The sequence below is a fragment of the Cricetulus griseus genome, chromosome 4, assembly GCF_003668045.3.
Source record: "Cricetulus griseus strain 17A/GY chromosome 4, alternate assembly CriGri-PICRH-1.0, whole genome shotgun sequence".
Taxonomy (NCBI): Eukaryota; Metazoa; Chordata; class Mammalia; order Rodentia; family Cricetidae; genus Cricetulus; species Cricetulus griseus.
In genome coordinates, this window is record NC_048597.1 from 28,589,948 (window position 1) to 28,734,126 (window position 144,179).

Here is a 144,179-nt window from a genome sequence, read left to right on the forward strand (position 1 = left end):
AACAAACTTGTTTAGGGGGATGAAAGCATGTGGTTGTTATCGCTCATTAAAAAATAGCGTCCAGCATTTAAGAAACTATCTGTCCTTGGACAAGGGGCTTTCAGATCAGGCTCATTTTTGTCTCATGGATGTCTTAGGCATAGTAATTAAAACTTAAAATGGAACTTTTGCTCTTACAATATGAAACCAGAGAAATTTAATCACATATCACTATTGTTTGAAAACACTTTTGGAAGACACTGTTAGGTCTCAAAAACCCAGGACAAATGGCTTACGTGCCTATTAACATATCAAAGGAGACAGTAGCCAGCTCTCCCAGCATCTCTCAGTACCTTTGACTCCTCCCAGCACTTTGCTTCCCACCCCCATACCCTAAGTCCCTCTCTGGGTCTGGGCCTTCTGCTCCCTCTTCTCCAGGCAGATTCCTATATAACTCAGCCATTTTTGCTATGGCAGCCTCTATCTAGCCCAGGCCGCTTCTCTTGGTCAGCACCTCTTCTTTTTCTTGCTCACCCTATCACTTTCTCCTCTCATGGTCCAGCATAGTCTGCCTGCCATGTTTAGCCTGCAGGCTTCCCTCGGCCTGCTTTCTCCCTTATCTCTACAATAAAAATCTTCTCCATACTTTCAGGATCATCACGGCCTCTTCCTTTTATGCCATCCCCTTGTTCAGATGCATGCCACAAAGAAGAGACCAGCGCAAGCAGCAGCATTTGCTGATTTATATTAGAAACAATATCAAAAAGGGGGGCACAGTGAAAAGTTGTCATAGTGACAATAAGGATCCTGAGGTAGATGAATCACAATGTCAGCCTGGCTAGAAAAGGGATGGAAATGAAAGAGGGCCAGGATAAGGATCTCCTTTGAAGTTGCTCACTTGGTGTGAGCCTGGATTGTCCTAGAATCACAACCTGAACCCAGAATTTGAATGCAGATATTTTAATGTGTCGATGCTTCCAAGAACATGTGCAGAGGTATGCAGAAGTGAGGCGTGTGGAGAGCAGACTCAGGGCTCGTTAGTAAGTCCATTAGTCACTATCAAAATACCTCCCATCACCAACTTAGAGGGTGGCAGTCTATTTGAACTCTCCGATTGCTTTGCGCTTACGGAGGCAGGGCATCACAAACGCAACACATCTGCTCATTTAATGGCAGCTGAGAAGCACAGACAGAGAGGAGTCTAGGTGAAAGATAAAACTGTTATGAAAAGAACATGCCTTCTGTGACCTACTTCCTCCATCTTGGCCCCACCTCCTCCTAAGTATGCCATCACATCATAAATCTCTCAGTAACATAATCCACTGATTAGGTCATGGCCATCACAGTCCAGTTGTCACTCAGTAATTGAATCAACCAACCGGCATGAAGATTTCAACACAAGAGGCTTTTGGGGGCAAGGCATATCAAGCTGTAACTATGAGCAAGTTATCACTTGGGACTAGGGGACTAAGTCTCCCGGGGGCCCTTTGGGAGATACAGAGCATGCCTCAGGTTTGTTTAAGGCAGGGGCAATAATGGCCATTTATGCCTCATTGACTAAGAGCTTCCATAGATAGTTACTCTGTGGAGGTTTCAGTAAGGCCTACCCATGCTACGCAGCCTCCTGAGAAATAGGAACTCTGCTGGCTAAAGGCTTTGAATGCTCCGCATTAGCAGTTACTACCATGTGTGGTTTCCTTGGACTGTTTTCTGTGGCTGTGTCATCCACTGAATCCACTAAGCTCCAATCTTCCTATGTCTTATCATTGTGGCTCATAATTTGAGGACTAAAATCCAAAATTGAATCTTCCCTAGTACTAGAACCACAAGGAAGTCACTCTATAGAGAGATGCCATGGCTCTGGTTTGAATACATATGAAAGTGGTTATGTGGTAAGACAGGAAACCAGGAGATTCAGAGCCACAAGAACTCATTCTCAAGCCAGCAGTGGTGGCACAAACCTTTAAGATTTATTTATTATGTATACAAGTATTCTGTCTGCATGTATGCCTCCAAGCCAGAAGAGGGCACTAGATTTCATTACAGATGGTTGTAAGCCACCATGTGGTTGCTGGGAATTGAACTCAGGACCTTCTGGAAGAGCAGTCAGTGTTCTTAACCTCTGAGCCATCTCTCCAGCCCAGGCACAAACCTTTAATCCCAGCACTTGGGAGGTAGAGGCAGGCAGACCTCTGTAAGTTCGAAGCCAGCCTGGTTTATGTTAGACCCCCCGAAAGCTCAGGCTTCCAGGGTCTTAGCCCAGGACAGCGGTCACCCCAATCACCAGGCGGATTTGAAAGCTTGATGCAAACTGCATGAGGCTTTTTTGTAGTTTAATGAGCTAACCCCATGTTAGCTCAGGGCTTTCATCCATCCACCATGACAGATGGCTAGAAAGACAGTTTGAACTGGCTGCATAGAGATCTTGTAGGGCAGCATAAGGGGAGTGTCTAGGGGTATGCACAGGCTCAGGATTGGTGTGCCTCCAGGCTTGGAGGGCTTGCCCTATGTTGATTGGTCAACTGGTTGTTATGGCCCTTAGGCCCTCCCAGGGTGGTTGCTATGCTCTGCGAGTCATTGCTGTGCACTTGTCCATAAAGCACACCCAGAGCCATAAAGCATAACGCCATCAGCTAACTTCTGATTGGTTCCTTGCCATGAGGCAGGCATTTGACTTTCTAGTGACTAGGACAAGGTCAGACAAGCACGTGTTAGGCTGTCATGGCTGCCGAAATGGGGAGATGGCCCCTTCAGTTTACAAAGCAAGTTCCAGGACAGCCAAGGCTGTTACATGGAGGAATGGAGAAACCCTGTCTCAAAAAAGCCGGAAAAAAAAAAAAAAAAGTCCCAGTCAGGCATGGGGGCATATGCCTTTCTTTAATCCTGGCACTTGGGAATTAAAGAAAGTCAGATCTCTGTGAGCTCAAGACCATTCTGTTCTACAAAGCAAGTGCTAAGCCAGGCAGGGCTACATAATGAGATCTGTCTCCAAAAACTTCTTACAAGAACCAAGTAGGGTTCCTACAGGGCTACATCAATCCCTTCTAAAAATGCTTCCATGAACTAATCACCTCCACTGGATTCTACCTCTTAAAACATTATCATGCTGGGACAAAGCCTGTAGTACATGGGCATTGAAGGCCAACACTCAAACCATATCCAAACTACAGCATATTTAAAATGTGGTTGCTCAGTGCATTTGGCCAAGACTGCTAAAACACTCACCCTTGCAAAACACAGACCTATTTATGCCATATTATAATCTTTTTATCTAGTAGCTATTCTTCATGGCTGTGAACTGTCACAGGAGAATGAGAAGGAGTTCTCACTATAGGAAGACAACCTGAGAAACTGCACTTAACTGTTGGTAGTAAATTCCAGATCTACCAACAGAAGAGACTGGCACATCAAAAACTTTGTGGTGGGGTTGGAGACGGTTCAGTGGCTTTTCAAACCTTACCTGTTACCTTTCAGATCACTTCTCTATCTACAGAAGTAGTAAAGTTTCATTCGGTTTGAAGCATCACCTGCCAGGAGGCTCCCTTCCACATGTTCCTTTGGGACGCCACCTGAGTAAGTTTAGTATAAAAGCAGCTTGTTTTTAGCTCCCTCCAGTATATTGAACAGTTAATCTTTACAATCAGGCATACAGAAATACCTTAGAACTCCAGTGCATGTGAAAGCTATGACAGCCACGCCATGCAATCACCAACATGTTGGTTAAACATAAAAGAAATCAAATAAAATAAAAGTTTTAGGGGGAGTTGAAACACTTAATAGTATACATCAAGTCTTTGGAATACTACTGAACCTATGCTTAATGGAAACATTATATTTGGATATGTTTACCAGAAAGCTTAAACAATTAAAATTTAATGGCCTGAGCTTAATCCAAGAAGCTAGAAAAGAATTACTAAATGTGATAGAAGAGGAGGAAGAAGTGGGGGAGGTTATTAACAGGGAAAGAAGCAGTATAAACCAAATAGAAACTGACAACGAAAAGTAAATAAATCCAAGGGGTAAAAGGGGAAATAAACAAAGCAGATCTGATTCTTTGGAAAGATAAGAGAAGGGCTAATAAATAATATGCTCTTTCCTTGTTCAGAGTCCAAGATCTTGCATAGGTCACTAAAGGAACAATGCACGTTTATCACAGCATTATTTGTGAACTTGAAAGCTGTCGAAACTTGTTCATCATCCAGATAAGAGACAGGTAAGGTATGATGACATTTATTATAGAACTTATTGAAGCAGGAAAAAAAAAATATGCTCTAGAAACAATCAAGCTCTCAGGACACCTCTTACAAACATGCTACTAACAACCAATAATTAGTGTAATATCACTTGGGTAATTAAAAATACATGAAAACAGTGAAACACTGAGGGTTTGGTTTTTTTTTTTTTTTAAATACAGAAAATTCTAGGATATACTCTAGGTGGGGGCATAGAACAAACATACAAGAAAAGAGGATCTGAAGAACAAAGAAATAAAGTTGAGTGAGGAAAGAAACCAAGCAAGATCAGGGCTCTGAATGAGAGTGAGGACATGACACCTCCAAGGTATGGTTGAGAAGAGAACAGGAAGAGGCAGCTGGAGGATTCCAGACTGAACATGGCCGGCACAATAGACCAGCCATGTAGAGGGAGGAGGAGCAAGAGAGACAAGAAGAGGGGAGAAGGCAATCAGAACAAGAGAGAAACCAAATGGCCCAAGGGAAGAACCAAGAGGACCAAGAAGCCAAAAGAGCTCATGGCCAAAATAGGAAAGAGAAGCTGGAGAAGGGAAGGGAAGGTCAGGGACTGGATAGATAGGGCAGAGGGCAGAGTATCCCAACCAGGATGTGCAATGAGTCTTTCTCTGTTTTACCAGCCAGCCAGCTCCCAAATAATGACATGGAGACATTTTACTAGTTATGGAAGGTCGGCCTTTGCTTAGGCTTGTTTCTAACTAGCTCTTACAATATAAATTAACCCATTTCTATTAATCTATGTGCTGTCATGTGGCTGGTGGCTTTTACCTTTCTTCCTGCATGTCCTGCTTCCTCTGTGTCCAGCTGGTGACTCACCTTTCTTCTTCCCAGAACTTTCTCTGGAAGTCCTGCCTACACACCTTGACTAGCTATTTGTCACATAGGTTTTTTTTCTTTTTTTGTTTTTCAAGACAGAGTTTCTCTGTGGCTTTGGAGGCTGTCCTGGAACTATCTTTTGTAGACCAGGCTGGTCTCGAACTAACAGAGATCCACCTGCCTCTGCCTCCCCAGTGCTAGGATTAAAGGTGTATGCTACCACCACCTGGCTAAAACATTTCTTTTTTTAAATTAATTTTTATTTTATGTGCATTGATGTTTTTGCCATGGGTGTTGGGGTCCCCAGGAACTGGAGTTACAGACAGCTGTGAGCTGTAATGTGTGTGCTGAGAATTGAACCAGGGTCCTCTGAAAGAGCAGTCAGTGCCCTTAACTGCTGAGCCATCTCTCCAGTCCCAGTTTTTTTTTTTTATTAAATGAATTATTGGTTTAATAAAAAGCTAAACCAAATATTGCAACATTTTCCACTTTTTGTCTAGATAAAAAGGAAAGGGTTTTAAATCCAACATAGTAAAACAATATACGTAAGAATAATTATCAGTTAATAATTACACCTACAATGTCCAGTCCATTTGTATTTGGTAATTTAGGAAAAAAAATATTCTATCACCTATCTTACTTGGATAAGTTTAAAGCTTTATACTTTAGAAGTGATTAGATTACATGTCCATCAATGGGACATGTACATTTTCCCTTTCAAGGCTCAAGGAACATCATGGAAGAAGGGGCAGAAAGAATGTAAGAGCTGAAGCAAAGGTGGAATGCAATAGAGAAGACAGACCCCCTGACATGGGATATCCCTTATTCTCTTAAACTCACGGCAGCTGAAAGTATCTGATCAAGATTGTTCTTCAACTTCCTGCCATAGGAAGAAGAACTGATGGGACCCCTCTTCTCCCTGAAGATTTGCATACAATTGATGGTTGCTGGGGAAGGAAGAGCTATTTTCCTCAGAGTATTGACTCTGATAAGGTGCCCATGGTCCTGTAAACAAACATGGTGAGAACTCATGATCCTGTAAATGTGGGGTCTCAGCAAAACATTACTACCAGCAGAATAACGATCCTTGGGAAGCAAGAAGGTAGTTCAGTTCAACAAGACTAAGTAGCCAGTGTCAGTTCAAACTGCCAGGAGTTTGTTTTCAGCATATTCAAGCACAGCACAATTTAGTGTAAACTTTCCTAATCATAATTAATTTCATCTCCTGTACACAGTAAAGCTTAAGACATGACGATATTGAAACTCTTTGTGAAGTACAAGTGACATCTTCTATAAAGATGGATTCTATAGACTGACTACATGTGACACCTTCCATAAAGGTATGTTCCCTAGACTGACAAGCTCACAGATCATGGCCTGGGGCAGGACCTGGTGTGATCTTGGCCACACAGATAGTACAAACTGGTCACCAGGCCATTAACCTTGTCTGCTCCTAGCCTTCTGGGCAGACAACAGGTTATGCATCCCTTTCTTTGAAGGAACAACCCCCTGTGTTTAACATTTATGGTTCCCTAGTGCTTATCTGTGAGCATAAGGACCTCCATACCTCCCACATGCAAACACTAATGAAATTCGTTGGGTCACACACAAAAGAAGGTAAGTAGAAAGGGGATTGACTGAGAGAACAAAGAGGGTCAAAGTAAAGGGGGATGGGGGAGAATGAATATGACAATAATATATGTATTTACATGGAATATAATTTATATATATATATATATATGTATATATATGATATTTAGGGTGGTTGGAGACAGAGTTTCTCTGTAAAACAATCCTGGTGTCTTGGTGCCCTGGAACTCACTCTGTAGGCCAGGGTAGCCTTGAATTCACAAAGATCCACCTGCTTCTGCCACGCAAGTGCTGGGATTAAAAGCGTGCACCACCACCACCTGGCCTATAGTTATTATATAATTAATTTAATTAATATAATTTGATGTAATATAAATATGTAATATAGTCACATATGTAGAGGTCACAATGGTCACTATGGGACCTATCATAAGGTACAATATAGTAAATTAATATGTGCTGATAAATAATATTTGGAAAATTATGTGGCTTTAAAAAATTTGCTAAACAAATCCCTTGTGTTAGAAATGCAGCCTGTGTAATTTCATGCACTGTGAATGCAGCTGCTACTTAGTTCTCACGTTTGCATGAATGAGAGGCCAGCAGACTCAATCACAGCGTATCATTTTTTGAAATCCACCATGGATCTTTTTTGTGTGGAACAATACCAGCATGGCTCAGAAAGAGGGAGGCAGGACCTGGGGGACAGAGCACACCAAGAAGAGCCTGGTTTCCTGTGTTTCTTATTTTCCTTGGAAGGTTTCACATCTTGTGAATTACAAACTTCTGATCTAGTGTTATTCTGAAGAGTCCTGGAGGGTGGAGACCAACTGACTTCTAGGGCCATAAATTGCAGACAGAGCAGAGGGAAAAGCACAAGGGGAGGGGGGAAGCCTAACCGTCAGGCAGAATTCACTCACACTAGTTTCACTTTCAGTCTCTCTGTGTAATGGTCTGGTTTGGCACCAAGAGCACAATTTTACCTTTCAGGCACCCTTTACAAAGAACTAGCATTTTACACCAAGCCCCTTGTAAAGTAGCCAGCTAACAAAGGCTGGCGCTAATTCCTGTTTACTTCACTTGGGCTCATGAGCAATCTGTAATTAACAATGCTGTAATTAACAGTGCTGTTCTTGTTATCTGCATCTCCTCTCACCGGGACACTCAGACATGGATTGTTCTGACTGTGGGTGGACTCGCCTGCTGAAAATGCAGTATAGTAACTTTCCTAGACTTAATGCTCAGTGTGTGCTGCACGGTGTGTGTGTGTGTGTGTGTGTGTGTGTGTTTGTGTGTGTGTGTGTGTGTGTGTGTGTGTGTGTAACCTTATGGTTTTACCTGTGTGATTTGAGGACTCTGAACCCCACAGGACAGAAGCTGCTGCTTAGCCGGTGTTTCCATCCTCAGTGTCCAGATGAAATAGGACAGGCAATCTGTAATGCAGTATGAACAGCAAGAGAAGCAGACTTAGACTTAAAACAGAAAGAAACCTATTCCAATGGACACATCTTCCCATCCAAGTATCACAGTTATTGCCAACTCACTTTATGGCACGTGAATTTTATGTATATATTTATTAACCTTACGAAAGTAATGATTATTAATTTTTAAAGACAATTCAGTACCAGTAATAGGGTTTCTGGCCCCCCTCCCTTCTCATAATAAATTTCTCCTCTGTCAAAGTAGGGCAGATCAAGCAGAATTGAAAAAGTATATAGCAATAGGTTTATTTGAGCAAAGTCCCAGAGACCAAGCTGCATCCGGGAAATAAAGCAGGGAGACTTTATAGTTTGTAGGAACGGGGTGATGATGTGTCAGTCACAAGGGGGGTTTGTGCCCAAGTATGGTCTAAAGGTGAATGGTGAGGCAGGGATTTGGGCTGGCTGGACTGGAGGCAGCAATAAGGAAGAAAGTGCAATAGTAGCCAAGAGTGCAAAACTGTTTTTTTTTTGTGTGTGTGTGTGTGTGCCTCTTCTTTATTTGGAGGCTCTCTGGGTGGGTGGAGTTTGGAGGGGGGAGGGAGAGGGAGGGGGAGAGAGAGGGAGGGAGGAGTGGGGCTTTCAGCATCAGGCTGGGACAAGCCGGAACCAACGAACACCCAGTTTAAGTAACTTCCATCAGATGAAACAAGGTCTGTATAAATATAAGCCTTAACTCGTTTAGGCACCCCTACTTCTTTTATCAAAATTCAGCAAGCATAAGATATACATAGAATTCCTCTCAGTCCCAACATAGTATCAAGCATGCAAGAGGGGATCACCCTGATGGAACTGTCTATTTAGAATAAGAAGTTGTTGGATCTCACCTATTGGGGTTCAGGTTCCCATTTGCCTGATCTCAGGTCTTCACACTTTCTGATGGGTGTTCAGACACACAAAGAAATAGAAAGGAGACACAGTAAGAAGGTGTAATAATTGTATCACTCTTATGGATACAATGGTTTAAATGTCCTGGAAACAAAAGCAGCGCAACACAAAACCCCTCGGATTAGAGAAGTGTCTGCCCAGAGGAGTACAGACAAAATAAAAGCTCCAGCAGTTAGACTCCTCGGAGTCTCTTGCCATCAACCTCTTGTGAGCCATCATAACCCATCTCCACAAGACTCAACCTAGGGAAGCAACACATTTTGTTTTGTGTTTTGAGGCAAGCCTTGCTGACCTTGGCCTGCTGGCTACGCCCCTCTCAGCCTTCTGATAAAACAGGGGCTCTCCAGCTTCCTAATGGTGCGACCCTTTAATACTCATGGTGCAGTGACCCCCAGCCATAAAATTACTTTCCTTGTTACTTCAGAACTGTAATTTTGCTACTGTTATGAAATGTAATGTAAATGTTTTTGGAGCTAGAGGTTTGTCGAAGGTGTTGCGACCCACAGGTTGAGAACCACCGTGATAAAAGGTGACAAGCAGGGGTAAGCACACCTGGCTAACAACCACATTGCATTTTATCTCAAAATGAGCAAGTCTGAGGCAAGAGAGCCTTCTGTTTCCTAGAGATCAATTAAGGTCAGGTGAGTGTACACGTGGTGGGATCATCTGGGAGTTGTCCAAGATTTTCCATTTCATGGAAAGGCTGGGGAGGCTGAGTCAACTTGAAGCTATGACAAGGGCAGCCAGCAGTGTGCAGCCTTTCCAGCACTGACAGTCAAATGTCCTGGACAGCAACCCAGAGCTCTGTAAAAAGAGGTTTTAAGAAATGGGAACTGAAAGCTGTGGTTTTCATTAGGCCTTCTCTGGGAGACAGGACAGTAGCTCACAGCACTGTTCCTGCATGTTCAGCTGGGCTCTGATCTCCCAGAGAAAGGAGAGAAGGTTGTTTGAGTTGCCATTAGGAGCTCTGTGTGTGTGTGTGTGTGTGTCTGTGTGTGTGTCTGTGTGTGTGTCTGTGTGTGTCTGTGTGTGTGTCTGTGTGTGTCTGTGTGTGTCTGTGTGTGTGTGAGAGAGAGACACACACAGAGAGAGAGAGAGAGAGAGAGACAGAGAGACAGAGAGAGAGAGACAGAGAGATAGAGAGACACAGAGACACAGAGAGAGAGGGAGGGAGGGAGAGAGAGAGAGAGAGAGAGAGAGAGAGCCAGTGAGTTTGCTTGTAGGACATAGGTTTTGGTTACTTACAGGAGTTTTGTTTTGTTTTGTTTTGTTTTGCTAAATTTTATGTCTATCTATGGTATTAGAAGTTATGTGCTAATTCTTGGTGGGTTTTGTTGTTGTTCATCTGTAGATTTGTTTTATAGAAATATTTAATAGTTAACTGTAGCTGCACATAAGGGTAATACTTTTTCTGGAAAATTATAGCACATTTTTAAGACTTAGTTCCCTTTGAGTTTTCTTCATTGTCTCATCCCAATCTTTGAAATAATAGTGCAGTCGAGACTCTTTCAAATACAGTTTTCAGTTCTCAGGCAATCTAGTGTCAAGATCAAAGTGCATATTTATATTCATCTTCTGTTTTCTGTATCCACCTAAAATTTTTCTCCTAAGAAATCTTTTACAAAAGATTTTAGTTTATTACGTTATAGCTATGTATGCATGTGGTTTTGTTCAGCATGCAGTGTCTGAAGAGGCCAGAGAGGGTGTTGGATAGAGTTGGAGTCACAGTGGTTGGGAGCTGTGTGATGAGGATGCTGAGAACTAAATTTGGATCCTCTGGAAAGTGCAACATGTTCTCAGTCACTGAACCATCTTTTTAAAATAATACTCAGAGAATTTTGGTAGGTGATATTTCTGGAGACTTTACAAGCCATAATAATTTTTATTCTGATCTCACACGTACATTGTAGTTTCAATAAATGTACTGATGGTGGTGGTTTGAAAGAAAATGGACCAGAAAAGGAGTGGCACAGTTAGGAGTTGTGGCCTTGTTGGAGGCAGTGTGTCACTGTGGGGGCAGGCTTTGAAGTCTCCTTTGTTAAGCTTCCCTCAGGGTGACTCTCAGTCAGACTTCCTGTTTCCTGTAAGATGTAGCATTCTCAGCTTTAGCACATCTGCCTGCACACTTCCATGTTACCTGTCAATGTGATAATGGACTGAACCTCTGAACGGTAAGCCACCCCAATTAAATGTTTTCTTTATAAGTGTTGTCATGGTCATGATGTCTCTTCACAGCAACGGTAACCCTAATTAAGACACTGATATAGTCTCAAACCAATGCATCCTCGAATGTGGGAGGAACTGATCTATTGACTTCTAGTACTTCAACAATACCTGTCTTCAAGAGATATTCTCTTTGTATGGTAAGGACATAAAACCTAGAGAATACCATGCACATGTTGCTTCATGGCGTTTGTGAAGTGTCAGATTTTATAAGATAACTTCTTTCCTTTATGGATATTTAAAGAATTCCTCTGAGTCTTAAGTGTTCTGAAATTTCACAGATAACTTTGTATCATTGTTTTATTGTTATCACTATTTACTTTGTTGTTGGAACTAAGATCAAGTCCCACTGCTAGGCTGTCCTGAAACTTGCTATGTAGCCCAAGCTTGTCTCAGTCATAACAAACCCTCTGACTCAGTCTCCCAAGCGCTAAAGATAGGTATGCATCTTCTTCCCACCCCACCCCACCCTTCATTGTCTTCACTCTTTCTAGAGGAATAAATAGAATTTGAAAGAAAATCTCTCTGCTGTCCCTTTTAGCTCACCTAGGTTGCCCATAGGCTCATCTCAGTGCCTGATGACAGACCTTGCATAGGAACAGAAGGAATTATAAATGTAGCTACTCAAACTTTCTTATTCTTCAAGCTTTCGGGTACTGTCTTAGCGACTCCTCTATTGCTGTGAAGAGACAACATGACCAAGGCAACTTATAAACGGAAACAATTCACCGTGGCTTGCTTACAGTTTCAGAGGGTAAGCCCATGACCATCATGGCCAGGAGCATGGCACCAAGCAAGCAGTCACAGTACCAGAGAAATAGCTGAGAGTTTACACCCTCAAGCAGCGGGCACAGGGAGCAAGACTGGGCCTGGCTTTTGAAACCTCAAAACCGACTCCCAGTGCCTCCTCCAAGAAGGCCACACCTCCCAATCCTTCCTAAACAGCCCACCAACTGGTTTCGGTCCCCAGGCATCCAAACATATGAGGCCCTGGGGCCATTCTCACACAAACCCCCACAGGTCCCTTGCGTTGTTCAACCTCCTATGTGTTCTCTCTGTGGCATGCTGATGTAATTTTCACCACTTTCTTTCCAGATGCCACAGCAACAGCTTCTTCAGAGATGCATCCTCTCTGAAAGGCAGCTCAAGGCCTGTGGTTCTCCCTCTGCTTCATCTTCTTGGTTTGCTTAGTCTTTAGCATCTTCTTTAAGACACCCCCAGAGCCTGTTGATACGATCTGGTTTTCTCTTGCTCTCCAAAACACCAGCAAGACATTCTTGCTTAAGTTCGGCAAGCTTCAGCTGGTGGGCTTCACCATCTCCTTTGCCATCTTGCTGCATTGATAGCAAGCTTTTACTTTTCTAATAGTTGGTGAGTTAAGCTGTTATGATGATTGAATTGTGTTCCCCCAGAAGATGTGCTGGAAGCAGTGAATAGAACATTGTTTTGAAATACAGATGATCCCATAGTTTGACTTACGGTATGGCAGCTTTTGACGGTCACTTTATGATGGTGAAAAAGAATACATATTCAATTAAAAAAAAAACTTTCAAATTTTGAACTTTTCCTGGGCTTTGTAATGTTTTCTTGTCATGCTGTGTAGCAATGGGCAGGAATACAAAGTTAAAAGTGAGCCATGTGAGTATGAAGACAAGCAACTGATATTATGAGCAACACTGTGCAGCGAAATGGTGGGGTTCAATAGTTAAGTGCAGTAGATGCATTTTTAAAATGTCTGATAGATGTTTTCCATTTACAGTGGAGTTAATCCGGAGATAATTCATCACCACCAAAGAAGCAACCCTAGAAAAAAATAACAGACTTAATTTAAGTTGAGAACACATTAAAAGGTTCCTAGTCTGGTGAATGGTGTTCTTACAAGCATAGGGAAATTTAGATACAGACACAAAGAAAGAATTCTGTAGAACAACAGAGACTGGAGGCTGCAGCTGTCTGTCGAGGAGTATCAAAGATTGCTGGCAAACCAGAGAAGAGAGCAAGGGGCAGGAAGGATTCTCTCCATTGATTTCAAAAGTAGAGTCCTCATAAGTCCCCAGACTCTGCCCTCCCACCCCAAGGGCTCATGTATGACGGCCAAGATCCTAATCAGCAGTCAGCCACCTGCCAATACCTTGACTTTAAGTTGTGATTTCCAGAATTGTGGAAGGATACAATGATGTTGTTTTTAGCTACCCACTTTATGGTTGCCCGCTATGGCATTGCAGGGAATGGATGTAGCTGGATTTCCTGGGTTTTATTGCAACTATGTGCATCTTCTTCCTAACAATGTCACTTGGAAGGAGACCATAGCCCATGAAGTAGTACTTGAGTTCTAAGGAGATGAAAGACAAAGGTCTAAGTTATGCCTCCCAACCCTCCCCTTCTTCCAGAAGAAGGAACGCCTCACTTGAATGAATGGGCTTTTGTCATGGCCCATTCACATTAAGGAGAACAATCTTTATTCAGTCGACAATTCATGGATGAATTTCCTTCAGAAGCACCCTCCCAGTCATCACCAGAATACTAACAAATTTCTACATACTTCTTGGCCTAGTCAGCCCACTCATAAAACCACAGTACAACCAACTCGGTACTCACAAGCATCTATTTAATCTATACTTAATATCTAATAAAGGCAATATCGAGGTCATAAGGCCATGTGACATCTATTCAGTGCAAACGGAAAACATATTCACCTCTTTCCTAGAACTGAACTGAAGTTAGTAACCCATGACTTTTCTCATCCTCTTCATATCCTGTGACTTAGTTATGTGAAATTAATAATACTTATATTTTACACTATCAGGCTGACACATCTTTCCATCTCAAGAGAGAAGAAAGATTGTTTTGCATACGCATATCTATGTACAAATTCAAGTGTTTAGGACTACCTTACCCAGAATCCTATTTGTAACAAAATAAAGATATGTCACACTTGCAGTCTTCTTTGCTATAACTGTCTGTGTGGTTGTAGTTGGAATTTGCTATAGTTTCAGTCCTGAATGTGCTTCAGGGATCCATATATTGCAAGGTTTTTTTCTTTAGTCTGTAGCACAATCCAGAGTTGGTGTGTGGGGGGGGGGGAGGTGGAGGCAAGGAGACTTAGCGGGAGAAGTTAGGCTACTAAGGGCATGCCCTTGAAGGGGATAGTGGGACATCAGTCCTCCTGTCCCATTCCCTATGTACAACTCTCTCTCTCTGATTCTGAGTCACTATGAAGTGCCACATGTTCCCTATCTTACTATATTGCCTTTCCACTGGCCAAAAGCAGAAAGCCTAACAGCCTAAGACTAAATCTTCTGAGCCCAAATAAACTTTTCCTTTTATTTATTTATTTATTTATTTATTTTCTTACTTATTTACTTATTGCTTTTATTTTTTGAGACAGTGTTTCTCTGTGAAGCCTTGGTTGTCCTAAGACTCACTCTGTAGACCAGGCTGGCCTGCTCCTGCCTCCTGAGTGCTGGGATTAAAGGACCTGGCAACTTTTCCTTCTTATAAGTTGATTTCACTGTGCTTCTACAGCAGTGGAGCACACAGGACAACCTGAGTGTCTTCCAAAATTGAAAGTCATTGCCTCACAATATTGCAGGTTTTACATCAAGACCACATTTGAATCAAGGTGCATTCCCGAGGTTCTGCAGTAGGATATGTAGGATATGTTTCATGCCTTTCTTCTAGCATTAGGCGGTTTGAAACTTCATGTTTCTTGAGTTGGGTTGGATCATTTTGGTTTTTACCTTGCTGTTCTTTGTGCTTGTATTGGTGCCATGTATATTAAATCAGGGGCCTACAAGCCTATTTATACGTAAATTCATACCCTGTAGAACTGGATGCTAAGATCTCAGCTCCTGCTCTTGGTCAACCTGCTTTTTTGATGCTACAGAGATGGATAACCTTTAGGAAAGTTGTTGGGTTTTTTGTTTTTGTTTTTGTTTTTGTTTTTGTTTTGAGACAGGGTTTCTCTGTGGCTTTGGAGGCTATTCTGGAACTAGCTCTTGTAGACCAGTCTGGTCTTGAACTCACAGAGATCCACCTGCTTCTGCCTCCCAAGTGCTGGGATTAAAGGCATGTGCCACCACTGCCCAGCAGGAAAGTTGTCTTTAAAACTGACTTTGGCATTCTGTAAAGGTTGTGGTTGTCTCTATGTTCCTAAGGATGCTTTTAAACTTTTTAATATTTTATTTTTATCACATGTGCATTGGTGTTTTGCCTGCATGTATGTCTATGTGAGAGTGTGAGATCCCCTGGAATGGAGTTGCAGACAAGTTGTGAGCTGCCATGTGGTGTTGGGAATTGAACCCAGGTCCTTTGGAAGAGCAACCAGTGCTCTTAACTGATGAACCATCTCTCCAACCCCAGCTATTCAGTTCTTAAGTATGAACAAATAGTCAATTATTCCTACATACTTAAACATTTCCAATGATAGAGGCACAGCTTAATAATTGAAATACAGTGTTGGAAACAAAGGTTTCCAACCTTTGTTGGAACATAGAACTATGTTCCTATAGGAACATAGACAATATGGAGAAGATGATTTTTTTAAATGTTTTTATTTATTTATTTGGGATTTTGAGACAAGCTTTCTCTTTGTAACAGTGCTGGCTCTCCTGGAACTCGTTTTGTAGACCAGGCTGGCCTCAAACTCACAGACATCTGCCTCTTCCTCCTGAATACTGGAATTAAAGGCATGTACCACCACCTGGCTGAACTCTTTTTATTTATTTTGTTCTTATAATGTGTTTTTGAAATAGGACCTCATGTATCCAAGACTCATCCCAAGTCCACCTTAAACTTAAGCTGAGGATGACCTTAAACTTCTATAGGTTTTCTAAAAAAAAAATAATAGACACAGGAATATAAAATACTGCAATGATAAACTTAAAATAGGATGATATTGAAAGTAAATGCAGAAAATAGAAAAGATGCCTCTTGTAGTTTGAATATGATTGGCTCTCATAAACTCATAGGGAGTGGCACTATTGGGAGGTGTGGCCTTGTTGAAGGAAGTGTGTCACTATGAGGGCAGGCTTTGAGGGCTCTTTTGCTTAAGCTTTGCTCAGTGTCACAGTCCACCTGCGGTTGCCTGCAAGATACAGGAAAAGTCAGCTGCAGCCACCCCAATTAAATGGTTTCTTTTATAAGAGTTGCCTTGTAACATGAATAATTAAGAACCCAGAGACTGATATTGGGGTTCAAGCTGCAAGATCAGAAAAGCAAAGCAGCCAGCCACTAGAGATTTCTCACTTTTACCAGTGCTCAGGCCAAAGGGGTGATTGTGTCCTCTGATTGCATCTCCAAACTGCACTGCTCTCCACCAGGCCTCAGAATCCTAGACCTCTGCCTCTCCTCAACATGGCTGGAGACTAAATCTGTGAGACTGACTCCTGAACGCCCGGCTCCCATCTTATATACCTCTCTAAAGCTGGGATTCAAGGTGTGGGATCTCAAGTGCTGAGATCTCCTTTGTGTGAGCTGTTTCTCTTTTAGACCAATTCACTCTAATAGTAGCCTGGGTGGCCTTGAACTCACAGAGATCCATCTGCCTTTGTCTCCTGGGTCCTGGGATTAAAGGTGTGTGTGACCACTGCCTGAGCACTATAGCTAACTAGTGTGGCAGTTGGAATTAAAGGTGTGTATCACCATTGCCTGGCTCTATGGCTGTGGCTAGCTTTGCATTTTGATCTCCAGTGGCTTTATTAAGTCATAAACAATATGTCACCACATTGCCGTGATCATGGTGTCTCTTCATAGCAATAGAAACCTGAACTAAGACAATGTCTTAGAAATCAAAAGCAGAATAAAACTACGCACAAAGACTAGATTGTCAATACCATAATATGAGATAACATACAAATATCCATTTCTATGGAGATCTCCTGTCCCTCTTTTCTTTATTCTTACTATAATCGTAACTTGTCTCTCTAAGTCATTTTGGGTTGTGTTTGAATTCCTGTTTTGTGGCAGTAAATGTTTATAAAATAATGTATATAAAGATGATTTAAATCCATACTGAAGAAACAGAGAAAAGCACCAAACTTTCTATTCTAATACATGGAATATGCAAGGATCAGATCGTGCTGTTATTTCTGTTTGTAAAGTAATGCCTTTAAAAATAACCAAAGAAAGAAAATCATTTCCAACCCATTTAGCCAAACTTTCAATTAATTGCGAGGGAATAATGAAGTTGTTCTTAGCCCTGCAAGGTGTGAAGAACTGTACCTTGATGGCAGTCTTTCCCAGCAACTAAATGTGTTAGCCCATGTGTATGTTCACACATACGAAGGCACACTTGCCAGTGTGTGTGCGTTCATCGTGAGTGCAAGCGGGAAGAGGAGCTGCAGGGTCACCTATCAGGCATCATCCATCTTTGTTTGTCTGTTTGTTTTTCATGCCTGGCAGTTCTTGTGTTTGCAAGTCAGTCACTTTACCAACTGAGCTCCCAGCCCTCCTGGGAAACTTTTGACACATGAAAGCCAAAGGAGGGGACTAAGCAAAGCAGAGGATGTGGGACCCAGGGAAGGAAGGCTCTAGGTAGAAAAGCCCCACATGAAGAGAGGAGACATTCTAGAATCATCGCTATACGCTATACTGGACCTGGAGGGGAAAACATTCAGACTGGAACTGGAGAAAAGGGGAATCTGGAATGGGCCATGGTCAGGAGGAGTTGCAACTGTAGTAGAGTTGCCATATACAACCATTTGGAGGGATCCTTTATAGGTGTTGGCTTTATCTTTTGGAAGAAATGAAACAGCAAATGAAAGGTGAGGGCGTGGTCAGGCGCATTTTAGACTAAAAGGGGAATTGTAGGGGAAGCTGTAGCCAGCCCCTAAGTAGGAGTGGCTGGCTACAGCTTCCCCTACAGAAAGGAGTTACTTTTTTTTTTTTTTTTTTTTTACAAACAGCTTTAAGAAGTGTTGAGGCTGGGCGGTGGTGGCATACACCTTTAATCCCAGCACTTGGGAAGCAGAGGTAGATAGATCTCTGTGAGTTCGAGACCAGCCTGGTCTACAAGAGTTAGTTCCAGGATAGCCTCCAAAGCTACAGAGAAGCCCTGTCTTGGAAAACCAAAAGAAAAAAAAAAGTGATTTTTTTTTTTTAAAAAAGAAGTGTTGAAAAATTATATGAAAAGATAAATACCCATAGTTCAATAGTGAACAGTCATTTACATGGTCATAATAATGGAAGCATTACCTATTGATTTTAACCACATAAAAATGCTGGGGAGAAAGGAATTATGGGATCATAATGGAGACAGTAAAATCATTTTTTAAACTTTGTGACTAAAACTGATAATAGCACAAACACTTTATTCAGAATAAGCATTCAAAGGGGAGATTTTAGTGGAACCTGGAAGGATAAGGGACGTGAGAGGGTGAAGCAGAGATCGCCGACTCAGCCCCTTTCCATCATCCAATGCCATAAATCACATGCACATATTGTTCTCACAAACACAAACTTTAAAAGAGTCAGAAGCAAAAAATTAAACCCAATTGTTCTGGATATAATTTTAAAACATCTAGAAATGTTATTTCTTAAATGTAGCGTGATGATTGGTACTCTACATGGGCTTATGAAGACAACAATCAAGCTGATCAGATTGTCTTCCTTAACATTGGTTAACACACAAAAAAATCAATGTGACAGATATATTAATACTCATCTAATGAGTTTAATGCTAAAAGCCTTAGAGTGATGTGGAGGGTTTTATTGCCATTCTCACTTGTATGGAAATGTAGAACCTGAAGTCATATTCATAGGCAAGTTAGTCAAGACACTAGATGTCACATTCTATTAGTAAATGGTGACTGAACTGAAAATTTTTGCTTTATTTACTGGGTGTATTTTAATATGTGGACTAATAACTACAGGCTTCTGGACAAGAACAATTTGTGGGGGGTCTCACAGTGAATTGGTAATATTTTCTTATCCAAAGCAGCAACATCAGGAATTTACAGAGGCCTTAAAGGAGAAGGAATCTGCTAGGAAGAATTCACAACAGAGGGCCAGTAGTAGAGGGAAGAATTACACTTTGAGTCTTTAGCTTTCTACTAAAGAGTGTAACATCAGTAAGCAAGGCTAGCTACACTGAGCCATTTCTAAGAAGGAATAGAACATTCACAAGAGTTAGGCTCTGAGCCAGCAACCTTTGTGGAGCTGAATAGGTTCAGATAACAAATGCTTACCAAATACAAAATTTTTTAATCCTGATCTGGTCTAAAGTGGTCAATTATATATATAGATTTATATAATATAGATTATATATATAATTATATTATATATATTATATAATATAGATTTACATAGATTTATCACAAGTTCTAAAGAATAATCCAGTGATGGTGTGCAACATTCATCTTATTCCTGTTAATTGGTGGATTTTTAAATGTGTCTCCAGGGTTTAGGCAGTGGTTCAATTTCTATTGGTTAGAAGAATCAGTGAATTATAGTGAACTAATGTATACAATTACTGCAAACAATTAGACACTCTAGGTTATGACTAGAATAACATTGTAAAGAAATAGATATTACAGATTTGAATTTCACTTCCCTTTACCTATTTAATAAAAACTTGAGCAAAAAATGACTTAACTTTATAAATGTGTGATTAAATTTTATAGATTTACAAATATTCTTATCAATTAACATTCTGTAATGGAAATTAAAGAATTAAATATTTACAGTGTTTAATATTTCCATAGCAAAGAGGATAAATTATTCAACTTGTTATGCTTCACATTTAGATAAGACTGTCACATAAACCGGTTTTAATAAGTTACTGCATGTTTTATGTGTGTGATAATGATAACACATGCTGTTGTAAATGGGTTGGTCATAAAGGAGTGTTTTTAAAAAGTGAGTATTTTCCCCTTGCCTCATTCAATGTCTCCATTTTCCAGTTGTTTTTATATTTCGTGAGTATCTGCCCATCTCATGCAAACATATTACACTTAGGTAGCATTGTTCTTTTCAAAGGTGAGAAAACACACTCTGTGTATTTTAAACTTAGCAATTAGCATAGACAAATCTGGTTCAAATGTTTAGATAACTTCAGTAGTTTATAATACCTCTATGCCATACATTTTACCCATCCTTCTACTGCTGAACTTTTAGGTTTTCAGTATATTAAAATGAGCCAGCCAGAAATGGTGGCAGCACTGTCTTAATCCCAGCACTCGGCAGGCAGAGGTAAATGAACCTTTGTGAGTTTGAGGCTGGCCTGGTCTACATAGTGAGATCCAGGACAGCTAGGGCTGTATGGAAAGGCTCTGTGTCTTAGTTAGAGTTTCTATTGCTGTGACAAAGCTCCATGACCAAAAGCAAGTTGGGGAGGAAAGGGTTTTATTCAGCTCACTCTTCAGCTCACTCTTCCACTGTTTATCATTGAAGGAAGTCAGGACAGGAACTCAGACAGGGCAGGATCATGGAGGCGGGAGCTGATCCAGAGGCAATGAGGAGAGCTGCTTATTGATTTTCTCCCCTAGCTTGCTCAGCCTGCTTTCTTTTAGAACCCGGGACCAGCATCCTAGAGGTGTGTATCACAAATAAAAATCCAGAAATAGATATTTGGGTTCAAGCTGAAGATCAGAGAAGCAAAGCAGTCAAACTACCAGAGAGCTCTTACCTCTACCAAGGGCTGGGGAGATCCTGTCCTCAACGTGACTGGAGACTAATTGCCCTGAGACTGAATGCCAGATGAGACCCTGAGCTCCTTATATACTTCTCTAGTTCTGGAATTAAAGGTGTGAACTCTATTATTGTTTTAGACTGATTCACTGTCCTGTAGCTCTAGGTGGCCTTGAACTCAGAGAGATCCATCTGCCTTTGTCTGCTGAGTCCTGGGATTAAAAGTGTGTGCCACTACTGCCTGGCTTCTATGGCTGTGGCTAGCTTTGCATTCTGATCCTTCAGGCAAGCTTTATTAAATCATAAATACTATATCACCACAGGAATGGTACCACCCACAATGCGCTGGGCCCTCCCACATTAATAACTAATTGAGAAAATGCCCTACAGCTAGATCTTATGGAGACATTTTTCTTTTAGTTGAGGTTCCCTCCTTTCTGATAACTCTATTTTGTGTCAAGTTGACATAAGACTAGGCAGCACACTCTGACTCATAAACTGCCCAGCACACCTCCTTTTACATGTATTTTATACTTGCTATTTGCATTCATAGGATATACCCATAAAGGGGAAACTTACTGATTAAAAGGAATATATAAAATTATCCAACTTTATTTTTTTTATTTTATTCTTAGGCTTGTGTGACAGCTTTCCCATATGTACACCCTGTGTTTGCAGTGCCTGTGCTAGTCAAATGAATGCAATGGATTCCAGGAACTGGACTTACAGAACAATCTGAGACACTAATTTGGATGCTGGGAATTGAACCCTGGTCTTCTGCAAGAGCAACACGTGTTTTTAAGCACTGTGTCATCTCTCAGCCCCCATCATTATTTTCAGTGAATAGGTATTAAGTAGCATTGACATTGATAAGAGGGGGAGGGAAGCAAGATAGACTGTAAAGTGTATTCCTTTTATGCTTAAACAGAAAACTTTGGAGCATTTGTTATGATATACATACAAATCCAGACGTTCAAGCTATATAATTGTTAATGAGTATGTGTTTATGTACACTGTGAGTATCTTGATACTAAACAGTCAAATAAGTGTTTAGCCTTTTGTGCTCAGTTCATTAAAATTCTTGTGCTAGGTTCTTTGCAAGGATTTCAATTGGCAAATATCATTACTTGATAGATTTTTTTTTTAAATTTGAAACTGGTATTCTTTACATTATATAGAATACCAGATTATTTTTGTTTTGTTTTTTTCAATATAGGGTTTCTCTATGACGCCCTGACTGTCCTGTAACTCACTTTGTAGGCCAGACTTGAACTCCCAAAAATCTGCCTGCCTCTGGCTCCTGAGTGCAGGGATTAAGGGTGTGTACCACTACCACTCATCAGAAGACCAGATTTCTAAAACATACATGCCTGCAGATGTTCAATTTTTGTGGCTTTTAAAAAACGTAAGTCTTTGAGAATCCAGACAAAAAGTTGGCTGGTAGCAAGACTCATGAGAAATGTTTATGGCTGCCTAGAAACAAAGGCATGCCCTTTTGCAGCAAGCCACTGCCCTTGAGCTCTGAGGGCAGACACTTCTTTGATATCACCATATATGATATCAGGAACATTGTAGAGGTTCATTGCATATGGGTTTGTTTATTTATTTATTATTTATTTATTTAGGTTTTTCAAGATAGGATTTCTCTGGCTTTGGAACCTGTCCTGGAACTAGCTCTTGTAGACCAGGCTGGTCTGGAACTCATAGAGATGCCCCTGCCTCTGCCTCCCTAGTGCTGGGATTACAGGCGTGCTCCCTCCACTGCCTGTCGAGTTGGTTTACTCTTAAACCATGGTTCTTTTGAAAACCTGAAGACAGGTTGCTAACATGAAACTGAATAGTATGGGCTGATTTCTAAATATCTTTTCTACCATTTTGATTTCAGGAACAAAACAAACAACAACAAAAACACAAAAAAGCCCCACCAAAAACCACTGTAACTAGTTCATCGTTTTTTGTCACAGATACGAGTGGAGGTAGGGACATCTCTGACAAACCAGGTAAAATTATCTTAAGGGTCTTAGTTGAGTTTCAAAAACATATATAAGATGCAAACAAGGCCCTTTTCATGTATTTTTAAAATGACCAGTACTGTTTGTGGTTAACTGATGTTCATGACATTTCTGGAGATTTATGTTTGTGTACCTGTCCAAGTTTGTATGTTCTTGCCTACAGGTGCCTGAGAAAGCCAGAAGTGTGTCAGATCCCCTGCAGCTGGAGTGATAGACTGTTGTAAGCCAATTAGTGTGGATGCTGGGAACCCTGTACAGAAGCAGTAAATTGTCTTACTATTGAGCCAGAACCCAGGCCCTTCATAATACTTGTAAAAGTAAAATGTTCCCTTTAAGATGCTGACTGAACTTATACATCGCCTACCGTATTTTGGGAAGTACAGGGCAATTTGAAGCTATGATGTCACTTTGCTTTCACATAGGGCAAGAAGGCTAACACTACAAACAGGAGAGAAGACTGGTAGAAAATCAAAATTCAGTAGGCAAAACCTTGAAAAAATGAAATGTTTGTCATTGACTCACAAAACAAGCTTTCAAAACCTTTAGAAACTTTTGAAATTTATTTCTAAATGTCACAAACTTTTAAAAAGCAACACATTCATACTAAAATACGTGCATGAGCAAAAGTAAAAAATAAGCACAGGAAGACGAAAATTAACATAGTAAAATTTTAATACAGTATTCTGGATACAAGTAGAATAGCACTAGGTAAGGACCGGAGTTACCTCAGCGATCTTTGAATATGGGTTGAGATCATCCAAGGTTTAAGATAGCCACTTCTCATTTTCATCCCTGCTGACCAAAAGCCAAAGTATTCTATTTGGAAACTATAGGACTAACCTTCCACGTGAATCAATTATTTTAAGGTGATCTGTCCTCATTAATGGCAGTTGAGGTAAGTCAAACACAGAAAGCCCTTACAAAGACTAAGAACCAAATGAAAACTTGTCTCTAGTCTTTGCTTTAGGTCATCTTAAATTGAATTTGCTTTTATGTATTTGCTAACATTCATGTACAAATTCTTTTCAGGCCAAAGTTTTAGCTTGGAAACCTTGCCAACTGTATGTCCAACTTCAGAACATTCCCAAGCAGACACTTAACTGTTTACATAGTAAGATGTAAAACTTGTTGAAAGTTTTCTGGTCCCTTAAAATTCAGTAGGGCCACAGGCAATTAACTGGAAGTAGCATTTACTAAATAATATTTGAAAGCCTTAGAGATAATGGATAAAATAACTATATAGGCTCTCATACACAATCTTTCTAATTTCTCACTCTTTAAAAAATGATTACAATTTCTTTCAGGCTTGCTATATGCCACAGATAATGAAAAAGAAACCAACAGAAAATTCAACAAGCTAGAACTATTTACTGTCAGGATATAGTGAGGTGAGGTTCCGGAAGACATACAATACTCTGAGAAAACATTAACAGGTAAGCATGTGTTGAAGGCAGTTTATAAATGAAACATTACAAAGCTTGTAATAATGCATCCAACTTATAAAAAAGAGCGGCTATTGGTCCAATAGTATAGCATCAATACTACTATTATATAACTAAGATTGAAAGCTTCTGTACACACGATCACTTTGCCTCCCAAGTAGCACATGCCTTAGACAGTCTCATTTGTTATCTAACATGCCAATCATAGTTTTGCAAATCTTTACTAGTTTCAGCAGGCTACTATAACCACTTTTATTATTTATGAGACAAATTTAACCAGTTCCAAGAAACAAACTTTCATAATCAGTGAAGAAACTTTCCCCCAAGAGAATGGAAAACTCATTCTAAGGACATGATACAACCCTAACAGAATGAACTATGCCCCTAAAATGCAAAAAAAAAAAAAAAAAAAAGTAAGAATAGTTGCAAGCTTGGAAAAGCAGTTCTAGAGGAACTAAGTGACTGTGAAGTCAGTAATAACTGCAAGAAAGGCAAAGGTGAATTGTTTTCCTAGTGCAACATCAAACATGTTACTAGATTACTAGAAGCTCTTCTGCCATGTTTACTGATAGTGCATAGTCCCAGACAATAGGGAATAGTCCAAATCACATGGAATCCTAAAAAATTAGAATGATTGGTTTTATTCTGAAAATAGGGGTACAAAACTCAATTATTTCTTTAGTTGCTTAGATGTCCTATCATCGTAAGACAATTTAAACATGGTTGCCTGCAAATTCTTTCTTTGAGGAAGTAGAAGCAATACACTGTTTATACTCTGCTGATCTGTGCGTTTTACCGACTACAGTTAGTAAACAATTAGTCTAGGCATTTATGTGCTACATGAATCTAACCAAACATTAGAAAATGGAAACTACAAATTTTGAGAACTGATTTTTTTTCTTCCATAGCAGGCTTTTAAAATAGAAAGAAGCAAGTGGTCACTTTGACAACCTGAATTGGGGATGTTAAATCTACAAAAGACCCTTAAGACAAGCTGTTCTTAAAAACACAAGTTATTGCTGGGCGTGGTGATACACGCCTTGAATCCCAGAGGGAAAGAGGCAGGTGGATTTCTGTGAGTTCAATGCTAGCCTGGTCTGCATATGAGTTCCAGGACAGCCAGGTCTAGGTAGAAAGACCCTGTCTCAAAAAGAAAAAAACCCAAACCAAAAACTAAACCCACAAATTATATATATATATATATATTTTTACTAACTTTGGCTTTTTGTCTAATGGAAATTTGCGGCACAATGACCTGAAAGATAACTCCAAGTCACACAGGGCATCTTGCCACTGATTTACAATAGAAATATAACTTCAATGTTTTCAACTATGTGATTTTTTTATTTTTATATTAAAGCTCTAACTAAGTCTCAGTTACTAAACTTTTAAAAAATATAATTTGGATCTGATGAAGAGGACTTATCTGAGCTAAATTACTTCTAATAAGCTTACAGAACAGTAAAGTTCAGAGAACCTAAACATGGTTGACCTTTAACAGAACTGATTTTTTTTCTGACTCCAACAGCTAAGCAGCATCCTGCTTATCTGTACTACAAAAGTCTTGCCCCATTTTCTAACTGTTTAGCATCTAAGTCTTAAAACCTATATCACCAGAGGCAAAGCAATAAAAGTCAAACTAAAACTCATTTCTAGTCTATTTACCTAAAAAAAACTCTTATAAAATCTTATGGAAAAATTAATGTATAGAAAGCAATTTTATTTGCTGTCAGCCAAAAAGTAACTACTAATTCCCTGTTAAAAGAGGAAACTGAACCACAGAGTTATTTAAATGAAAAAAAAAAAAAAAAATCAGTCCTGTAGTCTTTTAATACCAAGGCATAAATCCAAGATGGTATTTAACATGAAAACTATGGTTCAAAATTTGTGTTCATAGTTCGAGACTAAAATCTTATCACTGCAAAATCCCCCATGGCTTTTGGCAAAGACATTAAGAGAGACTTTAGTCTTTTGGTCATTGAAGCTGCTACTAAGTACAAGTCTTTAAAAAGGTGAAGAAGATGGTGAGGAAGTGAAGGTTAGGCAATTATTTCACATACAAATAAAATGTAGTTTGAACAGTTATTTCTCCTAGAGATCGCAAGCTCTAAGATTTCCCGCCTTCCATTCTATTTTGAAGAGAACTCAAACTTCTTTAAGTTCCTGTGATGGGCATAGCCTGGCAGCAGCTTCAATTTTCTAGGCTAGTTCTCAACCCAAACAATTAAGCAACCTCACAAGAAATAATCATACATGGCAACAGGGCTACAATTCAGGGTAGTTAGTTCTTCCATGCACAAACATTTCAGGAGAAAACCCATCAGTTTTAAAGATAACCACCAGGATTCAGATATCCTAATACACTCTACAGCTAAGTTTTGCTTTATATCATCGATGACTAAAATTAGCAATAAGTTTTGCAGTGAGGTTTTTTTTTTCTTTTGCCTGCAACTATATACACATTGCAAAACTACTCTGTATCACATGATTTTAAATGAAATAAATATAAAAATGAACCACACAATCAACACATTAACTTTAATACTCCACATTATTTATCTTGATCACAATGGTCATAACTGCCTTGTCAACAATCTTGTGAGTTGAGGAGCTGATTTTCATTCTCATATCCATCAGGCAGATAGGCTCTCCTCAGCTGGTCTGACTTAGGTATGGATCCTCCGTTCTTCACATGTCGAGACAGGAATGCTCGGACTGCTGGGTGATCAGCCTTCTCCAGGGGGATGTTGGCTTCCAGGCACATTTTCACAAAGTCCTGGATAACACTGACTTTCTCTGTTTGCGCAGTACTGTTGCACTGAAGAGATGCAGTAAGCGGCCTCTGCTTCTTTCTCACATTCTGCTCTTCAAATTCTGCCTTCCTCTTGGTGTGAGTCTTTGATTTGAGGTGGTCACTAATGGCAGACTTGCGAACATGATTCAGAACCACATTGCAAGAAGTGCAGAAGAGTTTTCCCCCATCTTCATGAAGCTCACCTCCAAATTCAGTGACTCGGTCCAGAGGGGTCACATACAGAGCAGTCTTAGAACGGTTCCGAGCAGGTGGTGCTGTTACTACAAAACGTTCCATTTTGACTGAGTAAGGCTCTTCTAAGACAAAAGAAAGATATAACGTTAGTGCTATGACAACAGCAAATTCTAGAAGTGATTAACAATAAAAGGTAGGGTTGTAAATGCTTTTTTAAGAGTAAAGATTTGAAGAAAACCAATCCCCCAATTCCAAACTTAATTCACTGATCCCTAGCATTCCCCAAAACTCTTTAATTCAATTTGGTAGGTTGAGGTCTTTTAAATCTGTATCTGAAATATTCAAGGAAGGGAAAGCTAAAACAAATTAGCAGCAAACAGCTAGGTCAATTCCTTGTGGTATATGCCTATGTGCACATCTTAATTTTTTGAATAGCTTCTCTAACTGTACCCAGAACTGGGATTACAGATACATACTGCTGGGACCAGCTTTTACACAGATGCTGGGGATCTGAACTCAGGCCCAAAGACTTGTACAGGAAGTACTACACCTACTTACTACGCTAACTTCCCAACACTCTGGCTTTTATGACAAACTAGATTTCTAAGTAACTTAAATTATTCTAGACATTGCTATCTTTTAAAAAACCCCAATAACAGTAAACAGTTAGACTATTAATAATACTAATATCGTGTAGGGAGACACCATAATCACGCCTCTACGGGTCATTTGGCAATAATATCACCCAAGTAAGATGTGTTCAAGTTAAAGAGCTTCTTGCTAGGAAACGGATTTTGAGACCTCAACTATGTACGAACTTGATAGCAAAACTTGTTTTAAGAGAAAAACAGGTAACAACAAAGAACATAAAGTAAATACAACTATTTACAATGACATTAAAACTTGAAGCTTATGTGGTTGAAAACAAGTATTTATTTAAGGCAGGGTCTCACTGCCAGGTGGTAATGGCATCTGCTTTTAATCCTAGCACTATGGAGGCAGAGGCAGATGGATCTCTGAGTTTGAGGGCAGCCTGGTCTACAGATACAGAGTTCCAGGACAGCCAGGGCTACAAAGAGAAACCCTGTTTCAAAAAACAAACAAGAAAAACCAGGGTCTTACTCTGTGGACTCAGAGGATCGACCTATCTTTGCCTCCGCCTGAGTGCTTGAGATTATAAGTGTATGACACCATGCCTGGCAAAATAAGTTATTGTTAATACATGTATATCACCAAAGGTGATAATCAAGATAAGCCAATATGTTCTTTAACACTTGGTTTCACTTCCATTGAGAAATAACTTTTATTTCTCTTAACATAATGTCCAGTGTTTGACAGGGAGTCAATCAGAATTTTACAATTCGGTGGCAGAGCAATTGCCCAGCATGAGCTAAGTCCTGGGTTTGACCCCAGCAATGCCAAAAAATCAAAACCAAAATACAACAAAAATTGGAACACAAACAGAAAAAAAAGCCAAAACCAAATCAAACGTACCAAAAAAACCCCTCCCAGTAACCATTTATAAAAATATATAATTGTTGTTTGTTAATTTTGTGAGACAGGGTTTCTCTGTAACTTTGGAGTCCTGTAGTGGAACTCACCCTGTAGACAAGACTGGCCTTGAATTTACAGAGGTCTGCCTGTCTCTGCCTCCTGAGCGCTGGGATCAAAGGTGAGCAACATCATTGCCCAGCTCCAAATGTACAGTTTAGAAGCAGCTTAATAACTCACTTTAGCCTAATAACAAACTTTAAAAAAAATCCAAAAATAACCCCCAAAAACCTGTTGTCCAGCCAGGCTGGCTTTCAATGTGAAACCCTCCTGCCTCAGTGTCCTGAGTAGTTGGGGATCACAGATATGTGTCACCATACCTGGCTGCTTTTTACTTCTTACATTTTCAAGCACCTTTATTCTGAGTCATCTCACCAGTCCTACAAACTTAAAATGATTACTGGACTATCAGCTTTATAAAATCACAAGTATTGAAAATCCAAGACAATGAATCAACTTAAAACAACTGATTAGTAAGTTTTACTCCCCTGGGACCATACCTCTGACCTAACTTCTTATAATAAAAATTTAAAGATATAAAATGAACAATAAAATTCAAATGGAATAATTTTGTTATAAACGTGTTAGAGAAATATTTCCAAATACGTTCTGAAGAATAATGGAGTATTAGCCTACTTGCTGGGCAACATCAAAATTCTTCCTTTTTTTTGTCAGTATGTTAACAAAAATCTATGGACCCAAAGAAGAGGAGTTAGCAATTCAAATTAAATTGAATTAATTAAAAATTCCATAGAGTACAAAAAGTCTAGAATGCACTATGCTTAATTCCTGTCAGATACTGTGTTAGGGTATTGGTTTTCCATGACAGAAAACAGACATGCCAATGAGTCCTGCCTAATATTCAGTGAACTATCAGTGCAAATATTTGCAATTTGTACATGTGACGACTATATCTTTGAAACCAACCTGTCTTAGTAACAACTAATGGCTATAAGACAGAAATAAAAAACCCTGAATTCCTTTTCTGGGGTAGCGCTTAGATTTTCTTTTTCCCCCTCCGTGGAATTATATTTATAAGTACTTGGACTTAAATATAGAACTTAGAAATAATCTGTAATTCTTGTACTAATATGAGGCCTGAACTTTTCTGATCTTTCAACTATAAGTTTTGTTCCAGATGCAAATAGCCACCTCTTAGAGAGGTGATGATGATCTTAGTTACAAGTAAAAGTGTTTTTCCGAAGTCAGAAATATTTTAACCAAATGAGGAAGTTGAGAAGTCAGGCGCAAGAACTAGCTAACAAAAGCAATCTATCAACTAAGGCAAAACTAAACCTCAGAAGTTTTCAAGTCGAAATGTTTACCGGCTTAATTTCCAGTTTTTTTTTTTCCTCTCTCTCTCTCTCTTTCTCTTTCTCTCTCTCTCTCTCGTTGATATTAAGCAGTGAGGGTTTTCCGGTGCAAAACTAGAGAAGCATCCAATGCTAGCAACTTTCCGTTCGTCCGGACCCGGAGACGCCCTCGGAACGAAATCAGTTTTTCAACAGGTGGTGGTGGGGAAAGAGTTCCTGGGCTTGCACCCCGTTTTCCCTGCGGCGCCGGCAAGTCATGCCTTTACTGGAAAACACAAAAACAAACAGAAAGGAAAGATGGTGGAGGGGCGGGAAAAGGGTAAGCCCGCAGGCCCCCGCGGCGGAGCGTCTGGGGCACGCTCGGCACGGGCGTCTCGGCCCTCGGGGCGCGATCCGTGAGCGCAGACCTCCACCCGGCTCGGTCCCCAGGCCCCGGGGCGGGTGCCCCTCGGCCCGCGCGCTGCACAGGCCCGAGGCTCCGGTGGGGGCGGGAAGGCGGGCGGGGCCGCCGCCCGCCCGCCGCGCCCGCCCGCCGTCTAGACAGCCTCCTCCCGCCGCGCCGGCCGAGGTGGCGCCCCAGCAGCGCCGCGACCCCGCTGCCGCCCGGAGCCGCGTCCAGCTGCCCTCCGAGGACCGAGGAGTCGGGTGGCTGTCCCCGGGGAGGGGGCGGCGGGCGCCGGCCGAGGCGTCGCTGTCAGGTTGCCGTCGTCTCCCCTCCTCCTCCTCCTCCTCCTCCTCCGGCCCCCGGCTCCCCCTCACGGGCCCGAGGCCCCGGCCCGCCGCCCGCACCAACCGCCAAGCCCACCTTCCGTCTTCCCAGCTCTTCGGGACCGGAGGATCGGGCCGCCGTTAGGGGAAGTGCACGAGTCCTCGGCGGGAACGAAAAGAGGAGGAAGGGAAAGGCGGAGCAACGGGATGAAGGGGGTCCCGTTGCAGCCGCCGCTGTTGCGCGCTCCGCCGCCTGTTGCTGCGCGCCCGCGCGCCGTGTTGCTGTTGCGCGCGCGCCGCCGCCGCCGCCGGCCGCCGCCGCGCCGCGCCGCCGCCGCCGCCGCGCCGAGCGAGCGAACCCCGCCGCGGCCGCCGTGTCCCCCGCCGCGCCCCGTCCTCGGGCGCGCCCTATGGCAGAGCTCGTAGGCGGTCCTCAGCAACCGCCGAGCCGCGGCGACCAACAGACGGCGGGGCTGTCCAACAGACGGGTAGTCGGGCCAATAGGAGTCTAGGGCGGGCATGACTATGATTGGCGGTCTCCTTCCTCCAGTGAAAACTGGGGGCGTGGGTGGGCGGAGCCGGAAGTAGAGCCCAGCCGAGTGGCCCCTGTCCGGCTGGGGCGGAGGGAGAGGAGGAGGGAACTGGAGGAGGAGGAGGAGGTTAACCCAGGCGGCGGCGGCGGCGGCGGCGGCGGCGGGGCGGCGGCGCAGGGGCTGGGTACGCGCTGGGCGGCGAGAGCCTCATGGCGGAGGAAGAGAGCGATCAAGAGGCCGAGCGCCTCGGAGAAGAGCTCGTGGCCATTGTGGAGTCCCCCCCGGGCCCTGTGGGGCTCCGAGCCGCGGGCGACGGCAGAGGGGGAGCCGGCGGCAGCGGCTGTGGCGGCGGCGTCGGGATCAGCAGCCGGGATTACTGCCGACGCTTCTGTCAGGTGAGGCGCCCGTCGGCCGCTCCGACTTGTCACCCGGCTCCTGGGCCTCTGCGTGGCTCCCTGGCCTTGTGGCCCACCTCTCCGGGCCGTGTCCCGGGCTGATCCTCCAGCCGGACGGGGAGAGGGAGTCCGGGAAGCCCCAGGCTCCCTCTCTGAAGCTCTCGGGCTGGGCGAGGGGGACCGGGAGCAGGTGGGGGGGGGTGACTTGCGGACTTCGGGGTGAGGAGAAAGTGAGTTTGTGGTGGTGGAGGGGCTGGGGGCTGGACGCTCAGCTGGCAGGAGCCGCGTCCTGACATGTCGCTGCCGCCTCTCGCAGACCCCCTCGGTGCCCGAGGGTCCCGCCTTTCTCACGTTCCCCCTGCCCGGTTCCTCGCACTTCTGCTGAGCTCCCCTGCCTTTCTCTCAGACCCACATCCCCGCATTCTCTCTCCCTCTCTCTCTTTCTCCTTTTTCTTTCTTTCTTTCTTTTTTTTTTTTTTTTTTTTTGGGAGACGCCAAGCCGGCTACCATCCCACTGCCTGCCCTCCTGTCATCGCCACCCCTCCCCCCGACTAGGGTCTCCTGTCATCCCCTCGCTAGGTCCCTCTGGACCAGTTAGTTCTTCAGTTGGCTTTGGCGCTGACCCACCGTTAGCCACCCCCACCCGCACACACACACACACACACCTCCGGGTTGCGGGGGGCTGTTTTGAGAGTGCGACGTTGATGGAGTGATTGTCATCTTTCCCTCTTTTGACCCCCCTCCTCTAACAAACGCATCGTTTCCTAATTAAACTGCACCCAGAGAAAGTCGTTTTCCTGAAACTATTGCCCTGGTTACACCGCCCCTCCCCCATCCTTTAACTTACACGGTTTTTTTTTTTGGTTCCTCAGATAAATTCAGTATCTGAAAAATGACAGTGAAATTATTTCCTTTACTCTGCGGACTGCTTTTAGGATTGAATGTAGTTTTGTATTCAATCGTAAGCAAATACAGAAGTAATCTAGGTGTTTAGGAATAAAGTTTGACTAATCTGCATTCTCATCCGCATACATTTGTAATACAAGGGTTGGTTGGTTTGTTTGTCTTTTGGATTCGCAACACTTGCTTCTTAGAAAAAGGTACTTACCTTAAAAAGGTGGTTCGTTTTGTGCACATGGGGTTCAAGTCTCGGCTCTACCATTTCTTAGCTGTACAAGTTACCTGTGCAAGTCACTTAACCTCTGTGCCTACAGTTCCTTTTTCTTTGTCAATTGGGATAGTTGCTAGCTGGGTAAATACATGGATGATTTGCATCAGTTGGCGGTTAACATCACTCAGGTCACAGGTTCGGAAACTAAGTGGACAACGAGAGGGCTTTAAATTGGTTGACAGTCATTTTCTGTCCTGGCAAGCATTTAAGGAGAAAAATGGATAAGTTGATATTTTTGGGGTAAGTTAGTAATGATTGACTTTGAATTTTATATAGGCAAGTTTTTGCCAATGTCATAGAGAAATTGGTTTGAAGGTCGAAATAGTCCGGGTTTAGACAGTGTGTATCTTTAACATTTTTTTTTCTCTATTTTGCGACTTTCTTGAAAACGTGTTTTCATCTTGAAAATTGATGTTCACTGAAGGTCAATGTCTTGATTTTTAGAGCATCTGTCTTCTAGCTTAATGTTTAGCAACCGTTAGGTTGTTAGACTATGTATCCAGGAACTTCAAACTTAGGCAAATTAGCATGAATTTGATATTTTAAAATCATTTGATATTCTAAAATAAATAGTTTTGCACTTTTCTTTCTTTCTTTTGGTTTTTCGAGACCGGGTTTCCCTGTATTGCTTTAGAGGTGGTCCTGGAACTTGCTTTGTAGACCAGGCTGGCCTCGAACTCACAGAGATCCGCCTGCCTCTGCCTCCTGAGTGCTGGGATCAAAGGGAATGCCCAGCTGCACTTTTTTTTTTTTTTTTTTTACTTTTTAAAAGAACAACTTTTCTCTGTTTCTGCTTACCCTGAGCGCTCCCCACCTCCCCGTGTGTGTGTGTGTGTGTGTGGGGGGGGGGGTGAGGTGTGTGTGTGTGTGTGTACTGGGCATTGAAACCAAGGCTAGATCTCCCATTGAGTTCCACCTCCAGCTTGGTGGTGTTAATTTACTTGCTCATTTGACTACTCCTTGCTGAGAATTTTGAGTGCCAGAGCATTTTGGGAGGACTTTTACCTATCCTTAAGTTTCTTCTTCAAGTTATTTTTTTAAGAACAAATGAGCATAATAAATTTAGCTTATGAAAAACTGACTGCACCTGGGGGGTGGGACACCAGGAGCACAAGTTCTAGGGCTGCCTGGGCTACCTAGTTAAGACCATGGGTCAATAAACAAAATAAAATCAGATTCTGATAGTTGCCTTTAAAATGTTTTAAGAACAGATGAAGTTAACTAGTTTTTAGAATTCTAACATGAATAATCAAGACTAAAACTGAACAGGAAAAATGCAATGAATTTTTATTATATAGCGAAATTATGAGCGTTATATCTACATATTTTCAGATTTCCAAGTTTTTCCTGAAAATGTATTACCTATCTTAGAGATCACTAATAGAACTCTTCCTGAGTTCCTGTTTTGGTTTTATTTTGCAAGTGAACTTTATATTTATATATATTATTTTTACATATTTTAGATGGAATGAAAGAATCACATTTAATAAATTACACTTCACTTACTACTTAATAAATTAAAATAGTATATTAATTGTTTGATTTTCCAGTAAGGAAAATAGTGGCTTATATAGCTGCATTCCCAAAGGTCGATTCTTTTAACAATTAAGATTCTATTATTTACTAAGTGATATTAAATAACTTTGATTTATTAGAAAATTACCAATCATGAGTAATTCTTAAAATAGACAGTTTACTCTTAAAATAGACAATTTACTCTTATATATGACTGTCAGCTATATGACAGTAAAAGCTTACTGTCTGCTATATGAATTGTGTATAGAGCTTAGTGATAGAAGAAAATCCACAGTTTATCACCCTCCTTTTTTGGAGGGAAATATGAATCAAAATTTCTTGGCAGTAGCTGCTAGGGTTATGGGAGAAAGGAGTGGAACAGTTCTTTTAAGGAAAAATAAAACAAAAGACTCCCTGGACTAATTGCTTCTAATTACCTCCTCCCTTGGCCTATGTTATCTGCATAAGAAATGCTTCAGTAGAATAGGTACTTAACCCATACTTAATTTTCTCTGAAAGAGAGGGGAAGGCAACTTTTACTAAGATCCTATTAACTCTTAACCTTCAAATATAGAGTTGATTGCAGAATTTGAAGCTTAAACAAGTTAACTTTTCTTAGATTCTAAAGGAAGGACAAGCGGGGATTTGAATTTAGACTTCAGTGTCTACTGAAAGGTAAACAATCAAACACATAATTTAAATTGTGTAGTGTGGATGGGATAGAGTGGTGGAAAGTTAGTAACTGGCAGGGAACAAAAATCCTGAACTTACTCAAGGAAGCACAGATACAAAGTTTAAAAAGACTCAGGTGTGTTATGGTTGCCCAAGCTTTTATTCTTGCACTGGGAGGCAGAGGCAGATGGATCTCTGAGTTAGAGGCCAGCCTGGTCTGCATCATGAGTTCCAAGACAGCCAGGGCTATGTAGAGATACTCTGTTTCAAAAACAAAAACAAACAAACAAAAAAACAAACAAAAGAACCCAAACCCAATAAAAACCACCTAAAAAATGTAAAAAGGATGCTTTATTATGCCATAGTAGGAAAACTTATTTCAAGAAACGTTGTTGTCTCCCTTGACTTGTTAGGTGTAGGAAACATTCAGTCAGTTCTTAAAACCTACAATAATTTGACTTTGGTCATAATTTGTAAAGTAAACAAGTTAAATACTTCATTCTTAGTTTTAGTACCAGAATGATTATAAGGAGATCCATATCTGGACATCTGATAGGTAAAGTAGACTGTAAAATTATTTTGTACTTCAGTGGGCTTGACAGGTACCTCAGGAAAATGACAAGTGTATAAAATGAGAGATTGAACATAATGAACATAAAGCCCTCATGTTCCTACCTAGCACATAGGTAGGAATAAACAGAAGCTATTAATATTTCTGTGACGCAAAATCCTCTGCAGGTTTAAGAGGGGCATTAGAGATAATCTTACCTTTGGAGTTGATGGCTTATATCTCATAATGAACTTCAGAGAATATTTTTAAATGTTACCATCTTTGAATTTTAGTCTGTTTGTAAATATTGTCATAGCTACATGCTTCTGATGAATAAAGCACAGTGATTTGCAAAGCAACTACATTTTCTCTCTCGTGGGTTTTCAGGAGTTTTGTTTCCTGCAAGGGGCATTTGGCAGTATCAGAATAGATTGTCCTGACAGGTGACTAGTGGGTGGGGGCTAGAAATGCTGCCCTGCTCCAATGCATGGTGAAGGATAGCCCAGCAGTAAACCTGGTCTAACCTTTAATTTTGACTTTGCAGCTAGCTAGTTTTTATTTGGGTTGTTCTTAGCAAAAGGCACTAATAATTCTTCAGTAAGTTTAACATTTGTGGCCTATCAAGACCCCTGCAGAGATCGTTTTAACAGAAGGGGTTGCCTCATTATTATTATTAGCTTATTATTATTATTATTATTATTATTATTATTATTATTATTACAAATTACATATTTAATGTCTCTTCAAAGAAATTCAAATTGTCTTAGAAAACAGCCCTAATATGCTGCTCTTGGTGCAAAATTACACAATATTTACACTTTCATGAAAGATTTCTGAGGGTGTATAATACACTATTTTTATTACTAAATTCTTGTGTTTAATTGGGATTACCTTCTAATTTATCCTTAACCAATGTACATATTTCAAAAAGTTGTATATAAGGCCTAAATATGAGGAGTTCCATTTTGCTGCAAGTTCAGACCTGATTTAAGTGACGTAAACAATGTAGACCTTTACTGCTCATGTGAAAAGTCTTGACTAGGTAGTGCAGGGGAGGCGCTGTGGTCTTGTGATTGTACACTTGCTATTCTTTCTTAGCCACACTTCTCTTCCTGGTTTATCCGATAAGCCAAGGTATGTGCAGGGATTACAGCTATCACATGTGACTTCTGTATGACAAGATCAGGCGATTTCTGTGGGTTATTGGAAAATGTCTTGGCATACCTAAATCCTGTTTATTGGCTGCTGCTTCTAGCTGGTTTAAGCATCCTCATCCACAAAGAATGCTGGAACTTATTAAAACTATTAATGCTTATGATTCTATTTAGTAAGGAAGGAAGTTTGGGTGTTGAATTATAAATGAAACCTTTTATTTGGGAGGGGGTAACTTTTAAAAAAAAAACATATTTCCTTCCTTTTTTTTCAGAGACAGTCACTTGCAACTTTCATACATGTACTACTTACCTACTTATGATTTTCCTCCTTTAATTTTTGGTATGATCAGTTGAGCTAGCTGAGGGAGAAAGTAGGGGCCTCCTCATCCTCTTGTGATTGAGTATGCCCAGCATGGACTCTTGAGTAGACTCATTTTCTTCACATGTCCCTTATGGAAACCTTTTCTCCATTTGAGTCTCTTTCTTACAGTTCTCTCTAGAGAGACAACTAAGGGTTAGGTTTTTGGGAAGGAGACCTGGGGGAAATTTTTATCCCATTTTTGTGATTTTTTTTTTCTCTCTTTTCACTTCCACTTTTACAAGTGTGTAATTCCTCACATTCCTGTAATCTCTCCCCAGCCCCCAACTTCTGAGATCTTTAAAGCACAGATTAGTTTGTTCCTGAACCTCTTCCACACTGATGGTTTGGATTTCAGCTTCACGGGTCTCAAGCTAGGAACAGCTTCATCCAGCTACATTCCAGTTCCCAAAATGTAGTCAGGAATCCTCTGGTTTTGTGTGTGTGTGTGTGTGTGTGTGTGTGTGTGTGTGTGTTTAGATCTTTTGAAATAAAAACATTTTAACTCTTATTACAGTTGAGTTTGCAAGTGAGAACAGAAGTAAATGCATGCTTATTCTGCCACATCTGAATAAATGTTGAAAATTAGCTCAGTAAAGAATAAATATAAGGTTAAGTAAGTGTGGTGGTTTCTACCTTTAATCCCAGCACTTGGTAGGCAGAGGCAGTCAGATTTCCAAGATCCAGCTCTTAAAACCTAGTTTGTTTTTGTTTTTTCTATGAAGGAAAAATAAAGGATGAAATTTATTTTCTTAGATTATTTTCAAATGCAATCTTTTGCATAATGAAATTTTCTTTTATCTCCCAAGATGGCTGAAATACCCCCTTTTTGGAGTGGTTGTGGAGAAATGATAATTTGATTAAGTGAATTTAGTAAGGGTTATATTTTGCATTTACCAGTGAAATACTAAATGTAAGGATTCTTTGACACAATGTCAAATAATAATTTACCATTATTTTCTAAATATTCACTAGTTAACTTGCTTTGAAAAGCTACCTCAGGCTGTAGCTGTGGCTGTGTGATACAGCTTTTGTCTAGAATACTAGTAGCCTTTGGTTTGATCCCAATTTTAATTTTATAAATAATATTCTAGAAGGAAATATTTTTAAGAAAGTTTATTCCTTTCTGCTTTTAAATGATTTTTTTGTAGCCTAGTCAAAAGAAGGTTATTAGTTGTACTCTTGTTTTTGACATAATGTTTTCTTGCCAAAATGTGCCAGGTTAAGAACAGGAACACACACACACACACACACACACACACACACACTTGAAATCAAATTTAAGAAGTCTGTGTAATTGGGTCTGGTGATACAGACACTAGCAACTAAAGTAGATGCATGCAAGCTCAAGACCTGTCTGCACTACAGAAGGAGTTGATAAGCTGCCAAGCAACTTAATGAGACCTTGTCTGCAAATAAAAAGTGAAAAAGAAAAAAAAGGTTGGATGTGTAACTTAGCTATAGAGGGCTAAGCTGACAAATTCCCAGTACTGAAAAAGAAAACAAGATCTAGTAAAAATTAGTGTGGTAAATTAGTAGCCAAGATAATCTAGTTTATTGAATGCAATTTTAGGTGCATATTAATATGTAATGGTAAGGGACTGAGGAGATGGTCAAGCCGTAAGTAGTAGCAACATAAACATGAAAAAGCAACATAAATATTGATTTGTAGAATGTGTTATATAAGATTCTAAAGCTGAATACATTAATACTCTATACCAGCAACTGCAAACCAGCAGCAAATCAGAAAAGAATGGCAAACCCTCCATCTATGCAGTAGACAAACAATTGATGTTAACGTTGGTACTTGTTTATAAAGGTTCCATGAGGAGGAGGGGTACCGTTATATAAATGGGGCTAATAGGCATGACTGGTTTTAGATTCCTACACAAGTTGAGCTCTTCTAAAGTTCTTTGGGTTAAGCATGAAATTTAAGATATATTGCCCCATTTAAGTTGAGTTCAAAGACAGCTGGGCTTCTAGAAATCACAGTGCAACAAGGGAAGTCTTTTTTGTAGCTATATGGATGGTATTTGATGCCAGATATGAGTTCACATAGGGAGAAAATAGAGAGTGGTAGGTTCCTAAGAAGTGGAATTAGAACTAGCTGGAGGAACTCTAAAATCAAATGGCCCACGAAGAAAGAATATTCTGTAAATGAAGTCTGAGAAGAGTTAATTATTGCAGAAAACCAGGGAACAGAAGCAAGCTAGATAAGTTTCAGGAAGATAGAGTGGTTATCAACAACAGAAAACTTGATTTGTTGAGCATTGGGGTGCCTGGAGATAGAGAACAGAGATCTGAAATGGCAGCTGCTTGAGGAGGTAGTTTGAATTGATACACAGAGGATCATTTGAGTTTATTGATACTGGATTAGAGCAGGCACTAGTTTACACCTTACACTATCAGTGTTCATCTGTCCCAGTAAAGGCATGAAGGATATAACTCCCCCATTCAGGATTGGGGGACATACTGTAGAATTGATCACTTAATTGACTTTAAGAAAAAAGGTGGACAGGATTCATTTATGACAAAACAGAGAAGTGAAAGAATAATAGACAAGTGTTTATGTTGGTAGATACTTGTATTTAAGTGCAGAGCATTGCTCTGTGTACTGGGGAAATCTGTGGTAGTCTATATACGTTATCTGTTGTGTCAGCTTTTCCTGAAGAGCCATGAAAAAGTGTCTGTTCACTCCAGATAGGGAACCAGTGACAGATCAAAATAATGATTGTCCCAAAGTCAAACTTGCTGAACCAATGAGCTTATTAAGGTTATTTAGCAGAGTATGGATAAGGGGTTTTGTGCATGGATGACTGATTCCTGACCCCCTAACCCCTAATGTTGATGCTCCATGAAGACTGAATCCTTGGAGACCCCTGCACAACTTGCAGACAGCAATGTCATTAGGAGAGTCCTCTTGCAGAAGATAACTGTCTTCTTGATAACTGTCTGTATAAACTTGTGAATCTTGTAAACTTCAGCTTTGCTGAATTTTGGAAGTTTCCTCACCTCCTGAATCTAGGAAGGACTCTTTCAATTATGAGGAAATTGCTGATCAACACTATCCCAATACATGTATACTATTTGTTAATACATATTTCTACTACTAATGTTGACATTACCAGGATATTTTCTACTATAACATATGTTCTAAATATTCTCTATTTAATATTATTGATTAGCATGGACAATGATTTTTTAAAAACAATACTTATAACAAAAACGTAACATCATCTTAGTGTATTTTCTGTTGCTAAAGTAGAATACCACAGATTTAAGTAATTTATAAAGACAAAAGATATCTTAACAATTCTGGAAGCTAGCAATTACAAGACTAGAAGCTGTAGCATCTAGTTAGGGTCTTCTTAGTGAATCAAAACTTGGCGGAAAACATATGTCAAGAAAAAGGGAATTTTTTTTTCTTTTGAGTAAAACACTAAAGCTATCGTGATTGCTCCAACCTTGTGATGTCATCTAGTACAAAGTATCTTTCCTGAAAAGATTCCAATTCCAAACCCTGTCAGAAAGTACAGTAAGTTTCCAGAACACAAACTTTAGAAGACATATTCAAACTATAGTAGTTTTAAATATCCAGAACTTTTTTTAGATTGTACTCTATGTATGTATATATATTACTCCTATTTTCAGTGTTATCCATGTGTCAGAATTTTTTAAATTGTTTTGCCTGTTGTAATGCATTTAATTTGCTGCCCTTCATGGTATGTGCCATTATTTTCATTTTATAGATAATAGAACTAAGATTGAGAGAGCAGATGATTTGGCCAAGTTATGTTGCTAATATGTGATAATCAGATTATATCGTGGCTAGTCTAACTACTAAGAACCAGCCTATATACATTTTAGCTACTATGGTAGACATATAGACTGTATTCTGTCTGAGAAAAATATTTGATACATGTTATAGCATATAGCAGACAACAAAACTACAGGTGTTCATTAATATGTGTATTACTTACCCATTGCTGTGATACAAAACCATGACCCAAAGCAATTTTTGGTAGAAAGAGTTAATTTTGGCTTATAGTTAAAGAGAAAGAAGCCTTCATGGCTGGGAGGGATGGCAGCAAGCAACAAGCATGGAGACAGAAGCAGGAAGCTGAGAGAGCATATCTTCAGATACAGCCAGGAGCAGAAAACAAGCTAGCTGAAGTGGCACAAGGCTCTTAACTCTCAGTGTCCTCCACCAGTGTTCTTCCTTCAGCAAGGCCATACTGTCTCTAGACAGCACCACCAACTGGATACCAAGTGTTCAGATATCTGAGCCTATGGGGGACATTTTCATTCCAACAACTACAACGTGGTAGAGAAAAACAGGGAAAGGAAAAAGAAAAACAACAACAACAAAACAAACAACAAAAAAGCAAAAATAAAAACAAAAACCCCCCCACCAAAAACTTAAATTTAAGCTTTCCAAAATTTTCTTATAAAAATTTTTCTTATTCCATGTCCACTATGAATCAATGTGAAGATCCATTTATCTCAGAAGCAGTGGCTTATGGTGGCAGTTAGTCTTAGTGTAAACACTGATGATTTTAGACCAGTAGAAATTATGTTCGTTATCTTGTATTTTTAAAAGAGGAAAAATAGCCAGGTGTTGGTGGCTCACACCTTTAATCCCAGCACTCGGGAAGCAGAGGCAGGTGGATCTCTGTAGGCCAACCTGGTCTACAGAGCGAGTTCCAGGACAACCTCCAAAACAATACAGAGAAACCCTGTCTCGAGAAACCAAATAAATAAATGAGGAAAATATAGGAAATATTTTAAATGTTAATAACAGATTAAAGTTTTAATCTGTCCATGATATTTAGAATACCTTAGAAGCCCCTACCAACTCTAAATAAAGTGGATATACATTTTCTTACTTGTCTTTCAATTTAACACCCTTTAAAAACTATTGCCTGCGGTCTTCTAGATGTTATTTGTAAATTTCTAAAACTTGTACATGTTTTATGCATATAATGATGGTGAAATTGTTTCACATTGTCCTCTGAAGGAGCAAAAATCACCACAATCATTTGGACCATAATTAATTAAGACACTTGCAAAATAATTTGTACATTTTAACTTTCTTTCAACTCTCATTACTCTACAGTATTTTTATCCAGAAAACTGATGTTTTAGTAGCAACCTAGAAAATACAATAACTCAAAAAAAAAAAATCAATGTTTTAGTAGCAACCTAGAAAATACAATAACTCAAAAAAAAAAATCAAGTGAAACAATTCATTTGTAGTGGGATTACATAGTTTGACTATAAATCAGCTCATCATTATTGTACTTACATGTGGAATTTAGGGTCAAAGGAAGTTTTTGAAGAATAGTGAGGCGACATATTTCACTAGAAAGAGGATGTCTTGAAGTCTTGAGCCGTCTGAAATTTAAATGTTATAATTCCATTTTCTTTATGAGCTACTCTGAAATTTTAAAATCAGATTTTTTTTTTTTGAAAACTTCATTGCTTGCCTTACAAACTAGCAATAATCCAAACATCATTAGCTGTGAACCCCTGCTGGAAATAGAGTAGCACAGCAAAACTGCCTGTTTGCAAGTCAGCATTGGTACAGTGTGCTGATGTGTTTATCTTTTTTCTGTCATTGTCTTCATGACATAGCAAGGGTGAGTAGCTAGCATGGAGAATGTATGCAGCACATAAGCCACTTGCTAGTCTTTTAAGAAAAAAAAAAGTGCCACTCTCTGTCCTAGATTCTTTATTCTTTATTATTTGCAACAATATTAGGCCTCTCTCTCTCTCTCCTCTCTCTCTCTCCTCTCTCTTTTCTCTCTCTCTTCTCTCTCTCTCTCTCCTCTCTCTCTCTCCCCTCTCTCTCTCTCTCCCCCCCTCTCTCTTTGGTTTCTCTCTCTCTCCTCTCTTCTCTCTCTCTCTCTCTCCTCTCTCTCTCTCCTCTCTTCTCTCTCTCTCTCTCTCTCCTCTCTCTCTCTCTCTCTCTCTCTCTCTCCTCTCTCTCTCTCTCTCCTCTCTCTCTCTCTCTCTCTCTCTCTCTCTCTCTCTCTCTCTCTCTCTCTCTCTCTCTCTCTCTCTCTCTCTCTCTCTCCTCTCTCTCTCTCCTCTCTCTCTCTCTCTCTCTCTCTCTCTCTCTCTCTCTCTCTCTCTCTCTCTCTCTCTCTCTCTCTCTCTCTCTCTCTCTCTCTCTCTCTCTTTCTCTGTTTCTCTGTATTGCTTTGGAGCCTGTCCTGGAACTTGCTCTGGCCTCAAACTCACAGAGATCCACCTGCTTTTACCTCCCAAGTGCTGGGATTAAAGGCTTGAGCCACCAACACCCAGCCTATCTATGGTTTTTCAAGACAGGCTTTCTCTGTGTAGCCCTGGCTGTTCTGGAATTTACTCAGTAGATCAGGCTGGCCTGGAACTCGGACATCTGTCTGCCACTGCTTCCAGAGTGCTGACCATACTAAGCATTATTTTTAATCTTTATTTTATGACTGATACAGCTGAGGTTCAGAGAGGTAGAGCAACTTTTTTTCTATCTTGGTTTTCTTTTTCTTTTTTTGTTGAGACAGGGGTTTCTTTATTATGTAGCCCTGGCTGTCCTCGAACTCACTGTGTAGACCAGGCTATCCTCAAATTCACAGAGATCTGCTTGCCTCTGCTGTGAACCCTGAGATTAAAGTGTGCTCTACCATGCCTGAAGAACCTTGTAGCCTTAAGACACGTAGGTAAATGCAGTATAGCAAGGTGTTAGTTGTGGTTGTAGGTGGGTAAATTGATGCTGAAGAATTTTTTTTTCCTCAAATGTTCAAATTAATTAAAACAATACATATAACTTGTAATCAAGATAGGAACAAAGTCTAAAAATTAAGTAGCCAAGAATTATGAGAATATTAAAAGCCATTCTTTAAAAAAAAATTACTTTGGTTTCCTGTGTGCCATCCTGTGTTTATAAAAAGAGCCAGTATGTATTCATTCCTTTACATTCCAATACCTAACTTGAAACTGGAATGAAAGTCTAGGCACCCTTGCCTTTCTTGATAAGATGTCCATAGTCTTATGTTGATACTAGTGTGAACTGGCTCTTGCTAGTTAAAGAATTCAGTTAAGGACTGAAAAGCGCAAGAACAATTTAATTAGCAATTTAGAGGAAAAAACAAAACAAAACAGAACAGCTCAGACAAACTGTCAATCTCTGTAGTTTCTGGAAGGAGGGAGATGGAGAGAAGGAAGAAGGAAGCCATGCTGCTTGAGTTAAAGAGTCTGGAAGCTGGCATATTCAGTGATAAGGTTGGGAAGCAGCTGCCTGGCAGAAAACGAGAAACTTCAGGGACTGTGCAAAAGCCCAGAGCTAAGGTTAACACATCCAGGGCTTGGTCACTATCTGAAAGAAAAAGAGACAGAGGGAATAGGTATGCTTTTTCCTCTCCTTGTCTCAGCATTTTTTCAAGTAAATCAAATTTCCTGTGGCGTGGACTCCCAGCCAGGTGATTGACAGGCTTAACTGGATTGCCTCTTAAAGGAGACAATACTATATAATGTTCTAATCTTTAGAACAGATTGGAATGTCATGGTCTCCACCCAGGGCCAGAGGCATTTTATTCTTTTGACCAGGAGGCTCAAGAGTGGCAAAGCTGATATGTTTACCTTTTCAGAGTCACCAGGGAAACAGAAAGTACAATGCAAAGCTTATTTGAGGCAGGAGTCTGTCCTCCTTGGACTCTTTAAGATTTAGCATAAAGCTGGAGAGATGAATTCAACTAGATCTTGGCTTAGGAGTTTTGAATTTTTTGGGACAGTATGTGTAGAGATTAAAGCTAAAACATATTTTTGTGAATCTTAAATGTTTTAATGTAGATAAGGGAAGGTAAAGTATGAAAGTCTACACAAAAAAGGCGCCATTGTTGAGTAGCTAGAAAATGAATGAGTGAAAGCCTGACAAGATTAGTGACAGTGAGCGGAGTGAGAGGACAGTTACTAAAAGTGTTAGGGACCTAAAGTATGTAGGATTTTTCCAATCAGGAGAAAATGCCCAAAAGAATGCCTTGAAATTCCATCAGGTTCTAATCTGACTATCTGGGGATGTGCTGGTAATAAACAGTAGGAGAAACAATTAAATCTAATGAGCCAGATGATTTGCTGGCTCCAAGAGTTTAATATATCCCTGTTTCAACTATTAGTATACTCTTTTAAAAAAAGGACCAACAAATTTTTTATCACCTAGTTCCATTGTATCATGTAGCTACAGTAACATATTTATGGAAATACAGAACTTGTTTTCTTTCTTTCACAAGATCTAGCTTCATGCTTGATCTTGGTAGAGGCTGGGTTGTGTGGCAGTTAACATAAACCCATTAAAATGTGTTGCATTTTCCTTTTTTTTTACTTTCTGTTTTCTTTTTATTATTATTATTTTTTTTAATAGTTCAAATTAGGAACAAGCTTGCTTCACATGTCAATCCCTTCTCCCTCTCCCTCTCCCTCCCCCAAACCCCCCCCCACCCCATCCACCCTCCACTTCCCAGGCAGGATAGGGCCCTTGATGGTGGCTCCCCAAAGTCCACCACATGATCCTGGGCTGGGCCTAGGCCCTCTGAATTTTCCTTTTGGTTGCTGTCTTGGCACATTTGTGGCACTAAGGATCAAACCCTGGCCCGGTGTTTATTAAGCTTTTGTCCTACCACTAAGCTAATCACTGTCCACTATGATCATTTTTTTTTAAATTTTAAAATTTCCTTTTAGATTTTAATTTGGACATTGAATAGCTTTGGTATAGTTGATTAAATGTATCAAATGTAATTACCGATTAATAATGTATCAGCTTGCTCAATTGAATTGTCTCCTGTTACCAGAGATTTCAGACCATGGTTGGCTTGGCTGTATTGCTTAGGGCCTGAGATGAGGCAAGATTGGTGGAACAGAGCTGCTCAATTCATGCTAGCCCAGAAGCAGAGCAGATAGAGGAGCCAATGACAAGATACAGTCATTAACAACATGCCTCCAATGACCTATTTCTCCATCTAGGCCCCATCTCTGAAAAATGTGACCACCTCCAATAATGCCATCAAGTTATGAAACTGCTAATGGATTAATCCATTTATTAGGTCAAGACTCATAATTTCAACACATGAGGCTTTGGGAGATACTTTATATCCAAATCATCATATATCAAAAACTATATAAAGTAAGTTTTTTTTTTGCAGCTTTGTAGTCATTATCATCAACTATTTGAATCCATAATGTTTATTTACTTACTGCGTGTATGTATGTGCACATACCTGTGTGGGGCAGAGGTTAACTTCAGGCCTTAATCTCTCTCTACCTTAATTTTTCTTTTCTTTTAAAATACAAGGTCTCAGTATGTAGCCCTGGCTGTTTTAGAAATCTCTCTGTAGACCAGACTGGCCACAGAGCTCACAGAAACCAGCCTGGGTCTGCCTCCTGAATGCTGGGACTAAAGGTGTGCGCCATCGTGCCCTGCTCCATCTTAATTTATGAAACAGGGTCTTCTGAGCCCAGAGCTCAGGCTGGCTTGGTAGAGAGCCCTGGAAATGCATTTGTCACCCACTAGGGCTACAGACTCATGCTGTCACGCCCAGCTTTCATGTGAGTTTAGGAATCGGAACTGAGGTCCTCATGCTTGTGTGGCAGACTTTTTAACTGGCTGAGCTCTCTCTGTCTCTCCTACTTGCATTTAAATTTTACTAGAAAGCTTCACCAAGTGGATTGTGCCACTGTATTACTTTTTTTTTTTTTTACCCCCTTTTGGGCAGAGATTTCTTATCCCCAAACATTTTTACATTCCTGCGAGTAATTTCAATTTTTCCTTTATAACTTCTATGAACTCAATGGTTTGCAGCCATAGGTACAGGTCTGAATTGATGTTTCCTACATTAGAAGTAGGGCATACTAAGTGCTTTTAATCATGTGTTCTCCCTGGGGGCCTGGTACTTTTTGCTAGAGTCGGTGTGAAGTCTGCATGGCGCACAGCAGGTACTGCTTGAAGAACCCCAAATGCAGCCTGCTGTCCTCTAGTCTTCACAGTCCAGTCTTCCATTCTTGTTTTCTGTCTGTTTTCAGACTTGTGCTAAGACACGCTTAGCACTTTGTTTCCTTGGTTGTTGCTGCTACCTGACATTTTTAAACTTACTGAACTAAATCATAAAAGCATTCTTCTCCATGTTCACATCACTTATATAATAACCAAAAAATTTGAAGTTCTTTTAAATGTTTTTGAAATATATTTTCTCTTTGGAACCCAGTAAAGGAGTAGTTCTTTTTAAAGAAACAAACAATGACAACAAGTTTTAATTTTAATTGTGTTTGTTTGTGGGTATGTGCATGTGAGTGCAAGTACCCCTAAAAGCCAGAGGAGGCTGTAGGATCTCCTGGAGGTGGAGTGAGTTACCCAATGTGGGTTCTGGGAACTGAACTTGGGTCCTTGCAAGAATAGTATGCTGACCTTGTCTATTCTATATTCCTTCCAGTCTCTGTTCACTTTTCTTTAATTGTTCTAAATCCTACATAATTTAACTTTATTGGCAGGACAAACATCTGTTTTGGCACATTTCTGTGAAAGGTAGTAGGGTATAGGATGCTTCATTTGAATGCATGTAGCTGAGTTTTGTTTTTACTTTTTAGACTACTTTGAATTGTTCCCCCTCCTCCCTTCCCTTCCCTTTCCTTTCTCTGCTTTTTGCTGCTTCCATTATCTCACACCTCTGTGATGCCAAGAAACTAGAATGTCAGGGGTTTGAATCAAGACATCTTCGGTATCAAAATTTACCCACTCAATCTTCTTCACTTAGGAAAATCTTATTGGCCCAAAGCAGATCTTCTACTTTCTCTTCATTGTTGCTTTTCTTCTCCCTAGGCCTTTCCTTTGTGGCACTATGCTGATCAAATAATTGCCATTTGTATTAACTATTAACTCAAAATGCCCCTGAAATGCTTCAGGTGTATAGTCTCTCTTTTTTGCTACTTGTCAGATCTATACAAATTTTATGTTATTTTGTATAGCTTTCTCGGTGTTCAAGCTGAGGTTTTCTACATTCTTTTATTCTTGACTTTTCCATCAGTTTTTAAAAGACCACTTTATCATAGTTGGATTTCCACTCTGGCTCAGTCGAATTAGCGTTACCTATATGCATGATGTTGGACCATCACTGATCATGGGCAATCTCCCAGTAGCTGAGTACTCAAAGGAGGGTGACTCTCCATCCCTCAGCAGCCATTAGCTGCCAACAGGTCTTCTTTTAGGGACCTTGAGAGCCCCTCTCTTATCCATGTTGGATCATGTATAGGTCTTGTGTAGGAAACCATAGCTGCTGTCCATAACATTTATGTCATTCATGCCAACGCCAGAAGTCATCATTTCACTGCTCTCCTTCCCATCCGTTGGCTCTCACATTCTCTCTTCCCCCTTTTCCGTGGTCCTGAGGATACTGATGTAGGTGACCCATCCCCAGCTAAGTGCTCAAACACAATTATGCGTTTGTTCTGTGGGTATACATATAAGTATTTAGAAAAAACTCCCCTGATGAGATCGATCCATAGTCCGAAAGGCTGAGGTTTCTTTATTCAGATAAACACCAGCCAAGTGCAAGCCAAAGCGTCCCCAGAGCTTGCAAGCTAGCTTGGCCAGAGAGAAGGGGAGGGCTCCCACGTGTCTGCCCCCTTAAGAACTCCCCACGCCCTGATAGGCTTAGTCAAGCAAACCTGTAGCCAGCTTTTAGGAGGCGTGGCTACGGTGTCTGCCTACACGCCCCTTCTCCAAAAGCAGTAGGTTTTTCCCTCTAAGGCCTATGTTATTCCCAGTCATGGGCTTTTGACTAGGTTTACAATACCAAAAACAAAGTCCCTCCTGTGAAACAGGCCTAATATCTAATCAGTATTTTGTTTCTTTTATTATTTCATGATTCACCAAAGTTCTTTTATTTCATTTGTTAGGTTTTAGTTGAATATTTTCATGAGAAAAAATTTTTTAGGCTGAATTGTTCTAAGAGGTGTATTTGATAATGATAGAGCTAAATCTGGAGTTTGTTTCAAACTTTTATGTATAACTGGTTGATTTCTGTGAGAAACTAGTTTTGATGTCTTTTCTTTCCTTTTGCGTGGAATATATTCCTATGATTTTACATAATTTCCTCCTTTCTTGTGCAAATTTATTATCTTTTGTTAAGTCAGTATAAATGAAGGGGATGACAATAGTTTGGGTAGAAAAAATACAACTACTTCATTTCAAAGTATCTCATCTGACAAGGTAAATGATTTTTTTCCCAAGTTAGGAAATGCTTGTGACTAAAAGACCAAAGCTGAAAAACCAAAGTTGATAGAGGTCTGTAATAAACTTAAATTTCCAAATCACAATCTGGTGGACATTGGGGGACACTTTGCAAACGAAATCATATTTATAGAAACCAGAGTTGCTGTCAATGTAGATAGATACGAGCAAACACTGTGTTTTTCAAATAGGTGGATTATGGGAGTCACTGAGCATGACACACAGTATAGTGAGTAAATTTGATGAGTTGTTGATTGAAAAACTGGTTGACAGGAAGAGAAGAATATCTGTATCTCTGTGCCACCAGATAATTTCAATTATTTCTACTTAAATAGAATTATTGATAATATTTATGGGGTATGTGACAGACTCAGTATATATAGATTTCAGTGTATTTTCCTTTTTCTAAACAAATTTTCTCAGATAGAGAAATAGGGTAGACTTCCTATTAGTAGCTAAGTTAATAGCCTTGCCAAAAAAGACGTTGACTAGTGATCTTTACTATGTAACGAGGGGGTCTGGGCATCTTCCTGTCATATGTCTGTGTCGTCTGAGTATGGGTTATTTTTTGGATATGACCTTGATGATGACATGAAGAAAAAAAAAAAAACTTGTATGGTTTTGGTGACCTGAACTGGAAGTAAATACTGATACACCAGTTGTGCATACCTGATGGTTTGGGCTAGCACTGTGAGTGGGAACAGTGAAAGCCATGGAATTAGGAGGACTGCTTAAGAGCAATCTATGTGCAAAATCGGGGTAGCATTTTTGCTGACTGAAAAGCTGTATTTGTATTTGCTTAAGCTTCTGGGTGGTAGGTACGTGTAGAATAATCTTCAAGACAGCACGGAATAGGAAGATGCAGAGGTGCCTAGTCTAACTACCATTTGGGAAAAGTTAAGTCTTATCATACTGAGAGCTCTTAAAAGACTTTCATGTTATGTAAATATCAACTTAAGAAGCAATGAGCCGAGCAAGGCACATGCTTCATTAAGCATCCAAAGATATTGAGCTTTAATGTTTACAGATGGGCTGGAGAGATGGCTTAGAGGTTAAGAGCACTGGCTGCTTTTCTAGAGGTCCTGAGTTCAATTCCCAGCAACCACATGGTGGTTTACAACCATCTATGATGAGATCTGGTGCCCTCTTCTGGTTTGCAGGAATACATGTAGGCAAGAGACTATACATAATAAATAAATCTTAAAAAAAAAAAATGTTTACAGATTCCAAATGGCATTTTACCATACTGAGAATCTACTTTTAAATTATTTGTTTTTTTTTGAACTATGACTTTAACTTTAGATTTTTTTTTCTACAAAATTATTCTAGTTAGGAGAGCTCAAAATGAGATGACTGACTCCTTTTCTATATATGAGTATGAGTGGTTGATTTGGCTTCTCTCTCTCTCTCTCTCTCTCTCTCTCTCTCTCTCTCTCTCTCTGTGTGGTGTGTGTGTGTGTGTGTGTGTGTGTGTGTGTGTGTGTGTGGAGTTGGGGGTGTACATACATGTGTGCATTCATGGAGGCCAGGAAAGAGTTGATGTCCAGCTCCATCTATTGGCTTATTCTGTTGAAACCGGGCCTCTCACTGAGTCTGGAACTCAGGTGGCCACCAGCAAGCCCTGGGAATCATAATTCTCCCTCACCCCCACCTCTGGGGTTATAGGCATGCATTCAGTCATGCCTAGCTTTTTAAGTGGTCTCTGGGGGTTTGAACTTGTGTAACAAGTGCTTCTCAGCACCATGACTTTTTGATCAGAGTTTTTCATTACTTTCATTCTTTGTTGAATATTATAAAAGTAGTGAATCCTTAGGTTATCTGTTCAGACCTGAAGGATTTTGGACTCTTCCCCATAATACAGTACATAAATATTCATAATCAGAGTATCATGCTACTGTATCATAAGAAACATTTGTTGACAGAATGCTCAGTGCTGTATAAATAATGACAACAATATGCCTTCCATTTCCAGAGAATGCTTAGGTATTTTAGTTTTCATACTTTTGATGTTTAAACAAAATCTGTATATGGACTATGAAAATTTGTTAACAAAAATTGGCGATGGTTTGCCAGTTGAACATACTCATTTATTGTATTTCTTTTCCACTTTCAAAGATAGTTGATTTTATTTTCAGATTGATACCATGAGATAAAGAGTATAGGATACTTTTCCTTACCTCTAAGTCATGTGCATTCACATGACTTAGTTAGTGTTTTCACATATCCTTGAAATTTTGTCTGCATTTTGAAACTTCAAGTTGGTAACATTTTCCATGGTAACATGCTTTTCCATCTCTTCTCTGTAAGGTGGTAGAAGACTATGCTGGACGATGGCAGGTTCCTTTGCCACAGCTTCAGGTTCTGCAGACTGCACTTTGCTGTTTCACCTCAGCCAGCGCATCGTTCCCAGATGAATGTGAGCACGTACAGTATGTTCTGAGTAGTCTTGCTGTGTAAGTACTCTTTACTTCTTATCAACACATTTTTGTTTTGATATATTTGCTTTTGATGTATATCTGAGGAAGAAACCTTTCCTAAGGTCTTACTTCAAAAAAAAATTTGCCATTTCCTCAGTTCTTTTAATTATCAACATTTAAGAACAATTTTTCTTGTATTGGTGAAGTGGATTTGTGGTACACACATTCTTCTGGTCACTGCATTAGGCTTTAATTCTCCATGTGGCCTCGGAAAATTCCAATGGCAAGACTCAGAGTGTGGTAATTAGCAGAGAGGGACCTTAAAACCTTCAAGAAAGAGTTTAGGAAACTCCCACTTTTAAAAAAGCTTGTAGGTACATTGAATTAAATTAGAAACTGGGCTTTTTGTTAGGAATTAGCTGCCTTAGTAGAGCGGTAGATGAAGTTTCTCCTTCAGGCGCCTTGAGTTTACTTACCCTGAGTTGTTGGCTAGGTGTTCATTACTGGGCATGCTCTCCCTCTTGTTGAGTTGGTCATAAGACCAATTAGAGAGCTGCTATTGCCACCAAGGTGTGTGTGATACTACTGCACCCTTGGGGTTGTCACGCAATGGTGGTCATAGAGGTGGCTCACTGGCATCATAGCTGGCTTAGGACTGTTGGTTGATTTCCCTCCTTTGAAAGCTTTCAAGGCACCTTCTGTTACTATGAAAGCTAGTCCTCAGGGAAGAAACGTGACAACATTTCAAGCTCAGGGAGCCTTTGGGCCATGTGTCTGAAGTGCATGGTGGGTGGTCTCCAGAAAGAGAAACTTATCTCCTTCTGGGGCAACCAAAGACAATATAGTCTCTAATGTTTTGGGGGTGTCTTGGACAGTCCTGTCCAACCATTCCTACTCACTCAAAATAATGGGCTTTAATTCTCCATGTGGCCTCGGAAAATTCCAATAATGACTGCCATTATTTTGAGCTTTCATAGTTTTTAAATTCTCCTTTCCTGGTATTGAGGTGTAGCACAATTTCTAATATGTCTTAATTAAACCTCAAGAGTCAGATATATTAGGGTTAATTGCTGAAGATCAGAGAAGCAAAGTGGCCATCCACTAGAGAGTTCTTACCTTTACCAATTCTCAGACCAAAGGGGCATCCTGTCTTCAGACTGCGTCTCTCCCTTGTCTCATCCTGCCTTACATGCCTCTTTCTGCTGAGCCATATCACTCCAGTCTCTACCTCCTTAGTACTGGGATTAAAGCTGTGTCACTCTAAGTGCTGGGATCACCTTTGTGTGATCCCACCAACTCAACAAGAGGGAGAGCATGCCCAGTAATGAACACCTAGCTCTTTTAGACTAGATAAATTTTGTGTAGTCCGTGATGGCCTTGAAGTATCAGAGATCTGTCTGCCTCTGTCTCCTGAGTGTTGGCATTAAAGGTACGCATCACCACTTCCTGGCCTCTATGGCTAACTAGTGGGCACTCTGATGTTGAGACAAGCTTTATTTGTTAGATTATAAACAAAATATCAACACATTGAGTTTTTTTAGATGGTCTTTGGCTGTTGGAGGGAGCATTGTCAGCCCAGATGAGGAAATTTCATTTAAACTATGTGTATTATACACAGACTCATGTATATTACAGTTTTTCTTAGATAGTTAAAAGTATGATTTTTAGACATCATTGCTGTTATTATATCCTCCCTCCCTCCTGCATTGATAGTACTCCCTATTTAGCATCCACCTTCCCATTATTTATAATGTCAGAGTGATTTTTATTTTATTGTTTGATAGCCTATTTACTGCTAGTTGTGTAAAATACAATAATTTAAGAATCAAATCTTAAACTCTGTGCCCTGGGTGTTATTGCACTAAGTTTGCAATCCCAGCACTTATTTTGTAGAGACAGGAGAATCAGGAGTTCAAGGTCATGCCTATATAGGGAGTTTGAGGCCCAAACAAAACAAAACAAAAATCAGAAAGCCTTCGACAAAGTCTAACACCCCCTCATGATAAAAGACTTGGAGAGATCAGGGATATAAGGAACATACCTAAATATAATAAAAGCAAATTACAGCAAGCCAGCAACCAACATGAAATTCAGTGGAAAGAAACTCAAAGTGATTCCACTAAAAACAGGAATAAGACAAGGCTGTCCATTCTCTCCATATTTATTCAATATAGTATTTGAAGTTCTAGCTAGTGTAGTCATACAACAAAAGGAGATCAAATTGGGAAGGAAGAAATCAAACTATCACTATTCGTAGATGATATGATAGTATACATAAGTGATCCCAAAACTTCTACCCAGAAACTCTTACACCTGTTAAACACCTTCAGTGATGTAGCAGGATACAAGATTAACTAAAAAAAGTCAGTAGTGTTCCTGTATACAAATGATAAACAGGATGAGAAAGAAATCGGAGAAACATCATGCTTTACAATAGCCACAAATAAAATTCCTTGGGGTAACTCTAATCAAACAAGTTGAAAGACCTGTATGACAAGAACTTTAAGTCCCTACAGAAAGAAACTGAAGAAGCTGACAATGGAAAGATCTTCCATGCTTTTAGATAGGTAGGATCAACATAATAAAAATGGCAGTCTGCAGACTCAGCACAATCCCAATCAAAATCTCAACACAATTCTTCATAGACTTTGAAAGTTAACTACTCAGCATCATATGGAAAAAACAAAAATCCCAGAATAGCTAAAACAATTCTGTACAATAAAGGAACTTCTGGAGACATCACCATCCCTGACTTTAAACTTCACTATAGAGCTGTAGTAATAAAAACGACTTGGTATTGGCATAAAAGCAGACATGTGGACCAATGGAATCAAATTGAAGACCCTGATACTAATTCACAAATCTATGAACACCTGCTTTTTGACAAAGAAGCCGAAACTGTACAATGAAAAAAAGAAAGCATCTTCAGCAAATGGTGCTGGCATAACTGGATGTCAGCATGTAGAAGATTGCAAATTAATCCATATCAATTGCCATGCACAAAACTCAAGTCCAAGTAGATCAAACTCCTCAACATAAATCCAGCTACATTGAACCTGATAGAAGAGAAAGTGGGAAGTACCCTTGAACACATTGACACAGGAAACCACTTACTAAATATAAAACTACTAGCACAGATACTGAGAGCAGCAATCAATAAATGGGACCACCTGAAACTGAAAAACTTCTGTAAGGCAAAGGACATGGTAAATAAGACAAATGATAGCCTACAGAATGGGAAAAGATCTTCACCAACCCAACATCTGACAGAGATCCACAACAGCAGCAGGCAGAGCTCTGTGAATCAAGTCAAAGAGAGGGAGGAGGGATACATGAACAAGGGAGGTCAAGATCATGAAGGGGAAATCTAAAGAGACAGCTGAACCAAGCCAGTGGGAACTCATGAACTGTAGACCTACAACTGTGGAGCCTCCATGGGACCAAACTAGGCCCTCCATATGTGGAGGACAGTTGTGAAGCTTGGGCTATCTGAGGGACCCCCTGCCGGTAGGATTAGCATCTATCCCTGGTACATGAGCTAGCTTGTTGGAGCCCATTCCGTATGAGGGGATACCATGCCCAGCCTTAATGCAGCAGGGAGGGTCTTGGTCCTGCCGCAACTTAATGGGCCATGCTTTGCTGAGTCCTCATGAGAGGCATTACCCTATGGGGGGAGTGGATGCAGGGGTGAGCTGAGAGGGGAGGTGGGGGTGAGCTGAGGGGGAGGCGAGGATGGGGTGGGAGGGAAGAACAGAACTGTGGTTGCAATGTAAGATGAAATTAAAAAGAAACAGGGAAGGAGTAGATAAGCAGGGCAGAGGGGATGTGGGGGAGACGAACTTGGAGGAGATGAGAGGGGAAGCTGCAGTAGGGATGTAAGATAAATAAAGAAATAATGAAACAGAGAAAAGATCAAATGCTATGTAAGAGAATGCTGGGGGAAAGAATTAGTTATTTGAACTGCTTATTTACTAGTGCTGTTTTTTTAAAAGGAAAAGTTTATTATTGGAATTTACTGTAATAGAACAGAGAACTTTATTTTCCATACTTGAAGAAAAACAGAAACAGAAAAACGATTGTTCCATTAAAATAGCAAGTTTGTGATGATGGTATTTTATTTTTCTAAAATAACCAGAAAATTATAGAAGTCTATAACTATTCTTTATTTCCTGTAAAGCTCTGTGTTTTGTTCCTAGCCCAAAGTTGGAAACAAATAAGTCTTATTCTCAAAAATCTTGCAGAGTTTAGAAATACGTAATCACCAGTTATACTATTATGTAATTGCAATTTTGAGGTAATTGCAGTGTATAATGAGGGGGCATATCAAAGGTTTTCCCTGGTCTTGGATGCTATGGGTTACCTGCTGGCTGAGTTAACACATACTGACCTCTGACAGAATGAGAAGAATAACTAGGTAAAGCAACAGAAGAGGCTCCCGTAGCCACATAAAGGTACTGATCCAGGAAGTCAGAACAGTCACAGAATTCATTATAGTTTCTCTTTGAAGACTTCTTTTTAATACTTTATGTCAATACTTTATATCAACCATTATTCAGTTGAAAAACCTATGAGCTACATGTTTAAGATTCTGTTTTATATGCATGTAATTATATGCATATATGCTATCTATAAATATGTAAGCTACTATTAGAAGAAAGGACATATGATAGGTAGGATTTTAGTTGGGTGGGTAAAGGAGGAAGGGAGGGAGAAAGGAACTGGGATCGTCATGTAATTCAATCTTGTTTGTAATTCAAATATATGAAAATATATAAAAAATTAAAAAAGGAAAAAAGTATGTAAGCTACTATATTTTGTATATGCCCATCTTTAAAAAAATCTCTACTAACATAATTATGTCTTTGGGAAGACAGGCCTTCTCTAGGCTAGACAGTTGAACTTTGGCTTTTAAAGGGATCTTTACAGCGAATGAAAATAAATTCTGTTTTTATTCACCTGAGTATTTTTCAAATGTTTTAGAAATGAAGAGCCATGTAGAAACTTATTTTAAATCAGCAACCACAACATGTCTGGCTTTACCGGGGTATACTTCCTTTGTAAGCTGTATTTTATGAAGAAATGAAAGTTTTCTATACACATACATACATACATACACGCACACGCACACGTATGTATGCACACATGCTGGAGCATTTGGATTAAGATATACCTCAAAAATTCATTCTTAGTAGATAAGGAAACTGAGGCTGGAGGAGTTTGGAGACTTGCAAATTTTAGGTAGTTAGTTAGAACTAGTTAGTCTTTTTCTCTTCTCTTGTAAAATGATTAAACACATCCCTCCTCCCTCCTCCCTCCCCTCTCCTTCCTTTCTTCCCTCCCTTCTCCCCCACCCTCTCCCCTCCCACCTTCCCTCACTTTTATTGAAAATAGACTCTTCTCTCACATAGTACATCCCTTGCTCCAGTTCCCCTTGCTCCACTCCCAGCCCCTCCCCACCTCCCCTCTCCCTCAGATCCACTCCTGCTCTGTTTCCGTTCAGAAAAGAGTAAGCCTCCAAGAGACAACAGCCAACCAGGGCAAAACAAGATACAATAAGATAAGGTGAAAGCCCTTGTTGAGATTGGACAAGGCAGCCCAATAGGAGGAAAAGTCTCAAGAGCAGGCAAAAAGAGTCAGATATACCTGCTTCCACTGTAGGAGTCCCACTGAAACACCAAGCTAACAACCAAAACATATGCAGAGGACAAGGTGCAGACCCTCACAGGCCCCATGCTTGCTGCTTCAGTCTGTGAGCCATGTTTTCCTGGTACTGTCTATCCCCTCTGACTCTTATAGTCTTTACTCCCCTCTTCTGCCTCACTCCCTTATCTCTGAGGGAAGGGACCTGATAGAGACCTCCAGTTAGACTCTCTATACATAGAGTGGCCCTGGGTTTCTGCACCCATTCCCATCTGCTGTTGGAGGAAGCCTCTCGGATGATGACTGGACAAAGCACTGATCTATGAGTACAGCAGTAATTCCCAACTTCCAGAGGTAAAATACAATGGCATATGAAACTTAGGTAACTACCAGTTTTATATAAAATTCACATATTAATGTTGGTTTTCCAGCTTTATTTTTTCTTTTTTGCATCAAGGAAAATTCAAATATTCGTGGATTTTAGCATACCAAACTGAGATGAGTAGACAGGACATTAAGTATTTGCCTGATAGACATCAGACCCCCCAGATATTACCAGAGGAGTGGACTGGTTAAACTAGTAGCATTCATATGTACAGTGGCAAACAAATAAACAAACAAAACATAAACTCCAAAACCATATACTCATATATATCTTAATATATCAAGTTACAGTGTGTATGATTAGCTTCTTACTCAGAACAGGTAGACATTTTGGGGCTGTACCACATGTGTAATGGTAGATCACCAATCCTTTTTGATTATCTTTTTATTGCACTATATTTCAAATTTGATTTTCTACCTCATTGCAACCAAGTTTTATGTGATTCAGTCACTTATAACATACAGTAATGTAGATACCAGTAACAACCAATTTGGCAAACAAAGGAAGAAAGAGTAATTATGATGGTACATTTGTCTTTTTAAATCTCTCTCTCTCTCTCTCTCTCTCTTTCTCTCTCTCTCTCTCTCTCTCTCTCTCTCTCTCTCTCTCCTCTCTCTCTCTCTCTCTGTGTGTGTGTGTGTGTGTGTGTGTGTGTGTGTGTGTGTCTATACTTGTGTGGAGGTCAGATACCTGAGGTGTCTGTTCTCTCCCACAGTGTCGGTCTTGGGGATTCAAAGCAGGTCCTCAGGCTTGGTGGTAATCCCTTTATGCACTGAGACATATGTTTGTTTTTCTATGAAGGAAGAGGGAAAGGTTCTAATCTGAATCCCTTTTCTACAACAATAGCACTCTTAATTGCATCTTGACTTTTAATTTTATCGATGAACTGTTATTTATACCATTTCCAATTTTGCGTGTATTCTCTTCCATAATCATATTTTAGAGATAAATATATACTGTGTAGATTGCTACTGTTTTATTTCTTCTCCCTCTGAAGACAAAGAAATGTTCTTGCTTTTGGGGACAATTGTTGGCTTTAATTCTATTTCCTTACTAAACCCCCCCCCTCCCCGCCCCTGCCGCCATTGCCATTAGTACTGGGAATTATACACAGCGCCTTTTATTTTCCAGACAAGTACTCAGACACTGAGCTATATCCACAGGCCTCTGCATTGTTCTTTATTTACTATACATTAGAGTATTTTCTTTCTGTATTTGTTATACCTAAAGACAATATTAAATAAACCTGTACAAATTTCTTATTCATGGTTAGAAACTGAGTGTCTCATTTGGCACTAGTATGACTAGTATTTTTATATCTATAGTTTTGACATGTATCTCATGTTTTGTGTATTTTGGCAAGCTGTTGAGACTATAGTCATTTTGTGGCCAAAATAAAGATTAGAGGGCTATAATCCATTGTCAAATTTGTGTTAGTAGATGTGGAAAGTGACAAGTGATGAAATACCTTATTCCCACCCACTGATGGTCATGGGAGAAGAACAAAACTCATGCTCAGCTTAACTCAACTTTTTAAAACAATTCTTATTAACTTGAGAGATTCAAACAATGTATTTTGATATTGTTCATCCCAGAACCTGTCCTTAAATCCTATCACATTCACCCCCACCTCTTTACCTCTAAGTTTAAGTTTAAGTCAAAAGCTCCACAATAAAGGCACAGTACAAAGAAAAACATGAATGATACCCTGTAGGGAGACACTGTAGCCCCACCTCCTAGGAGCCACTACCGGTGTGCCTGGCCACGCCCATGAGGGCGTGGTACGGGGAGGTTGAGGATGAGGGGAAGGGATTCTTAAGGGGCCGGAGACACGTGGGGAGCCCCTTCTCTCTGGCCTCCCTTGCTTGCTGCCTCTGGGCACGCTCTGGTTTGCATTTGGCTGGTGTTTATCTGAACAAATATATCTTAACCTCAGTCTTCGTTCTCGTTATACCTGGCGCCCTGACCCATTCTGCCTCTTGCGCCGGCGGGCCTCCATTGGCGGCCTTTTGGGCCCCCGGAAAGCGCCGAACATGTGGCTACTCTGCGCGCCCATTCTACTCTCTACTGTCTAGAACATGAAACAAAGCTTTACAAATTCCACACTTAGAACATGGTAAGAAAAAATCACACTGAGTCAAAATAATCTGTAGAATCAGCTGCAGATACATATAAGGATTCCAGTGGAAAAGATAGATGGGCAGCATGCTTGGACAGGAAGCATATCTCAGCACAGAAATGGGCAATGCAAATATTCAAATCTAGATGCCAGAAACTAAAAACACAGTATCATTCAGAATGGTTAGTGCTTTTGATGAGGTCTTTAGCTTATATTTGACACAGCTGGACAATGAAAAGGGGCTTGGAAATATAGTTTAAGCAAAGCCCTGGGTTTTGTGCTGGAATCAAAAATCAAATAAATCTTAAGTGTTGATTAATGGAAATTATCCAAATTAAAAGGCAAGAAAGAAAAAGACAAAACAATCTTTAGTGTCTTTGGGAAAATATAAAACTATACATTATATATCTATTAAAATCCTAGAATAGTGGTTCTCAATCTTCCTAATGCTGCAACCCCTTCATAAAGTTCCTCATGTTGTGGTGAGCCCAAACCTTAAAATTATTTTCCTGTTACTTCATAATTGTAATTTTGCTACTGTAATGAATCATAATGTTACGATCTGATATGCAGAACATCTGATATGTGCCCTCCCAGGGGCCATGACTTACTGGTCAGGAACCACCAGCCTACAAGGAATATGAAAAATAAACCAGAAACAATTTTGACAAAACACTGGCCACACATTTTCTAAAAATAAGAAATTAATACACAAACCCAGAAACTTAGTGTCATGCATGATTTCCCTCAACAGCCTAATAAACCTGAAAACCTCAAAGAATAAAGATTCCAAACACATAATACAAACACCTCTTCTGAAACTGTGCATGCTAGAACACAGTGCAGTGACATCTTAAAACAATGAAAGAAAGGAAATCTTTAACTGAAATGCAGTTCAAAATTGGAAGAGAAATAAAAGTGTCTTCAGTGAAACCAAAACTGAGGTGTTAATAGTTCATTCTAGTGGACCTGACCCAGGAGAAGCAGGGCAGGAGGAAGAGAGCTAAGAACTCTTCAAGCAGCTGGGCGGTTGCCCTTAATCCCAGCTCTCAGGAGGCAGAGGAGGCAGTTCTCAGTGAGCTCGAGGACAGCCTGGTCTATAGAGCCAGTTCCAAAAGAGCTAGGGCTGTACAGAGAAACCCGGTCTCAGGAGGGGGAATGGGTCCTCTTCAAGCAGAACCTGAGCAAATACTGAGCAAACACTGGATATGATATTTATATTTTTTAAGTTTTTGAAAGCCACATGTATTTTAAAAAGTAATAGAGATTTACCAATATTTCCCCCTTGCTTCTGAGTTTTGATTCATAAACATGGTTATATTGCTAGGCTATATGGAATCTTATTCTTATGTTTTCATTAATTAAACTTTTGTATTTGAGCTTGATTTAGTTTGAACGTTTCCCATATTTGGAGGGTAGGGCATATCTTTTTGTTGTTGTTGTTGTTGTTTGTTTTTTTTTTTTTAATTTGGCTATACAGTGATTTGATATCCTGCTACCTAAAATTTGGCTACTGAGTTGAGATGTTCCTAATATTTAGCTGAAGTGTTTTTTTATTTAAGAACCCTATCTTTTTATTTACCTTTGGTTTCATGAATCTATTTGTTCACATGCCAATGTGATGTTGATTTAATTAGAGAATGTGCCAGCTCCCAAATCATGACACAGAGACGACGTATGATTAACTATGAAAGCTTAGTCTTAGTTTAGATTTGTTTCAAACTAGGCTTCATAACTTAAATTAACCCATTTCTATTAATCTATGAGCTGTCATATGGATTGTGACTTTTACTTCTCCTCTTGCATATCCTGCTTTGTCTGTGTTCAGCTGGTGACTCTGCCTTTCTTCTTCCCAGAACTCTCTGTCCATAGAAGTCCTGCCTAGCTATTGGCCATTCAGCTCTTTATTAAACCAATCAATCACAGTGACACATCTTCACAGTATGAAGGAATATTCTGCAACAACAAAAGCTTTACAGAATATAAAATTAGCTAGTCCTCTACTACTACTCTTCCCCTCTGAGACAGGGTTTCCCTGTGTAACAGCCCTGACTGTCCTGGAATTCACTCTGTAGACCAGGCTGCCCTCGAACTCAGAGATCTCCCTACCTCTGACTCCCGAGTGCTGGGATTAAAGGTGTGTGCCATCATGTCTTTTGCTTTCTCCTCTCCTCTCCCCCCCTCTCTCTTCATTCCCCTTCCCCTCCCCTCCCCTCCTCTCCTTCTTTCCTTCTTCCTTCCCTGCTCCCCTCCCCTCAACTCCTCTCCCCTCAACTCCCCTCACCTTTCCTTTCTGAGACAGGGTTTCACTATGTAGCCTTCCTTGGCTGTCCTGGAACTCAGAGGAGTCCACCTACATGTTTTACCAGAATGAAAGGTGTGTGCCATCATGCCCGGCTTTTGTTTGTTTATTTGTTTTTGTTTTAGATATTTATCTTTGTAATCTACTTGTGTAAACTTGTATGGTTACTGTATGCAAGGGCACCCAAGGCCCTAACTGTTTTCAGTTCTCTGAAGGCTCTCTATGAAAATCAGATTGATGTTAGTAGAAGTTCATTTGCTCATTTTTAGGGAGGAAGCCTTCTCTATCACACAAAAGTACTACTAGATGGAGCAGGAGTGCTGATGTAGAAGCTGAAGAAGGTCTCCAGAAGGTCTAGCTAAGAAAATGTATGGACATGGCAGTTCGACAACTTTCTTTACTATAACAGAATACTTGAAAATGACTAACTTAAGAGGAGGGTCGGTTTATTTATTTTGTTTGTGGAGTGTATTCATGTGTATGTGCAGGGTTGCCCTTGTATGTATAGGGCAAAAGTTGATGACAGAGTTGTAATTACTCTCCACCTTAATTTTTAAGACAGGATCTCTCATCCAACTTAGAGTTTGCTGTTTTGCTTAGTTAGATAAGCTAGCTAATGAGTCCTAAGGCTTCATCTGTCTCTACCCCACTGTCACCCAAGCTAGCACTTTACCCACTGAACCATTTCTCCAGCCCCTAAGGGTATGTTTATTTTAGTTCAAAGATTTGGAGGTTCAGTGTACAGTCTGTTGACATTATTACTATTGGGTCTTTAATAACACTATATATCATGACAGAAAAGTTCATAGATGAGAAAACTGGTTACCTCATGGCAGCAAGGAAGCAGAAGAGAAGATACCAGAAACCCATGATCCCCTTCATGGCTACACAAATAATGACTTAAGGATTATTACTGGACCCTCCCAACAGAGCTACAAGCTGGTGACCAAGCTTTTTTTTTTTTAAGATTTTATTTATTTATTAGTATACAACATTCTGCTTCCATGTATATCTGCACACCAGAAGAGGCCAGCAGATCTCATAACGGATGGTTGTGAGCCCCCATGTGGTTGCTGGGAATTGAACTCAGGACCTCTGGAAGAGCAGTCAGTGCTCTTAACCTCAGAGCCATCTCTCCAGCCAAGTGACCAAGTGACCAAGCTTTTATCAGTGGCTATAGGAAGATTGAATGTGAAGCCATGCTATCTAGTGTAGTAGATAAACTGATTTTCAGTATAGATGGAATAGCCTTGCATTAGAGGATAATGCTGTCTAGGGGATAGCTTCTGAAACCATGTTGTGACCACACAGCATTGGCAACTTAATGGGAGGGTTGTAAAAAACTGGCAAACGTTAAAGTTTGCAAACATGCAATGACCAAAATTTAATTCAAGTTGAAGCATGTGATGAATGAATTCAAGGTATTTCTGGTACTGTTCACCTGTGGTGTATCACACAACTTCACTTTAGCCTTGGTTCTGAACACACAATATACATATGTTGTACTGATAATTGTGCTATCATGCTGAATAGTACCAACAAATGCTGCCTTAAAACCTTTGCACAGATTAAAAATTATTCATGTGGCAAATTGAAGCATTTTTTCTGTATGTACAAAATTTTTTCCTTAGAAAAACATAATAGTCTAATTCTAGAAAAAAAAGACTTTTAATAGCTTCCCACCATTTTGCAGCATATAAGTATCAAATTAGTGTATCTTTGTATTGTATTGTATTGTGGGGTTCAGAGTTTCTGTCCAGCCTGGTCCTGCTGCCCTTCAGCCCCAAATAAACACCTAGAGACTTATATTAATTATAAATTGTTTGGCCGATGACTTGGGATACTTATTGATTAGCTCTCTCTTAATTATTAACCTATAACTATTAACCTATGTATTTCTACATGGCCTTATCTTACCGGAGAATGCCCAGACCTGTTACTCCTTTGTCGGCAACATGGCATCTCCTGGGCTGCTCCTCTCTGCCTTCCTATTCCCAGCATTCTTATCATCAGGGAGCCCCACCTATATTTCCTGCCTGGATACTGGGCAATCAGTGTTTTATTCATCAACCAATAAGAAAATTATATATATAATTCTCTCTCTCTCTCTCTCTCTCTCTCTCTCTCTCTCTCTCTCTCTCTCGATCCCCCATTAGTATTGTGTTAGAATTATTTGCTTATAAAGTAGGTGTCTGAGAGCTGGCTTGAATCTTACAAACAAACGATAAATGAATTTGGGTTTGGGAATAAGACAGGATTGTAAGCAATTTCTGAAAGGCCCCAAACATACTTCTGCCATTTTGTACTATGTATTTATATGAAGGATCATTCTCAACATTGATTATTATAAAACCAAAATATCAGCCAAATCTGAAGAATACAGCATATATCCTATGTCATAAATTATGAAATATCCAATCAATAAATAATTTTCTATGTAACAGTTAAAAACTATAGAAATTTACTTTCATCTTTAGTAAGTGGTAAAATTAAATATATAATGAAGAATTGTCTTACAGTAAAATTTTTAATAATTATGAGTAAGCGATTTGTATACCTATTTTGCATACCTATACACCCAGCATTAGTTTTTGAGTGAAAAGGAACAACAAGGAAAAAGGTTTAAAGACGTCCATCTGTGACGTCTTTAGGTAAAGAAGTTTGTTCCAAGCCAAACTGACTCTTATTAATAGCTAATGTTGCTGGTGACTTTATTTTGCAGCTTGTGTAACATTTCTGAAGAATCTTGGGTCTTTAAGAATTCTACCAAGTATCTACCAAGCTCTACTGGTAAAACAATGCCTGAATAATGGTACATCTGTTTACAACATGGTTTGATGAATATTTTAAGTCCAGTCTTAAGACCTGCTGCTTAAAGAGAAAGATTCCTTTCAAAGTATACTGTTTGCTGTCAATGGACCTGTTTGCTCAGTTGAAGATTTACAATGAGATTAATGTTATTTTCATGCCTATATATCTTATTTTGCAATGAGTAGTAATTTAAACTTTCATGTTTTATTATTCAAGAATTTTATTTTGTAAGGCAATATTTGTCTTAGGTGGTGATCCCCTGATGGAGCTGGGCAAAAGTAGATTAAAAAACCTTCCGGAAATGGTTCATCATTCTAAGTTGCAATGAAAACAAACACAGTTCATAGGAGGATGAAAAAAATATATATATGGGGATTTTGAAGTTGATTCTATCCTTTAAGAATAACTTTTGAAAGGTTCAAGACTCCTGTAGTGGAATTTGCTACAGATGTAGTAGAAAGATCAAATTAGAATTACACATGGAACTGGAAGTATGAATGAATTGCTATAATCAATTTTACAATAAAAGAGTTACTTCTTAAGAATAAGTATAGTGCTTTTTAGATGGCCCTGGGTAGGCACCTATCATAGCTATTTCAGAAGTTGACACAGGTAGGTTTCCTGAATCCAAAAGCTTGAGGATAACCTCTGGGCAACATAGGGAGACCGAGTCTCTAATGAGGAAAAAGAAAAATGATTTTTGAGATCGAATCTGCTCTTGGTGAAGAGGTTATTAAGTATTGCTAAAAGGTCAACAAAAGACTAATAGCATCAAACTCAGTAGATAAAGAGGTTTGAAATTTTCATTCCAATTTTTACTCCTGTCCAGTGCTAGGAATTTAATCTAGGGTGTTGCTCATGCTATGCAAGGACTCTACCACTGAGCTCCATCCTTAGCTAATTCCAATTTTGTAAAGTTCGACTTCATGTTGTAGCATGTGATGCTATCTGAATCACACTCCAAAGAAGTTTTTGTGAAAAGGAGAAGCAATTGATGTGGCAAGGCAACTTCATTATTCTCTCTCTCTCTCTCTCTCTCTCTCTCTCTCTCTCTCTCTCTCTTCATTATTAGAGTATTTTCATTGTATAAAATAATAGATTTTATTATGAGATTTTTATACACAAACTTACACCATACTCATCCCACCAGTACACTCATTTATTCATGCTTCTTTCTCCAACTGGTCCCCTTTCCTTTTTCCAGTTGTTCATTTTTGACTTCTGCCTTCCTTTTTTATATATACTAAAGAGAGATAACTACTCTGGTCTCCCTAGGTAATCTACCAAAATATAAATATTATATATTGGTGTGTGCACAAAGGCAGTGCATAGTAGTTCTTCCTTGATGTATGAAGGGTACATTCTAGGATTCCAAGTAGATGTCTAAAGCCTAAGATAATAAGGAAGTCCACATACAATTTTTCTACTACATATTATTACATAGTGCCAAACTTGATCTGACTTAATGTTTTGTCTCTTGTTGCCTATTATGCTTTGTAAAGTTTTATTTATTTTTTTTTGTTTTGTTTTGTTTTGGAGACATGTATTCCAATCTGGCTTCAAACTTGGTATGTGACTGAGGATGACTGTGAATTTCTGATCCTGTTTTCACTTACAAATGCTGGGATTAGAGACATGTATCAATACACTTCTTTCTATGCTGTCCTAAGGACTGAAGGAGGGGCTTTGTGTATGCTAACAAAGTATTTTGACAACTAAGCTAAATTCCTAGCCCTTTAATGAGTTTCTTTAAATCAAGTAATTATAAGTAAAATATTTGATACTAGCTAGATGTTACAACTTGGTAGTCTTTTAAAGTAGAACAAAACCCCAAAGCAATGAAAATTACATTTTTTTTTTTTTCAGGAGTTTCTTTGAGTTGCTCCTGTTCTTTGGAAGAGATGAGTTTTACGAAGAACCCCTAAAGGATATTCTTGGCTCATTCCAGGTAAAACAGTTCACTATTTCATATTTTATACACACATACATCACCTTTATTCTCTAAAATACTTTGTCATATTAAATTTTTGGTTAAAAGTTGTATGGTCAGCCGGGCAGTGGTGGAGCACAACTTTAGTCCCTGCCCTTGGAAGGCAGCGGCAGGTGGATCTCTGTGAGTTTGAGGCCAGCTGGTCTACAAAGCTACACAAAGAAACCCTGTCTTGAAAAACCGAAAAAAAAAAAAAAAAAGTTGTTATGGTCACTACACGGTACAGTGACGGTTTTAAAGTTTTCCCTATACTGGCAGGTGAAGGTGAAGAAAGATCATGAAATCAATTTTAACTGTATTCCCAAGTAGCTTATATCCAGGACTCTAATTCTACATTTCATAGGCCAGAGTGGCTACCATATTAAGGAACCTAAGTACATGTGGAAATATAGACACACAGACACACAGACACACACACGCACACGCACACGCACCCGAACCCGAACCCGCACCCACGCCCGTCTAGAGCTTTCTCCCGGTGAAGAAGCAGTCTTGGCGATACTAGAAGCAAACTGCTTGCCATACGTTGCTGTTTCCTTTGCCTAGCTGATTTCCCATCTCATACTAACCTCTGCAGATTGTTGTTTTGGTGTAAGAGAAGAAAAGAAACAAATCTAGAGATAAGAATGACCAGTGAAGTCAGATGGCTCAGTTGGTAAAATGCCTGCCCTCAAAACATCAGGATCTGAATTTGGCTTCCAACACCCATAAAAGTTAGGGTCTGAATAGATAACTTAAGGGTAAAGGTGATCACTGCCAAACTGAATGACTTGAGTTCAGTTCCTGGATCTTACATGGTGGAAGGAGAAAACTGATTCCCAAAGGGTTGGCCTGTAAATCTCATATATGGTTTGACATGCAGGTGTTCACACATGTGCACAAATTATTGTAGAAAAAGTGCAAGACACAGCTGTATACAGAGCTGTGATACAGAAGTCTGTAATCGCAGTGCAGATAGTAGTAGCTCACTGACTATCCAGTTCAGCTGAGCCGAGAAGCTCCAGGTTCTGTTGAAAGACTTAATAAGGTGGAGAGCAGTTGAGGAAGATATTTACCATCAACCTCTAATGAAGGTACAATTTTTCAAGCTGTTTACTTCATAGTCTATGGTGACTTACAGTCCAAGGGGCCACACCAATAAATATTCTGTGGGATGAGAACCTCAAATATTTACTGTAGGAGTCTACTTTTGACAGCGAGTTTAAAAAGGGAAATTAAAATATGTTCAATTGAGGGTTATAGAGAAGGCTCAGTGGTTAAAAGCACTGGATGCTCTTCCAGAGGCCTGGATTCAATTCCCAGCACCCACATGAAGATTGACAACTACCTGTAACTCCAGTTCCAGGGGATCTAAAACCCTTATACAGATGTACATGCAACAAAACACCAATGCCATAAAATAAAAGTAAGTGAAAGTTTAAAAAATGTTTAATTTTGAGAAACAGGAAAAGATATTATCTATGAAAGAAACATTTAGCAAGTGTACCATGTCTATAACATTAGAAATGAAAATAATCGATGTTAGAATTAAGTTTAGATTCTTAAACCATTTTGTGAAGTCTATATTCCTAGTTTTATTGGATGAGATAATGCTTTACTTTTCATTGGCATTTTCTACTTAAAGTAGTTAACTGCTTCATAATTCTTATACATCATTCCCCGAGAATGCTTGCTTTTGGTGTTTGAAAATAATCTTATGTTTGAAAAACATCTTATTATATCTATTGAATTTACATAATTTAAAGAGGGATAAAAGGGCAGTTGTGGTGGTACACACTGGTGGGATTTGCTAAAAGAGGCGGAGGCAGCAGGATCACAAGTTTGAGGCCAGCCTGGGCCACACATTTTTAAGCAAGAACAAAAACAAAAGAGGTATGAAAGGCAGAGTTATTTTTAAGCTGTCCCCCTCCCCACAGACAGGGTCTCTATACATAGCCCTGGCTGTCCTGAAACTCACTATGCCTACTCTGGTCTCAAACTTACAGAGATCCATCTGTCTCTGCCTTCCGAGTGTAGGGACAAAAGGTGTGTGTCACCACCCCTAGTTGAAGCCCAAACTTTGAAATAAGCAATTGTAAGCCCAAGAACCCAAGTTCAAGCATTTAAAATATAGACCTGTCATCATCAATGTATTATATGTCTTCTGAAAGGCCAGAATCTTGACCATGGAACAGTACTTACCTCAAGAGGATACTAAACATTGTGCATTAATAGTTACTCCATACAGTATCCAATTTGTTAATAAACAAAGGTATTATATTCTGACCAATTTGATGCCTGCTGTTATCAAGAGCAAACATATAAATGGGCAAAATGAATGATAGGATTAGCATCTTAAAGTAATTCTAAGAATATTAGGGTTGAGACAATCATTGCTCACTGAAAGCAGGCTGTACCACAGAATGAAAATTCTCAACATATTAATGCTTGAGGCAGTCCATACTTTCTCAGGTAACATATATCACAGACAAATAGACATGAGGAATAGTAGAGAATATTAAAGCCAGTTCTATTTTAAAATAGTGAAGCAAAGAGACTCATTCATTCATTCATTCATTCATTCATTCATTCAGACAAAATTTGAGGCAGCACAGGGGTCAGTAGGCCCCCTTCTTCAGACTGCAAGTGCCTGTTCTACTAAATTAGATTTTGTATGTATTTCTTTGTGTGGGCTCCTGGGCTCAAATAAATCTTACATACATATCTTAAGTCTTCAGGTCTTTTTTATATTATGGGTTAGAACAATAAGAGTAGCACATTCTCTGGTAGTTATGTTAATTCACTACTTGTTTTAAACATGTTATATAAATAATGATGTCTAATTTAAAATTCCTTATACCAATTATACAAAGGATTTTGTTGAAATCTGTTGACCTCTAAGTTTCTATTATTTCTCCCCCTCCCCAATCCCTTGTGTGTGGTGATGTACTATGTATGTTTGTAGTATGTTCTGTGTGCTGTATGTACTTGTTAGAGTGAGTATGCACATGTGTGTGAAGGTACACAAGGAGGCTAAAGGTCAACTTCAGGTGTTGTACTCAATCACTCTTATCTTATCTCTCACTGAGCCCAAAGCACATGAATTTGACTAGGTTGGCTGGCTAATAAACTGCAGGTATTCTCTTGCTCAGAATGATGGACTGCTCAAGCAATCTCCCTATCTCTTTTGACTTCTTTGTCACAGAGCACATCTGCCTCTGGTCCCTGACTCTGCTGTCCTCCCCATGGGACTGTGATGTGTAAGGTTGAAGAACAGGGAGAAGGTCAGGGAGTGCAACCATGCATCTGGCTTTACAGGGATCCAAACTCAGTTCCTCATGCATGGTAATCATTGGACCAAGACATTTTCCCGACCTTAGTTTCTGTTATATTTGAACCATCCCACTATCTCCTTTTCTGTAGGAGATGATGCTTAGGGTAACAAATGGGGTAAAAAAACATTAAAATGTTCCACATGAAAGGCTTTCCAACAGTAAATTCTGCCTTAAAATTAAAAGGTAGCATGCCAGTAATAGGAACAACCATAGGATGGATATACACATTCACTAAAAATTACTTTCTCCATTAAGAGTATTTTTTTCTGAAACAGCAGTGTTTTTATTTTTATGAATGTTCCTTTATATGAGAAAACATAGAATACTTTAGTTATTTTCAAACTCATAGAAAAAATGAACAAATTAATTCACTTTAAGAATATGTAACAACCATAAATTTTATATTTTTTGCCATGTGATAACCATTGAAATTGTAATAATAAAATCAGTGATAAGTAAATGATCTTTAAAAACTTTTTTCATTTCAAAGTACTGTATAGATTTTTGCTGTTGGATTTTGTTTGTTTGTTTGTTTTTTTGAAAATGATTTTAGTATGCCAGCCTAGCCCCCAGCTCTGTAAGGAGCCTGGGATGACCTTCAGCTTTGACCCTCCTGCTGCATTCCTAGTGTTGTGGTTACAGGCACCAGTTCTATGTGGTGCTGAGGATTAAAGCCAAGGCCTCGGCACACTGGGCAAACATACCAAATCTTGAGTTTACTGATTTGTGTTTTTTTGTAAATAACCATACTGAAGACCATTTACATTTTTGTTTCCATTTGATATGGTAACTTACTTCCACAGAATTTGATACATGGTATTATAAATAAGACAGATAGATGCCCACGATGCCTTCATCTACACAAATGCCTGTGAACTCTATTTTGATCAAAAAGTTAACATTCACCTTCATCTACACAAATGCGTGTGAACTCTATTTTGATCAAAAAGTTAACATTCAGAATGTACCTCAGGGTATGGAGAGATGACTCAGCTGTAGGAGTCCTTGCTGCTCTTCTAGAAGACCCAGGTTTGATTCCTAGTACCTATATGACAACTCCCAACCATCTGCATCTCCAGTTCCAGGGAATCTGATACCATCTAACTGGCTTCCATGGGTACTGCACACACATACATGCAGGTAAAACATCTGAAATAATTAATTAAAGAAATTAAAGAAAATAATTAAAAAGCCCCAGCAGCTTCTTTGGCATAGATTTCCTGACTATGAAGAGGCTTTTGTGTGTGTTTATGCAAGCATGTTGTACTGTGTATGCACAAATGAGTGTGTTGGTGCTCACACTCATGTGCTCACATGCAAAGGACAGAGAGGATACTGGGTGTCCTTTACAGTCTCCATCTTAGTGTTTGAGACAGGGTCTCTCAGTTAACCTGAAATTGAACATCTCAGCCAGGATGCCTAGCCAGTGAGTTTTCTGAAGCTGCCTGCCTATGCTCAACAATGTGGCTACAGGCATGCCTGATCTTTTGTGGCCGTGCTTGGGATTCAATCCCAGGTCTCTTGCTGTGATCTAGTGAGTCATTGCCCCAGACCTGAATAAACTCCTAATTTAGGAAATACCTAAAGGAATTTTAAGAAGCCCCTGTACTAAGTAGCAATAGTAAATATTTAGGTAGAGTGATGTGTTAATTTACATCCATGTGTTGTTTTATAAATATTCTAAATATACCTCGTGCTTTAGGAGAGAAACCAATCCTATGGTGCTGTGCGTGCTTTCTTACTGACTTTGAAGGTGGTGGATTGAATATCACTCAAAAGCTGTTAGCACAATTTAAAGAAGGGAGCTATTTTCATATTTATTCTCTTTCATTGTCTTGTAAAAAATATACCACGCCGTAGTGTTTCACTTTTGTTACCTATCCTATTATTTACCATAAGAATGCTCTCCACAAATGTAACATACTGATAAAAGAAACATACTGCATAAACATACCAGAGAGATCACATTGATGGGCTACACATTGAATGAGGAAGGTATAGTTAAAAATGTGTCTTACAAGATGCAGAGTGCGTGCGTGCGTGCGTGCGTGCGTGCGTGCGTGCGTGCGTGCGTGTGTGTTGTAATCCTAGATGGGGCAGAAGCTGGGGCAGGTTTGTTTGGCATAGGAGTTTGGGAGCAGTCTGGGAAATAAGAGTATTCCTCCTATCTCTTGCATGTGTATACACACACACACACACACACACAAACATACAGAGAGAGAGAGAGAGAGAGAGAGAGAGAGAGAGAGAGAGAGAGAGAGAGAGAGAGCGAGCGCTACGTATTTCACTCCTAAATTTTCTTGGGGTGGTAGCTGTAAGAAATATAAAGACTTTGATGGTTTTCTCTAAGGAACTTTCAGTGGTCTAAATAGGGGGCTTTGGAATTTTGGAATTTTTTTGTTTTTTAGTAGTGTTTAACTAAACCTTCACTTGTTTCTTAGGAAACTGACAGTGTACACTAACAGACCTGAGTACAGTTTTAAATATCTCACCATAGTTGACAATATGGCTGGTAATTCATGTGCTGTTACACATACTCACCCACCCCCATACTTCTTAATAATAAATGGTCTAACAGGCTGATGAGAAAATGCATTGTTTTTAATGCTCAGGCCAGTAGATATCCTAAAATATATTATTTTACACACACATGCACACACTCACACACACTTTTTTTCCAAAATGTTAAAATACTATAAGAAATGAAATCTAACATTTAGTGAGTGCTTACTGTGTGAGGTAATATCCCAAGAATCTTCTAGTACTATATCTTATTATTTAATCCTCACAACAATCTTAGGATATAAGTTCTTTTTTTTTTTTTCTTTGTTTTTGTTTTTTGTTTTTTCAAGACAGGGTTTCTCCATATTGTTTTGGAGCCTGTCCTGGAACTTGCTCGAACTCACTGAGATCTGCCTGCCTCTGCCTCCCAAGTGATGTAATTAAAGGCGTGTGCCACCAACACCTGGCCATAAATTCTTTTTAGTAGACAAATTAACTATAGAGCACAGAGAGGCTAACTTATTTGCCCACACTAGGATTTTTTTTTTTTACTTGTTTTAATTTGGGGACACCCTTAATTAACATTTAGGGGTTAACATCCTAATGTTTGACCTTAATGTTCCTTTGACCTACATGACGAAATAATTATTTTTTTTGTTATAAAAAGAACCAACCTAAACCCCCAAAACTTGAGTTCTTTAAGTGTGGTCCACTCCTCTACTTCCTGCTATCTGAAAGCATGGCGTGGGAGGGCTGGTTGAGCCAGCAGCCTGAGACCAACCTGGGGAACAGGGATACCCCATTTGAAACCTTTGTTTTTCTATTTCTCCCACCCTGTTCTTTAATAAAGTAAAGAACTCACCCTTTTCCTTATCCAGTAAATGAAAACAGTACTTAGAAATAGCATTTAGCATAAAATGTAATGTTCAAATGATAGAAAACATAATAGTTTAATATAAGTCAAAGTAATAGCCACCATGAATTTGTGAATTGATAATTCCTCTAATAAGTAAAAAAAAAAAAAATCAACACCTTTAAAAAAACACTGAAGCAATATTTATAAGATGCTTAGGTACTTTGTAGTACAGAAAAAACATCTGGCAATTATGCTTTAATTGCTATGAAGATAATATTTAACTAAATTCAGATACCACTAACTTCATTATCTTTTTTCTTAAGTACTCAAGCTTAATTTACTTTTTAAAAATCAATTTACCCAGTCTTACCTCAATTTTCAAAATTCTAAGACTAAGTTTCCTGAACAACTTTTAAAACTTAGTATGTAATAATCCAGAAAGAAGAGTACATGTAAACAAATGATCTATATTTAAAGCCAGTACATCAAACTCAGTAAATAAGATTAAGTAAACCAACTGAATTTCCTTTACAGGTTTCATAATATAATGAAAGACATTTGAAAGCATTGTGTATATCTAAAAATACAGACAATGGAGAGTACTTTTTAATGACTACTCACTTCATTAACATGTCTTTATCTAAAACCAGATGCAAACTGCTCCTATTACAGTTTTGATTTATTTCCTCAGCCTGTTGTTTCTTTATCTGTTAATCACAAATGTAATTTCCAAACAAAGGGAAGTGAAGTTTTCTGGTCTGCAAGCTGTTCCTGTAGCTTAGACTCTTAGACTTGACATAAGTTCAGGGAAGAGCAAGGGGCTGTGTCTCCTGGTGTAGAGTGTACGTTCTGAGTAGGGCCTCCCCTTAGGCTCTTGCCTGCCAGTGTTCACAGGAACTTTTTGAATCCATGTATAAATTTAACAGACCATTTAATTTTCAGCTTTTTGCAACCTGGCTCTTTCCCTGCAAGCAATTCACCTGTAAGTTTTCCCCTTTGGTTACATTTTATCCCTGTTTCAATGGGATTTTTCTCAGTTTGATCGTGTATATCAGTGTAACATTTGGCATTAAGCCTATTTGTTACTAATGGGGTTTTGTCACCCTACTTAGGTTGCAGTGGTACCATTTTCTCTTATAATTCAGTAGCTGTCACCTGGCCATCAGTCACTTTATGAGCATTGATGATCAAGTAGTTTTTAACCCCTTTAAATTCACAAAGCCAAAATGATTTTTCTCTCGTAGGAATGCCAGAATCACCTCCGCAGATATGGAAATGTGAATCTGGAACTGGTGACTCGAATCATTAGAGATGGTGGCCCATGGGAAGATCCAGTGTTGCAAGCTGTTCTTAAAGCCCAACCGGCATCTCAGGAGATAGGTACTTCAGGAGAGTCAAAACCAAAACCATTTCTTTTCCAACTTGGCCCAAAGTGCTCCTTGACACCAGCTTTGTTACATTTCTTTCTAGTATTGGTTCTGTGGCTGTTGACATATTTACTGGGTGTTACAGGGAGCTTGTTTTATCCTTTCAGTTTCATTTTTAAAATCTGTAGGGATGCTTTTTTGTTTGTTCTGTTTTATAAAGCCAAAACCCTAAACTTCCTTTCATAAAAATAGCAAACAGAATGTCCATTGCATAGGAGTTCTCCTGTGAAGCTTGGAACTCCAAATTTATTATCTCTATTACTATGGCAATACACTATTGTATCTATATTCTATAGTTAGACCAATGCCCAGTATTTGCTTAATATTGATGCATGTTGGTTAAATGAACCAATCAATTAAATTTCAAATATGATGGAACAGTGTTTCCCAAATAAAATTTTGTCTCATACCCTTATTACTTCCATCCTTCTTTGACATCAACTCCTGTCATACAGATCCATAGTGGGCTCTTGTGAGCTTCTTACTGGAGCATGAGGCTCTCTTCTCTACTAAGTTTCCTTATTACTAAAATGTTCTGAGTTCTAGGATATGATAGATTACCAAAAACTTAGGATATAAGCTTAACCATAGTGCATAAGCACAAAAATGTAGAAAATATTTTGCAATTGTGGAGAGAGTTTATGAAGTGCGATTATAAGAAAGCCCAAGAGAACAGACAAGCCCTTCCAACTTGGGAACAGCTTACACTAGCATGTGTTGAACATGTTAGGATATTCCCAGATTAAGAGATGGAGAGTGTGGAGAAGGGACCATAATGCTGGGCTTAATACTGTGTGTGGAGAACCAAGGAAAACAAGGGAAGCTGCTGCTTGATGTTTGGATCTTGTAAAGCACTTAGAGAATATCCAGGAGGGAGACAGTTGGAACTGAGGAGAAAGACTTGCTTATTGAGGAAAATTATAAAGAGTGAATATAGGAAAGATAAGGGGCATAATGAAAGGAAACTAAGAAATGTGGCCAGAGAAGATAGAGGGTAAGGGTAGCTTCAAGAAATCCACCCATGGAAGAAGGCAGGAGTGAGCTTGATGGCTTAGAAGGGAAAGGCACTTGCTGCATATGCTTGTTAATCCCAGTGTAATCTCCATTAACAAGATTGCTAACCTGAGTACAATACAAGTGTGTGCACACACATACAACAATTACAATGTTTGATAATAATTTTTTAAGAGTGAAGGAGAGAAGAAAGTTTATTAGGCTTTTAGGGAGCTCACAGACTTCTTTGAGTAAGGACTCACCCTGTAGTTAGCTGGTGTGAAGGCTAACTTCAGGTAGGAATCACATTAGAATAGTGGACATTCCTCTTATAACTAACTAGCATTCCTCACTTTGGGCAAAGGTTCTCTATAGCCTCATTGATATAGATGATTCTTCTTTTGGTGGTAGTCATTATGGTAAAGTTAAGACCGAAATATATTTTTGCACTAACTCCAAGTCAGTGTTTACTTATACATTTTAAACAGAAGTATTAAGTAAAATACTTAAGTCAAAATAAAATATAGTCCATCAACACATTAGTAGCTTTTGATAAAACTTAAATAATTGCAAAATGTTTGGATTTAAAAATCATAAAATATAGATAGGTTCAATTTTAGTTTCTGCCACTTATAATTTGTCCTTAGAAAGGTCATTTGATCTCTAAAATGAATAGCATCGAACCTGTGATAAGGTTGTTGTTATGTTTAAATAAAGTTACACAGTTAAAATGTTTGTGTATTATAAAAATAAAAGTAAGCATAAATTAGTAATTATCCTTGATGATACATGAACACATTAATAGACCTTTTTGGCACAACTTTGCATTAATTTTATTTAATATTTATTCACGATTCAACTATTTCATTAACTTAGCTTACATTTCTCTATAGTTAATCTGATTTAATGTGGTTTTAATGTACTAATTTAGCATTCAGTCTTTTATAATAATGAGAGTATGGGACTACAAGAAGGGAAAGTATGTAATCTTATACTAGAGGAACATTTTTACACTTGCTACTTCAAACATTCTAATGTATAGATAAACTATACATTTGATTTTTCCCCTTTTATAAAGTTTTAATTGTTTTTAACCTTTTTTTTAGACTAACGAAAAAATCAGCCAGTGCTTCTTGAGTATTGTTTTGATGATTTATTTTCATTTTATCAGCCATATTAACTATTTAAAAATAGTTAAAAGTTTTACTACGGAACATGTTACTTAAATAATCTAACTAGATAGGTTGTTTTAGTTGTAAAGTTTCAAAAAAGAAAGTTTGAATATGTTTTGAAAGTAATAATTTGTTTTCTTTTTTTAATATAGTGAACCAATACTTAAGTTCTGAAAATCCACTGTTCTTTGAACTACGTGCCAGATACCTAATTGCCTGTGAACGAATACCTGAAGCAATGGCTCTTATTAAATCTTGTATAAATCACCCAGAACTCGGTAAAGACTTGTACTTCCATCAAGCACTCTTCACCTGTCTGTTTATGTCACCTGTAGAAGATCAGCTATTCCGGGAGGTATCATTTGAGACTATTTTTTCCTATTGCCATTTTAACCTTACTAAAATTAAAATAAAAGCCCACTGTTAATGAATTTCTTTTACAGTAATACCAAAGATTTAGAGATCACATTATCTAAATGTGTTCTATTGTGACCATTCTTTGAGTTCATGTGAATTAGTCAGAATCAGATATTAACAAATGATTTAGTACAACATATTCACTAAGTTTTTGGTACAATACAGATATCAAATTAAAACTGAGAAACATCATGATTTTTCCTCTTAAAGTGCTACGAAACTAAATGTTTATTTTGCTTTTCACATTTAAAGGAGGAATTCTTTCTTAATCTGAATCTTACTTACCCAGAGACATTGTTGACCTTGCAAGTACTCGTGAAATGTATGGGCTATACTCTAAAACTAATAGCCATGAAAGTATTCCATAGTATAGTAGTAAAAGAAACTAGAAATCTACCAGTACTTGCAAAATTTTAAACAGTAAACTGCAACTAGATTTTTATACATTGTTGATGACAGGAGCTGATTCTTCTTTTCTTCTTATAGCATTTGTTGAAAACAGACTGCAAGAGTGGAATTGATATCATCTGTAACACTGAAAAGGAAGGCAAGACTTTGCTAGCCTTACAACTCTGTGAATCCTTTCTTATTCCACAGCTCCAGAATGGGGACATGTACTACATATGGTAAGTATTTCTTACTATATGAGAAATGTTGCACAGGAGGAGGATTGATTAGTGGAGTTTGGACTTTATATTTTTCTTACAGCTATGTGAAAGTGTTCAACTACTTACAATAAAAAAAGGTTTAGTTTTAACTATGTGTGTATGTATGTTTATGGGTCTGGGTATGTGCATTTGAGTGCATATACTCCTGGAGACCAGAAGAGGGCATCAGATCCTCTGGAGCTGGAGTTGACTGGTGTTTGTGAACCATAAACATGGTTGCTAGGAACTGAATTAGTCTTCTATAACATCAGTACAAGCTCTTAACCACTGAACCACCTCCCCAGACCCATTCAGGGGTGGATAGGCATGTATGTAGGTTTTTTTTTGTTTTTTTTTTACCAAGTCCGACCCCTCTACCTCTGATTTAACAAAGACAAGGGGGAATATTACACGTTTATTGCATACTAATTAAAAAACAAAACAAAACTTTTATGTGCAAAGAATGTCCATTTAAAAATCTCATATTATTTTGGAACAAGTTGGGAAGTAAATATGTATATATTTGTAATAAATTTATTTGTGAAGTACTAAATGGATTCTTTATCTTATGATTTCCAGCTATCATTTTGTCTTAAAAATCTGTTGCAGAGTTAGGCCATATAGCTCTTAAATACAATTTAAATTGATCTGCTTGCTTTTGTTGTCCATCTCCCTTTTATAAACACTCCTTATTTAGATGTTTACCATCATATTTAATCTCATTTCATATGTACATCTTACTAAATTCTTCAAGAAGCTTCAGCATTTGGGAATATAATAGTTATCAGATTTTCTGGATGGGGCAATAGCTTAGTTCTAGAATAGTTGCTTGGAATCTGTGAAACAATAATAACAGACCAAAAATAAAATAAAACACCCCAGATTATCAGCTAACAAAAATTTATTGAACAAATGTTATTTCTTGGTATCTTGAAGGTTACATTGAATGTATGTAGGAAGCTAGTGACTTATTAAACTTCAGTACATACCAGGCAGTTCACTAGGGATGTCTTTAAAGATATTGAATAAAGGTAAGTGAACTTTGGCTTTTTTATTTTTAAATGTCAGTTACTATCTCCATCATACTTTGTTGCTGAGGAGATTTGCATGCATTAGTAGCTGGGAAATACGATTTATAAAATATGTAAAAAAACATCTCACAAAGTCGGTGCTTCAGGAAATTTAAAACCAAAATCACTGTGAGTAGCAAATACAATGTTGTTTCCTCACTAGAGCAGTGATAGTCATTTTAAAAAAATTATAATACAGAATAATGGAGTAATGAATTTTTAACCGAAGAATGTGTGTTACTCTGTCTTGGCCCAAAGCACATTCTGATACCAGATTGTTACATATCTTTCTAGTGGAATTATTAACCTGGTGTCCTTTACAGGGTAACATCCTCTTATGCAGAAAGGAGCCCAGTGCCCAGTGAGCCCAAGTCTGCTTTTATGTACTGGGTTCACAAGACATACACAGTAAATAACTTTTGAAAAAAGGAAAACTTTCCACCAGCTATTTTAGTAGTTCCAAATTACAATGCTTTGTATAACTTTTTGGGCAGATTTTAAAGACTGGTAATCTGCTAAAGTACTATATACATATATATGAGTTATATCCTTATGCTTTGCCTTTAACTGAAAACCTACTGCCTTTATTTATCCTTGACCATGTATTAGAAAAGAATCTGTGAAATACTTTTAAGTGCTCTGTAGTTTGTCTGTTCAAAAGTATTGCATGTTAGATGATATAAAGGATACAGTTTCAAAATCAGTATTATAATATGCTTAAATTTTAAAATTACTTTTAGTACTTTAATAGAATGAAATAATCTACAGTATTGGTTTCTAAATTTGCAAGCAGTATGTTTATCATTCTAGTTGGCACTGGAACCTGGGAGAATGAAGCCAATAAATGAGGTGGACTAGAGTCTCATGTAACAGCCAACTTTATTGAGAGCATCAGACAATTTATACTCTGAGGGCTAAGAGGAGTCACATGAGTAAAATGTACAACCACAAGGGCAAGCCAAAACACATGCTTTTCCATAAATGCATATGAACGAATAACAATAGCCTGTTGTAATGAATAATATTCCTATTTGCTACACCGGGGAGGGACACGAAAACACATTCCAAGATCAATTCTGTGTTTTTGAAGAAACTGAGGTCACAAGACTCTTGTCTTGATTTCTTGGAATTTTCTCACATTTTGCTCACATGACTCCATTCTTGGATGGTGTGCTAATGGTAGTATACTAAATGTCAAAGTGTGTGTTTTAAAGTTACAACATCAGTATGAGTACATTAAAATTATTAATGCTTTGATCAACACTAGATTTCTTGGTGCGCCAGCATATCATTGGGAGTCATTACTATGGATGCAAAATTATCATTTCATTTTTGATTTTCTCCTTTAACTTCACTTAATCTCAAAGATAGGACAGATAATGTACACATTTATAACTCTTTTATGTATATCCTAGTTAGGACAGTATAGAGTCAGGGAAAGGAACTAATGTCTGTATTTGAATAAACTATTTTTTGATATATGTCTTTTTCTCATTTACAGGGAGTTGATTTTCATATGGAGTAAACTACAGCTTAAAACTAATCCTTCAAAACAAGTGTTTGTAGATCAATGTTACCAACTTTTAAGAACAGCAACTAATGTGAGAGTCATATTTCCTTTCATGAAAATCATTAAGGATGAGGTACATATGATATTTATCATTTGAGTTTTTGGATTTTAAGGCTGCATTCTCTGTATGTCAAACTCTTCTCCCTCCAGCTTCAAACATTCTGCCTGGTACCTGAAATAGAAGAGGAAAAGCCAGTCTATTGTTACTTATTTTGAGACAGTTACTTATGACTGAAATGTTTTTCTTATGACTGAAGCCAATTAATCATTTTTACCATTGTTCTAAATTTTGAACATTAATATACAAATGATCTGATCATACCTATTCACTGTCTCAGAAAATCTTAGTTGATAGTAAAACTGTGTGTAGTTAAATGGGATTACCAGAATATAAGAGACTAAAAGGACGTGAAGATTGCATATGTAGGCAGTCTGACATGCAGCATACACAGATACCTTAGAACATACAGACATCCTGATTTCTTGTCCTATTCAAATAAGTATTGATTATTCCAACCATTAGAGGCATAAAATCAACTGCAGTAGATCAATAAAAAAATTCTGCAGTAAAAGCTAATATAATTATAATTAGAGGAAGTAAAGGTTGATTTCTTTTCATACAGTTTCTAATAGGTTTATCATTCTTATGCTTTATTAGATTTGTATGGTGCCCCCTTTCATATTTGTATAAAGTACTTGCCTAGCATGTATAATAATGTCTTTTTTCAGTATTATAAGTACTATTTAATTTGACAAAATTTGCATAGATCTTAAAAAATAAATTACTTCTTGGCATCTATTTGAAATGGTTGCATTAACCTTTTTGTCAGAGAATGAGAATGATCTCCCAAGTGAGCCCAGAATTGAAAGAAATTCTAAACCAAGTTTGCAGACATTTTATCCTGTGGTTATTGGTCTTGTCACACTTGAAGATTAAACATAACCCTGTATTTGATCATTTAATAAGAGATATGTTCTAGAAGAATAAAAAAAACCATAATTATTGAAAAGATATACAGTAGAAATTCTTCCTTTTGAAGTTGTATTTAAAGCTATAAAACTATAAAGTTAGAATAATGATCTTTTTTTAGAATAATCATTTTTAAGTCATATTTAGTAGGATTATTTTTGTTTTTCCAGGTTGAAGAAGAAGGCTTACAAATTTGTGTTGAAATATGTGGTTGTGCCCTCCAGCTTGATCTTCATGATGATCCTGAAACTAAATGTCTAATTTATAAGACAATTGCACATTTTTTGCCAAATGATCTAGAGATTGTCAGGGTTTGTGCTCTCTCAGTATTTTTTCTTGAGCGTTCCTTAGAGGCCTACCACACTGTTGAAGAGCTTTACAGACGTCCTGATGAAGAGTATAGTGAGGGCACAAGTACTGTTCAAAATCGTGTTCGTTTTGAATTACTTCCAATTTTGAAAAAGGGATTGTTTTTTGATCCTGAGTTTTGGAACTTTGTAATGATTAAGAAAAACTGTGTGGCATTACTGCGTGATAAATCAGCAGTAAGACTTCTAAATGAAAATACACTGGAAAATTCTGCAGGTAGTCTAAAAAAGACAGTGGAACAGCAGTGTGTGGATGAAGGACTTGACACCCTCCCAGACCAGAGCACTGGAGAGGCTGATACTGATGATGCGTCTGGAGTGCAGCCTAAAGGCCATGTTAATTCGAAGAGAGGCCTCAGTGCTCTGAACACTTCCAAAGCGGATCACAGTGTCCCACGGCACCGGTGCATGCTATGTAACAAAGAATTCCTTGGTGGCCACATTGTAAGGCATGCCCAAGCTCATCAGAAAAAAGGCAGTTTTTCATGTGTGATATGTGGTAGGAAATTTAGGAACAGAGGACTTATGCAGAAACATTTAAAGAACCATGTTAAAAAGATCCAGAGACAGCAGATTGCTACAGCACAACAAGATGATCCAGAAGTCATCACTTTGGAAGAAATAAACTGTTCCAAATCCTCCATTTCTTTTGAAAATGGGAATTCAAATACTAAGGGTTTAGAAAGAGAAACATTGACTGCTTCCAGTGATAGAAATAAAGAGGTCATCGGTGAACACATGGCTGAGTTCATTAAAATTCCCATTGGTATACCAGAGAATGCTATTGAAAATGGCAGACCAGAAACTTTCAATAATATCTCAGAATCTTTACCTCAGTGTGATGATGACTACGAAGAGGAAGAAAATGAAGATGATTATGAAGATTATGACCTGAATCAAGAAACATCAGTACTTCATAAAATCAATGGAACTGTGTGCCATCCAAAAGACGTATATGCTACAGACCAAGAAGGGAACTTCAAGTGCCCTGCTCTTGGCTGTGTAAGGATATTTAAAAGAATTGGATTTCTAAATATGCATGCAAGGACTGTACATCCAACTGATTTAAATGTGCGGCAAACAGTAATGAAATGGAGCAAAGGAAAATGCAAATTTTGCCAAAGGCAGTTTGAAGATTCTCAACATTTTATAGATCACCTTAATAGGCACAGCTATCCAAATGTGTACTTTTGTTTGCATTTTAATTGCAATGAGTCATTTAAGCTGCCATTTCAGCTTGCCCAACATACAAAGAGTCATAGGATATTTCAAGCTCAGTGTAGTTTTCCAGAATGCCACGAGCTCTTTGAAGATCTTCCTCTGTTATATGAACATGAGGCCCAGCATTACTTAAGCAAAGCACCAGAATCATCTGCACAATTTACTGAAGCAGTTCCTAATCATCAGGAAATAGACCCATCCAGTAATGAGAACCAAATGATTTATCAGCCGGTTTCTACTAATAAATCAAGGAAATATTCTACAGAACCAAAGACATATATAGACACTATGGAAAAGAAAACAGACAGTTTAGTTCAGAATGGAAATGAACATTCTGATGATACTGTTTCAAATATAAGCTTGACAGACCAAAAGATGCCTGCCATAGAGCCAAATCCTGAAAACAGTCATAGTACCAGTGACTTAGTCAATGGACACAGTGAAATAGAGCAAACACTGTTAGTTGCATCAGATCCTACTCTGAAAATAGATATAAATAGAAACAGGACAGAAAATGGTTCTATTTTACCCAGTGTTGTATCACAAGAACACAGTGCCCTGTCTGTATCTCAGGCACCATCCAAACCAAATCTTACAAGTGAACATACTTCTTATGGCTTAATTTTAACAAAGCCGTATGTCAGACCTTTGCCTCCCAGTTACCTTGATGAACGATACCTTAGTATGCCAAAACGCAGAAAATTTCTGACTGATCGAGTAGATGCCTGTTCTGATCAAGATAACGTATGTAAAAAACCAGTGAAACCATTACGATGTGGCAAATGCCTGACCACTTACTGTAATGCAGAAGCACTTGAGGCTCACCTTGCACAAAAGAAATGTCAGACACTCTTTGGATTTGATTCAGATGATGAAAGTAAGTCCTCTGTGTTTCCAGTAGCTTTAACTATAGTGATAGAAAGATACTATCAATATAGCCATAATATATCTTTGCACTGCTAGAACCATTAACATCTGTGAGGCCCAGATGCTAACCATCAAGTAACCATCAGGATTTTATGAGTTTAACATCCTTGTTTTAGATTAAGCAATGAATTCACAAGTAGTTTGCATAGGCTTATGAACTTGTGGAAGCTGGGACTCAAGATTTTTCACTCTTTCCTCCTGCTTTTCCTATACTATTCCCTTTCTACTACCAGTGGTTTTCTGTCAGATTTCACATAATAGAGTTTGTGGGAACAGTAATTTTCATCAGCATAGTAGAATATAAAACAAGTGAAATTAAATTGCTGTCAAAACTAGAAGTAAAGGGCCTGAGGAGATGGCTCAGCAGTTAAATACTTCTGTGCAGACTTCAGATCCCTAGCCCCTATGTAAATACTGGGCTGGCATACTGCCTCACCTGTAATCCCAGCACAGACAGGATAGATAGGATTACCAAGCTAGCTGGCTAGTTAGACTAGCAGAATCTGTGAGCTTTGGGTTCCAGGGAGAGAGCCTGCTTAAATAAGGTAGACAATGATCAAGAAAGATAACCCAGCTTTTGGTCTCCATTTTGTACCTGAACACATGTGCTCACACACAGGCATGCATATACACACATGTACCCTACAAAGCACATGCACACATGGATCCCAGAAATACAAGGTTTGATGTTTTCTACTATAATTTATAAAATTTGAATTAACATGTATTTTATTTTACAGGTGCCTGATAATGTCTCAGAAAGACCTGTTGATCATGCAGTAGTGTTTAAAAAACAAAAACAAAAACAAAACACTACAAGAAAATGCATCATCAGTTTTGCTATTTCCCTGATGGCCTTAATTTTAGAGTGGTCTCGGATTACTAAAGAAAAGACAAAGCACATTTTCTGGAATGAACTTGCAGAGGAGATGTGCCGGCTAAGACTCCAAAAGGGTTATAAAACTCCCAAAGTACCAGTTATCCATGAAACCACACTTTTTAAAAGTTTATGGTGATTAATAGCAGCATGTTCAGTTTTGCTTCTGTGAAATCCATTTGGGTAACTAGTCAAATAAAAACCAGCTATGGCCTTATTGAAGAAAGGAAGAAGTTGATTGATTATAATATAAGGTGGAGGGGGAGCTGGTTTACAATAAACAATGTAAAACATTCTGAAAACGGGATTTGTTTTCTTCTCATGCATATTCATTATGTCTTCCCTTTTGGTCAAACATATTTTAAAGGTCCGTTCATTGCTCTTTAGTTTGTGATATAATTTAGAAGCTGATAAATAGAAACGAAGCTTGATTTATCACCATGCTATCTACTAAAGATTGTAACTTGTTTCCAGATGATTAAATAGACAGGTCAAAGTTCAGTGAATGGCATGCCACTGTTGAAAAATTAAAATCCAAACAAAAACAGTGCTTGGCTAATAAGCTCTTGATAAGAACCTTCAGCATCCACTTGAGTAAAATCAGCCAGTTATATTTAAAAGGCAGCAGTGCTAAGTAGAAAAGTAAGAAAATTGTCAATTACTATGGAGGGATGAGAGAAGACTCGAAAACCGTCACATGCTAGACAGTTGAAGGAAAACACTGAATTGAAAAGTCTTCAATGTGAATAATGGTAAAAGCACACTGGGATACTCTATCTGTACATAGTATTAGGACATTGCTTGATGATTCATAATAAAGTCCTTTAGACATTAGTGTGAGTTATCTAAGTATGGTCCTATGAAAATAATTGGCTTAAAAGTATGTCAGTTACGAGTCAGATGAAGAATTCATTTTATTCAGTTAGGAGAATTAATTCCAAAGTAAGCCATGTTAATGTACTTTCTTCAACAGTGATGAATTTGGCCTGCTTATTAAACTTTATATTTAAGGAAGTATTTACGCCAAAATTTGCACAATGGGAAAACAATAAGATATATTAATTCATTATTGTTCTTGGTGGTCATTAATTTTCCTAAGGAAGATTTTTAACTTATTAAATTATTAAAACAAATGTTTTACAGATTAAAAAATCCTCTAGCTATTTCCCACTTATCTATTATTAAAAGGAAGATGCTTAAAGATCTCCTCTACCTGATTGCATATTACTCTAAATGGAGATAAAGAGAATACAAACACAGAGGTGACTTTAGACACATTTTACATCACTGTCAACCGAGTGTTAGAGGTATTCCAGAACGGTTTTATGTAAATCAGACAATCTCATCACACATATTACAAATTTTAGGAGCATTATGGCAACTTGAAAGGGGTTATAAAAATGTGACATTACTTTTAGAGTGGCATCCAGACTTTTAAATATTATGTTTTCCACTACTGCTATATCAGAGGATTTTTTTTTGAAAGTTCTGCATTTTATTATTTACCATGGGCATTTGCAACTGTGCAATGATGGTCATTAATCCATTCCAATCAGATGTGAGTTTGATTTAGTTTTGTTAGGTAGCCTACATTAGGCTGTGGGATTTACATTGCAGATAACAGATAAGTACAACTCCTAAGTTCTAAATCCTTTAAGTTCAACTCAAAATGTTTTCCATATTTCCTGACACTAAAAATGTAATAGACTTTTAGTTCATTTTAAAAGTATATCTTGTAATAAACATTCTGTTTGGAAACTGGTTCATTTGTACCATGAAGTTTTTTGTTTTGGAAACATAATTTCTGCTTTGTACATTTTCCAGTTAGTAACATTTCACCATTTCTTTGCTTTTTACAAGTTGTAACCACTAATATAAATCCATAAAGTATTACGTTTTCCTTAATTTTGCAGTTTGTGTGAAGATGTCTTAAACAAATTGCACCTGTTGTCTTTAAGCTTAATTTGAAGGTTTTCTCTTGGCTTGTGTTAGTAGGAGCAAATTTTCTTATAGATAAAATGGGTTCAAATATGATCAAATCAAAAATGTCATGTAAAATTGTTTGACCACATTTTTCTTACCTCGTTATATACTTCTCAGTTTTACCTCTTGAAAGAATGTGTACATTTTATTATGATTTTCCTTCAAAACATTTTGCTTTTGTGTGCAGTTCCGGCAGTTCTGGTTTGGGATGTAGAAGGAAAGGAAGCCTCTGTCTTACACTCTTTTCCTTCTCCTTTCTTCTTCTCTGTTTTTGTGTTGTGGATACATGGACCAAGTTTCAAATCTTTGTTTTAAAATAAACTCTGTGTGTCAGTGGTGAGGCAAAGTGCATACTTGAATCCTTGCTGCTAGACACAAGACGCACAGGAGGAAGTCTCCATGGACAAGAACACTGGTACTTTGGGCACTAGCCATATTCATTTTTTTTTAAAAACCACCAATATATAATGAATACATAATTTATAGCATTGATCATGTGATTCTTTTCAAATCACACTGAACGTTTAGCTGTATTTTCATGTTTGGTTTAATGTTGTATGAATGAGAAGCCTAAAAGGGATGATAGTGTTTATTTTTTAATTTATTTGGTACTGTCAAACACCTTTTCAGAATGAGCAAATGCTGCATATGCATTTTGGAATTGTTATTATGTGAAAGATATTACAGATTCAGCAAGAAGGGAAATTTGTGCTTCCTTGTTGAACATTAAATTATTTTACTTTGCATTTTATAAAGTACAAATTAAAACTGAGCCATTGAACTGCAATAAATCAACAATAGTGTCTCATTTCAAGAAACTTTTTGTATTGTACATAGATTTGTTCAATAAAACATTGTCCTTGTTGATAATGCAAGTGTTCAGTTTTATGTAGTACACTGATTTCAAGAATTCAACCTTTATAAATTTTTATGCCTCCTAAAACAGTAGAATATTTCAATTAATGTTATTATCTCATTCCGGTTATTGAAACTTTTGGAAACATGATAGAAAATGATGCTTTTGTTGTTTAAGTCTGGATGCAGGGGCTAGAGTTGATAGATGGAGCTAAAAAGGGGGCTCATAGGTTTAGAGTGCTTGCTGCTCTTCTAAAGGACCTTGGTTCAGTTCACAGCACCCACCTGGCAGCTCACAACTGTCTTTTAACAATTGTTCCAGGGGGTATAAAACCCTCTTATTACCTCCCAGGCTACCGGGTACGCATGGAATACACCCACGAAATGATGGTTTCAGAAGTCACTTTAGGTAAGGATGACTAAAGACTGCAGACTCGGGCAAAAGGAAGTCTAAGAGCACAGCAGATGCCAGGCCATGTGTATGTCATGTCAGCATTTGTGCCTCCAAAACTCAAGTGCTTCCTGGAACATAAACGAAGGAGTCACTCGGTGTCAGGGTACATCTTATTCCCTGGGACATGTTTTTAATTCATCGTATGCTAAAAAGGATTAGGGTTGTGGTTCAGCAGTGGAAGCATGTTTGGCATGCTTGAAGCCCTGGTTTAAATGCCAAAACTTTTTTTAATCATAAAAGTTACTATTTGTATCCAAAAGTGATGAATGAGGGCTTCTCTTTTGGTTCAGTAACAGGAAACAAATAAACAAACAAAAAACCAACAACCTTGCACTATTAGCTATAACTTAAAATTTTGAAAAATGGTGTCTAAGTAAAAAAACTCTTTTAAAGTAATGTAGCTCTGCAAATGAATGAGTAGGTAAGTTAAGGTGATTTGTACATATTATAACAGTTTGAAACATATGAAAACATTAATGAAATATTCTAGCACAGAAATGTAGAGTTTTCTGACTGAAGGATGTATGCTCTTGAACTAAATATGATCCATTTTTCAGAACAATAAATATTTTGATATTTAGACAAGTCGTTGCTTAGGTAACTTTCCATTTTCGGAACTGGAAGAATTTGCCGGAAATAGTATTAAGTTCTCTTATAATCAAAGTTCTTTCATAGTTTTTCATCTTTTTGGTGTTGCCACTAAACCCAACACTGGATGATGTATAAACATGGTTTATTCAGCCTGCAGTTGGAGTCTAGAAAGTCAAAATCGCATACTGCCAACCCTGGCTGTAGCACTGCATGTTTAGAAAAGCAGAGGCAGTAAACAGAAAAGGTATGTGCCAATAAACAGGAGTGAGGAGGAACTATGCTGTTCTGTGACAGCTCACAGGGAGCCAACATAGTCCTTCAAAAGTTAATGCTGTTAAGGATAAATAATGGTCTTACAATTACTGCTCTTCATGCCTTAGGACGGACTAAGCTCCCAGCTCAAATCAAACATGTTATATCCAAACAGCATAAAATCCATACTAATTTGAACAATCAGTGGTTAACAAGGACACAAGTTCAGGTTATATATCAAGATTTTAAAATGGTCATTCAATGTTTTGTTCATCAAAAAAAAAAAGTTCATCTCATTGAGGATTGCTACATACTGAAGAAAAATGGCTTCTCACTGTATTACCTCCTGCCCACTAGGTGTTGCCTCTAATTCCGATAACAACTCAAGTGTTATTGTAAATACTGCTTGTCAGATTCGTTAGTCAGGAGGGTTTCTCAAATGAATAACTATTTTCCCCCATTCTGCCATGCAGCTTTCCCTACAAACATGGATGGGGATATGTCCAAACAGAGACAACCTTGCCTGAGAATCAGTGACTAGGGACACAGGATCAGGTCTGGTGGGCATACTTCCAATAGTTCATTACCTTCTAACAATGATTCTTAGGAAGTGTGGTCCCTGAAACAGTACAAACAGCATCACGTGGAAGCATGTTAAAGGACAGTTTGTTACTTGTATTGTGGGGACTCCTGCAAGCTCTACTGCTGGCAGAGAAACAGACCACAATATTTAAGAAGGAAATGTGGGAAAAGAGAAAAAAAAGGGAAACTTGGTTTGAACCAGTCCGGCAATTAATAAGCAATAATATACCACTAAGTGGATATAATGACTTCTCATTATTCCTTTGGATTAATGCATCTTCCAACCCTCATCAGAGAAGATTCTGTCTCTGCAGTAGGTGGTTATTAACACAGAGACCCCAAACTGTCCAAGGTGTAAACAATAAGAAAGTGTGAATGCTCAGCCCCACTCCTGCCCCAATTACCCCCCCCCACACACACACACAGGGTTCACTTCAGAAGAGGAGATGGAAAGTGTAAGGGCCAGACAAGAAAACTGTCTTCTGCACACAGCTAGGCAGCAGCAAATATGAAATCACATCTGCAGCATTGTGCAAGCCCAAGCCAGGTGAAAGCCAAACACAGTCAGGAAAGTTGGGCATGCAGTTCTGCCTTAGCTGAGGAGCAGCCAATTGTTAGCCCTCAGAGAGGGAAAGTCAGTTAACCATGCTCCAGTTGAAGGCCATACATCAAGGATACTTAGCAACACAAATCGGTTCAGACAGGTCTAAAATATAAGACCACAAGGTTGGGTGGGTATGGAAGTGGGGGTAGATCTGGTAAAAGTCTGAGGAAGGGAGTTAATGTCATGAAAATATACAGAATACTCAAAAGAACTTATAAATTATTTTTAAAAGAATATCCAAGTGACTATATTCTGTAAAATGGGACAACTATTGTTGTAATAAGAATTTAGTAAATGAAGGGTCTGATGCCAAGCCCTTCTTGTTAAGCCTTTGCCAAAATTGTTATGATTACTAATCTATCTCTGGTTTTATAGTCATATTGAATATTATCCCCGCTTTCATACTATTCTATTGTGTGCATTTTTCACTGCTGCCTGCTCACCCCCTCTCTGTTACAACCTTCTTTCTTTGGCGTATTCTTCCGTAGGTATCATTACTTGCTCCAAAAATTCTAAGCTCTTAACTCTTCTTATATCCCTCATCAAAACCCACTTTACTCAGTTTTCCTTTTCTCAGTAAATGGCAACTCTGTTGGCCCAAACAAAGCCTGCAGTCATCCAAGACCATCAGCTCTTCTACTCTATCTCAATTTACCATTTTCTGTCACATAGGCTAGTATTAATTTGAAAAGAGAAGTTTCTGTTTCGACTGGTCCAGCGGTCATTTAGTCCCAAGTAAGCACGCCAAGGCATATATTAATTACAAACTGGCCAATGGCTCAGGCTTCTTCCTGGCTAGCTCTATCTCAATTATTAATCAATTTCTATTTAACTATGTACTCTCACGAGTCTGTGGCTTACCCATAATGCTCTTGCATGTTACTCCTTCGGGGGCTACATGGTCTCCCACTGGCAGCTTCTCTCTCCTTCCTCTCCCCACCATTCTCTTAGTCTGGTAGCTCCACCTATACTTCCTGCCTAGCTACTGGCCAGTCAGCATTTATTCATCAATTAACAAGATAAATATATATTCACAGAATACAGAAGTACATCCCCCAACATAGCCTCCCAATTGGTCTCTCTTTCCTCTTCACTTTCCTTCAGTCTATGCTTGTTGTTGCTGTTGTTTTTACCATTTATTTATTTATTATGTATACAGTGTTCTGCCTGTATGTATAATGGCAGGCCAGAAGACTACATCATATCTCATTATGGATGGTTGTTGAGCCACCATGTGGTTGCTGGGAATTGAACTCAGGACCTCTGGAAGATCAGCCAGTGCTCTTAACCTCTGAGCCACCTCTCCAGCCCCCTGTCCTTCATTCTACTTCATGCCACTATTCAAAGGGATCCTGTTCGAAACAAGTTGGATCATTTCATCCCTCTGTTTAAAACCCACCACCCTTCACAACTTATTTATTTTTTAAAAAAGTCATTTAAAAAATAGAATATCTACTACGTGTCAGGCTTTGTAAAGGTAATAAAACAAAAATTGCTTGCCTCACAAAACTCACTTTATAATGGGATGGGAGTGGAATGAGAGCAATCAACAATAATTATCTCAACACTCTGGAGAATGAAATGGGTGGGAAACATACGTGGGATGTTGATGGCGACTCTGAGTAGGCTAAGGTAGTGAGGCCTCTCTGGTAATATTTTGAAGGAGACACCTGAATAAACAATAGGAAAAATGAGCAGTTGAGATGTCTGAAGGGAAGACCATCTCAGATAAAATAGTGAGAACGAAGGCTTTGAAGGAGAGAACTGGAATACAAGTCCAAAGAAGCAATCATAAGGAAACCCTGGTGACTTATCTGTATGAATGGATTTAGAAAATAAAAAGAATTGAAGTCAGAAGTTAAAGATAAATGACACAAGTCTACAGAATAGCCTACAAATTTCTACAGTTATTCAGTAGCTACTAGCCACAGGTGGATATTAAAACTTGACTCAAATTTAAGTAAAATTTGAAATTATTATTTCTACTATCACACTACAAGATCTCAAACACCAGATGTGGACAGCAGTTATTTCTGGGCAATGTCTGAGTATTTCCATCTCAGAAGCCCCTTTAGAAAGTGAACCAGTGGCTCCATCTGGGGATGATTGTCCTTCTGAGGGAACATTTGGTATTCTGGAGGCATTTAAATCACTTTATCAAGTGAGAGTGTTGTGCCCAAATTCTGAACTCCAAAATTACCAAGAGGCCCATTTTGATGCAAAAGCCATGAGGCTTTTATTGCAGTTGTTTAATGAGCTAACCCCATTAGCTAGGGCCTTTCATCCATCCACCACAGTGGATGGCTGGGGAAAGACCAGGAGAAACCACGGGACAGAGATCTTATTGGCGGGACCAGCTTCCCTTTTGGCAGCTATAATGGCCGAACATGTGCTTCTATGACCTTGTCCTAGACACTAGAAAGTCAGATGCCTGCCTCGTGACAAGGAACCAATCAGAAGTTAGCTGGTGGTGCTATGCTTTATGACTCTGGGTGTGCTTTATGGACAAGCGCACAGCAATGACATAGAGAGCATAGTAACCACCCTGGGAGGGCCTATGGGCCATAACAACCAGTTGACCAATCAACACAGGGCAAGCCCTCCAAGCCTGGAGGCACACCAATCCTGAGCCTGTGCGGACCCTAGACACTCCCCTTACGCTGCCCTATAGAGATCTGAGCGCAGCGGCTTCAAACTGTCTTTGCTAGCCATCCGCCATGGTGGGTGGGTCAAAGACCCGAGCTAACGTTAAATTACAATAAAGCCTCATGCAATTTGCATCAAGCTTTCGCCTCCATTCTGTGATTGGGGTGGCCGAGATCCTGGGCTAAGATTCGGAAGCCTCAGCTTTTCGAGGGTCTTACATTATAGGGCAGCAGAAGGGGAGTGTGTAGGGGTACGAACAGGCTCAGGATTGGTGCACCTCCAGGCTTGGAGGACCTGCCTTGTGTGGGTCAACTGGCTGTTATAGCCCATAGGCCCTCCCAGGGCAGTTGCTATGCTCTATATGCCATTGCTGTGCACTTGTTTGTAAAGCACATCCAGAGCCATAAAGCATAGCCCCACTAGCTAACTTCTGATTGGTTCCTTGCCATGAGGCTGGCATTTGACCAAGGCAAGGTCAGGCAAGCATGTGTTAGACTGTCATGGCTGTCAAAACAGGGTTGGTCCCTTCATCCCCCCCTGCCCCCAAAGTACCAGTGAAAGGACTCAATCCTGAGTCCTGCCTGTGAGGGGCTCAAAGGGGTGTTAACAGACCCTGCCTTAAGCTGAGAGATTTTTTTTTCTATGAGGGAGTGACGTTTTCATCTGTTGTCATATTGTCCCCTGCGTAAGGGAATTTCCTTTTGACTTAGCATCTCAACCAAGGAAAATCCAGTTTCTCCCACTTATATTCACAACACAAATCACTTTCTAGCCAAGAGGAGTGTGTTTGTGTATGTGTATTTGTCCCACACCAACCAAGCAACCATTACTGTGGTGGGAGAGAGCAGCCACTAATTCCAATCATGCAGCTAGAGGCACAGTCTCTTTAGCTGCACATACAAAGCCTCGGGTTGTTTCAGTTGTACTTGTGACCAACCAGCAAATTGGGGTTCCACTACCTCATCCTTGGGCTCAGTTACAAAGTCATCTACAGTGTGGGGCAAGCGCGCGATCGCGGATATGCAAGTTATGGCTCTTTTGAAGCATTTTCTCAGCACAGTCTTTTTTTTTTTTTTTTTTTTTTTTTTTTTTTTTTTTTTGAGACAGGGTTTCTCTGTGGCTTTTGGAGGCTATCCTGGAACTAGCTCTTGTAGACCAGGCTGGCCTCGAACTCACAGAGATCCGCCTGCCTCTGCCTCCCGAGTGCTGGGATTAAAGGCGTGCGCCACCAACGCCCGGCTCTCAGCACTGTCTTTAAAAGTGCATTTTTAACCTGTGCAAACTAGAGACCATCAAGGCGCCGGCTCACCCAACTCGGAAGTGGCCTGAGGCCACAGACATTCAAATGCTCCCGGGCCACCGGAAGGGAGGGTGGGGGGGAGGGAAGGACCGGAAGAGCGCTTCCACCACCCAGCCCCGCAGGTGACCGGAGCTCGCCTGCGTTCTCCACCCCCGCTGGTGAGCGTCAAGATTCCTTTCCGACCAGCCGGGGAGGGGAAGGGGAGTTCACCACGCCTCTTCCCAGCGCGCCATCGCCTGCACCCCTACTCCGAGGCAGCCCGGAACCCACGGCTCAGGGCTGCCAGGGCTTCCTCGCGGGCGGACTCGCCCTGAGGAAGCACTTCCGCCCTGGGTAGGAGGGAGGAGCCGGAATCATCGAGACCCTTCCGGCACGAGCGACCCGGAAGGTACTTCCGGTGTCTGTTGCCAAGGCGCCGGCCGGCCCGCGGGCCGAGAGGGCGACATTAGTGGCTTCGTCCCCTGCCCCCTTCCCTGGGGGCGAGATGTCGGGGCTCCGCCACTTGGAGACGGAGGGCTGCCGTGACCTGCTCGGCATGCTGGACAACGAAGAGATCATGGCCCTGTGCGACACCGTCACCAACCGCCTGGTGCAGCCAGTGGACCGCCAAGGTACGCCCGGCCCGCCCGGCCCGGGGCGCTCGCCGCCCGGCTCCCCCGGGGAGGAGGGAGGCCGCTCCGCTCGGGGCGCGGCTGCGCGCCTCTGCCGCTCCCCCTGCGCAGGTTCCGGGGTCGGGTCGGGTCGGGTCGGGTCGGGCCGGGCCGGGGAGCAGCGTCCCGGCGTTTGCGAGCGGCCGGTACCGACCCCGACCCCGACCCCGACCCGGTGAAACTTGGTTGACATGGCGAGCCGAGTCCCAGTCAGCCAGTGTGCTGTGACTTCCCGGAGGCCGCAGAGCGGGCTTCTGCTTCGAGTTGCGAGCATTCCAGGAGTCAGCTGCTGCGGCTCCGGCTCCGGCTGCGGCTCCTGCTCAGGTTGATTTCTTCCCACCGGAGAAGAACATAAACACCTGAAATAGCCGTGGCAGCCCACAGAAGGGCTGACGGCTCCCTTTAATCCGTAGATGCCAAGGAATGCTCAGTCTCTTGGTCCTGCAGATAAAAGTTGGGAAGTGGCGAAACCACAAGGTTTTTTTTTTTTAAATTAAAAATTTAACACGCACATTTGAATTTATAAAACATTAGAAAATATCCTTACTAAATACAGTAGTGATATGTATGTTGCCGTAAAGAAAGGGATAGAAATCCCAATCCTCCTCTCCCTCAAAAGAAACCCCCAAACGATCGGATGTAATGTGGTAGCCACCCTGAGATGGGTGGGAAAAGAGGTTAGCTTTCGGGAGGCCTCAAAGATACAGTGTGTCCCGTGGAAGGGTATGTGCAATGAATACCTTTCTGAAAGTTAGTTGATGCCGTTTTGCACCCGTCGTGTAAACTGGAAGGTCCAGTTTTAGTTTGTGTTATCGGCACAGCTTTTTAATTAAAACAAAACAAAACAAAACAAAAAAACCATCTTACTGATCCTGCCACTTAGCAGCTTTGATTATCTGTAGAATAAGGAGTTTGACAACATTCCTTGACATCTCAAATACTGTCATTTTGGTCACTTTTTGAAGGGTTATAGATTTTAGATTTTGGGGCATAGAAATAATTTTTTTCTGGGTCAAGATTTTTCTTATTAACTTATTAACAAGTCTTATTTATTTATTTTGGTTTTGGGGGACAGGGTTTCACTGTGTTTGCCTCACTGTTCTGGACTTGGCTTTGTAGACCAGGCAGTCCTCGAGCTCATAGAACTGCTTCCTCTACCTCCCAGGTGCTGGGACTAAAGGCTTCACTGCCTTTACCACCATCGGTGGCAGCAGCAGCAGCAGCAAGGTTAAGGAAGTTTAAGTATAAAGGATTTAAAAAACAAACCAGTGGATAAGCCTCTTCTTGCTTTTCAAAGCCATAGCCTTCTTATGCAAAAGCAAGTATCATGGCAAGAGCTTAAATATGTTTCAGTAGGATTTTTGCTGATGTTGGGCAAATTTACAAATGCTTTGAGCTAGTCAATTAATTACTGTTTTGTTTTTTTTTTTTTCCTAGATGCTATTCATGCAATATTAGTTTATAGTCAAAGTGTAGAAGAACTTCTAAGGCGCAAAAAAGTCCACCGAGAAGTCATATTTAAGTATTTGGCAACACAAGGGGTGGTTGTACCTCCAACTACTGAAAAACACAATCTTATTCAGTATGCAAAAGGTTATTGGGAAGAACAGTCACTGAAACTGAAGACTGCAGCGGAAGCAGTTACAACGACAGAAGATATCCAGCTCTTTGAACAGGTACATGAGATTTGTACTTAGTTCTGAGTCCTGGTTCTGTCTGAATCTAGATCTGAGGTGCCTGGTTCATAGTATTTGTGTATTCTAGTGTTTTATCTCCTTTCCATACTTCAAGACCACTAAAGCAGCCTAGACATAGAATGCTTGCTTCGAAGATGGGCCTGGGGTTCAGGGGAGTGTATTCCTTTTCCCACAAATGAGAACTGGTATATGTTTAGAAAGTATACTATAAGAATAACTTCATTCTAATTGAAGCTCTCTACTTCTCATGTTTTTGTACTTTAAAAAAAAGCTAATTTTAAATTTCCTTTCTCATTTTGTAAGACTGGTAGTCGTGTAAAAATTTCATTTAAGAAACTTGAAAAAAATGATTTCCAGTTTTCTTCAGTTAATCCTGGCTGCTCTGTGTGTGTGTGTGTGTGTGTGTGTGTGTGTGTGTGTGTGTGTGTGTTTGGGGGGGCTGTTAGATACTGAATACTTAATGGTGGTAGATTGAACTCAGGATAGTTACTATGCTTTCATGTTAGGAAAGGGTGTTTTAGGTCTTGTTTGCTTAATATATTGAAAAGAGAAAAAAGAAATGCTCATAGTAATATATATTATCAGGGTTTATTGTGATGTGATGACTGGGAAAATATACTTAAATTCGCCTTCTGTGCCAAGTATATTGAATAGTAGTCCATATGGTATAGAATTTGACATATCTTATTCTTGCTGAGATATTAAGGTTCTGGAATACACAGATTCATAAAGTCTAGTTTCTAGGGTATATTTTATAGTAATTTTCCCATTTAGTTAAAAAAATGATAGTATTAATTCCAGTCATAGAAAATTACCCATGTCAATCACCTTTAGAAGTATATGTTTAAAGCATTTTTTAAAAAAATAAAAGTTCTGACAGGCCTCTCCTGATTAAAAAGATAATGGTCATTTCATGTTAGAGCAGATATCATGAGTGACAAGAGCTTACTTTTCAATAGAATTTATGGTGATGTTAGAAGAATGCAAATTCCTCATGAGTTTTATTAATTATTGCAATGTCTTATTTTTATATAAATTTTATATAAACATTTTACATATTTTATAATATATATTTAATTTATAGTCAATAAAGGATTCATTTGAAGCAAATTTTTTAAAGTTTTGAGAGATGTGTACAGTCAAGGAAAAATAATATACAAACCATTATCATTGACTATTCATGCTGATATTGATATTTTAAAGGGTTTTGTTTGTGTTTTTTTAACCTTTTTCCAAGATTAAATCAAGGAGATTGCATATAACATTCCTATATTACTGTTTTATAATTGGTTTTGAGGAGAGAGGATGACAGAATAGGAGGAATGTTACATGTCTGTAACCTCAGCACACAGAAGACAACACTTGTTGATTGCCAGTTCGAGGTCAGTTTTAGATACAGAGTAAGATCTTTTCTTAGGAGAAGAAAAAGACAAAAGAATGAGGGAGAGTATGAGAAAGAAAGAAAGAAAGAAAGAAAGAAAGAAAGAAAGAAAGAGAAAGCATGCATGCTAGGGCTGATCTTGGAGTCCTGTGCTCAGGCCAGCCTTCTACCTCAGCCTCCTGAGTAGCTGGCACTTTAGCCATGGGCCACTGAACCCAGAAGTAGCCTTGTTAAATTTTACTTAGATAAAATTGAAATTTAAAATGTTTTCTTCCTTTTGCAAAGAAGATTTTCTGTGCTTAGTGTGGTTTAGTTCCCTTTACTCTCAGCAGTGCATTCACATAGTTAGGAAGCAGACTCTGGAGGAACCTTCAGTTTACTCTGTGTTTGTTTTAACCAGCAGGCAAAAGAAGATAAAGAGGCTGAGAAGGTTGATTTCCGTCGCTTAGGAGAAGAGTTCTGTCAGTGGTTCTTCGAACTTCTTAATTCTCAGAATCCTTTTCTGGGACCACCTCAAGATGAATGGGGCCCACAGCACTTCTGGAATGATGTCAAGCTTAGGTTTTATTATAGTACCACAGAACAAAACGTGATAGACTACCATGGAGCAGAAATTGTGAGCCTTCGATTACTGTCATTAGTGAAAGAGGAATTTCTTTTTCTTAGTCCCAACCTCGACTCTCAGGGACTGAAATGTGCTTCTTCTCCTCATGGATTAGTTATGGTTGGAGTTGCAGGGACTGTCCACAGAGGAAATACTTGTTTGGGCATCTTTGAACAAATTTTCGGACTTATTCGTAGCCCTTTTGTGGAAAATACTTGGAAAATCAAATTTATCAACCTGAGAATTATTGGCGGCAGTTCCCTTGCTCCTGGAACATTACTGAAACCAGCTGTTACATTTGAACAGAGTGATCTGGAGTCCTTTTATAATGTAATCACTTTGTGTAATAACCCTGAAGTAAGCCCTAATATAAGGCAGGCCTTGGATAGTGGGACTGGAGACCAGGTTTTATGTAGTGGAGATGAGGCCTTGTCGAACAAAAAGGAACTGAACTCGCCTAACCCTCTAAAGCACTGAGCTCTGACGGTCAGCCTGAGGTAGCTGCAGAAACTGCCCAGCACAGCACTGATCACATCTCAGCGACTGCAGATGGGAGGGTTGAGATATTTTAGCTGAAGTACCCTTTGGACTACAGACTACTGTGAATACTTGCCTATTTCTACTCGAGTCACAGCAAATGTTTCGAGAACTTACTGCGGTCCATCAAATAAATCCCACTCAGATGCTGTAGATAACCGTGTGCCTTAGAAACCAAAGGTGATATTTTCACTTTAGTGAGTAGCCTGTTAATCTGTGAACCTTCAAGTGGCAAAGATTAGTAGTTGTCATGGCTTATTGGATGTCTAACAAATGCATCTCATTAAAGTGTTGTCTAAAAAAACAAATACAAAACCAAAAAGTAACATTTTAGAGATATTTAACATAAAAGTTTAGCCTGGGAAGAAAAGTTTAAGCTGCCTTTTTGAAACTTCTCTTTCAAGATATTCTGTTCTAGTCCAAGCAAATTTCTCAAATCTGCTACATTTCTCAACAAGTTTGGGCAATAAATGCTGTTCTCAACACAGACCTTGTTACTACTTAGGCTTCAGCCAACGGTTTTATAGAACATTTACTATGATACCCTGAGTATGAAAAATATGCTTTGAAATTTTAAAGGTGTGCACAATTCCTAGGAAATAAATTACTGTTCTTCCTCCTGATTGATAGTGGCAGATTGATGGTGGCAGAGCTTGGCCCTCCTCAAAATAAAAACAAAGCCCATTTAGAACTTACAATATGGGTATGCAAATATGCATATGTATAGCCTAGCAAAGTTTTTTACTTCTATGTTACTAGATTTGTTAGTTGATTTGCCAGGTTAAAGTTTCAGTTTCTCATCACCTGGTAACTATTTACTGATCCTGGATTTATTTGGAATTTCAGTTTTTAAATTACTATTTGGAAAATTTTCAGGAAAATGGGGTTGTGTATTACTCTTGTTAATTTTTATATTTAACACTGACAATCTAGAGTGATTGAGTATGAATATTGGAAGTAAGAGCTAAGCATTTACACCCCTGTTTTATTTTAGTGGCCTGCCTCTTTGAAGAGTACAGATCAGTATGTTCTAACATAACTAATAAAGATGGAAATGCTTTTTTCTGTATTAGAATAATAAACTGTTTAGTTTCATCCCACAGTTAAGGAGAGCTTTAGGCAGTTTAACCACCACAAAACATTTTCCTGTTATGTATATTGTCAGTATACTGTAGTTAGTTATAAACAGCAGTCTACAAAATGCTTACCATATGTTCATAAAGTAAGACAACCAGGTCATCATTTACTCATTCTACCTCTACTCAGGTTTTGAAAACTCAGTTTGATTTTCCTACTCATTTAGGTTTTATAAATCAATATAAATATCCTGAGAAAAGCAGGAAATTAAAAACTGTCCTTGTGCTGTTTGTGTCAGTACTACAGAAAGATGATCTTTAGTTATCTGCAGTATTGAACTCTAGAATGTATAGAAAACCTAAAAGGTGCAGATTTTTACACATAAAACTAAGTCAACTTGCAAAATTTGAAATACTCTTTTGTTGTTGTTGTTGTTGTTTTGAGACAGAGTTTCTTTGTGTAACAGCCCTAGCTGTCTTGGAACTAGCTAGTGGCCAGTAGACTATGGTAGCCTCGGACTCACAGAGATCCACCTGCCTCTGTCCTGAGTAATGGGATTAAAGGCTTGTGCCACCACCGCCCCATGAAGTATTCTTAATAGATTGAGAAGATTGGCTATGTTTTTCAGGTTATCTCTGCTTCTGGGCTCAAAATAGATTCTCATATTTCGGCGAAGTGATAAATGAACAAGCACTAAGTGGGGAGGCTTCAAGTTTGGTCTCCCGCATACTCTCTTGGTCACGTGGATTTATTATGTAGATGTAAAAAAAACTTAGGCCTCCTTATTATTCAAATTTAAGAGAGTTGTATTCGGGTTGGTGGGATATTTTTGATGACTGAGGCAATCTCATGTATGTATGTATGCATGTATGTATATGTATGTATAAGGAAATGTCCAGAGAAAGAAATCTAGAACAACTGAAATTTGTTCAAGAAGTGTGGAACCAAAAGAAAATGCAGACATTGATGTCTTTGGCCCACCACCCAGGGCTGAGTATGTTAGGAAACAGTGACGTGAGCTCTGGGTCTGTTTTGCTATATTCCACCCAGCTAATAATGTTAAAATTTGGCAAGTACAACACTTAAAATACAGACTGATTTGTGTACTGCCTAGTTTTATGTTAACTTGACGTAAGCTAAAGTCTTCAGAGAGGGGGAACGGAACCTCCATTGAGAAAATGTCTCATAAGAGTGGGCAGGCCAGCCTGTAGAGCATTCTTTTAGTGATTGATGAGGTCGACCCATTATGGTAAAGCCAACCCTGGGCTGGTGGTACAAGGTTCTTTCTAAGAAAGCTGGTTGAGCAAGCCAGTGTGCAGCATTCCTCTGTGGCCTCTGCATCAGGTCCTGCCTCCAGGTTCTGCCCTGCTCGAGTTCCAGTTCTGACTTCCTTCAGTAATGAACAGTGATGAGGATGTGTCAGCCAAACAAGCACTTGCCTTCTGAAGGTGCTTTGGTCATGGTGTTTCATCACTAAGACAATTGGGGTTTCAGTTAAGGGATCTTCTGGACTCTGTTTGCCATAGTGTAAGAGCAGGGTGCATGGCTAAATACTCCTTTTTCTTGAGAAAGCCAAATAAAAATGTTCAGATCTTCCACTAAATTGTAAGCAGTGTTACATTAAGGTATTAATACCAAATTTCATATTTTGTGTGTCTTAAAAACTAAAATGCCAAACTATAGTAAAGAGCCATGTGTAATTTATTAAGCTACTTTGTGAATAATAGTAGGTTTGGAGATATTCTGTGTTCTTCCCAGACGAAGACTGATTACGTGATGTTACTAGAAATTATAAAAATGACCCAAAGAGGATGTAAAGGTCCGCTTTACAACATAATTATAGCCCGATGCCTTTAATCCCCAGTTGGGAGGCACAGGTAGGAGGATCTGTGAGTTAGTTCCTGGTCTACTTAGTGAGTTTCAGGACAGCCAGAACTACGAAGAGATATCCTGTCTCCAGAAACCAAAATAAAACAACAATAATTAAGTAATTATAATCTCTGTTTTGATAAAATAGCTCTTTGCCTGAGTGGGTCATAGAAAACCATACCATAATTATTAGTCTTTTATAAAAGTAGATGGGCGTTTTCGTCACTTTTTTTTTTCTTTTTTCTTTTTTTTTATGGTGCTGGGGATTGAACTCAGACTTACATGTGATGTACTGGGCACATCCTCTGTCACAGCAACAGCTAATACAGTGGATAGACATCAGCAGAAGGGGAGGGTGCAGTTCTTCCTCCCCAGAAGAAAGTTGCATTTCTCAACATTTCGATGTGTTCATGGTGCCTTTCCAAAGAACATGTGAGCCCTGTAGATTATATATTCTACATTAGGAAACTCCTATAATACTGTTTTCCTGACTGCCCCCCAATGCTAAAATTTCAGACGTCTTAAATCTTTAAGGTGATGGACTAAATCTTATGAAAGTGTAATCTCTAGAAAATATATTTTAACTTGTAAACTTTATTTTCAAAAGATGCTAGGATTAGGTCTGCTGAAATACTGTCATAGAATATTAAGTGGTCATAGAATATTAACAAGTTATGTCACTTTGATATAGTGATTGACAGCATGCTTTGGAATAAGAGTATCAAGCTGTTAACCTCATCCTAAAATGATGTTGATTATATTTAGGTAATTCTAATGAATGGTTTCCAGGAACACTAACTTTTTTTTTTCTCTGTTTATGGGGCAGCACACTGCTTCCTCTTCTTCGTACAACCCTTCCCATAACCTTTGTTTCTGTTTAGTTTAGATGTAGCTAGCAGAGTTGCAATGCTGGGAATTGGATCTGGTTCTCTTGAAGCTTCTTTGAGATATATTAATTGTCTACTATGTATAAGTTACTGGGTCAAGTGTAAAATATGAATATGTTGTCTGGGTAAACATGTTGAGTTTAAATCTCATGTTGGAAGATTTTGATAAACTTTTGCATAAAGAAAAATGGAAATTTTAAACAGTCATGAGGATGTACACAATATAGATTAAATGTAAATGTAAATATAGAACATAAGCTAATTTGACAACTTTTTGTTTTTGTTTTTTTTGTTTTGTTTTGTTTTTTCTTTTCAGTCCTGGAACTCGATTTACAGTCTAGGCTGACCTCGAACTCTTAGAAATGACTGGGATTAAAGGTGTGTGCCCACTCCCCCCTTCCCCCAGACTTTAGATTTTTGAGGAAAATTTCCAGATTATCAGAACATGTCAAATGTATTAGCTTCATTTTGCTAGTGACCCTTTCCAGTAGTCTCTGAATAGAACTTCAGTTATGTCAAAATTGCCACATTTACTGTCATCTGTGAAGTCAGAACTCCAGTTTCATGTATGTTACATTATAAAATTACTGGCCTAGAATTTTGTATCTTCTAAATTCCATTTTCATTCGATACTGTATCTCCTTGTTCTTTTAGCCATTCAGTGAGGCTCTGTAATAATTTTCATCTTCAGTTTGTAAACACAAAACAAGTTTGTAATTGCTTATATTTGACTTACTAAGCTTAAAGGCTGAAGGCTGATTACCCACTACTAAGTCCACCACCTGTCTGTTGGAGCAGTTCTCTAACAGTGTCCCGAGGAGGGTTGGGCGTGTAGCTCTGCTGAATGAATTCTTGCCTGGAAGGAAGGAAGACCTTGGGTGAGCACTACCACCACATCAACCTTGCATGACTGTGTACATCTATAGTGCTAGTACCTGAGAGGCAGTCCCAAGATCAGACTGCTCATAGTCATCTTTGTCTATAGAAGTTTGACACCAGCCTGGGATACATGAGACGCCCTCCCCCCCAAAAAAAGAATGACTGAGGAAAGTTATTGAATCGTTTAGTTTATAAATTTGTACACTCCTCCAGCTCTTCAGCTCTGTTAATGCTTGCTATGAGTACTATGGTTTATTCGGAAGCTAATTCATTTCCAGACTTTGTCTATCTGTTTATAACAGGGTCTAGTGCGTGTGTGCACATGTACTTGTATTAGGTGCTCGGTATTTGATAAATGGATAAAGTCAAAGTTATCCAGTGCTATAGAGTTATTCAGTTTATTTATTTCTTGTGTATTCTGTGAAGCCTCTTCACATAGTCTAGGTTGGCCTCTGGCCTCAACTTCTTGTCTTCCAGTCTGCTTTTCCCACTGATGGCATTGCCCATGGGTGCCACTGGAGCCAAGTAACAACACTCTGATTGGTAGAAGAGTTAAGGTCATAGTTGCACTTTTGTAAAAGAAAAGAAATTGAAGCTCCAATATTTAAGTAACTCACATTTTTCATTTCATTTTATTGTTAGGGAGATCGTGTATTTATTTGGCCCTTTTTTAGTTTTTGGGTTTAAACCATAAAGCCAAGGTTCATTCAGGGTTTTTTTTTTTTTTTCTTTTTTCAGTCTACTATTTGAAATATTTTATTTGTATCTTTGTTATTAATAGTGTATAATGAATATGTGTATTTATATGGTGTGTGTGTGTGTGTGTGTGTGTGTGTGTGTGTGTGTGTGTGTGTGTGCATGCTCATAACACAGTATGTGTGGGGGTCTGAGGACAACTAGTGAGAGCTGAGAATGGAGAGTCCTTCCTTGGTTCTCTGCTTCTGTCTTGGGTTCCAGGGATGAAGTCAGGTTGTCAGGACCGCACAGTAAGTGCCTACAGCTGCAGAGCCGTCTCACTGGCCCCATATTGAAGAGCTTGACACTCTAATCCGTAACTTCTCATGTCAAGAAGGTGGGTGAAACAGGTCTGTGTCCTGTGCTTTGACACTGTGTGGCACTGTGACTGCATCTGTTTTTGACACTGATTTACTTTTAAAGAATTTCAGGATTATTGGCATGGAAATTCTTGATTATCTCACTTTCTTACAAAAAAAAATGCTTATTGAAAAACACCATTCTTCAAACAAAACCCCTGATATATGTTCTTAAGTATATGTGTGGGTAGTAATTATATTTTTACTCGTAGAAGGGAAACACATGGAAATATTTGATACTAGGAATTCGGAGTTTTATTGTAGCATATGCCATTTTTTTAAAGATTTTATTTATTATGTATACAACATTCTGCTTCCCTGTATATCTGCACACCAGAAGAGGGCACCAGATCTCATAACAGATGGTTGTGAGCCACCATATGGTTGCTGGGAATTGAACTCAGGACCTCTGGAAGAGCAGTCAGTGCTCTTAACCTCTGAGCCATCTCTCCAGCCCCCTATGCCATATTTTTAAAGAAGAAATTTGTGACGGAACAAGAGTTTAGGAAAAAGAAAAATATTGGCAGCCAGGTATGATGGCTTTAATCTCAGCACTTGGGAAGCACAGACAGTTGGATCTCCGTGAGTTTAATCCAGCCTCATCTCTGGTGAGTTCCAGGCCAGCCAGGGCTACATAGGGAGGCTCTGTTTCAATAAATAAATTATAAAGGAAGAAAAAACTACTGATCTTAAAGAACACACCTGTGTTTGATCTTAAAATCTTAATTTGGTAAGCATTTGTTGAGCTCTTGATAGATGTGAGATTTAATATCTTCTGGCGTTCCCTCATTACTTGTACAAAGTAATTGCTATTTTAATAGTTTATTATATTACAGTATGTTTCTTTTCATTATTTATTTATTTATTGGTTTTTCAAGACAGGGTTTCTCTGTGTAACAGCCCTGGCTGTCCTGGAATTCACTTTGTAGACCAGGATGGCCTTGACCTCACAGAGGTCCTCCTGCCTCTGCCTCCCAAGTGCTGAGATTAAAGGTGTGTGCCACCACCGCCCAGTCAGAGTGTTTCTTGTGATGGCTCCTTGGTGCTCTTACTACGTAAACTATTTTTGTACTTACTTGAAACTGGGTTGAGTCCTGGCTTGGACTGTGTGAGTGCTGCTGAAGGAGTGGTGATCCTCTGGTCTCTTAGTCTGGAAATTGCATAGGAACAAATGCACAGAATGCTCCCCCTCATTCATGTGTATTTGACAGATTTCACATGTAATTAATACTTTGCAAATTGTAGATGAGAGTGACCTCCATAAAACTTCATTACTTAGAACTTTACTAATTTTAATAACTGAACAGTGTGTACTGGCACCCACCTTTAATCCTAGCACTCGGGAGGCTGAGCCAGGTAGGTGGATCTCTGAGAGTTCAAGGCTAGCCCGGTCTACATAGTTTCGGGACAGACAGAACTACATAGTTAGACCCAGTAAGCTATACAACATAATACTGATCTTGCTTCCTCTTGAGTTATGCTTAATTGGAAAACAGAATTGATTCTTGAAGCACATGTGTGCAGAGGCTGGAGATAGCTCAGGGATACGAGCACCCCCTGCTCTGGCAGCCACATGGCAACTTACAACCATCTGTAACTACAGATCCAGGGAAGCCGATGCCACCTTCTTGCCTATTTACGTGGTACACAACATGGAGGCAAAACTCATATAGGTAAAAAAATAACAATGCATCTTTAAAAAAAAGTGCACTTTTAAATGTGATTAGTATTTGAATTTTTTTTTTTTTTCAAGGCAGGGTTTCCCTGTGTGCCTCTGGCTGTCCTGGAACTCATTATGTACACCAGGATGGCCTGAACTCACAGAGATCTTCCTGGAACTGCCTCTCAAGTGCTGGGACTAAGGGGTGTGAGCCACTTTGCCCAGCCAGTATTTCAATTTTTATTTTCAGTGGCTAGTACCCAGAAAATGATATAATTCTTTTTATATTTCACAAGAACCAAAAAGGGAAAATGTATTGAGTCCTTAACATTTAGCAGAATATATTAAGTCTATAAACAATATATATGTTCTCTAATCATAAACTCTTAAAGTGATTTGCCAAGCTGATGTATTTTTTTGTACTTTTACATGCTTATAACATATTTTTATGTTTTTAACCAAGAAAAGTGTGAAGTGGTTTGACAGAAACCGAACGCAAAACAGTTGCAGGAAATCCTTCCCTTCTGATGGTTTGACCCGGGGTCTTTTGATGTGTAAAAGCAACACACAGAAGTGTCTTTCAATTTCACTGCTTGAGATTCACAAATACACAGGGAGGATCGCATTGTGTGACTGTCCCTGTAAATGCTGTAATGGTGGACAGATTTGTGTGGATTCAGAAACACAATGTGTGTGCCATGCAAGAGATCCTGTAGGTACAGTGTTTCCAGTCATCTGAAACAAACAAAGGAGGACACTGATGACTATCTGAAGAGATTGGGCCTGGAATACTTTTGATTAACCAAAAGTATAATGGGCTATATGATGCAACCAAAAATTTGTGTTATTGTTTTGTTTTCTTTAGTAGGTATTTTTTGGCAATTCCATACATGTAAACAAAGAATCTTGACCATATCCACCCCAACTCTCCTCCCCTAATCTCCTCTCCTATCCCCCCCACAAACAATCCCAATATATATCCTTCTCCCACCAACCCCCCCCCCCCCGCCTCCCTTTTGTAACTCACAGTCCAGTTGGGGATGTTTGCTGGAATGCTGACTGATGTTGTTGTGCTCTTTTGGGGGGCCCATCACCCAACTCCCAAATAAATCACAAAGGGAGCCTTGTTATTACTTATAAACGCCCAGCCTTAGCTTGGCTTATCGCTAGCCAGCTTTTCTTAAATTATCCCATCTAACTTTGCCTCTGTGCTTTTCCCTTTCTTCTGTATAACCTACTTTCACTCTTCATGGCTGGCTGGCTGGCTGGGTGGTTCGCCTCTGATGTCCTTCTCTTCTTGTTCTCTCTTGCTCCTTCTCCCTTTTTCTTTCCCGATTTCTCCTATTCTCTCTGCCTGCCAGCCCTGCCTATGCTTTCTTCTGCCTCGCTATTGGCAGTTACATGTGGGATAACTAAGCCTCAATGAGCCTGATAGCCGGCCTAGACCGATAGTAAGAGCATGCGCAGTAGATGTTTCCTGACAGCCAGCCTGGGTGTGCCAGAGGGCCTTGACAGCAGCCTAGTCTGCTATGGACAGGGACCACATCACCTCAGCAGATGCCAGCTCAGTGGATCTCCTCCCCTGGTGCAGAGTTGGGTTATATATTAGGCTTACTCCTTCCTGGAATAAACAGAGTCTGTTGTTTCAACTTGTTCCCGATGCCTATGTCATTGGCATCACACCTACTTTCCTCTAACTCTAAGGGACACCCATAGGGACCCTGCAACAGTTCAGGTCTTTATTAGACTGTCAGGTGTTTTAGACAGGCAATGAACCACAGATTCACAGAGTTAAACAAATGCAGCATTAAAAAAGCAACACATCTTTACACTGTTAAATGCCCCAGAGCATAAATAAATGTAACACACCTTAAAATAATATTCTACAATTGAGTGCCAGTGTGGAAGAGCAATCCTGACTTGTGTTCTTCAAGTTACTCAATTCTCAAACAAATGCATGATACATTATTTGACATAGTATATTACATGTATAAATAAAAAGGCCTTAACTTCCTGTTATACTTTTCTGAAAACCCAGAAATATAGAAAACAGCTATATTAGAAAAGTTTTGGTATGGACCAAACCAGCCTATTGTCCTTAGGACCATACCATTTCTGTGATGATGCAGTTCAGGCTTTGGCAACCCTGAAGGTGACAGATAAAAAAAGACACCTTGGAAAAACTAATCAACACTCCCTTTCTGAAGAGTGATTACCTGGATATATAAGGTCAGCACAGTGGTTCATTGTCAAAGGGAATAGAAGTAAATTTGGATTTCTTGAATTATGGTATAATGCTGAAGGAGTAACTGGCCAGGAAGTCACACTTTCCCCCCTCCCCCACTACCTGTTTATAGAGGGAAGGGGTTCACAAGAGCTTTGGGGATCAGGGCAGACACTATAAACATTTCTTTCAGATATTCTCTTTAGTGAAAGATTTGTCTGTACTACTAGGTGCCTTGCATGAACAAGGCAGTGCCATGAAGCGCTGGTTATTTTACGATTATGAGGTCATGTGACTGTATAGATGGTTCCGTTCTACAGAGCTGCTTATCTCTTCACCGTCATCTTGGTGTTTTGCACACTGCAGAAATGATTGGGTTTGGTTCAAACCACATCCAAACACTGTGACTGCTGTGAAAGAGCACTTCTTTCTGGAGCCAGCTAAAAGGCAGACTGAGAGCCCAGCTGAGCTATCTGTGGGCAGAGTTGTTTCTTTTCCTGCACATAGGTGATAAGATTATTGAAAGAGAAGGTGTATGCTCAAAAATACTTACATAGATTGATCACAAAACACAATAAGCTTTATAGAGCTTCCTGAAAAACCTGCCCCCACAACTCTTCTGAAAGCCCAGCAGTTTGTCACCAAAGTCTGTGCTAGACTGACTGTATGCTATGACGAATTAGTAATTACCTTTCCCACACAAGCAATGGACTGAAGTCACCTGCATTGCAGCAGCATTTAGTGCCCTTTGTTTTCCTTTTCGAGAAACAGGCTTGATGGTCTGGCTATTTATCTAATAATTGGACTGCCTTCCATGGCTGGGGTCTTGGACTGAATAAAAATGAGAAAGGAAGGACCAGAGAGGAGGCTCAGAGGTTAAGAACACTGGTGGCTCTTGAGAAGGATCAAAGTTTGGTTCCCAGCATTCACATTGAAGTCTGATGTCCACTTTTGGTATCCAAAAGCAAACCCACACACGCACAGAGAGAGACAGAGACAGAGAGAGAGAGAGAGAGAGAGAGAGAGAGAGAGAGAGAGAGAGAGAGAGAGAGAGAGACAGACAGACAGGCAGACAGACAGACAGACAGACACACCATAGCACAATAATTTGTCTTTAAAGTATGTTGTCAGGCACAGAATTCACTCTAAAGTTTTTCTTCTTTGCATCTCAGGAGTAACTGACGGCTCTAAAGATTTCTGAGCCTGTGGGCCGGGCATGTTTCCACTTGTTTCATAGGCCTCTGGCTGTATGTATGCACCCAGGTGTGGCACATCCAGCTGAGGGGTGTCTCTGAGTACCTCAGAGTTGGAAAAGCAAACACAGCCTTAAATTCTACAGCTGAGCATGCAAACTGAGTGACCCAGACCTCTGCTAGCCAATGGCACTGTTTTCAGATCCAGTCCATCAGTAAGCTACTGCATACATAAAGGAAGCTTTAGACAACGAGTGGCCCACATTTCAAATGCTGGAGAACCCACCAGTGGGATGGCGGAAGCTCCGGGGGCTGAGCAGTTGTTGCCCCTCCACATGGAGTTCTCAGTCTCCTCATTCACAAGTCACAAGGCACAGTCCTTGTCATAGAGGTTAAAGCTACTGTCTCTGGTGTTGACCATAGACCGAGTCTTTCTACTTACAGGTTCTCAGTGTGTGTGTGTGTGTGTGTGTGTGTGTGTGTGTGTGTGTGTGTGTGTGACGGCTCAGCCCTCAGCACTGCCGATTCATAGACCTGACAACCTGATTTCAATTCCCATATCCTACAGGATGACAAGAGAGAACCGATTCCTGAGAATCTGACTTCCAATATGCTTGTTTTAAAATGTGCACACCTGTATCCGCTCCCCAATGCCCCTCCCCGCAAAGGTTCCAGGCAGGTTTACATCCAGCTGGCCTGGCCTCCAGGAAGTTTGCCTTAGCTCTTTCCCAACCCAGCAGTGTGCAGGCGTCCTTATGCCAGCCTCGTGATTGCTCCCCAGCATAGCCTGTTGTCAATCCCTGCACCTGCTCACAACAGTCTCCAATGTGAGGGGTGATGCAATGGATTTCTTCAGTGCTGGCCCACCATCCAGGAGGAGGGGCAGGCAGACCATATCCTCCACCAGATTTAAGGGCGCCAGAACTGACTCTTTTTTTTTTATCTTTTTAAACCTGTTACTAGGACCTCCAGATTACTGTCACCAAGGCCAATTTTACTGTTTTGATTTGTTTTACATTTGGGGCTCCAGAGTTCTCTACCCAACACATAGTGAGAATTGGAGTTATAGGTCCTTTCTTTTTGAAAATGCTGTGTTCTTTGAAAGTTCCATGTATTTCTGCAATGTACGTCATCATATCAAGCCATCACTACCTCCCCCCTTAGAACTCCCGCCCCGTCTGTCTCCCAGCTTCAGGTCCACTTTTATTGTCATTATTATTAACAATCCCCTGTGTCCAGCTAACAAAGCTCATAGCTGTGTGGCCATCCACTGAGACATGGGCAATCTGTCAGTGACCACTTCCACAACCTATCAGTGACACACTTTTCTGCGTCATTTTCCTGTCCCTGCCCTCCCCCCACCCCATGTTTTCACTATCATTCACCTCTTCCTTGGTTATTGATATCACCCCTCTCTTTCTCTCCTTAGAATTTAATCTATGCTTTATTATCATGACTTTTGTTGTTCATGGTATGGGTATAACCCACCGTCTTACCCCAGAATACCTGATAAATCTCTTATGCGCTACTCCTAGTGGCAGCAACATTCATGTTCTCAGTGCACTAGCCTCCTCTCCCTTGTTGATGGGCCTTTATAGTGTCATCTGACTGAGAGATTAATGCCCACATTGCCTAAGGAAATACTAACAGCCTCCATTGAGTCAGTTATCAAATAGAAACTATGATTCTCTCAAGGCCTAGGTCTACCACGTTACTATCTCCCAGATGTATAGCAGGATTCAAGCCCTACCAGACCCAGAGAGTCTAGATAAAACTTAAGACTCAGGCAACTCTGTTGTATGCCCCAAATGCTGCTTGAGTCTTTTTTAAAAAAAAATCATTCATTTATTATGTATACAGTGTTCTGCCAGTATGTATACCTGTAGGCCAGAAGAGGACACCAGATCTCATTACAGGTGATTTTGAGCCACCACGTGGCTGCTGGGTATTGAACTCAGGACCTTTGGAAGAGCAGGCAGTGCTCTTAACCAATGAGTTATCTCTCCAGCCCCCGACCCATCTCTCCACTGCTTGAGTGTTCTAACTTGAACAATAATACTCCGGTATAAACTGTATGCAGCACACTGGACAGGATTCAGTGTTTGCTCTGCTGGGTTTGGGTCTAATCTTTACTTCCTATTCCCATATTCGTCCCTCTGAGAATGGAAATGTTTACTCAGTGCCATTATATATTGGCAGTTTTTTTAAAAAAAAATTATACATTTTCACAGTTAAGAGTTTGCTCTGACATTGACCCCAGATGCTGTCCGGGAGGCCAGTACAAGACTGATCCAGACCCCTGAACATGGATGTCAATAAGGAGGCCTCTGCACTCCAGGGAGCCTCTGGTGGTGGATTAGTATTTTTCCCAGGAGCAAGAAGGGACTTTGAGAGCCCATCCCATATGAAGGGTTACACTCTGGCCCTGGACACATGGAGAAGGGCCCAGGACCATCATAGGAAGACTTGGACTTTGCAGAGCCCCTGTTGAGGGCCCTACCCTGCCTGGGGAGTGGTGGGTGGATGGGGTGGGGGGTAGGCTGGGGGTGGGGAGGAGGGGGGGTGAGGGGAGGGAGAGGGAGAAGGGACTTGAAATAAGCTTGTTCCCTAACTAGAACTAATAAAAAAATGATAAAGTTAAAAAAAAAAAAAGAGTTTGCTCTGACAACTCTCTTAGGAAAGAGGAACTCATATATCACTATGGGATGGAAACCGGTGTAGCCACTAGGGAAGTCAGTGTGTAGGTTCCTCATAATACTAAAAATACAACTACTATGTGACTAAGCTACTCTACTCCTTGGTATAAATACCCCAAGAAACTCTAAGTCACCATACCACAGAGATACTGCCTGTCTATGTTTATTTCTACATTATCCACAGCAGCAAGGAAATGAAATAGGCTTAGATATTGACCAACAGATGGATGGATAAAGAAAGCATGTATATGTATACACAATGGAGTTTTATGCATCCATAAAGAACAATGATATCATGCAGGACATCTGCAGGAAAATGGATGCAATTGGAAATCATTACATCAAGCGAAATAAGCCAGGTTCAGAAAGACAAATGCCAACTTTTCTCTCATACACACAATTTACATTTAATTTTTCTCTTTCTCCACCTTCCTCACCGTGTGTGTACATGTATGTGTGTATGCCATAAAATCAGAAAGGGAACCATGAGGTAGGGGGGAAGTGAGAGGGGATAAAAGAGTAATGAGTTGCAAATGATAGGAGAGCAGAAGCACTTAGTGGGAGGTACAGACTAATTAGTGAGCATCAGAATAGGGGGCACTGGGGAAGGGTTAATCAGAATATAGTAAAATGACATGCATGGATGAGGATTCTGTAATGAAATGCATATCTTTTTAACTTAAAAACAATAAAGGAGAGAAACTTTGCCCAGTCCCTCAGGAGACCTTAGACTTTTCAGCAATGCTGGGACTATTGAGAACTCTTGGAGATGAACTGAGTGTGTCTTGAACTGTGTGATGGTCGTGAGCCTTTCTAAACTGGGCTAGAACATTATGGCTTAGATCTTCAGTATCTCCAAATGTCTACCATGAAAACATGACCAGAGTTTGGGCCCTCGGAAGGCTTTGATCTCATGAATGGGCTAGTCCATGTCTGGATTCATAGCTCAGTGGGTTTCAGGAGAAAGATTTTGTTATAAAGGTGAGCTCTCTCTCTTCCCTGTCCATAGTGTGAAAACTCTGGTCTGCCATTTACTTCCCATCATAAATGCTCAGCCACACCACTGGCCAGTGCACTCGCACCATCCAAATGGTGGCTTAAACCTCTAAAACTGGAAGTTAACACTTCCCCAAATTAATTGTATCACATAGTTGTTTTCATAGTTATGGGAAAAATGAGTAACAAAATAATGTGTGTAAATTTTACATAAGTGTTGAGCTCTTAGTTAACTGTAAAAGATATGTTCTTGGGCAACATTAAAATTTGAGGAACTTAGCTGGGGTCACAAATCTGTGGATCAGGTAGCACTAACCTATACTGATGGTTTGGAGTCCACTGAAGGGAAAACAGAAATATGAGATATGATAAAATATTTGGTTGGTTGAAGTATATCAGGAGCTCTAAAGTCATTAGAGAAACTAACTGGGACTTTCTGTTGGTAAATTTCCTAATTGCAGGCTAGTTGGCAGTTTCTGATCACCCATCCTCAGTTAGTGGTTATTTGGCAGTCTCTGATTTGTTTAGACTAATTATTTTTTTTCTCATAGATTCACGTATGTTGAGTTGAATTTGTTTTGCTTCTGTAAAAATTTAGGGCAAGAGCTACATATGGCTGCTGCCCCCAGTAAATTATTTTGATAACATCCATGCAGAAGTATTAACAGAGAGATATACCGATGTCTTCAATTGACTTGATGGCTGGCGTTGGGGAGGATCTGTTGGAGATGAATCACAAAGAAAGTGTTTTGAAATAGTTCACAGCAGGACTTGCGGTGACTGTATAGCCACTCACATTATTTCAACCATGTCCTCGGAGAGGAATTTAATAGTAAAATGTTAAAAAGTAGAAAAAAACCAACACTATTTGTTTAAGTAAAATAATATTTTCCTGATGGGATTTACCAAAACATTCCTCATACTTATCATTAAATTATGTCTATTGGCACCAGAGTTATTGATGGTTTGATAGATGCTATGATGCATGCTAGTATGCTTAAAAAAAAACCCCGAAAAACAAAAAACAAGGCTCTGAAAATTGAAGCAAGAAGTACTGCTAGCACAACAGGATCTAATGGGATTGATTGAGCATATGTCATAAATCTCAAACTTGGTGAAACTCCAGTTATTTTTTTTACCCATATTAATTTGTAAACATTTAAATTTGACTTAGAAGTTCGTCATGCCAATAAATAGCTCTTCAGGATACATACAATTTAGTATGGGTATCTAATATGACTATAAGTTAACTAAGCAGTAGGTAAAATTAAAGACTAAATAGTAAGGTAAATTTTAAATCTTGACTTAAAAAATTAGGGTGTTCACAGTCAGTTTTGAATGAGCAGATATATTTTATTTTCTAAAGTAAATTAGCTCCAATTAATGGAAATTGCCCATACTGATATGATATTGGTTTTCTGAGGATTTTGATTAAAAAATTCTAGTTTCTCTACTTTCCAGCATAAACTTTAAATTATTAATTTTAATATCATTTAACACATTGACTAGATTCTATTTTACTAGAAATAAATTTATAAAGGTCAAGATCGCATGAGATGATATTGCAAATGGCTTCTCTGCGTTTGCGTCCTTACTTGGTTGGTCACATTTTTAAAAAATTTAATATTAAGAAGAATCAAAGCCCTTTATCCTTGCTCAGAACTTGAAGCTTCTCAAGATTATTTGGAAGGAAGCCCCCCCCCCCCAATGTTTTATAGTAGAATGTGGAAGTTTACTGACACCTTGTGGCCAAGACAGTTCTCTGAGTGTTTTGTGTCCACGCCATAGGATTGACTTCCCGGTGGTCATCCACTGGGAAAATACACACCCCTGAAAGTTCCTGAAGAGTGAAATGGTTTCTGAAGTCCCGCCTCAATGAGTTGTCACTTAGCTGCAGAGCGCTTGCAAGGTCTATGGTTCAACCCCAGCATCGCACCACAAAACAAGACACAAGACACCTCTTGTTCTGTTTTTTTAAAGTTTTTTTTTTAAATAATTAATAATTAGTGTGTGTATGGAGGTCACAGAACAACTTTCAGAAGTGAGTTCTATCTTTCCAGTGGGGTATCTGGGATCAAAGTCGGGTCCTCAGGCCTGGCAGCAGAAGTCTTTACCTGCTAAAGCCTCTTGGTACTCGTCCTCCCTCCCCCGCGGTATGTTTTGAATGATGGGTCCATGACAAGGATTATCCACGGCTGTAATGAAGCTTCCATTCTGGGGCAGAAGAGGGAGAGACTGTGGGACAACAGGAAGAGAACTGGGGAGGAGGACCCATTCGATGTCCACAGTGAAAGTTAATAGCTGATCTCGTGACTTAGGGTATTTTAATCACCACTAAGGAGAAGCCAAAGGATTCCTGTGGGCTGCACAGGGGAAGGAACATTGAATGGTTATTCATTTTCTTTGCGTGTGTCCGGTCTCCTCACGCCCACTCCACCCATGTGAGCCCTTTCTCCTGTTAAGGATCGAAACTAAACTCTAGGGCAACTCTCTGGCAATTAGGCGAGCCCTGTCCTGCAGCGTCATATCCCTTTTTAGATTTCAGTTCTCTGGGCTTGTCCCAGTTCCTCCCCATTATACTGGCGAGGGATGCAGATGGTGCCGAAATCAAGTTCTGCAATGGCATTTTATGTTATACAAACTTGAAAAAAGAAAAACCAGGGTTTTCCACGTCAAAAATAACTTTGCTGCTGGCAATCTAAATATGAATAACTTTATAGCTAGACAAGATAGGCACGGGGCAGGAAGTTTTTAGGAAATGTAAATGTTTATGGTTGGCAAATACCTGCTTCTTCTTTTTTTTTTTAAAACCCTCTTCTGACTTTTTTCCCTGTAGTGACTCAGATATCTTCGCATTGTTATCTTCTGAGGGAAGGAGGAAGGGAGGGAAGGAGGGAGGGAAGGAGGGAGAGAGGGAGGGAGGGAGAGAGGAGAGGGAGGGAGGGAGAGGAGAGAGAGAGAGAGAGAGAGAGAGAGAGAGAGAGAGAGAGAGAGAGAGAGAGAGAGAGAGAACTGATTACATTGTTTTCTGGGTATCATTCCTAATCGGTTGGTGTTAGAAGGAGACAGAGCATCTAACCATTGCCCCAGGTCAAGGAGTCTTCTGTGCATCATGAAAAGTCCTCTTGTTTCATTTTTCAGAGAGGCCACCAGTGAGAAGGATTGGGAGTTCAAAGCTAGTGTCAGTGATAAAGAGACCATGTGCTTGAGTGGCAACATTATAATTTGGTAATACATTCAATTATTCCAGTTATGGATTTTTATTATGCTGCACCAGTGTGGGGTAGACCTTTCAATGGTTTGTGATGTAAGAATACTTAATGCATTTTTAAAAAAAAATTGGAGATGATCAGTAGTGTAGGGAATCCTCCCTGTGATTACAGTGATTGCATACAGACATGGCTTCAGAACTTAAAACTGCATTTCTAATATAATTATAACATATAAGTAGATTTTGTAGGTTAATGATGCTACTCATGCTTTACGAGTATGTATTTGCATATAGTTTACTTGTGATTTCAGTGAAAATTTACCTTTGCAATTTAAGTGTTTTTAATTAAAATATTTAATATAAATAGTGCATTTTATCATGTAATTATATAGTATAGAATTCAGAGAGATCTTACTAATGTTTAAGCATCTCTGACAAATAAAGCAGAAATTGCTGTTTGACTGTAGTACTGATTTGAGTCAAAGTTCTCCAGAGAAACAAAATGGCTGGACAATTTCTTAGGAGAAATTGGATCATACTCCTGTTCATCGATCCTCTTGGTCTGCCACGTTCATGCCCAAGACCTAGAAGAGCAAGTTCTGTAACTCAGCCTGAGGGCAGACCAGGGTGAGCAGCCTCAGCTCTAATGGTGAGGAGTGGACAAGAGGGGCTTCCTCCTCCCTCTGCCATTCATTCTAGCCAGGTCCTCAGCAGTTCAGCAAGTGTCCACCATTCTCAGGAGGGCCGTCCATCACCTCAGTTGGTGGAAACCGATAAAGACACCCAATGTTGACCTTAGTGTCCACACATAAAGAACACACATGGGCATACATGTGCACCTGCACACACGTGAACATGTACAGACATACACACGTAGGAAGCATCGTTATGAAACTTATTATATTTACAATGGATATGTTCCCCAATTTCTTTCATTAAAAAGAGATGATAATGGCACAAAATAAGTGGAGCCTCCATAGGGAGCTGACAGCTCTCATATGTGAGGTGTTCCTCGGAATCAGCCTCAATGTTTTGGACAAGAAATGATGGCACAGCATCCGTTGCTGGGACAGTGGCATGAGAAGTGGGCAAGGAAATTTAGGCAGGAGAAATGGTGTTGAGGTAAGAATGAGAAGGGTCAGAGTATGCCTGAGTAGAGTAGAGGGCAGTTGTGTACAAGAGATGGGCAGTTCCAAGGCTTAAGGTTTTATGGCACTAATAGAAATCACTATCAGTTCAAAATGCTTATCAAGGAAGACAAGGAGTATAGTTGGATTTGTACTGAATTTGACATACTCTCTACAGAGATACCAACTAGTCTCCAAGATCCATGAAACTTCCCATTGATGATGCCTAAAACCATGCAGTTTTGACTCCATCCAAAACAAACAACAAGCCAAGTATAGAAGTTATTAGTGAGCAATGAGTCTTCTGGACTGGCTATTTTTGGAATGCTGAAAGAGAGTGTGGCATGGCCATTTCTAAGAAAGGTACTAAGGAGACAGCCACTCCCTCACTTGGAAGTATAATGAGGCTTTACAACTGGCTTTGATGATTGATAGAACACTGTGGCTACTAATTATTTTTTGGCTTTTCAAGACAGGGTTTCTCTGTGTAGCTTTGGAGCCTGTCCTGGCACTCACTCTGCAGACTAGGCTGGCCTTGAACTCACATGGATTCACCCGCTTCTGCCTCCCAAGTTCTGGGATTAAAGGTGTGTGCCACCACCACTCAGCTACTGAAAGCATTTTAATAGAGCATGTAGTACTTTAGTTAAACCATTAATGACATATGCTTGTAAGTTCTTAAACAAATGCATGTTTAAATGCTATTTTAATTAATTGTGACATTTCGTTACAGTTTGCTGAGAGTTTTAAACCTCCCTTCCTATTTGCCATTCGTTGAGGGATGTTCTCACCTCCTGGGTATTTGCCAACCAAAAGTTTCTAGAAATAGTTGGAGGGGAAATGAAGCATAGTCAAAGCTTCATTTGCTCTTCATCGACGCAAGCATCTTGACAATCCCCAACGTTTCCAAGTGACTTGCCCCAGTGAGTTTAATGATGGAACTGACTATTATGTTTACCTACAGCTGCTTCCTTTGAACTTATGGAATTAATTTACATCTTTCTCTCTAACTGGAGGTACCAGTCTTTCAAGCACATGACAAAGCCTGTCCCTCAGATAACTAGATTATTTGAGTGTTCAGTGTCTGAAGTTCTTTATCAAGAATGCTTGTATGGTGCCATTTCTTTTTTTCAAAACCTATAGCTGCTGTCCCTTTGAAGTAGTTATGTAAAAAAAAAAGTTCATAAATTCCGGGTGTAGCAACTGCTTTACCATATAGAATAATAGAAAACCAATTTCCCTTCTCCACTGATCTCACTATGTAGCACAAGCTGGGCTGGAATACCAGATAGTCCTGCTTCTACCTCCTATATGTGTGGGTTATATCTGCCATACTGGTAAGCAATGTGTTGGTTTTCCAGTTTTTTTAAAATTTGATTCAGATTTGAGGATCTATCCAAGAACTTCACCTATTATTACCACTCTATAAAGCATATACCACCCTATTAGGGATGTGCTGCCATCCTATAAAATATACATCACCACCCTATAAAAATATAACAGTAACACTCACTAGACTGCATCAGCTCCTACAATCTTAAATCTGGAAGTGGCCTTAGAGAAAAATCTTCTATGCCATTTGACCCCTCCAGAAAAATTAAAAGACTATAAACTTCATATGACATATTAGCTCACAGCATATGACTTTATGTTATAGAATAAGAAATGGAAATAGATGACCTATTGATTACTTACCCATTTTATTCATTCCACATACGATTGGATTGCCAACACAGACATGAAATTACATTAGGAAGTGACAGGGAAAATCATCAGGGGACCACGCTAATGTCTGGGAACACCTTCACTGTGCTATCTGCAGAGTGTAACATAGAAGGTTGTCAGTGTTGAGAGATTTTGGTTAACAAAATGCCCCTTTTCCCTTACATGGTAAAAGGACTAATTGACATACTCACTCAGGAGTTTTTAATATTAATAATTTCAGGGGTTTGAGGCGATAGCTTAGTCATAGAATGTTTGCCTAATAAAGTCCTGAGCTTGAACCTCAGCATCACACATAGACATACATTCCTCTGCCACACACACACACACACACACACACACACACACACACACACACACACACACACACACACACACACACGTGCACACGTACACATACTCCTTACATTTAAACATAACTTAGCTGTGCATTTCAGATTATAGAAGGAAAGATGAACTTCTGAGGAAGAGGATAATGCTTAATGAAACCAATTACAGTTAGAATCAGAGAAGGGAGAGATAATACAGCCAATCCTCTTTTGACTTTTTTGTTATTCTCGTTAGTAATTATGTGATTTTTTTATTTTAAAACATTTTGGATATGTGTGAAATGAAAGAGTTGAGAACCATCAGATGGAAGAACAACAAACTGTGCCAATGCTGTATTGATCCATGATGATTAAAGGGCTCTAATACATATTTGAGTTCTCAAGCGATTATTTGTATTAGTTCTCTTCTGAATTAAGTAAATGCTTGGAAGCATTGCCCTTACTGACCCGAAAATCTTGCATAAACACGAGAGCAGAATTGATTCTGAATCTGGCCACAGGGTGGCGATGTTGCGCCACAGATTCATATTGTCCAAGAAGGAATCCTGAGTTCACATGTTGAATTGGCTTTTCTGGGCCTGCACTCATTTTTCTCCCCATTTTATATTATCTTATCATAAACTAGTATTTCCATTTCCTGCTATAAGTTCAGCACACTTTCTTTGGGTAGGGGTCATTAGATTTTTATTGCATATGTTACCTCTAAATGTTAAACGTAAGGTAATGCCTTTTAACTGTTTGATTCTCCGAATAGCAACTAGGATCCCAAGTAATGCTAAATAAGCAAATTTCAATATATAGCACTCTTTGAAGAGCCATGCAGCATTCAAAATAAGGACAAATACCAGCCCGGTGGCTGGGCTTTGCTGAAGAATAAAACAGCACTCGTTCTAAATAGTGCTCATGAGTTAATGTGCAAAGGCCGCTTCCAGTCCCACGGACAGGAGGGAACTAGTGTTCTGCACCAGTTACTGCACCGGAATATGCAGAGACAAACAGATTTGGCGTTTGCCTATATGGCATTAAAAACACATTATTAGGGGGTGGAGAGATGGCTCAGTGGTTAGGAGCACTGGGTGTTTTTGCAGAAAAACCTGAGTTTGGTTCCTAGAATCCACACGATGGCTCACAGCATCTGTAACTCCTCTTCAAGGGAACCTGATTCCTTTTTCTGGCCTCTGTTTAGCACTGCACACATATTGTTCATATACATACACGTAGGGGCATTATCCGCTTGAAAACTACATAATTACATGAAACATGAAATAGTATAAGCTGATTAAAAAGGGGAGACGGGGAGGGAGAGGGAGATAGAAAGTGAGGCAGGTGAAGAGTTTCTCACACAGCACTTCAGAAAGTTCTAAGTGGTACGGGAAGGTGGGAAAGCCAGGAACAGGAAGAAGTGCTAGCAACTGGACTTGGGAATGACCTAGATGTCCAGCAAGTGATAATGAAAGCATGGCACTCATGCATGGCGGTGTTTTATTCATCTGTAAAGAAAAATGAAATTACGGAATTTTCAGGCAAATGGACGGAACAGGACAGCTTTATCCCGAATCAGGGAACCTAGATCCAAAAAGATGAATGTGTGTCCTCATACATTTGTAGATCCTAATGTTGACTCTTGCTATTTCTGTGTTCAACTTGCAGAGCATGCAGAAGTCAGGAAAATGGAAATAGGCTATTGGTTGAAGAAAGATCTTAAGGGAGGGGATCATAGAATGTAGGTGATAAGAAGGAGAAAGCGGGAAGATACGTAAATGGGGAGAGGGAGAGTAGGATGGGATGAAGGCGAGGGTTTGGGGATAACTAACACTAAGGCAGCTGGAGAAAACCCTGTGGGCATCTGTTTTATAAGCTCTCTAAATACACACATGCATATATAGTATAGTCATATAAAAGTTTAATGAAGTTACCCTATACAGGGGACAATGCTTCTTCTCCCCAAAGCCATAGGTTGGCATATAAGCCCTAATACCATTGCCAGGTGTGGGATAACTCCTACAGAGTTGTTGGTTAGTGGAGTATTACAGAGTCCCTCCAAACAACGTGAGATATTGCTGTTGCTCCTGGCTATGCATGAGAACTTGATGGCAAGACACTACACACTTTCGTCATAGGACACGAATAAATCAAGTTAGTACTGGCGAGGAAGCTTCCTCATTGCAGTTGAGGTGCTTTGCAGGCTACTGGGAGAAAACATTATCAACAGTCCTGCCTAGCCTCGAACCTTGTGAGCTACAATAATGTCAGATATGTCCATGGATGCGATAGGAGAACAAATGTTATGGGATAACCAACTATTTTCTGAGTGGATTTAAAGTCTACTCCACAGGCGGAAACACATGCCTGGTACTATAAATGTGGCCGAGAACCCGTGATCATGCAGCTTATAGGCCCTGAGGGGAACCTACTACTTTGATTTTGTTACATCGATGTAGTATCAAGTTGCCTTGTAAATTTATACCTCTCTACCTACAGATTAATGTAGCTCTCAGACCTACAATGCAATGCATGGTGGTTAATGCAGAAACTCACAACTGCTTAAATTGCAGAGAATACGTGCCTATGGAACATTCAACCATAGATGGCCCATCTCTCACCAAGGCTCTCTCCAAGACCATTGAGGAAGAGGGTATGGATTGGAAAAGTCAGAAGTAAGGGGGGAATGGAGTGAAACAGCACCTTCTGGACACAACAATATTGCTGCATTCACGAACTACTGTCAGCTGTGACTGCCTGAATAATATCTGCACAAGGTCAACCCAGTTAATATTCACCATTGAGTTGGGTTGGGCTCATGAGCCTCTATCAATGGCTGAGGAGGACTTAGTAGTTGATGGCTCCTGGGGAAGAGAGAATCACTTTGCTTCAGTGTGTGGCCTCTTGTGGATTGACTATGCTTCAGTGGATGCCCCCACATCCACGAGGATATGGGAACTAAAATTTGGACTTGGCAAGTCTCAAGAAAAAGAGGGCAGGAAGTTAGGAGGGTTGGGAAGGTAGAGATTTGACCTGAGATGAGCTAAGAGAAACTGGGGTTGAATATGATCAGAATATATTGATTGTATGTATGAAATTCTCAGAGAATAAGTGTTGTATTTTATAAAAGGAAGGTATGGCTGAAGAGGTGGCTGAGTGGTTAAGAGTGCTTACTTGTGGTTTTTTTTTTATATATTTCATCTCCCCATTGTATTTATATTTTATTTTATATTCTAATCTATTTATGTCTTCATAGCTCTTTTAAAAATCTTTGTCTATTAAATAATCTTGGTCATTCAGTGCTCTATATTGATTGATGGATTTGGAGTTAAAATTTATAGTTTTCTGCTTCGACCTGCTTGTTAATTCTTTATTACATGTTAAACATTACAAATTTCTTATCGTTTGAGTGATGGATTTTTGTTATAGTCCTTTAGTAATTTCTGTACTTTTCAGGCAGGCAGTTGGCACTAGGAAATTATTGTGATCCTCTTTTGAAATTGTTTTAAAGCTATTTCTGATGGGTAAATGAAGACATTCTCTAGGACTACTGTATCCCCAATAGAAAGGACAGTCTCATCCAAGGACTCTATAGAATGCTCAAAGTGTTAGTTTACTTTGGATACCACAATAAAATCCCACAGATGGAGCGTATTAAACAACAGGCTTACTTTTCCACATTTCTGGAGCCTGGAATCCCAAGATCACAGAGCTGACAGGGCTGGTTCTGAAGAAACTTACATTCTAGCTTTCAGATGGGTAGCTTACTGCACTGCGTCCTCATTTGACACTTTATCTGTGCATGCTCAGAGCAGAAATGAAAGAAGAAGGGGGGAGGGCTATATTTATATCAAATTCTATCTATCTATCTATCTATCTATCTATCTATCTATCTATCTATCTATCTATCTCTATCATCATTATCTATCATCTGTCTATCATCTATCTAACATCTATCTATCTATCTATCTATCTATCTATCTATCTATCTATCTATCTACTGAGGGGCTGATTCTCTCTGATGGTTCTTGTTCTTTAATCAACTATTCACGTGTACACAAATGCCTGAGAAACAGTAGGCATGTGAGGGTAGGAGAAGAACTTGTGGGAATCAGCTATCTTTTGATCTTAGGATCTGGGATGGAACATGGCTGCCAGGCTTGGCAGGGAATGGCTTTAGCAGCTGATCAATCTTAGTAAGACATCAAGACTTTCAGAAACACAGTGTACATTATTTCAATGTCTACAATTCTTCTGGATATTGGGAAGTGGGATACAGACCTGGTGAGGCACACTTCAGCTCTAGAGTATTTGTGAGCTTAAATTTCATGTTCTAAAGCGTGTTTTCTAGTAACTTTATGGCACTTGTATTTCTGGACAATCTTTTAAATCCAGTCTTATCTTCCAAATGATTCTGCTATTGTGCTATTGATGTTACAGGGCTGCTATCAGAATTAAGTAATAAGTTAAATGAGGGAACATTCTCACTAAAGTTCATATTCTCCTTCATCATTCAAGCCTCAGCTTAAAAGCTTCTTCCACTGTGACACCCGTTTTGGCTATCATAGCTTCCTAATGCGATATATTCTTATACAATATTTCAAAATTTCCTTTATTGATTGATTTATTCATTGTGTATGTGTGTGTATGTGTGTGTGGCGTGTCTCTAAGGGGTTAAGCCCAGGTCACCATATGTGGCTGCAAGTGCCTTTACCCACTGAGCCTTCTTGCCAGCCCACTTACCCAGTATTTAAACTTCTTTTCCAGAGATACTCAAGCTGTGATCCACAGGCTGAATTCCATTGGCTGTTGATTTTTGTAAACACTATTTAATTGGAATTAGTAGATGCTCCTTCATGGACTGTGCTGCTCTTGTGCTTCAACAGTTCAGAGTGGGGTGTGGCACAGAGGCCATATGCTTTGTGTCCTTGTCATTTGAGACAGTTTCACTCCATAGCCCAGGCTTCGATGGAACTCACTAGATAGATAGTCCAAGTTGTGCTTAAAGCTCTGGCTGGCCTCCAGCCTCAGCCTCCTGAGTATTGGGATTACAGGCTTTAGCTACCATGCCGGGTATATGGAGACCATACAGTCTGCAAAGCCTTAAATATCAATTGCAGTTTTCTTCACAGAGGAAGTTCACCCAACTGAGTCAGATTGTCGTGTGTTTTAATGAAGAGTTTAGAAAATTCAGGAACCATTATTTAAAAAAGCATTTATTGAAATTTTGAATTCTTCTTACTATAATTCTTAGTTTCTCACCCTTAGCTCTGTTGATATTTATGGCTGGATGATTCTGTTACGTGGTGTTTAGGAAGTTGAGTTCTGGACACTATATAATGTTTATCTGTTTTCTTAGCTTTTGACTTTCCACTTGTGCTAACTGAGAATGCTCTAGACATTTTCAAATGTCCTCTGGGGGATAAAACGCATCCCCAGATGAGAAAGACCAGCGCAATGTGTCTTTCAGTTGATTAAGCATGAAAAGAAAGAGTGAAGTTCCTTGATGAACAACTGAATTCACCAGTTGTCTCAGCTGGCCTCTCTGGTGCTGTGAGCCACACAAGGAGGAATGGGTTTATTTCATCTCACAACTTCCAGGTCACGATCCATCACTGAAGGAAGCCAGGGCTGGAACTCAGGGGAGAAGCCTGGAGGCAGGACCTGCCTCGGAGGCCATAGAAGAACATGATTATTGGCTTGCTCAACTATATTTCTTATACAGCCCCCCACCCCAACCAGGTAATGGTACCGTCCACAGTGAGCTAGCACCTTTCCAATTAATAAGAAAATGCCTCACAGACATGCTTAAAGGCCAGTCAGATGGAGGCAATTTCACAGTTGAGGTTCCTGCTTCCTTAGTGGCTCTAGTGTGTGTCAGGTTGACAAAGAGGAACCAGTGCACTAATTCCATAATAATGCCACTTGTGGCTTTTTATTTTTGCAAGTGGTAATCACACAGATGTGTGTGTGTGTGTGGGTAGTACATGCAAGCTTAAAAGGCTGTACAGGTAGCACACATGTTGAGAATGACTGTGCTGGACCTCACACTTCAGCGTGTATTAGAATTGCCTGGGGCTTTGTTAAAACAGACTGCCAAGACCCACCCCTGAGACTGTGAGTCATCCGACTGGCTGGGGTTTCAGACAGTGTGTTTCTGAGGCTTCCACGGTGATGTGGCTGCCGTTGCCTCTGGAAGGACTCCTTGAGAGTCTCTGTTTATGATCTGAAGCTCTGGCCAGAATACTTCTGAAGCAAAAGGCTGTGGTCATAATGTGATAAATTTATAATGACCTTTTGGCTCAGTCAAAGATGTGTGAGCACCAGGATTAAAACGCGAGCTAAATAAAACAAAATCTCTTTGTTCATGCCATACCCACTCCCCACCTAAAGATCATTTCTCATGGCTGAGCTCAGATTCATGTATATAGAACAGTAGTTATAATATCCATTGTATCTATGTAACATGTAACTGAGTTAACTTTCTATCCTACCTACCATCTTCACCGCACCTTTTTTCCCCTTGTGTGTGTGCGTGTGCGTGTGAGTGCATTCCTGTGTGAGTGTGGCTGCTCCTGTCCAATGGTGATCAGAGGCTACTTTTGGGTGTTAATCCTCACCTTACACCTTGTTTGAGATGAGGTCTATCTTTTTTGTTGTTTGCAGATTCCTGTACTGGGGTAGGTGGCCTTTGCAATTCTGGACATTATGCAGTCTCTGCCTTCTGTCTCATCATAGGAGCCCTGGGATTCATATGCAGGCTACTTCACAGGGCTTTGTATAGGTTCTGGGGATTTGAACTCCAGTCCTCACATTTGCCTGGAAGTGCTGTACCTATTGAGCCATCTCCATGCTTTTCTTTATAATTTGAAGGAAAAATTATGCTGGTAGTAGAGTATGGATTCTTTTTGACTAAAAAATCTTCAAAGAGATAAGGCAAAAGTCACGTGAGGACCCTTCCCTGTGGTCTCTGGAGCATAACAGGCGTTCTGTTCTTCTTGGTTCACTTGAGAATAATTTCTAAGAAGTGTGGTATACCCTGTATGCCGGTTGCATAGATTATGTCTTGGGTCTTTTAAACATCTTTTTGGATACACACATTCTGGATTTACTTTTCCCTAACTAAGACTTCTGAGATTCTAATATTTGAGGCAGAATTATGGATATAACCAGCATGACTGTCTCAGAACTCAGTTTAGAGCAGTCATATCTACCCTGACTGGGCATTCTGCTTTATTTTTTGTCCATTTTATGAGAAATGAACATGACTTTTGTTGGAAAGTTTACTCAAAAGCATTTGCCAGTAAGACGCCTTGGTCATGAGGAGGTCACTCCACAAGACAGGCAAGTTACACAACATTCTTTAGTCGGGCTTCTTGCTACAAGATGTGCGATGCCTCTTTCCACTCCCGTTATTAAGGGTGTGGATCTTGCTTAGCATGACATTTTGTGGGATCCTAGTTGTGTGGTATTTGTAGACATCTAACCGGATGAATGCCATACAGTGAGTTCAAAGCACATACATTGATGGTAGTGTGGACATCCTTCCGAATAAACTACAAGAAACAAACCCACATTCTGCGGTAAGGCTTCCATGTGTCCTGTGATGTTCATCATTTTAGACGATCATGCCGTGGTGGTGTCACAAATGTTATGTCTCCAGAGCATCGCGTAACCTTGGGAGAAGAAATATCTGAAGAACCAAAGGAGAGTAAAAGGCTATAATTAAAAATAAGCCCCAAGAAATAGTTTCCATGTGTCTGGGAGAAGCCCTCAGCACAGCTGGAAAACTTCAGGCTGAAATATGTTGGAACAATAGTTTACAGAGGAAAGTAGCTGGCTTTGTGGTTACTCTTGGAAGTGAAATTTCCTTGCTTGGTCATAATAGTAAACCAGCTATAAAGCTTGGGAGAATATTCCCTAAAGTAGTTTTTACTCCCTGAATTACTAAAAGAAACATAATGGAGGGTTTCATGAGGAGGAGTGGAGGCTTATGCTCACATTAGGAAGAGCCATATTATACACAAATGAAAGTAAGTTTTAAGGTGAAAAAGAAAAACAAATTTATTTCACAATAAAGCGTTGAGGAATCCCTGGTACCAGAGAGATGAGGATTGTGAAGTTGTGATATAAGGTTACCTTTCAAAGCTGTTTGTGTCTTTCCTTTTTGTGTTTAAATAAACACCCCTGTATAGTCAAGATAAACATATTTCTTTCCATATTCTTTTTGCATTATTTTTGGCTGTTATTGCTTATTGGCTTTTTCTTCTATCAAGTCACCTAACTTGAACTTTTTAAAAAAATGTCTTCCTCTGAGAGGAAGAACATAAAGTTGTGTGGGTTGGGAGGCATAGGAGATCTGGGAGGAGGAGTTGGGGGATGTGTGAAAAAGCATGGTTAGAATATATTGTATGATATTTTTGTTCTTGTTTTTGGAGACAGGGTGTTTTTTCTTTTGTATAGCTCTGGATGACCCCTTTGCTCATCAAGTCTCCCTCTCTGCAACTGGATTCCAGGAGTTCAGTTTCTCTGTAGACCATGCTGGCCCTGAACTCACAGAGACCCACCTGCTTCTGCCTTCTGAGTGCTGGGATTAGAGGTATGTGCCACCACCAGCGGGTGAAAACAGTTTTTCAGTAAAATAATTGTTCCTCTATTCATCTTCCATGTTAAAGCATTTGCTTGTCTGTCTTTGAGACAAGGTCTCTTCATGTAGCTCAGGCTAGCCTGGAACTCCCTCAGTATCCAAGACTGGCCTCAAAATTACAAACTTCTCGCTCTGATTGCCAAGTGCTGGGAGGACAGCCATGTGCCACCATGCCTAGCTTTAAGCCTGTTTTAAAATTTCTTTCCATTATGCTAATAAGTCATTTGCATCAAGAGTTACTTGTTAACCCAATTTAATATACAAGTTTGTTGGCCAAAGGTTTAAAAGGAATGCTGGGAAATGTTGAGAAACCCGTAGGTGTGGATAATCACTAGGAAATGGGAAAATGGCTGGTTAATTTGTGGTTGATGGAATTTTGAGAAATCAGTGCCTTTAGGAGTTACAGTGGAATCCAGGAGGAGGGAGAGAAAACGTAAAGCAGATGAGTGGTGGGCATATGTGGGCAATTACAAATAATGTTTCTGATGATAATCGTACATTTTAGAAGAAGAATGTATGCTGCTACTGACAAGCAGGGTTATCAGATTTGAACAATGATTCTACGTATGAGTCTGAGTGGAAATGAAGCTCTTTCAAAACTTAGTAACTTCAATCAATATTGCTTCCACCTTCAGACATACTATTGGTAAGTGGTTTACTTATTAGAAAACAATGAGGGTGTTTTGATGAATCTCTCTCCCTGTCTCCCACTCCCTCTCAGGTGGTAGATTGCTTGCCTAGGATGCACTGAGCCTGGGTTAACACCTTGGTACTAACTGCATAAGCTGTGTGTGGTATTTCATATCTGTAGTCCCGTCAAAAGTCCAAGGACATCCTCAGGTACCCAGTATGCTGGAGGTCTGGTGAGGGATGTTCTTCTGTAAATATGTTTCTCTTATTGGTTGATGAGTAAAACACTGATTGGCCAGTAGGCAAGCAGGAAGAATAGGCAGGGCTACGAGTCGAGGAAAATTCTGGGGAGGCAGAGAGAGGCTGCAGGAGAGATGCCATGTAGCCATTGAAAGAGTAACATGCTGGGGCATTTTCTGGTAAGATAAGATCACATGGAAATACTTTGATTAATAGAAATAGGACAATGAAAAGCCTGAGCCATCGGCCAAACAGTTTATAATTAATATAAGCCTCTGTGTGTTTATTTGTCGTTGAAGGGCAGTGGGACCAGGCGGAACAGAATCTCTGTCTACAGAGGTCAGTCTGGGATGTCTGGGAACCTATCTCAAAAAACTGGTCTCCTCAGGTGTCCATGTACGTGTGTCACACGTGCACGAACACACATGCACACAAGCAACAAACAACAACAAAAACACAAATCTTAAAAGGGTATAGATTTTCACACACTGTAAAAGCATTTGTTAGAAATGTGAACTTTAAAAGATGATTTACAGTATCCATAGTTTTGTTAGCAGGCATGTTGGCCAGTGGTTTGGATTACAGTGCCTGGTCATCAGTAATTTGTTTGAGATTTGTTAGTTCACTGACATCATGGGTGCGAGGAATGTTCTCTGTTGTCTTAGATTTCCTTTCTGGCTCATAAATCATCACAAATTAGCACTTAAAATTCATTTTTAAGCATCTCATATTTCTGAAAGTTAGAGGTCTGGGATGGCATAGCTGGGCTGTCTGCTCGGGATCTCCAAAAACTAAGTTGCGAGGCCTTGGCTGACCCTTCCCATCAGCAGCTGGGCTATTGTCAATGGTTCCCAGGTTTGGCAGAATGTCGTTCTTTGCAGCCATTTCTTTTCTGGTCATTAGTAGTTGGCTTTATGTCTGGAAGCTCGCCTGTGTTTTGCATTGGCGCTTCAACCTCAAAGCAGTCCCAGTCATTGAGTCCTTCTCAGGCACACGATCTCTGGGACATATGTCTTCTGCCATCTGCTGGGAGGCGGTCTGCCTCTAGGGACTCTCTGGTAGTCAAGTTCACCTGGGAAATGTCCCCATCACCAGGACAGGTCCATGTGGCATAATATCCCTGCAGAAATGACAAAATTCATAGTCTCTGTGGGTGGAACAGAGAGCTTTGGGGCTAAAGGTTTAGAATTTATGTCTTCTGTGTGTAACACCTGAAACAGGAAAGTGTGGCTGCTGAGCATAGTGTAATGTAGTGATAAAGCAGAAAGGAAGTGTTCTTTCTACCAGGACTGTGTGCATGCTGCTACCTCATTGAGAGTTGATTTTAAAACACAAATGACAGAATATAAACACACAAACTTTTAAAATATGTGTGTGTATGTTTTGTATGTGTCTGTGTATGGGTGTGGGCATGCATGTTCCAGGGGTGGAGGTCAGAGGACAACCCAGGTATAGGTCCTTGTCCTCTTGTTTGATTCAGGCTCCCCTATTCATTGCTGAATACATACAGCATCCAACCTCTGGGGTTTTTCTCTCTGCCTCATTCATGTCTTATCCATGGGTCTGCTACCTTGCCCAGCTTCCTGTGGGCTCTAAGAATCTGTGCCTTCTCCAGTAAGCTGTCTCCTCATTCCCCAAATCACACAAACTCTACCTGTGAAATCATAATGCCCAGATTAAGTCAATAATGGCAGCTAATACTCTAATGATCTGGAATCAATCTCACTGGGGTAGTTTTGTTCTAGGTGTCTTCCCACAGAATCTCCCTATGTAGTTCATGCTGGCCTTGAACTCAAGAGCATCTTGTACCTGAACCTTCAGAAAGCAAGATCATAATTTGAAAAATGAGCATGGAGACACTTTTGATAAATTTGAAGACAATGAACTTACCAATATTTTCTACAACTATTCTCATGACGTTGATAAATGATACAGATTTTGGCTAACATTGTAGTGAGATAAAATTATTTATTATTCTGAGGTATTTTCAGGGAGAAACATAATGATAAAATTCTGGGTTGCTATGATGTTGTGTGGTTTAAAAGAAAAACAGTGGACTAGAACACATTGATTTCTTAATAAAACATCTTTTAATAAAAGTACTGGGCATTTTCTAAGATTTCATTAGCAAAATTTATTTATATACCACTTCCCCAGTGTGCACCATGTTCTGATGGAAGTTATTAAAAATCTCTCATAGTTCTTTCTTGTTGTTGCAAAAGAATTGGAGAATACTATGGTTAGTTCTATAAAAAAGCCACTATAATTTAATGGAATTCCATATAAGAAACATTCAAATGAACAAATAAGGATTTGATTCCATGAATATGTCCTTTCAAAATTTAATGGCTCCTCCATTCTGAGAGAAAATGTGAAATTGAATTATTAAAGAAAATGAGCAAATCTGTTTCTGGATTTAGCCATAACCATGGTGCTCTCCTTTCCAGTGCTTGACAGCAGCTGAATAGTTGACTGGAAGATATTGGGTTGAAACAGTAAATTTGCATTTCTATTTTCTCACAAGACATTTTTTGCTGCAACAAGAGGGCAAAATAACTAAAAAAAGTTAGAGAATTATGGATTATTAGATTAGTATTATTTTTAATAATAGTAGTGCTCATTATATATAACTGTATTATAACAAAATTTTAATATTAAATTTATTATTGCTAAGGAATACTATGTAAGCATCAGTTCCTTTTTCTTTTCTTTTATTTCTAATTTTTATTTAAATTAGAAACAAGATTGTTTCACATGTCAATCCCAGTTCCCTCTCCCTCCTCTGCCTCCCCACTAATTCCCTATCCCATCCCCTTACTGAGGCTTTCCACGGGGGATCTTAAAAGTCTATCATATTCTTTGGAGCAGGACCTAGGCCCTCTCCTGTGTGTCGAGACTGAGAGAGTATCCCTCCATGTGGAATGGGCTCCCAAAGTCCATTCATATGCTAGAGATAAATACTGATTTGCTACCAGAGGCCCCATAGATGTTTGAGGCCTCCTCATTGACACCCACATTCAGGGAGTCTGGATCAGTCCTATTCTGGTTTCCCAGCTATCAGTCTAGGGACCAAGAGCTCTCCCTTGTTCAGGTCAGATTTTTCTGTGGGTTTCACTGGCCCGGTCTTGACCCCTTTGCTCATCAAGTCTCCCTCTCTGCAACTGGATTCCAGGAGTTCAGTTCAGTGTTTAGCTGTGGGGGTCTGCTTCTACTTCCACCAGCTGCTGGATGAAGGCTCTGGGTTAGCATATAAGGTAGTCATTAATCTTATTGTTGGGGGAGGGCATTTAAGGTAGCCTCTCCACTGTTGCTTAGATTGTTAGTTGGTGTCAACCTTGTAGAACCTCTTGACATTTCCCTAGTGCCAGATTTCTCTTTAAACCTGTAATGGCTCCCTCTATTATGGTATCTCTTTTCTTGCTCTTCTCTATTCTTCCCCTGACTCAACCTTTCTGCTCCCTCATGCCCTCCTCTCCCCTCCTCTTCTCCCCTTCTCTTTCTTCTAGCTCCCTCTCCCCTCCCTCACTGCTTCCAATTTGCTCAGGAGATCTTGTCCTTTTTCCCCTTCTCCAGGGGTCCATGTATGTCTCTCTTAGGGTCCTCCTTGTTTCCTAGCTTCTCTGGCTATGTGGATTGTAGGCTGGTAATCCTTCGATCTATATCTAAAATCCATATATGACTGAGTACATACCATGTTTATCTTTTTGTGACTGGGTTACCTGGCTCAGGATGGTTTCTTCTAGTTCCATTCATTTGCCTGAATTTCAAGATTCTGTTTTTTTCCTGCTGAGTAGTACTCCACTGTGTAAATGTACCACATTTTCTCTATCCATTCTTCAGTCGAGGAGCATCTAGGTTGCTTCCAGGTTCTGGCTATTACAAATAATGCTGCTATGAACATAGTTGAACAGATGTCCTGTTGTATGAATGTGCTTCTTTTGGGTATATGCTTAAGAGTGGGATTGCTGGGCCTTGTGGTAGACTGATTCCCATTTTCCTGAGGAATTTCCATACTGACTTCCAAAGTGGCTATATGAGTTGGCACTCCTACCAGCAATGGAGGAGTGTTCCCCTTTCTCCATATCCTCTCCAGCATAAACTGTCATTGGTGGTTTTGGTTTTAGCCATTCTGATAGGAGTAAGATGGTATCTCAGAGTTGCTTTGATTTGCATTTTCCTGATGGCTAAGGATGTTGAGCACATTCTTAGGTGTCTTTCATCCAGTTTAGATTCCTCTATTGAGAATTGTCTATTTAGTTCTGTACCCCACTTTTTAATTGGATTATTTGATATTTTGGTGGCTAGCTTCTCGAGTTCCTTATATATTTTGGAAATCAGTCCTCTGTCAGATGTGGGATTGGTGAATATCTTTTCCCATTCTGTGGGCTGCTGTTTTTATTTGTTGACTGCGTCCTTTGCCTTATAGAAGCTTCTCAGTTCAGGAGGTCCCATTTATTAATTGTTGATCTGTGTCTGTGCTATTGTTGTTATGTTCAGGAAGCGATCTCCTGTACCAATTCGTTCAAGGGTATTTCCCACTTTCTCTTCTAATAGGTTCAGTGTGGCTGGATTTATGTTGAGGTCTTTGGTCCATTTGGACTTAAGTTTTGTACATGGCGATAGATATGGATCTATCTGAAGTCTTCTACATGTCAGCGTACAGTTACGCCAGCACCATTTGTTGAAGATGCTTTCTTTTTTCCATTGTATAATTTTAGCATCTTTGTAAAAAATCAGGTGTTCATAGGTGTGTGGGTTAATATCAGGTTTTTCATTTCAATTCCATTGGTCTACTTGTTTACTTTTGTGCCAATACCAAGCCATTTTCAGGACTGTAGCTCTATAACAGAACTTGATGTCAGGGATGGTAATGCCTCCAGAAGTTCCTCTATTGTACAGGGTTGTTTTAGGTATCTTGGGTCTTTTGTTTTTCCATATAAAGTTGAGTATTGTTCTTTGAAGATCTGTGAAGAATTGTGCCGGTATTTTGATGGGAGTTGCATTGAATCTGTAGATTCCTTTTGACAACATAGCCATTTTTACTATGTTGATTCTACCTTTCCAAGAGCATGGGTGATTTTCCCATTTTCTGGTATCTTCTTTCATTTCTTTCTTTAAAGACTCTAAGTTCTTTTTATACAGGTCTTTCACTTGTAGGTTAATGTTACCCCAAGGCATTTTATGTTGTTTGTGGCAATTGTAAAAGCTGCTGTTTCTCTAATTTCTTTCTCAGCCCATCTATCATCTGTATGTACTAGGGCTACTGATTCTTTTGAGTTAATCTTGTATCCTGCCACTTTGCTGAAGGTGTTTATCAACTGTAGGTGTTCTCTGGTATAATTTTTTGGGTCACTTATGTAAACTATCATATCATCTGCAAACAGTGAAAGTTTGACTTCTTCCTTTCCAATTTGTATCCCCTTGATCTCCTTTTGTTGTCTTCTTGTTCTAGCTAGAACTTCAAGTACAGTATTGAAGAGATATGGAGAGAGTGGAGAGCCTTGTTTTGTTTCTGATTTTAGAGGAATTGCATTGAGTTTCTCTCCATTTAGTTTGATGATGGCTGTTGGTTTGCTGTATATTGCTTTTATTTTGTAAAACATAATATACATACTATTTTACCTTTAAAATACATATAGTATATAATATGTTTATAAATTATAGATATCATGTAGAAATATCCCTCATTCAACTATTAAAAATTACTGAACATCAGCTATGTTCTAGGCACTATGGAGAGGTAATAATAATAATAGAATAATCAGTAGAAATATTTTATCATATGGAAATTGAAGGTTAGGAATTAAACAATTTTTCATGTTGTAGCTAGTTCTAGATCAGAATATGCACCAGGTAGTCTGTCTCTAGAGATAAAGTTCTTGCTGCAATTCTTCAAACTATTCTGTAGTCCCCTTTTCCTCATTCAGCTTATATTTTACTGGTGATATCATTTTAATCATAAAGGAACATATTCACCATTGCAACCACTCTTATATTTTAGGAAGAAAAATAATTTTCTGTGACAGCTATTAGAAAATGCCATTTAGGTTTAAATGTATGGGACGGTCCTTCAGAGGAGACTTTGGATCAGGGTGGGGGGTAAATTGGTAAGGGATGAGCTCGGGATTTCACGTTGAGAGAGCTAAATAGAGTGGATGTTCTAAAGTGGAGCGAGCAGGATATGTTGAGGAAACTAGAATAAAGCACTAAAGGGGAGAGGATCGTGGGGGTGGAATGTAGCTTTGAAGGACTCAAGTGTTATATTCAGAACAAGGGGAAATCACTGGCTTAGCATTTACTCTTTTAAAATTGTCAATTATCATTCAGAGCTGTGTAAGTTACTTTTCCATTATGCTGTAGGACCATGACCAGAAGCCCTCTAAGGATGAAACAGATGATTTTGGTTTACGCTTCTAGAGGAACAGGTCTCTCAAGGTCAGGATAACTTGGAATGGCAGCAGAAACAGAAAACTGGCTGGTCACAATTTCATTTGCACACAAAAAGTGGGATAGAGGATATGGGATTAGAGGGCGAGGGAGGGAGAGAGACAGAGAGGGAGAGAAGGAGGAGGGAGGGAGGGAGAGAGAGAGAGAGAGAGAGAGAGAGAGAGAGAGAGAGAGAGAGAGAGAGAGAGAGAGACTCTAAACTCTCAGCCCATCAGCCCACCCTTTGGTGACACATTTCCTCCATCAAGGCTGTATTTCCTGAAAGTTCCACAAACTCTCCAAGCAGCACCACCAAGGGGGCCCTAGTCTTAAATTACATGGGCCTGTGCAGGACATTTCTCATTCAAACCACAAGGGTGTACTTTAAAGAACAGATTTGAAGGGCAATGTGTGTTGACAAACAAGTAGGATGCTTCTTCAGGAAATCACGTACCTTTTTTGCTTTGACTAGCTGAGGAGAGGTAGAAATAAAGATACTGTATGTGTGGACTTGTTAAGGAAGAATTCAAATTGGTGTGGTTGTGGGGTGGGGAACAGTGATAATGACAACAAGGGTAGAAGAAAAGAAGGATGTGAAGATGACCATGAAGAAACTTCCAGGGAGACAGGAAATCTGGTGTGAGACTTAAGTAGAGGAGGGCTTACAGAGACATTCCATTTCTTCAAGCAACTCTGAGGGAGAGGGAAACAGATTTTCCACCATGGAAGCATTATTATTAATTATTATTATTATTATTATTATTATTATTATTATTATTATTATCAAGAAGAATTGTAGTGCACTAATGAGCCCTAAATCAAGAAGAAAGTTGATTAAGGAGCATGTAGAGACAGTCTGGGTAGCCTGTTCTTAGGAGAAGTTTGACTTGTCAAGGACAGTAGCTTGGAAGGTGTTTAAAGTCACCTTGCTGATTTTGGAGCTAGATCAAAGGAGCCAAATTGTCTTCTGTTTCTTCCACTGAGATATGGCTTTCTGTTGTTCTCCCATCGATTCTAGGATGGACTTAGTGACTTGCTAATCAATGGAATGTGGCAGAAGTGATGCTTGGTGTTTCTGAGAATGAACCAGAAAAGTCCTTTTTTGGTTTCTCTCTGCTCTGCTTATGCTTGCCTCCTGGAGTCTGAATCGCTGGGCAGCACATCGGAGAATGGAGAAGGTCATACTCCAGGGAAGCCCTGGATAACTACACGGAGAGGAGCATGTGAACATCTGCCCCCATGCAGGGGACGGGCTGTGTTAAGTCTGCTGTGAGCGCTGAAGCCCCAGGAGATGCAGTGTGGGGAAGAACTGAGAAATACAGCCAAGGGGCCACGATGAAGTTAGGACATACAGCTCATTTGAGAGGCACAGCCATCTTGAACCCACTGAAACCTCAGTTACTCCAGCTCTGAGACTCTGCTGAGCTCTGCATGGTTCCGGATCCACAACAGGATGACAACAGATAGCTGTTTATGTACTTGTTGTCAAGGACTCTCCACGATAGCAGATAAGAAGAACCTCATTCACTGTCGCTGTTCTTTTAGATTCACAATACTCAACAACTTGACCTTAAAAATGTCAAATATATATGTTTAAAACCAGACACACAACTATGCCACAAGTAACTTAGCGATAGGGACACCTTCTGAAAATTCATGATGGGCTATTTTAATCACTGTGTGACCATCATAGAGTGTATCTGTTGGGAGAAATCCTGATTAGAGGTACCGCTGACAACGCCCCCTTGGGCCTGATCACAGGTACTGCTGACCACACCCAATTGTTCCTAGTCAGAGTTATGCAACAAGGGTTTAAGAAGGGGGAAGGCAGGACCAGGGATCTCTCTTTCACCTGGCTGGGCTGACTAGGAAGCATTCCAGGGTCTGTCCTCCTCCGGTGCAAACCTGGTCACTTGAGTGAGTACTTTTCCCCCCAAAGACTACCATTTATAAACATATTTCTGACTCCACTTTGTAAACATCAATATGTATCGGTCACTTTGAATAACTGTGACACATGCCAAAGGGATACAGGGAGAAGTTAATTGTCTCTGCTCATGGTTCAGAGGTTTCATTCCGTGGTCCCTGATGCTACTGAGGATGGGGCAATGGCAAGCGGAACCTTTTGGTGGTAGACACAGCGTGGCAGAGGCTCCTCATTTATGATGGGAAGGGGCGTGTGATGAATAATTTAGGATCCTGTATATTTCTTTAAAGTGATTTTCTCAATGACCTATGCCCTCCCACTAGGCCTTACTCTTTTTGCTGTTGTTTAATTAATTAATTGATTTATTTTGCTTTTACGTCCTGACCAATGTTTTTGTTCCCTCCTTCCCTCCCTGTGCTCTCCCCCAGACTCACCCCCTGCATCCACTCCTCCTTCTTTCTCTTCAGAAAAGGGTGGGCCTCCCATGGATATCCTCCAGCCACAGCATATCAAGTTATCAGGTGGCAGTGAGACTGGGCACCTCCTCTCCTATTAAGTCTGGCCAAGGAAAGCCTTTCAGAGGAAAGGCTACTAAAAGCAGGCAACAGAGTGAGAGTCCCACAAGAAGATCAAGTTAAACAATGGTAACATACATACAGAGAGCCTATGTCAGTGCCATGTAGACACCCTGGTTGTGGCTTCAGTCACTGTGAGCCTCTGTCAGCCCAGTTTAGTTGGTTCCATGAGTTTTCTTGTGGCATCCTTGACCCTCTGGCTCCTATAATCCTTCTTCCCCCTCTTCTGCAGGATTCCCTGAGCTCAGCCTAATGTTTGGCTGTGGGTCTCTGCATCTGTTTCCTTCAGTTGCTGGATGAAGCCTCTCTGATGACATTTGGGCCAGGAGGCTTTACCTCAGGATATTTCCAAGATTTCCCCCAATACTATCACCACTAGAGGCCCATTTTCAGCACATGAGCCTGTGGGAAAGATTTTATATTCTAGCCATAATAGCGGAGTTACACAGGTTCAGCTGTCAGAATGTCCACACACTGAGGCCATAGAGTGCACAAGATTAAAACTAGCATTAGAGAAAATGATGCCATTGGGGAAAAGGAAACATTAAATGTTTGAAGTGGTGGCATAACATGACGTAGTGTTTTACAGAAAAGTTGTTCATAAGTATGAGGGATATGTCCTTAAATATTGATAGAAGCATGGTACAGTAAACACATGAACCAGTAACGTAGTTATAGCAAGTTTTTTTTTACTGCAAATATCTGTAATACAACACTTTTATACAACCTACAGCAGACCAAGCTTGTATACACCAGTATCACCACCAGCATTTGAGGAATGCAATGTGTCATGATGCAGGGGTTTACATGAATTTGAATGGTTTGCAGCTCCAGTAGAACCTTATAGGACCATTTGCATATATCAGTCAAGAAAATGCTGCTATCCAGTGCATGACTATACAAAATAAAATTTACTTAATATACAATTTGGCATTTCAGTTACTTAGTTGTCTATTTGACTTACCAGTCAAAATTACTAAAGATTTTTATATACTTAGTTGTTTACATTTAAATTATTAAAAGTTTTTAAATTTTATTTTGAGAGTAGCAACGTATCTCCTTTCTCTTTTCTCCCTCCAAATCCTCCTGTATACCCCTCCTTGCTCTCCTTCAAATTCATGACCTTTTAAAAGTTGTTTATATCATTAAAACAATATTGCTTTTTTTTACTCCAACATTGAAAACTGTCGTATTTTGACATCATGTCCACTTACTATGGTACAGTCATTATACTATAAAGGCTTCATGTGTTTTGTGAAATTTAACCAGAACAGGTTGGTATGATTATTTTATCTGATTTTCCAGGAAAGAAAATTGAAGCATAATGAAATTAAATAACATTGTCAAGGTTGTATAGCTAACACAGTGAATGCCCACTCAAAGCACTTGGGCTCCAGGCTGCCTTGTGTTTTTAGCCGCTTTCTTCTATCTCTTTCTCACACACATGCACACACACAGTTTTAGAAACTTTTCAGCTTTTGGTTGAGCATGGATATATCAAGTGGAGTCTTTGTCTGAGTGGGAGGAAAGAGAAAGAAGGGACCTGGGGGCACTTTCTAGGCTAGGGACAATAGAGACAGTGTGCACACTTGAGGCAAAGGATGTGGTTGCTGAAAAGGATGGACATTAAGCGTCTCCTTTCAGCCTAAGTCTAACCTTCACCCCCTCCCATGGCGGGTTAATTGACAAACTGAGCCTGAGTCGGTTTTAGGATGTGTCTACCACCTCAGATGTGCTCCAATATAAAAATCTCCGAGGTCTACTTCAATCTAAGCTTCCTATACATTTTGGCTGTGCCAAATGAGGTCTCGGGGTTACATCTTACATCCAAATACAACTTTATCATTGAGCTTTGCCGTCTCACGTATGGTCAGCTCAGTATTCACAGCCAAATCTATCACAACACAGCCCTCTCTCTTCAAGGTGGGCAGGATCCCTGAAAGCCCTGCACGCTGTAGGTGCTGTATGGTTCGGGAAGGTGCTGGCAGCTTTCAAATATTCCTCAGAAATATTAACCCACATCAACTCTCAAGGAAAGAGCATTGGCCTGCTACCAGAGCTTTGTTACATGTTACCTAGAAATATGACTCTCAGCGGGGCACTCTTGTGGCATCCTCGGAATGAATGACTCCCAGCAGGAGAAGCATCCTGTGTTAGGGGCCACTACTGACTAAGTTGTCAGGAGATAAGTCTTTAGCAGGAAAAAGTAACTTGGATTTTTTCAAAATACAAGGTTGACTTTGTCTGAGTGAAAGACAGCTTACATGAAATTAAAATATCCTTAAAATGAAAAAATACAAAGAGCACACTGTCTGGTTTATAAACTTACTTTTCATATTTTTGGTTGTGAGCCTAGCCTTTAACAGCTGAGCTATCCCTCCAGTCCTAAACTTACTTTTTATGAAGGCAAGAACATTCTATTCCTCAAAGAATGTCTTCAAGTGTCTCATATTGAACATGCATGGTTTCCAGAATAACATTAGTGACTCAGAGCATCCTTATTGTGAAATATACTGCTGATGGAACACACTTTGAATAGGGGGGTACAGTAGTATTTCGAGTGTGTGTGTGTGTGTGTGTGTGTGTGTGTGTGTGTGTGTGTGTGTGTGGCAAATGTGAATTTGTCCCATGAACAAAGCAGATATGGAGATGAAGATGAGTGTACCTAAGGCAGACATGTAGGTACATGTCTTCAGAGATGAGAAAATGTGTTTGTGTTTCTGAGAGTGGTTTATGTCAGTTAACACAAAGGTCTCCCTTTCTATCCATTTTCCTGCAGATGGCAACTCATTGCTTTTTCTGGTTGAATAAAACTCCACTGTGTATATAAACCACAGTTTTCTTATTTGTTAATGCATAGAAATCTAGGCTGGGTTGCATACCTTGGCTATTGCAAATAGTGTAGCTATAATCATGGGTGTGTGGGCATCTTTGCAGTACGTTGACATATTCCTTTGGGTGTATACCTAGGATATGCTTGTTATTGTTGTAAGCATGTGTATATTATACTCTTTGAGCCTATGATAAGTGAGAGGAATTCATCTAGATCCATGTTTGGTTTTGAAAGGCCTTAAGATCAACCCAGCGATTCCTCTGAACAATTCTTGACAGAGTGGCCTATGTTAAAGTTCCTCAGTAGAGGGCGCTAGAAAGTCATTGTGAAGGAGGAGGAGGATTCTTGGCGATGGCAGCCAGAGCTGAGGATCTGCTCTGTGACTTTGGAGACAGGAGGTGAATCGCTTTTGAGCCACAAGCCCACAACACGAACTGCCTTTGACTTTTCAGCCTTGGTCTGGTGGTGATCTGGCTGATCTGAATACAGATCCTGTGTGGTAGGTGATGTGGTGTTGGGGCCGCGTGGATCGGCTCCGGCTGCAGCTTCTCCTGACCACCCATACACCTGAAGGCCTTTGCCTGGTACTGGATGGCCAGGGCGTGGGCTAGTGTTTCCCATAAACCCCAAAATCAGCACAGGTCAGCTTAAACTTTACAAAGTTTGGCTGTCCGGTACCTGGAACAAAACAAAACAAAACCTTTTAAACAGCATCTGGATTCCTTAGCTTATCTATATGTTACAACTATTTTTTTTTTAAATCATTGTTAGTATCTCCCGTATTAAGTGTCTTACATTGATTCGACTGCATGATTTCTGTAGCTCTAAACTGGTCCAGGCAGTTTCTGGGAGATGGTCACATTAGTCATAAAAAGCAAGAAGGATGACATTTTCTGTCTTTGAATACTGGGATGTGACACCCCCTGGAACTTCAGCAGTTGTTTTTTTTGGCCAGTGGAACATTTGTGTGTGTGTGTGTGTGTGTGTGTGTGTGTGTGTGTTCATACATTCATATGCATGTCCATGTACACTGGTATATGTGTGTGTATTCTTGCATCCATATGCATTTCCGTATACACGTGTGTGTGTGTGCGTGCGTGTGTGTGTGTGTGTGTGTGTGTGTGTGTGTGTGTGTGTGTGTGTGCACGCACACAGGCACGGATGTATGGTAGAGGACAACATTGTGGGCTGTTCATCAAGTACCATTCACTGTTCTTTGGAGTCAGAGTTTCTTGCTCTTCTGGAGCTAGTTATGAAGGCGAGGTGGACCTGCTCAACTCCATCTCTTCAGTGTCAGAATCAAAAATTCCCACAGCTTTCTTCTTTCATGGATGCTGGTGATGAAGCCCAGGCCTCATGCCAGGAAAACAAGCTGGTCTGTCTTCTCAGCTCAACTTTGTGTTTTGCTTTTGTCTTGAATCTACCCTGGTGTGAGCCTACCTGCAGACTTCTCTGAGGCAGGCTGGATTTCTGTAATTTTTATAGCACAATAAAATAAAAAGCAGGTGACATTAAAAACCTTTGGGTTAGTTGTTAAGTTAGAACACATCTTAGTGATTCATCAGAAACCCAGAATGGCCTCTTTCCTGAGAAGCGGTCCTATTAGCCCATTTACAGCTTCTGTATTTTCATAGAAACTGGGTACCACACTTCAGTGTAAGTCTGTATTTAGAGTTAATACAATACCTTCTCAGGAGGAAGATTAAAAAAAGGGGGGCAGATTTGAAGTCTATTGCCAGTGTCCTATAATGAGGACCTGCAATTTGTACCCCTGATTAACGGGAAATCCTTCTACAGTTGGTGAGGCTATAGGGCAGAACGTTGTTACACAGACTTTCCAGGTGTGGTCTGTGATCTCACTGTTGTTGTACAGCCACTTTGATTCTGCTTTGGGCTGTGTGGTCACTGCAGTTACCTTTGCTCATTGTGACTTCCCAAAGGCTTCCAGCTCTCTCAGGAGCACCAGCCTCCTCTCCTCCTGGTGCCAGTGACTTTTGTGCTGGAAAAGCAAAGTTCTTGAAATATCGACCTCATTGCATCACAGCTAGACCTCCTCCTTATTCCCTCCCTGTCATGGATAGCATGTGCCATGATTGGTCTGCTGTACATTGTGTGTGAGCTGGCCTTCCATCTATTTCCTTTTTAAAAAATCTTCACAGAGTGACTTGCCCCTATAAAGCACTGCTTATATTCCGGGATTTCAGGGAATACGCATCCTTGAATCTTTTCCCAGGCAGATCTGGTGGCCTGCATGAATATGCTTCCAAATTCCATGCATCTTCCTGTGAATAATGATGGGCATGTTTCCCTGCAGCTGCCTGGGCAGTCTGGCGACTGCAAAGTTAGCACTGCTTCAC

General features: G+C 39.7%; 3 protein-coding genes and 1 long non-coding RNA gene across 7 annotated transcripts; 3 read left to right on the forward strand and 1 right to left on the reverse strand.

The window, feature by feature from the left end:
• Nucleotides 1-23,517: 23,517 nt before the first annotated feature.
• Cggbp1 (CGG triplet repeat binding protein 1) lies at nt 23,518-31,114 on the reverse strand. 2 transcript variants are annotated; one of them, XM_027412429.2, is made up of 3 exons: nt 30,964-31,114; nt 30,171-30,423; nt 23,518-27,413 (listed from the first exon to the last, which is right to left on the reverse strand). In XM_027412429.2, the coding sequence occupies exon 3, from the start codon at nt 27,394-27,396 to the stop codon at nt 26,893-26,895; it is 504 nt and encodes a 167-aa protein (XP_027268230.1). In that variant the 5' UTR covers nt 27,397-27,413; nt 30,171-30,423; nt 30,964-31,114; the 3' UTR covers nt 23,518-26,892. The 2 variants fall into 2 exon arrangements, with proteins under 2 accessions (XP_027268230.1, XP_027268229.1); XM_027412428.2 differs by having other exon boundaries at nt 23,518-27,416.
• Nucleotides 31,115-31,553: 439 nt separating this feature from the next.
• On the forward strand, nt 31,554-88,315 carry Znf654 (zinc finger protein 654). Of its 3 annotated transcripts, XM_027412430.2 has the most exons (9): nt 31,554-31,794; nt 51,775-51,920; nt 67,008-67,089; nt 75,048-75,183; nt 77,548-77,750; nt 78,299-78,438; nt 81,031-81,172; nt 82,240-84,535; nt 85,326-88,315. In XM_027412430.2, exons 1-9 carry the CDS (start codon nt 31,609-31,611, stop codon nt 85,331-85,333), a joined length of 3,339 nt encoding a protein of 1,112 aa, XP_027268231.1. In that variant the 5' UTR covers nt 31,554-31,608; the 3' UTR covers nt 85,334-88,315. The 3 variants fall into 3 exon arrangements, with proteins under 3 accessions (XP_027268231.1, XP_027268233.1, XP_027268232.1); XM_027412431.2 differs by lacking the exons at nt 31,554-31,794; nt 51,775-51,920; nt 67,008-67,089 and adding an exon at nt 71,433-71,585; XM_027412432.2 differs by lacking the exons at nt 31,554-31,794; nt 51,775-51,920; nt 75,048-75,183.
• Nucleotides 88,316-95,106: 6,791 nt separating this feature from the next.
• CUNH3orf38 (chromosome unknown C3orf38 homolog) lies at nt 95,107-103,698 on the forward strand. Its single transcript, XM_027412433.2, has 3 exons — nt 95,107-95,340; nt 96,817-97,055; nt 98,858-103,698. Exons 1-3 carry the CDS (start codon nt 95,214-95,216, stop codon nt 99,536-99,538), a joined length of 1,047 nt encoding a protein of 348 aa, XP_027268234.1. The 5' UTR covers nt 95,107-95,213; the 3' UTR covers nt 99,539-103,698.
• Nucleotides 103,699-129,101: 25,403 nt separating this feature from the next.
• Nucleotides 129,102-140,026, forward strand: LOC113835333. The gene is made up of 3 exons (XR_003484801.1): nt 129,102-129,837; nt 137,506-137,744; nt 137,776-140,026. It is a non-coding gene; the product is annotated as an uncharacterized LOC113835333 (long non-coding RNA).
• Nucleotides 140,027-144,179: the final 4,153 nt, after the last annotated feature.

Excerpts from the sequence above, each read along its gene's own strand:
- CUNH3orf38 (XM_027412433.2), top strand. The coding sequence starts at position 95,214 with ATGTCGGGGCTCCGCCACTTGGAGACGGAGGGCTGCCGTGACCTGCTC. Across the intron at positions 95,341-96,816 it reads GCAGCCAGTGGACCGCCAAG|ATGCTATTCATGCAATATTA; the intron begins GTACGCCCGGCC and ends TTTTTTTCCTAG. Across the intron at positions 97,056-98,857 it reads ATATCCAGCTCTTTGAACAG|CAGGCAAAAGAAGATAAAGA; the intron begins GTACATGAGATT and ends TGTTTTAACCAG.
- Znf654 (XM_027412430.2), top strand. The coding sequence starts at position 31,609 with ATGGCGGAGGAAGAGAGCGATCAAGAGGCCGAGCGCCTCGGAGAAGAG. Across the intron at positions 31,795-51,774 it reads ACTGCCGACGCTTCTGTCAG|GTGGTAGAAGACTATGCTGG; the intron begins GTGAGGCGCCCG and ends CTTCTCTGTAAG. Across the intron at positions 75,184-77,547 it reads ACCGGCATCTCAGGAGATAG|TGAACCAATACTTAAGTTCT; the intron begins GTACTTCAGGAG and ends TTTTTAATATAG.
- Cggbp1 (XM_027412429.2), bottom strand. The coding sequence starts at position 27,396 with ATGGAACGTTTTGTAGTAACAGCACCACCTGCTCGGAACCGTTCTAAG.